Source organism: Strongylocentrotus purpuratus, unplaced genomic scaffold, assembly GCF_000002235.5.
Source record: "Strongylocentrotus purpuratus isolate Spur 01 unplaced genomic scaffold, Spur_5.0 spur5_scaffold_20, whole genome shotgun sequence".
Lineage (NCBI taxonomy): Eukaryota > Metazoa > Echinodermata > Echinoidea > Camarodonta > Strongylocentrotidae > Strongylocentrotus > Strongylocentrotus purpuratus.
The window spans coordinates 2,132,365-2,262,431 of NW_022145606.1; the positions used below are offsets into that span (position 1 = coordinate 2,132,365).

At 36.5% G+C, this 130,067-nt stretch overlaps 2 protein-coding genes and 1 long non-coding RNA gene across 3 annotated transcripts; 2 read left to right on the plus strand and 1 right to left on the minus strand.

Moving 5' to 3' along the window:
* Window positions 1-51,047: 51,047 nt before the first annotated feature.
* LOC100889065 (trichohyalin) lies at window positions 51,048-57,705 on the minus strand. Its single transcript, XM_003724465.3, has 4 exons — window positions 56,834-57,705; window positions 54,365-54,473; window positions 53,023-53,090; window positions 51,048-51,837 (listed from the first exon to the last, which is right to left on the minus strand). The coding sequence occupies exons 1-4, from the start codon at window positions 57,606-57,608 to the stop codon at window positions 51,560-51,562; spliced, it is 1,230 nt and encodes a 409-aa protein (XP_003724513.3). The 5' UTR covers window positions 57,609-57,705; the 3' UTR covers window positions 51,048-51,559.
* A 323-nt stretch (window positions 57,706-58,028) lies between these two features.
* Window positions 58,029-86,986, plus strand: LOC115927364. The gene is made up of 6 exons (XM_030993157.1): window positions 58,029-58,127; window positions 79,627-79,919; window positions 80,600-80,645; window positions 81,942-82,042; window positions 85,732-85,777; window positions 86,829-86,986. The coding sequence occupies exons 2-6, from the start codon at window positions 79,701-79,703 to the stop codon at window positions 86,984-86,986; spliced, it is 570 nt and encodes a 189-aa protein (XP_030849017.1). The 5' UTR covers window positions 58,029-58,127; window positions 79,627-79,700.
* Window positions 86,987-88,382: 1,396 nt separating this feature from the next.
* Window positions 88,383-107,491, plus strand: LOC115918855. The gene is made up of 4 exons (XR_004065458.1): window positions 88,383-88,429; window positions 89,718-89,818; window positions 106,593-106,638; window positions 107,373-107,491. It is a non-coding gene; the product is annotated as an uncharacterized LOC115918855 (long non-coding RNA).
* The last annotated feature ends 22,576 nt before the right edge of the window (window positions 107,492-130,067 follow it).

Here is a 130,067-nt window from a genome sequence, read left to right on the forward strand (position 1 = left end):
GGGAAAAGTTAATATGTTAATTTTATAGGATATTGGTGACTCTTTTCAAGGAGAAAAAAAATTAATTGAGTGCGGTCTTATTTTAAATTATAACGCTGGTTTCGGAGAATACTTTTTTTTGGACCCATTTTGCACCTCATTTTTGGTGCAAAGTCAAAATTTGTAGGTATGCCAAAATATCACACACCGATTTAGATTTTACATAGACCTGTTGGAAGATTTGATTCTGATAGTTGAAAATGTTTTTGGGTTACTTATGTCAGACATGCACATGTTCTAACTTTGCAAAAAATGAAATGAGACAGCAAAAATGTTAAATAATGGCATATAATTACATATTTTGAAAAGTAATTGCTTGTTTCAACGATTTCTTCGCTGTTGTAGGTTGATCTAACAATGCCATCAAAGTAAGTTTCTTCTATTGTGTACCCTGATTGTAAAACAACCTTTATGTTAAATTACAGTGTATTCATTGTGTATACATTTGCATAATTAATCCTCATTATCATGATTGTATTGCTAAGCAACGTTCTTATTTACATTCGGCACAAAGAATGCCTTTAGTAAACACATACAATTAATGCTTTATATTTTGGAGGAAAAAAAAATTCTCATAGATTTGCATAAATTCGCACGAATCAACCAAAGTATTAGCTTCTATTAAATTGTTTTTGTTTCAGTTATTTTTCACGTTGGCTGTTATCAAGTAATGGATATCACATGTTTTCAGTAAAAGATAATCTGGGAATTTATTTTATAACAAAAAAACATTTTTGCTACTGCTTTGTTTTGCTTAAGGGCCGTCAACATCTATGACATAATACATTAAAGTTGCTTTGTCGTAACCTGTATTCATTCCTCTAGCCAAGTAAGAAAATATGTGATGTATCTTTGTATTCAAAAGGTGGGAATCAACAAGATGAACGAACTCCATCGATGGACAATCTGAAGAAAGAAGAGAAAACTAAGGAGAAGGAACATGTAAATATGATAAAAGGACAGGAAATCATTGTCTTTAGATATGTATCTATGATAAATGGACATCAATATACGATAAGGGGACAGGTAGATACGATAAAGAGACACACGGATACGATAAAGGGACATGAAAATACGATAAAGGGACAGGAAGATACGATAACAGGACTGGAAGATACGATAAAGGGACTGGAAGATACAATAAAGAGCCGGAAAGATACGCTAAAGGGACAGGAATATACGATAAAGGGACTGGAAGATACGAAAAAAGGACTGGAAGATACGCTAAAGGGACAGGAAGATACGATAAAGGGACTGGAAGATACGAAAAAAGGACTGGAAGATACAATAAAGAGCCGGAAAGATACGCTAAAGGGACAGGAAGATACGATAAATGGACTGGAATATACAATAAAGGGACTGGAAGATACAATACAAAGCCGGATAGATACATTAAAGGGACAAAAAGATACGATAAAGGGACTGGAATATACGAAATGGGGACTGGAAGATACAATAAGGAGCCAGAAAGATACGCTAAAGGGACAGGAATATACGATAAAGAGACAGGAAGATACAATATTGAGCCAGGAGGATACGCTAAAAGGACAAGAACATAAAATAAAGGGACTGGAAGATACGATACTGAGACAGGAAGATACGATATTGAGCCGGGAGGATACGCTAAAGTGACAAGAAGATACAAAACAGGGACTGGCAGATACAAAAAAAGGACAGGAAGATACCATAAAGAGCCGACAAGATATGCTGAAGGGACAGGAAGATACGATAACGGGACTGGAATATACGAAAAGGGACTGGAAAATACAATAAAGAGTCGGAAAGATACGTGAAAGGGTCAGGAAGATAATGATTAAGAAACTTGAAGAAACCGGACTGGCAGACACAATAAAGAACCGGAAAGCGATAAAGAAACATGAATATACGATATTGAGCCGGGAGGATACGCTTAAGGGACAGGAAGATACAATAAAGGGACTGGAAGAAACGATATTGAGCCGGGAAGATACGATATAAAGGGACACAAAGGTACGATGAAGAGACGGAAAGATACGATAAAGAGACAGCAAGATACGATACAGATAAAAGAAGATACGTCAAAAGGACAGTAAGAGACGCTAAAGGGTCTTGGATATACGAAAATGGACTGGGAGATACAATAAAGAGCCAGAAAGATAAGCTAAAGGGACATGAAGATACAATAAACTGACTGGAAGATACGATACAGGGACAGGAAGATACGATATTGAGCCTGGAGGATACGATTAAGGGACAGGAAGATATGATTAAGGGAGTGGGAGATACAATAAAGAGGAGAAAAAAAGATAAACTAAAGGGACAGGAAGATACGGTGAAGGGACTGGAATATACGATAAAGGGACAGCAAGATACGCTAAAGGGACTGGAAAATACACCAAAGAGCCGGAATGATTACGTTAAAGGGTCAGGAAGATATGATTAAGGGTCTTTAAGATACGAAAAACGGACTGGAAAATACGATATTGAGCCGGGAGGATACGCTATTAAGGGACAGCAAGATACGCAAACGGGTCAGGAAGATGCGATAAAGGGACTGGAAGATACGATAAAGGGACAGTTAGATACGCTAAAGGGTTAGGAAGATACGATAAATGGACATGAAGATACGATAAAAAGACTGGAAGATACGATTAAGGCACATGAATGTTGGCGCTGAAGGGACAGGAAGATACGATTAAGGTACTGAAAGATAATTATGATAAAGGGACATGAATATACACTATTGAGACAAGAAGATACGATATTGAGCCGGGAGGATACGCTAAAGGGACATGAAGATACGATTAAGGGACAGACAGATAGGCGGAACGGCTTGTCGATTCCTTATTTTATCAGCCGTGAATAAACGATATTTCTTGAAATTTTACATTATCAATTTAATTTGAGATCTAGGAGAGAATTGTATAATATAATTTTTACCAATGTTCATCAGATAATATTATATTAAAAAAATATATATTGACCGAACATAGATAATTTCCCATTAAAGGTGGAAGATGAGCAGGATTATGAGCTCGTGTTTCACTTCTCCGTCGTAGTATACGAGGGACGTTGTAATTGGCGCCATGGCAACATACTTTTGTATCTTGCCGAAATTATTCAACAAGGCATCGCCTCTCTTAGCGACACTATTATGTACACAGACCTGAAAGTAGAGCGATGGACAAAAAACACAATTCCACTAGAGTGTACCCATACCAACCTCATCCCAGACATTTGTGTTTTTTTGAAGAACTTAAAGAAAATCCTCATACTTGAATTGTCAGTTCCTTTGAAAGGAATGTAGTTAAGGCACATGAATATAAATCGAACAAATATTCCCCGTTAGTTGCCGATATACAGGCTAATGGATATTACGTGGTGTGTCTTCCTTTGGAAATTGGCGAGACTAAAGCAGCTGTTGAAAGAAATTGGAAAACCTGTCAATTTGAAACAAGTTCGACAGACTCTATCCAAACTATCTATTGTTTCTTCGTTTGCCATCTTCTACTCAAAGAATGCCAATAAATGGGAAAACCAAATTCCCCTTCGCATTTCAAGTATGTAATTACTCACACACACACATTGGTTAATACACCTTATAACCAGTCTTTTATTTTCTTTCTATTGCTCGCCTCTTTTCATTGCATGGCACTAACAGAATCATCTTTGTATTAAACATTAACTCAAATCAAACTTGTATAATACTCATTATGTATGCTTCGTATTCATTAAGTTGATATATAAAATACAATTTCAATATTTAGCTCCTCTTATTTCATCTGTAGCTAAGAATATCCATAACTCCTCAGTTTTCACTATGTTGTAAAATTAGTTAATTTTTGTTGATGTTAAATAACATTATACACTGTATATCTACATGTATGTACTTTTAATGCCCTGCAATTTCCAGTAAAATTGAATTGTCCTGGGCTATTGTATCTTCTCCTTTGTTGTGCAAGTTTGAACAATAAAGTGATGTTTAAAAAAAAGCAATGATCATTAACACTTAAAGGTAATACAAAGTTTTGGTGTGGGGTCATGAATTTGGTTAAATGAACATATTGGACGCATATGCGGTCCTACAATATTCAGAGATCGTTGTCGCGGTTGAAATCGAGTCTAAAGTGGTAGAATTGTAAATATTAAATTCATTATGTTGTAAAGCTGGTATCAGTTACTCTTTGTTTCAATTGCTTCCATTATTTTAGTCATTGATTATCATTACAATCATTAGTATTAGTATTGTTGTTATTATAAATATTATTAATTTTGTTATTGTTAAAATCATTGTTATCATTATCACAATTACACTCATTATCGCCGATAGTAATATTTATGTTGATTAACATTAATTCGATTTAAATTGTATACTGTACAGTGTTAAATTGAAAAATTCAAACTGATTGTAAACTTCTTTAGTACCCCAATGTGGGTGACATGAGAATAAATTATCATTGTCAGTGTCATCATTGTCATTGTCATTGCCCTACTTTTAACCTCGCGCTGAGTAAAGAAATATACGAAGACAGTTTTGGAAACAAACAAGTTACTACAATTCCATATTTTTAAAATATGGCCAGTGGCATCTTGGGAGAGCCAGTCGGATCCTGACGTAAACAAAGCTTCCAACTAGTAACTGAATTCATTACTTTGATTAAGTAAGTACTTTACTAATCATTTTACCTGGCTAAGTAATATGTCCTAACTCGTATTCAGATGACATCTTCAGTAGCTACTTACTTCAGTAAGCCGACTTTTAAGTAAAATACCAGCTGATGATAATTGTGACGTCATATTGTCAATCCAAAATAACGTGCAATTAACGCGTCGTTAATTGCGTAGTCAAATCCTCTAAAAATCTGCCTAAGCCTGCTCGGCAGCTGTATTAAATGTTAGGGCAAAATGCTTCGCCAAAATATTGAACTAAATACCAAAGTTAGCCAAGTATGTTATTTAAGCCCACAACTAAGTAAAGTACGCATATTTCTGACATTATAGAATTCAATACCGGCCCGCGCTCAGCACACTCTTCCACATATATTATTTTAGTCCCTCCCGCTTCGAATAGAGATAACGCCTCATTATTCATTCTGTTATCATGTCAGTCTTTCATTTTAATCGGGAGAGAGTTTGAACAATAAAGGGAGGGGGAAAGGGAAAGAAAGAGAGGCAGAGACAGAGGGAGTAAAAGAGAGATCACAGAACGGTGAAGAGAAAGATCATATATGATAGAGAAAGAGGTGATGCAGAAAGAGAGGGAGAGAGAAGCAGGGGGAACGAGAAATAGAGTAAGAGAGCAATAAATGGGAACATGGGACTTCATTTGAGACAGTACACCTGTAAATAAGGAGACCAGTCGGAGAGACAATGGGTTCGATACTAGATTCGCTGAACACACATATAGGAGGTAAGGACACCCTGTTTTAACACCTTTGCTGATAAAATCTACAACTTGTAGTCAAGAAAAATCTGCACAACTTTGACAAAAGGGAGCAAACAGAAAAACAGACAATAAGCTTGCATAATAGCCTCAGTTAAAACAGAGAAATCTTTCCAACACTACGGCTTTTCTTCCATTATAAAACATGAAACGGTGCTCAATACTATCTAATTGTCCACAATTCCAAAGTTTTGGGACATTTTCCAATTATCTTTTGACAAATGTACATGTGTAAGCTGATTGCATCCTTTTCTCAACGTAGGGCAGAGATTATGTTATTTTTTATTGATATCAATAGTACACTGCTACTACAAGAAAGAGGGAGACACAGTGCCATGATTGTATATAAGGAGTATATGAAAACACACACTGTTAAAAGCATAAGCGATCCATATACAATGCCATCTTTAAGATCCACATTTCTGTCAAATTATATCATAAAAATGTGTCATGATCCTATACTTTGCGTAATGTTACATTCAGGTTTCAAGCGAGCAGAAATAAATTGTAAACTATTTCAGTTACCTATTGTATTAAAACCTTGTTTATATTTATTATCAACATGTTGATAACCAGAAATGTTGTCATTTACTTAGTGCAAGATCTCTAACTTTCTCTGACTTTTTTTTTTGCCTTTCTCTCTCTCTCTCTCTCTCTCTCTTCATCTCTCTTTCCCCATCTTTATCACACACACAATCACAAATATCTCTCTCCTTCTCTCTCTCACCCTCTCTTACACACAAACTACACACACAAACATATCCCCTCTTCCTCTTTCAGTTTCAAAGAGAGAGAGAGAGAGAGAGAGAAGAATAAAAAGTAGGAAATCAACATAAACTCCTAAAGGGAACATGTTGATACATGTACATAAATTGGAGACAATACATCTGTAATAAAGATACGAGCCGGAGAGACAGCAAACATTCGTAAAACACACTGGAAACTTTTATTGCAGTGTGAAAATACATTGTCAAACATTAGAAACCATAATGGTACTGGGCAAAACAGAATATATCAACAGCATTTTCCGGCTAAATAACCGACGAAAGAATAGGCGAAAAGAAAGATTCATGAAATAGATAGTTCTCAACCAACTATAGAACAAAAAGAGAATTATATTAAACGGTTTAAAAAAAATTCTGATCCAAAATTTACGATAAACTGTAAAAGCTATGATGAATATGCAAATCATCTTTATAATAACATTACTAATAATCAATCATTTCATTCAAAACCGACCAGGAGGATAACAAAACACATTTGGTTTCTAAAATATGCATGCTATTGAATTGTATATATAGCACGGCCATTTTACAAATCTATGCGATAATACTTTGTACGCTACGACAGAGTTTTGTTGCAAGGAATTGGTAGCAAATCTTTTCTCATCCTTTCAAGAGGCTCCCGCGGTTCATACAAGGTTTTCTACAGCGGAACAGAATTGTGTAATATTTAAGTAAATGGACGCAACCGTGAATCTTGATGAAAGGCTGAAGTAGTATAGGCAAATTTAAATAGTACACCATATACTCTTTAGTCAAGCCCGAGGCCCTATGCATGTCCATTTAAATATTAGATACCACACAAGCCACAGGATTTTACTCTTAAATTAAGAGATTTTAGATAAATATTGGTGGCACCACGAGACAGTTTGATAACTCCACAGGTTTTCTATAGGGACAGTTCTATGGATATAACTGTGGCATTGGCATTCTAATAGTTATACTATATAGCCTGAGAAGCAGTATACCAGGGGTGATAGTGAGCACTAAAAAAAAAGGACTTTTGTTTCCCCCTCAACCACGCCCCCCTTGAGTAAAAAAAAAGAAAAGAAAGACGATTCGCGGGGGAAAAATGGCATCTAACAACACCCCCCCCCCTTTCGAGTAAGAAAATTGAGACAAAATTGGGAAAATTTGGGGAAAAATAGGGAAGAATAGAGATAATAAGAGGAAAATCGGGAAAATCAGGATAAAATAGGGAAGGAAAAAAAATTAATAAAACAACAACAAAAAACGGGAAAAAAAATAATAATCGGGAAACCGATTTAAATCGGGTTTTTATCAGGCCTGGTATACGCAAATTAATCTAATGACTTCAAAGTGCTTCAATGTAATCAGTTTAAGCAGGTTTGAGCAGGTTTCTATAAATTCAATTCAGTATACACTGCACACGTTTCCAGTGCATTTTTCATTAAGTTCAATTGGATTATCATTTAATATGAGAAACCATGAGAGACACTTGCATATATTAGATTGGCAACATAAATTGGATATGATAAAAACACTTTATTTCAAACTACTTGTTTTTTTAAGTCGGTAACTTATCACATTTGATATATGATAGCAAATTGGTCTTCTTTATACACTATATAATATATACAAGGTAAAAACTCTATGAACAATCGATATAGACAACAGCATTAAAGAAAGGGAAGATAAAGAGGGGTTACAAAGCGAGAAAGAAATTAATCCAAGAAAGAAAATATAATGGGTTTGATACTAGATACACTGAACATACATATAGAAGGTAAGGACACCCTGTTTTAACATCTTTGCTGATAAAATCTACAACTTGTATCCAAGACAAATCTGCCCAACTTTGACAAAAGGAAGCAAACGGGGGAAGAAAAAGACATACTAGCTTTCATATTTCCCCCTTCAAAACATAGGAGTCTTTCCAACACTAGGGCTTTCTTCCGTTAAAAACATGAAATCATGTTAAATACACTCTGATTGTCCACAATTTCAAAGTTTTAGAGCATCTTCCCATTATCTTTTGACAAAAGTACATGTGTAAGATGATTGCATCCTTTTCTCAACGTTGGGCAGATATTATGTAATGTTAATAATATCAATAGTACACTGCTTCTACAAGAAAGAGACACAGTGCCATGATTGTATATAAGGAGTATATGAAAACACACACTGTTAAAAGCATAAGCGATCCATATACAATGCCATCCTGTCAAATTTCTGTCAAATTATATCACAAAAGAATCATGAAAATGTGTTAATATGATCCTACAGTTCCTGTAATGTTACATTCATTCAAATTGTATTTCAAATAAATCAAGCTCCATTCCATGAATACATCTGCATATGCCCGTTAACATCTATTGAATGATATTTTTAAAACGGTTGTACTCTTTAGCAAATTAAATGTTAAAGCATTGTTGTTTGCATGTACAATTGCATTATAATGAATTTTGTTACACCTTCAAACAGTTCCTATCAAAAAGACACATATCTACATTGATAACTATCAGTGTCCCACGTTGGGGGCAGGCAAGAAAATCTACATCTATGATATGCTCTGGGTAAAATATCTGACAGGAGAGGAGAAATAAACTCTCTATATACATCCAAAGTAGCAATACTGGATCCATAATTATGCAGAAGAAAATATAACAAAGAAATCAAATTTGAACATACAGAAAGAAAACATACTCTTATTGCTCGTATTAACATTTGAATAGAGAAAACAAGACTTTCACAAGAAGCAATTTCGGTTTTGAAATGTAGATTAAGGAAGATATAAGTATAGACATTTGCAGGCAGAAAGAATAAATTGATTTTCAAAACAAAATACTTGAGGGACATTCTTTATAATGCTCCCTCCGTGCACTTAAAGTCTTCTTTTAAATGATTAGATCACTTAGACTATTTTACAAAATGTACCTTTACTCTTTTTTCTCCTAATACATGTATATAATATTACTCTGTTATCTCTATTTCTAAAAGACTAATTACTTCAGAATTTCTTCTGAACGTTTACTTTGAAAATTATCCAATGGAAAACAGATTTTAACAACAACGTGAGCCGGGGTATCTCATAAACTCACAAACTAATGAGACATGAGGAACACTGGGTCAACTCTTTGTGTGTAGCCGTTATTATTTGCACTGTTTTTTATGTTTGCTGTGACATTCATTTGAAATTAATTCATTTGAATAAGGCTATCTATTGGCACATTGGGATGACGCACCATGTCAATGTGCAAAAGTCGCAGACTCTTTATTGGACAAAAAGAATATCTTATACATGGTGCAGCAAAACACATTTCTAATATCACATTCCTTCATAGCATAGCAGAACTTTACATGAAGATGACTGCACAGAATTTGATCCATAGAGACTCTAATAATTACATGTATGAGGTTCATTTAGGAAGAAATTAAACACGAAGAGCAATGGATGGAAATGTAGAGTAAAATATACTTTGTTGCATTGTGGGTTCCTCAGATATTTGGGTATTATCATATGCAGTTTCTATCGACCCAATCTCCCTCCTCCCATCTTCGACTCGGTTTTAAAAGAGATCTGAAGTAAATAGAATATAACGCTGGTATTAAGGATGTCCAGGAACAACATATCAAACATGTACAATTTTAACATGAAAGGAGTATGAACATAAGAGTGCAGTTTTGTGATTTAGTATGTCACACACAATCAGTCATTCAATGGCACTGCACGTTTGAATGGAAGAGCACCCTCTTTCGTTGAAAACGTTAAGAAGAGTTGGATTCATCCCCTGCGAAATTTTCGAATTGGCCTATCTAGGTCAAACAAATTAAAATGATGTATTGCAGGTCATTGCATCCTGTGTGGTATTGAGCGTATAAAACAAGAATGGTTATTTTGGAGGTGAATAAAATAAAAATCGCGCTTGGAATTACCAAAAAAATACTGACTTTGTAACCTCCACACCTGTACACACCCAAACCCATTTCCACCAATTCTCATCCATTCCCGACATATAGACACATACCCACACAAAACACACACCATGTCCCTACCCACCAACACAAACGCTCTCATCATGCATATCTAAATAAAAATTGTATTATAAAATGACAATTCCTAATCGATATGACCAGTATGCTAGAGTAATGGAATATATTTATGAGTTATCATAATTACTGAATGTGCAGTGCAACGATTTGAATCTATGAAGAAGGCACTGTTTTGGAAATGTGTTTGGCGCCATCTATTTTGATGAAATGATAACGTATATAAACACTATGGCCTACGTGTATGACCAGTATTTTTCGCAGCGACTTATGATAACGAATGTTTGTTCAATCGGTATGTTTAGGGTAATATCCGCTATAATGTCGTAAAGTAGAAATCTTATGATTGATTACCCGTGCGATATGTTTTTGATAACGAATACACATGCGGAGTCTGTTATGTAATTACACCTTCTATACGCCATCATATTTTATGCTCATAAATTATGCAAAATTGTGTTACCTGAGAATAGCCTTACAAAGTCTATTTGGAGAACTGGAAGGGGCAGGTGTCCAGTAGTAAAAGAACAAGAAAAATATCCATACATAAATGAATTAGTAATGATTGTAATAGAATATAACGTCGCTAATAACAGTGGTTAAAATAATAGTGTTAGATTATAATGATAACAATATTAATAATAATCAGTATGACAATTTAAAACTTCAAAGAAAGTTTAGAAAAGAAAAAATATTAATGTCTTCCTTATGGCTTCTTTTTAATCTCATTTTTGTTAAACATTAATGCATCTCATTCTGTTTCTCTACCTATTTTGCCTTTATAACAGACAACTGACTAGCAAGGTGGACATTCCCTTTGAAGGTGTATAACTTGATTTTCAGACATAATAATAATGAATTAATTTTGTTGCAAGTATGTACTCTAAAATCTAAACACATCATTAAAATCGTTCCTTCAATATCATGAAGAGAGTGCAAATAAAGAAAATTGGATCGATACAATGATGTTTATATGCAGGTAAGGCGAGTTGGCTAAGTCTGTAACGCGTAAATTTGCCTATCGAAACAAAGATCGTAGGTTCAAATCCAACAAAGGTTGCTGACTGCGGTGGGGGTTAGCATGTCCTTTGTACGTTTCTTAGTCGCATAATACGTTACATTGGAAAACACTCCGTCCATCGGATAGGAGGTAAACGGTAGCGCCCTTTATATGAGAGTGACCACCTATGCACTTAAACAAAAAATACACTATATACACCCACACCTATCGACACATACCCTAAAGGAACCCCACACCCATGCCCATACCCACCAACACAAACTCAATCATTATGAAAATCTAAATAGAAAGTGTAAATGAAATAACAATTCTTAATTGATATGACCATTATGCTAGAGTAATGGAATTTGATTAGGAATTAACATAAACATGCATTTACAGTGCACCAATATGGTTATGTGTGTGTTGCCAACAGCAATATATACAGATGGTACTGTTTGTACAATTTGTGTCACGCCATTTATTATATTAAAGTGATAACATCAATAATCACGATAGCCTGCGTGTAAGACCTGTAGTTTGCTGAAAGGCTTTTGAAAAGTAATCTTCGTTTAATCAGTCTGTATAGAGTAATGTAAACGATACAGTCGTTAAATATTATTAAAGATAATCCTGTGATATCTGTGGAGGTTCTGTGTAGAAGAGAGTGACCTATGCACTTTAACAATACTATTCGTATAATAGTAGGGGTATAGCCACTTGTTTAACCCATATCCGCCGATCTACGGGATTTCCCGTAGAAGCCGCGAACGCTGCAATCGCCGAAGTACGGAAAATTCCGTAGTCAAGCTTGCCGCGAGAATGACGTCATTTAAATGGCTTTTGTATAACACTGTGAACTCTGACCTGCTATCCCACAGTGCTGTACGAGTTTGTCGTTGTATACAAAGCTACAGTGTTATCTACCGAAGTCTAGAAAGCTATAAATTCATTCGATAAATGTGCAATTGTTTCACATATTTCGGCACCGATCCCTTCGTTACCAGGGCGACTATGAATGCACGCTAACATCGCCGCGTTGTATTTTGGATATCTTATCGTGTTTTATGAGTAATTCCTGGACCTGTTCTCGAATAAACTTTGAAAAATACAATCGTATGCGTAAGTTATTTCATTCTCCTCAGTCCCATCTGTTTACTCTGCTGTAAGAATAAAGAAAGATTATTCGATCAATTTATAGCCTGCCCGTGTGGTGCCGGAAAACTTGGACTTTATGAAGTCAATCAATGGCTTTATCATCAGAATACGATTCCTCTGATTCAGAAACTGACAATATACCTCTAAAACTAGTTCGCAAACTGATTGCAGAAAAACTGAATGCTGGAGGATACCTTGACTTTGATGAAATTGATGATGATTAATGATGATCCAGTAAATAAACACAAATGGAGGCGGGAACACAACTCTTTTTATTTCTCTGATGAAAATCATTTTCATTGATCAAGGTTCAGAATGCTGATTCATCATTTGTAATGTAAATACATGTATTCAATCTCACAAAGTACAAGAAAGTTTTCTTTCATTGTAATGTAGAAAAACATTCAAATAATAACAAAAACTATGTTTTTGAATAACTTTATTTTTGAAAATAAATAAAGGGTTACAAAGAAAATGTCTTATATTCGTAATTATGACGTTTGTTTATATAAGTATACATATTTATTTGTGATATGTTTGCAACAATGTCAGTTCATCCTAAAAGATATGCATTGATAAAATGATAGGGGTGGATGTGGTACCCCATTTCAAAGAATATTGTAAAGAACAATCTTCCCTCCTCAGTAGACAATATTTGTATGGAAAAGACACCATAGAAGCTAAAGTGCAATCATTGTAAAATGGTCATAACAGATTTATTATCATAACAATTATGATTATAAAATTAAAAATTAAACAAAATACTGTTAGTGGTTGTGAATAAATATAATAAAAAATACTCTAGATTCGGGAAAGCCCCACCACATTCCATTGAGTGAAAGACTAAATGATAACTGATAAACCACTATGAGTGGCTTTTTTTAAAGATTATTGTTATCATTTCCGTGACCATATTTTTTAAGCGATCAGTAATGATAACTTCAAAAAAGGAGGATTTTTAGGTCAGAGTTCCATTATTTCGGTAATATCAATGCATTCATTCTCCTATTAAACTTTCCTGCAATCCACACACACCAATTGTTTATCTGCCTTTTATGTTATTATTATTCATTTATTTATCTTTATGTGATGGAAGCCAAGGTTTCTTTTTATACGGGATATGTAGCGTTTCAAGCTTCTTATGCAGTTGTAATTGTTAATGTATCAGTTTATTGTAATGTAATATATATGTTTCCACTTAACATGCAGCTCAAGGGCTGACAACAAACATAACTACAAAGATATTATAAAAACAGTATCGTGGATATGTGGATATCCCTATTTTGAAATTAAATACTGCCACTTATGCGTTAAACAATTCAGGTAAAATTCAATTACATTAATTTTTGTTTATCCATTTTATTTTCACATTTGAATACAAAAGAACAATCACAATGACGATATCATTTACATTGAAAAAGAAAAAAACAAGTATTAAACGAATGTTTAGTCGCTTAGGAGGGATGCCTATTCAGACACGTTTCCAGTTTGGACGTGCAGTGATGATGTTTAAATCAATGCATGACGTGACACCAAAATACTTATAACAAGATTTACATCATGTTAGTTCACTACATGATCACAACACAAGACATGCTGTAAGGGATGCATTGTGTGTACCAGAATTTAGGACGGACACTTATAAAAATAGTCCTCTAATTTTTGGAATTAGAGTATGGAACCAACTTAAAAGACCTGTCAAAATGTCACCTACTACACGCTCTAAAAGCCCTGTTATCTCTAGATGATGTGTAAGTGAACTTTTTGTGGTTTCGTGCGAAGGTAACCATTTTTTTCCTATTCGCAAAATTATGAAATTTGGTTGACATGGTTATCGTTATATCAAGTATTCATACATGTAATTTATCCATTTTCAGCTATCTTGTAAACAACCTAAGTGTATTAGTTAAAGAGTAATTGAATGTAAATATGTATATAACAATTTTGGTATCCCGTGCGTTAAGCTATATCAGATTATTAAATGAACGTTTTTTTAAAAATGTATTTAATTTGATGCAATTAATTTGTATTTTACCTGTTTATATGCTTGTGTATTTATCTATTTTGTTTTTGATGCTGTTTATTTGTTTTTATTATTACCAAACAGGGCCTCATGGAAGACCACCAAATTTGTGATATGTGCCGCCCTGAATAGATATCAGAAATAAATAAATAAATAAATAAAAACAATTCAAATATGATGGGATTTGCCAAGGCCATAGGCCTATCAATATCAATATACACAATTATGATATATGTATATGTACATGAAAAAGAAAACGAAAACAAAACGGTTTTGGAAAATAATATTTGTAAGGCACATTAAATAGTTATCAAATGGGATTCAAAACGTAAATGGCATTATAAATCACTTGAAATTAGGTATTTTTGTATTTTATGTTAAGCTAATATTTTGTTGGAATATTCCGTTAATAATTCTCAAGATGCGTATGCAAGCAAGGGAAAGAAGGAGGGAGAGAGGGGGAGGAGTAGGAAGAGATAAAGATAGAAAGAGCAAGAAAGAGGTGAAATAAAGAGAAAGAAACTGAGCGAAGCGGGGGGGGGGGGGGAGGGGGGAGGGGGCAACATAAATAGAGACAAGGAGAGAGCTTGGGGTGAAAGTGCTAGAATATAAATGGTTAAGTGAAATCATGTAAATAAGCAGGCCAGGCGAGTTTGCTTAGTCTGTAAAGCGAAAATTTGCCCTTAATTGATTTATTGGTCATGATATTTTTAACAATAAATAGTTTCCGTTTTCATTCATGTATTTGGAATGTATACATATATAAATACGTAGTTTTGTAAATAAAGTAAAGATATCAATCCATAATTTTTCAACTGACAGTGTGTATAAGTACACACACTGTTTCTCTTAAAGGTACTATGTCCCATTTGCAGGCCCAAGAAATGAAAAAGTTAAATTCCAACTGCATTTGAAAGATAATACTAATTAGAACTTCCCTAAAAAAGGTGGGGCTTGAAAACGTCTTCAAGTGGGAAAATAACGACTATTAGTTGTCAAATCGACTTTAGGGCTATAGAGCCCAAAAGTAATAGTCTTGATTTTCAGACGATTGTACCGAATGGTTATACGTTTTATGCTGCGCAAAGATTCAATCAGTTTAATCTTGGCCATCACAAGAAGTGGGTTATTGATGTAGACAAATGCTCATGTACCCTTTACAACTCTTTTCATGTATGTTATTACCAAAGAAGAAAAAAGCCAGTCAGTCACTCAATAGTGTCTGACAGTGAAGTCTAGCAAGTAAACGGGTTTCCTTGCATAATTTGAATATGAGGACACTGCTAACGTTTAAATTTCACAGATACGACATACATGACATATTCATAATTCCTGCAAGTTCTACAGCATTTGAGGTTGGCTGCAAAAGGGACATAGTACATTTAAGGCTAAGTAATATATTGTGCATTAAAATCAGCATTTGCATACAAAAGAATCACATGTTATTCAACAATAAATAGGCAAAACAACTATAGAGACAAGACACTAACAAAACAAAATAGCCTGTAAAACGGAGTTAAGCTCCATTACAAACCACCACTTGGATACTTATTATGATAACTAGACATTTGAACTAATTAAGAAATATAAACTGTTTTAAAAAGACTTTCGAATACCACCTAAAGTTGATATGATATGCAGAGTCCAGACAGGGAGAAAGTGAAAGATAGAAAGAAAGAGAGAGAGAGAGAGAGAAAAAAAATATAGCCGAAGCAAAACTGCCTGTTTTTTAATCACAAAACAAATACAGAAAATGTTTTAATGGTAAGGAAAAAAGAGCAGCATCACCGTACACCATAGAGAATCCGTTTAATTCAATTCAAATGTCAATTTGAATATCATTTGTATTGCCTAATAGAAATTTTTCAAACACTGGTAGTTATTATAAAGGTAAATGTCCTAGTTTGAAATATTTGTAATGACAACATTTTGTTCAATATTTAGGGTAATATGAGCAGTTTTCTAATTTGTCTTTAATACAAGTATATCTTTCAGTTGGAATTGACATTAAAGTCATATCAAAATTATGCAAGATACAGATTATTTGCCTTCGAAGCTGTTTTGATTTTCATTACCAATTTGTATCATAAAAACAAAACAATTGAATCAGTTTCAGAGTATATTAGTCTATTTCTAACAGTTTAGGAATTGCCACGTCAATTTTATTAAGATATTTCCTTAAAAATACTAAGGTTTAAAGGAGAAAGAGACGATATTGCCCTAATACCCAAATTAAAGACCTCTGTGATATTGTTTGGACATATTTTTTATTTTCATTTTACTTAGAAAGTGAATTTCATGATTATTATGAAGGGGAAGGGGCACTTTTTAGGAAATAATTTGAACATGTTTCCTTCGTAAAATGTGCACTTTAGGGGTACTTGAAAAAAGCTAAGCTCTATTTTTAGTATTTACTTACATTTTCTCTCTTTCTTTTTTAATTCATATTCTTGCCTATTTTTGTTTCTTACTTTTTAATATGTAATTGACCCTATTTTTTTCGGGGGGGGGGCATTTCGAATTAATTAAAACGCCCAATAAAATCATATGTGGGATAGAGGGATTCAACTTATTTTGACCCAGACTTTCCGGTGAACTATCGTATTGTTTATTTTTAATTCCAAAAAGAAGAATCGTATAGCTTAAAATACAAATTAAACACAGCATTGGCACAGAACAGGTTTTGACCTCCTAGGTCATAACATAGGAAGAACACATGCGATATTCTGGTTCCGCAAACATACTGATGATTTTCTTTTAAAGCAACATGGAATCACTATTAAAACGAATTGTTACAGGGAACACGAAGGTACATTCTCTCGTGATATAGAAAGGGATTAAAATGTTCATATTCCCTAGTGAATATCATCTTACTAGCGACACGAGGAGGAGAAGGGTAGGCCCCTGTGTGAATGATTTGTTTGCTCGTGCATTAGGGGAGTTGAGTGTGTGAGGTATTGACCTGAGGAGCAAAACTGACGTCTGACAATTCCAGATCAAGCGAAAACAGAACAAACCAACAACAAAAATTAACCAAACAAAATGTGAAGACTAAAACAGAAAACAAACCAACAAACATTAACATATTGCACATCGATCTTGAAGGGGGGATGTGTAACACCTAGGACAAAGCCTTAGTTCGCGCAGGCCCACATGAAAAAGGATTATGCCAAATACGAGATTGGTGTTATTTCCTGTTATGTTGAACTCTCATGATCTTTTTTTCCTCATCCGGAACTAGAGTTTACCTCAGATTAATAAAAATAACGAATTGTTTAACGGAACAAGTACGTACATTCTCACATGAAATAGAAAGTTTTAAAATTATTGCCGCGTAGAATTGAACTTATCAGTGGAGGCAATGAGAAATATATTGTTTCGGGGATATGACGGGTGATACCAAAAACATTGTCATACCACGTTTGTTAATCATATTTATTTTAACATATTTATGAATGACATTTGGTTATATAAATACAGTAAACTTTGGGTTAGAAAAGTCCGCCAAAATGTTTACCCTTCACATTCTTCCGCACTGCCTTTCGTTAAAGTGGTAGAAATAAGAACCTTTTATAACACAAAGCTATATTTTTAGGAAGGTAAAGGGGCAATCATTGCGAGGGGGAAATACACTTACTACAAAGGAAAAGGAACACTTGTCAAAGTAAAAGGGGCATCTATCAGATTTAGATCGAGACACTTATAAGATTTGGATAGGGGCACTTATCATAGGTGAAAAGAGACACTTATGACAAAGGGGAAGGCGCACTTATTAGGAAGTAATTTGAACATGTTTCCTGCGTAAAATGACCTGAGGAGCAAAACTGACGTCCGACAATTCCAGATTAAGCGAAAACAGAACAAACCAACAACAAAAATTAACCAAACTAAATGTGAAGACTAAAACTAAAAAACAACTACAAACATTAACATATTGCACATCGATCTTGAAGAGGGGATGTGTAACACCTAGGAAAAAGCCCTGGTTCGCGCAGGCCCACATGAAAAAGGATTATGCCAAATACGAGATTGGTGTTATTTCCTGTTATGTTGAACTCTCATGATCTTTCTTTCCTCATCCGGAACAAGAGTATACCTCAGATTAATAAAAATAACGAATTGTTTAACGGAACAAGTACGTACATTCTCACATGAAATAGAAAGTTTTAAAATTGTTGCCGCGTAGAATTGATCTTATCAGTGGAGGCAATGAGAAATATATTGTTTTGGGGATATGACGGGTGATACCAAAAACATTGTCATACCACCTTTGTCAATCATATTTCTTTTAACATATTATGAATGACATTTGGTAATATAGATACAGTAAACTTTAGGTTAGAAAAGTCCGCAAATTTGTTTACCTTTCACATTCTTCCACACTGCATTTCGTTAAAGTGGTAGAAATAAGAACCTTTTATAACACAAAGCTGTATTTTTAGGAAGGTAAAGGGGCAATTATTACGAGGGGAAAATACACTTAATACAAATGAAAAGGGACACTTGTCAAATTAAAAGGGGCATCTATCAGATTTAGATAGATACACTTATCAGATTTGGATAGGGACACTTATGATAGGTGAAAAGAGACACGTATGACAAAGGGGAAGGGGCACTTATTAGGAAGTAATTTGAACATGTTTCCTTCGTAAAATGTGCACTTTTGGGGTACTTGAAAAAAAGCTGAGCTCTATTTTTATTTTTCTCTTTCTTTAGTATTTACTTAAATTTTCTCTTTTTGTTTTTTAATTCAAATTTTTTCCTATTTTTTTTTCTTTCTTACTTTTATGTAACTGACCCTTTTTTTTTTTGGGGGGGGGGGGCATTTCGAATTAATTCAAACGCCCAATAAAATCATATGTGGGATAGAGAGATTCAACTTATTTTGCACCAAGACTTTCCGGTGAACTATCGTATTGTTTATTTTTGATTCCAAAAAGAAGAATCGTATAGCTTTAAATACAAAATAAACACACCATTGGCAAAGAACAGGTTATGACCTCCTAGGTCATAGCATAAGAAGAACACATGCGATATTCTGCTTCCGCAAACCTACTGATGATTTTCTTTTAAAGCAACATGGAATCACTAAAACAAATGGTTACAGGGAACAAGAACGTACATTCTCTCGTGAAATCGAAAGGGTTTAAAATGTTCATATTCCCTAGTGAATATCATCTTACTAGCGACACAAGGAAGAGAAGGGCAGGGCCCTGTGTGAATGATTTGTTTGCTCGTGCATTAGGGGAGTTGAGTGTATGAGGTAATGACCTGAGGAGCAAAACTGACGTCCGAAAATTCCAGATCAAGCGAAAACAGAACAAACCAACAACAACAGTTAACCAAACAAAAAGTGAAGACTAAAACAGAAAACAAACCAACAAACATTAACATATTGCACATCGATCTTGGAGGGGAGGGGGGGGGGGGCTGTGTAACACATTGGAAAAAGCATTCACCTCCGGTTCGCGCAGGCCCACATGAAAAGGATTATGCCGAATACGAGATTGGTGTTATTTCCTGTTATGTTGATGAGCTCTCATGATCTTTCTTTCCCCACCCGGAATCAGAGTCTACCTCAGATTATTAAAAAAAACGAGATAATTTACTGTTAGAAGAGGTTGACCATTGACGGCTTCCAAAAAAAAACACATACAAATCTTTGTGGTTTGATAATTTTTTTCAGGATTGTTTGCATGTTAGACTTAGAAGGTTAGTACATAAGAAAGAATATAATAAGTAACATTTCATACAAAAATGCGCAGTTTTTTTATCGACCTTCAACAATGCTACCGGTTTACTTTAATTCCACGCTGCCTTCTAAATATTGCTTAATTTCTTTCAAATTAGATGCCCATATAATTGTTCCCCTTTAGTCTTAATGCTTCCAAGAGTTTGCTCAACTGACTCGATGTTTCAAAAATGCTAATGCATCAAGACTCCGTCATCGTGTTTTGCAATCTTTAAGTAAGCTTAGGCTTGGGGATCTTTGTCTCAGATTCTAAAAAAATCCTGGATTTAGCTCATAATGTAATGATAATTATAAACCTTTAGGTCAGTCATGAATCCCATGACGTTTACAAGCTGATCGCCCATCTGATTATCAAGATATTTATGATAGGAACTCGAAATGTGAAAAACCGTTTTCCTAAAGGTTTTTATAACACTACAGTCTATTGGGGAATATAAATATGGTGAAACCGGTCACCCAAAGTTTTTACTTTTTGGAGGCACTTCATGATCATTTTGAAACACATGTTTGTTAGGGCTTCAATACTACACCATATCACAACCATGCCATGATGGCCATGCATATCAGATTTAGCATTGTTAAACAATGCCTTTAAAGGGATCCGGTAACTTTTTTCAGATTCTGAAACCAAATCATGGATTTAGCTCATGCTGCAATGATAATTATAACATTAAGGTTAGTCAGGAGCCCCATGACTTTTACAAGCCGATCGCCTGTCTGATTATCAAGATAGTTATGATTTGAAATCGAAATCAAATGTTTGAGTTTTCCTAACGGTTTTCATAACACTACTGTCTATTGGGAAAAAACGAGTATGGTAAAACAGGTCACTCTAAGATTTTTTTACTTTTTTGAGGCACTTCTTGAACATTTTGAAGCGCGATTTTTTTTTTAGGGCTTCAGTACTATCCATATCACAGACGCTGATGACACGTGCATCTCAGAGTTAACATTGTTAAACGAAAACGGGAATCACCAATTGTAGGCTTAACATTGTAGACAGTATGAACATACATTAAAGCTTTTATTTCATTTGTTACAAGGAAGTAGGAAGTCAAAGCTCGTCCATTGTTATGGCTACGCAGAATCTGTTTCGTTACGTGTGTGTTTGCGGAGCAAGCAGTATATATATGTGTTTGTCCTAATGGCATCACATGATGGGATTTATTATGTTTGTAGATGATTTTTGCTCAAGATAAGATTCTGATTTCTATATGAAATTCAAGAAGAAATCTGGATTAATTATCATATCGTGTTTTGTTAAGGCCATTAAGGCCATACGAACGAATATATTGTTTGAAGGATACAGTGAACCCTTCCACAATCAACTCAATCGTTTATTAAATAGTTGTTTTCTCGTGTCAAACTTTAAATCAATGACATCGAATATTTGATGCTGATTATAATTGTTGCACATTTTAATGAAAATATTAAAATGTGTCTACATGAAGCATATAGTACTCACATTTTTGTTAACAAGACGTGCAATCACCGTAAAATGGTCATACTAGATGTTATTGTCCTACATGGCCTTTTACATGTTGATTTTTTATCATAGATATGCTGTTCACAATAATAATGTATAACAAATAATGTAAGAAGGTTGTGAACAAATATCATCAAACATACTCTAGGTTCGGGAAAGTTCCACTACATCCCATTGAGTGAAAGTTTTTCATTTTCATAATTTCATTCAAATTCATGGACTGATCATTGATGAACCATTACGAATACAATGGATTTATCTTAAGCCTATTGTTATCATTTCCATGTTCATACTTGTTGAATGATATTTAACAAAAATGAAGACGAGTTTTATGTCAGAGTGAAACCACATGTTTACCATCATGTGTAATAAAATACAAGAATATTCAAATACGGGGGATATGAAAAGACCACATGCTTATCAGTTCCAAACTTCGTTATTTGAAAAACAAACAAAGAACAACTAAACAAAAGCAATAACACAAAAAAGCAATGACAATATTATCTAAACGGAAGAATAAATAGTTATCGAATGGAATTCAATTCCGTAAGTGGCATCATAAATCAGTTGAAATTAGGAATTAATAAGAAAATGTTTATATTTTCTTGTAAGATAGTAAAAATAATTAACGATTATTCCGTTTAAGAACTCTCAAAACTTGTATGCAATTTAGGTGTAATCTTATATGAAAAGAAAATTAGAGAAAAAGGTAAAGAAGATAACATGACTGGGAGGAGAAGAAAAAGGAATGAGAAAAAAAGGAAATAACGGATAATATATCTAGAATAGAAGAGAGATAATGAAACAAGATATTGATGGAGAGAGGGGGAGTGAGGGGGAAGAAAGATAAAAAGATAGAAAGAGACAAAAAAAAAAAGGTAATAGAAGAAGAAAGAAAGTGAGTGGGTTGGGGGCATTATAAAGAAAGACAGGGAGAGAGGAAGGGGTGAAAGTGCTAGAATAGAAATGGATAAGTGAAATCATGTATATTTCCAGGCGAGGCGAGTTTGCTCAGTCTGTAAAGCGTTGAACTGCCTGCCGAACCAAAGATCGTAGGGTTTGGATCCAACTAAGGGTATGTTTATGTTAAACTCTTTCTGGCCAGAATCAGGCATCTGTTACGCGTTTAGTTCAAAACACGCTTGCGTCCTTTCTCACTTTTGTAGAATCACCGAAAAACGGCGATCACGATCGCCGATCGTAAACTCACAAAAAGGTGCGTTTACAATTTGTAAACGCGTTTAAATGGGGTCAACGCACTGACCTCTAGTGGGTCTACGTAGCATGCACAGTGCAGGTTTGCGAATCCAGCTGCAAGGCAATTAAGGCAACCCAGCGAGAATTGCCTGGAGGAGCCATATAAGTGAGGATAAACAGTACACCGTGGAACTGCGATTACGACGATTTTTTTTTACGATGTGCGTTTCAAATCGCTCATTCCGCCTTCAAAATTGAGCTGACTAAAGACTGCATTGTGTGTTAACATGCCACTCCCCTGTTTTAAAGACGTTGGCTATATTACAGTGAAAAACATTCGATTCATCGGAAAGAACGTACATACAGGTACTGTGTAGAGGCAAAAGGCCACATTTGCACATTAAGAAGAATAAGAGTTGGGGAAAAGCTAACTGTACATCTAAATCATTTTTCTTTCGAATGAGATGATAAGAGGTTAACACTGATTCAAAATGCTTTTCCCTCCAAGGCATTGCTGGGATCTTGATACAACAAAATAATATTAAATAAAAGAAAATTGATTAATAATGTTATCTTGAGATACGGATAATCATTAGTCCTTGACGAATAGACGAAAATTAATATTAATAATACTGACAATATAATAAGTATAATTATTTTGAAAATAACAATTAAATATTAAAAAAAGAAATATATAATTATATATACACTGTCGCTCATAAAGTTGGAATATTTTTGTTTTACCCCAATTCATGGAATTATTTTAAAAATAATTTAAAAATAATAGATCTAGATAATAATATACATTCTCAGATTTTATTGAATAGTAATTTGCCAATGTGTGTTTTGCGTGACTGCTAAAGCATGTGTATTCTACTATGCTTATCAACTAGGGGCCCTACGCCCTTAAGGCATAAATGACAGTTATGAGGATTAATGCCCCATAAAAGGGTACTAATACAGCACATCGACACGGTTTTGATCCTGTGCCACACAGTTAGGAGGCCATTGTTCTGTCACTGAACAATGACTGTACGCAGCGGGGGCTCGGGTAGGGAGCAGTTTCCATAAATTAAAAAAAAAGGAAAATACAATAAATTTGCAATAATTTATTGCATGTTACCCCGGTTCCAAACATTAAACAAATCCTCTGTGTGCCCATGCCTTAAGCCGTAATGCATGGCCGTCCATAAATAAATAAAATAAAGATAGAAAGAGCAAGAAAGAGGTAACATAAAGAAAAAGAAACTGAGTGAAGGGGAGGGGGGCAACATAAATAAAGACAGGGAGAGAGCTAGGAGCGAAAGTGTTAGAATATAAATGGTTAAGTGAAATCATGTTAATAAGCAGGCGAGGCGAGTTTGCTAAGTCTGTAAGGCCAAAATCTGCCCTTAATTGATTTATTGGTCGTGATATAGCATTTTTAACAATATATAGTTTCCGTTTTCATTAACGTATTTGAAATATATAAATATATAAATACGTACTTTTTGTGAATATAGTAAATATATCAATACATAATTTGTCAACTTACAGTTTGTATAAGTACACACACTGTTTCTCTTCTGTCAAAGTAATATATTGTTCATTAAAATCAGCATTTGCATACAAAAGAATCACATGTCATTCAACAATAAAAAGGCAAAACAACTATAGAGACAAGACACTAACGAAACAAACTAGCCTGTAAAACGAAGCTAAGCTCCATTACAAACCTCAACTTGGATACTTATTACGAGAACTAGACACTTGAACTCATTAATTAAGAAATATAAACTTTTTGAAAAGACTTTCGAATACCACCTAAAGTTGATATGATATGCAGAGACCACAGAGAGAGAGAGAGAGAGAAAGTAAAAGATAGAAAGAAAGAGATAGAGAGAGAGAGAGAAATACAATACAGCCGAAGAAAAACCGTCTGATTTTTATCACAAAACAAATACAGAAAATGTTTTAATTGTAAGGAAAAAAGAGCAACATCCCCGTACACCATAGGGAATCCGTTTAATTCAATTCAATTTTAATATCATTGTTATTGTCTAATAGAAAGTTTTAAAACACTGGTAGGTACTATAAAAGTAAATGCGCCATCTAATTTGATTTTTTTTTTTTTTTTGTGTTAGTTTGAAATATTTTTAATGACGACATGTTGTTCAATATTTAGGGCAATACGTGCTGTTTTTTAATTTGTCTTTAATATTAGTATATATTTTAGTTGAAAGTGACATTAAAGTCATATCAAAATTATGCAAGATACAGATTATTTGCCTTCGAAGCTGTTTTGATTTTCATTACCAATCTGTATCATAAAAACAAAACAATTGAATCAGTTTCAAAGTATATTAGTCTATTTATAAAAGTTTAGGAATTGCCACGTCAATTTCATTAAGATATTCCCTTAAATATACTGAGGTTTAAAGGAGAAAGAGAGAATATTGTCCTAATACCCCCCAAAAGAGACCTCTCTAATATTGTATGGACAGATTATTTAATTCAATGTTACTCAAAAAGTGAATTTCAGGATTATTATGGAGAATTGTACAGCCGGAATCATGATTTGTGATATACTGCGAAAAAATAATACCATACTTTGGTAATGAGGAATTAAAAAAAATCAAAAGAGGTAAATGTTACGATATATGACACTATAGGTAATTTATTGAAGTTTCAACGAATTGCTATGTACATTAAATCCTTTGACGCCATCTATTTTGAAGTATTTTTAATGACGACATGTTCTTCAACAGTGCGTGCATTACGTGCTGTATTTTCATTGCCTTGAAAATTAAAATATATTTTGTTGAAATTGACATGAATATAATATCTGCAAGATACGAAAGGTCGGCCTATGAAACCGTTTTAACCTTAATCACCAATCTCTTTTATGAAAAACCCCACTTGAATCAGGATTGAATTATATTAATCTAAATCGTGAAATGATTAAGAAATACCATCTCACTCTCATTATGATATTCAATGAATTATGCAGAGAGAGAGATATATATATATATATATATATATGACAGAGATAGGGTGGGGTGAGGGAGAAAGAGGGGGCATCGGTATTAAGATAAGAAGAAAACATGCGATATCCAGCACAACTGACGTCTTGAAATTCCAAGCAAAACGAGAACAGAACAGTACATACATTCTCACGTGAAATAGAAAGTGTTGAAATTGTTGCCGCGTAGAATTGATCTTATCAGTGGAGGCAATGAGAAATATATTGTTTCGGGGATATGACGAGTATAACCAAAAACATTGTCATACCACGTTTGTTAATCATATTTCTTTTAACATTATTATGAATGACATTTGGTAATATAAATGCAGTAAACTTTGGGTTAGAAAAGTCCGCCCATTTGTTTACCCTTCACATTTTTCAACACTGCCTTTCGTTAAAGTGGTAGAAATAAGAACCTTTTATAACACAAAGCTGTATTTTTAGAAAGGTGAAGGGGCAATTATTACGAGGGGAAATAACACTTACTACAAATAAAAAAAAGGACACTTGTCAAAGTAAAAGGGGCATCTATCAGATTTAGATAGAGACACTTATCAGATTTGGATAGGGACACTTATCATAGGTGAAAAGAGACACTTATGACAAAGGGGAAGGGGCACTTTTTAGGAAGTAATTTGAACCTGTTTCCTTCGTAAAATGTGCACTTTTGGGGTACTTGAAAAAAGCTAAGCTCTATTTGTATTTTTCTCTTTCTTTAGTATTTACTTACATTTTCTCTCTTTCTTTTTTAATTCAAATTCTTTCCTAATTTCTTTTCTTTCTTACTTTCATGTAACTGACCCTATTTTTTTTAAATTTTTGTTGAGAGGGGGGGGGCATATCGAATTAATTAAAACGCCCAATAAAATCATATGTGGGATAGAGAGATTCAACTTATTTTGCACCCAGACTTTCCGGTGAACTATCGTATTGTTTATTTTTTATTCCAAAAAGAAGAATCGTATAGCTTTAAATACAAAATAAACACACCATTGGCAAAGAACAGGTTATGACCTCCTAGGTCATAGCATAAGAAGAACACATGCGATATTCTGGTTTCGCAAACTTACTGATGATTTTCTTTTAAAGCAACATGGAATCACTAAAACGAATGGTTACAGGGAACAAGAACGTACATTCTCACGTGAAATCGAAAGGGTTTAAAATGTTCATATTCCCTAGTGAATATCATCTTACTAGCGACACAAGGAGGAGAAGGACAGGGCCCTGTGTGAATGATTTGCTTGCTCGTGTATTAGGGGAGTTGAGTGTATGAGGTAATGACCTGAGGAGCAAAACTGACGTCCGAAAATTCCAGATCAAGCGAAAACAGAACAAACCAACAACAAAAGTTAACCAAACAAAATGTGAAGACTAAAACAGAAAACAAACCAACACACATTAAAATATTGCACATCGATCTTGAAGGGGGGGGGATGTGTAACACCTTGGAAAAAGCCTTGGTTCGCGCAGGCCCACATGAAAAAGGATTACGCCGAATACGAGATTGGTGTTATTTCCTGTTATGTTGAACTCTCATGATCTTCTTTCTTCATCCGGAAGCAGAGTATACCTCAGATTGATAAAAAAAAAAAACGAATTGTTTCACGGAACAAGTACGTACATTCTCACGTGAATTAGAAAGGGTTTAAATGTTCATATTCCCTAGTGAGTATTATCTTACTAGCGACATGAGGTGGGGAAGGGTAGGGCCCGGTGGGAATGAATTTGTTTCGTGCACTTGGGGAGCTGAGGGTATAAGGTAATGGCCTGAGGAGCACAACTGCACGACGTTCGACAATTCCAGATAGAGCGAAAACAGAACAAACAAAAACAAAAATTAACAAAACTAAATGTGAAGATTAAAGCATTTGAGAACACAAAAATCAAACCGACAAACATTGAAATATCGCCTCAACCTTTGCGGGGGGGCTGTGCATATATAACACCTTTAAAACAAAAACCTTCACCTCCGGCTTGCATAGGCCCACGAAAAGAAGGGGGGTAGGACTCTGTGAGATCCCAGCTTTTATCGTGGTCGATACACGACTGTGAGCCACATTATTTTGGCAGAAGAAAAAAGAAGAGGGAAAAAGGGGTAAATTGCTTAAAAACATAAATCTATCGTTATTCCTAACGATATGGATATTTTAAAAAAACTTGAACCAGAGGGATTTTGACTAATATAGGCCTACTAAACGGGGTATCGAAGTCCTTTTTACTCTCGTCATGGTCTACGAATCAACTCAAGGAAACCAGTCTGCACGCACAGACTCCGATTCGACACTTTACCAAAAATCCTGAAGCATTGAGCAGAGTTAAGCCCTAATGGCATTATAAATCAGTTAAAATTAGGTATTAATAAGATTTGTTTATATATTTTCTTGCAATATAGTAAATGTAATTAACGAATATTCCGTTTAAGAAATATCAAAACTTGTATGCAATTCAGATTAATCTTATATGAAAAGAAAATTAGAGAAAATGGTAAAGAAGATAACATGGCTGGGAGGAGAAAAAAGGAATGAGAAAAAAAGAAATAACGGATAATATATCGAGAATAGAAGAGAGATAATGAAATAAGGGATAGATGGTGAAAGGGGGAGTGAGGGGGAAGAAAGATGAAAAGATAGAAAGAGCAAGAAAGAGGTAACAGAAAGAAAAGGAAAGTGAGTGGGTTGGGGGCATCATAAAGAAAGACAGGGAGAGAGAGGAAGGGATGAAAGTGCTAGAATAGAAATGGATAAGTGAAATTATGTATATTTCAAGGCGAGGCGAGTTTGCTCAGTCTGTAAAGCGTCGAACTGCCAGTCGAACCAAAGATCGTAGGGTTTGAATCCAACTAAGGCGGGTGAGTGAAGACTGCATTGTGTGTTAACATGCCACTCCCCCGTACGCGGGCTATATTACAATGAAAAACATTCGATTCATCAGATAGGACGTACATACAGGTACTGTGTAGAGGCGAATGGCCACATTTGCACATTAAGAAGAAAACACTGCTCTATTCGTATAAGAGTAGGGGAAAGCTAACTGTACATCTCAATAATTTTTCTTTCGCACGAGATGACAAGAGGTCAACACTGATTCAAAAGGCTTGTCCCTCCAAGGCATTGTTGAGACCTTGATACAAAAAATAATATTAAAGAAAACAAAATTGATTATTTATGTTATCTTGAGATACGGACAATCATTAGTCCTTGACGAATAGACGAACATTTATATTAATGATAATACTAACAATATGATAATGATGATAACGGCGATAATAATTACTATAAAGATGATAATAATATTAATAATGATAATAGTGATATAATTGATAAGTATAATTATTTTGAAAATAACAATTACAAATAAAAATAAAAACGATAATTATATATATATATATGTATATATATATATATATATATATATATATACAATAAGTGAGTCTTTGTGACGAGAATGATAACTCTTACGAAATTCAGGATTAACGCACAAATACAAATGCAACTTGGACAATTATAACCGAGTGACGATCATCTGCTCGATGGAAAAGTGCATGTTGATGTGTGAGTGCGTGTTTGTGTGTATTATATTAGTGATGGCAAGGCCGTGGTCCCTACAAGACTAATTATCATGAGATAGATACAGTTATTGAACTTTGTCAAGACAAAGGGAAAATCGAAAGAAGGAGAAAACGGGAATCATCAATTAAAAGCTTAATATTGTAGACAATATGTACATACATTGTAGCATTATTTGAGTTGTTACAAGGAAGTAGGAAGTCAAAGCTCGTTCGTTGTTATGGCCACGCAGAATCTGTTTCGTTACGTGTGTGCTTGCTTTTGAAATATCATGTTATTGAAAACCGAAGAGCAGTTAGTTTATATAATAGGTATCTTTGTTTGTCTTAATGGCATCACATGATGGGATTTATTATGTGTGTAGATGATGTTTGATATTAAAAGAAAAGGTTCAAATTTCTATATGGATTTTAAGAAGAAATCTGAATTAATTATCATCCATAAGCACATATATATATATTGTTTTTAATTATCATATCGTGTTTTGTTAAGGCCATTGGGGCCATAAGCACATATATATTGTTTGAAGGATAAAGTAAACCCTTCCACAATCAACTAAATCGTTTATTAAATATCGTTTTCTCTTGTCAAACTTTAAATCAGGGACATCGAATATTTGACTCTGATTTTATTGTTGGATATTTTTATAAAAATATTAAAATTTGTCTACATGAAGGAAATAGTACGCCATTTTTTTTTAGAAAGAAGCTTACTCGCAATCTTTGTAAAATGTTTTCAATAGATGTCCTTCAAGACCTTTTACATGTTGATTTTTTTATTACATTTTATTATAACAAATACTGTAAGAAGGTTATGACCAAATATAATCAAACATACTCCGGATTCAGAAAAGTTCCACTACATCTCATTGAGTGAAAGATTTTCATTTTTATAATTTCATTCAAATTCATAGAATTATCATTGATAAACCATTACGATTACAGTGGATTTATCTTAAGCCTATTGTTATCATTTACACGCCCATAATTGTTTAATGATATTAACAAAAAATGAAGACGAGTTTTATGTCAGAGTTCAAGCGTTTCGTTAATAACAATGCAGCCATTCTCCTAAGAAATCTCGCTTCACCGCTTGTTTATCTCCATTTTGTATTTTAAGCCCATGTTTCCCTTTACCCGAAGGGGGGGGGGGGGGGGGTAAGAGGACACTTTTTTTGTGGCTCACACAATTTTTACATTTGACATTTTTTCTCCGTTGGGGGGGGGGGGGGGTAACGTCCCCTTTTTATGTCAGCCATTGGCATTTTTTTTTATAAAATGTGCCCCTGTGCCCCCTCCCCTGGATCCGCCAATGATATGTATTCAAATTTATGAATAATAAAAACAATGTGTGTCCCTAATGTACAATGTAATGTATCCCCTCATTTTGTAATAGTTAATTTACCCATTCACATAATGGAACTACCTGCCCAGTGAAGCCAGTGGCCCGTGACCCCTGAGCACTCAACACTGTGTGGGAGTCAGTTTGTGGTTAACTTCTTTCATGAGACAAATCAAAGCAAACGTTCCCATATGGGGGGCATCCCAGACCTCTACCCCTTTACAGTAAGGGTTCAAGCCCCTCTAAAGTGTAGGGAGCCCCAAATTCGCCATAAATTTGAAGGCAAGATGTCACTTAAAATTGTATCATAATGTGAAAGAGGAAGTCATTTGAGACACAGTTCTGCAAAGATTTCTACCCAAAAATGTGATTGAAAACAACTATTGATGAAAGAATACATAATTTTGGTGTTCTGTTGTATGCAGAAAAACTTAATGTTTTATTCTTAGATCAATATTCGACTTCAAACACATTTGTTTTGAAAAGTCTTGAACAAGTGTGGCTTAAATGACATCCTCTTAAAAATTATTAAACAATTTACGTGAAATTTTGCCATCAAACTTTTTGGGCTCCCAACACTTCAGAGGGCTTTAATCATAAACACAAAATACTCGAATCAGGTTCAAAGTGTAAGCATTAACGACAACCAATTAAACCAATTTAACCTTGCTTAAAAGATGTAGATATGTAGAAGACAATTTTGCTTGTCTCGAATTAATTCACTAATTTTCTTAGTCCGCGATCATCAATCATGAAGCAACGCTACATTTACGTCTCATCAGAAATCGTTTTTGATAAACACGCGTTTAGAATTACAAGTCAGGTTGTTAATCTTGAAATATAACCTACTTGTGGGTTAAACATCCTGGTAAATGATACTCTCAGACATCTACATATTTTCTTGATCTTTGTTATAGAAGAACCCGACCTGGTAACGGATCGTCTTGGAAAAAAGATATCTACCTTGCAAGTTTTATGCTCATGTTCACCCCTAAGATTCAAAATACAAAGTACACAGTAAAATCAATTTTTTCCTGCTAGTCAATTAGATGCATCTACTCATCATCCATTGAAATTCTTCGTCAACTAGTGCCTTGCCATTTTGGTCGCGTAGCACGAGATAAAACGGGCTTCGTAAACAACGGGTTAATCATTCTATATATTCTAATTGTCTAACTTGCAAAAAGGGAAGAGAAACATTGTTTACTTTTAATATCTTGACATAATTTGTTTTAAAGATGTTTGAATTTACCATTAGAAATGTTGAATTGGGTCATCACCAACAACTAAAACAGAAGCGCTACCGGAGTTTTTGTTATTAGGGGGCACATGTCCTGTATAATTGTTTTCATTTTAAAAAATATTTCCCCCACCCCCTTTTTGTTTTTTGTTCACATTGGTTTACTTTTAATCACTGGGGAAACAATCACCCCTCCCCTGTTAACAATCAATACCACCATTATCTCCAGCAACAGTAATGACGTCACTAAATACGTTTTCACTTTCTCTCAATCCTGCTCTTATGAACGTATAATTATATTGTATACAATTTTGCATCCCATTACCTAGTTCATGTAGTAGCAGCACCAGGAAGAGGATAGCCCCCTCCCGCCCCCCCCCCCCTTCCTTAAGGTAGTATCGATACATGATTCTATTAAAAATAGCAGTTTGGATACGAAAGCAATGATGAAGTGATCAAAAGGCAGTCTTTCCATATCTGTCCATATTTAATGCATTTAATGGGTTCACTTTAGAACCTTCTTACATACAATATTTGAAGTGGCCATAATGTAACAATCCAAAAAATCCTCTAATACAGAAGTACATAGAGGTAAATGAATTTTAACATGTATAGCTGTCATTAAAATACCATCTATACCAACTAGTTTTCCTATAAGTAACTGACCACATCTGAGATTATTTGTGATGATCACATCAAGACGATATCCCTGCTGGAGCTTGGATCAGACAAGGTATGAAATAAGTGATACAATGTACTTTTAATGTAAACTTGTGCTAATATGTCAATAATCCTTTGTAAAGTATGGGACATAAAATGACCAAACACCTTTGACCAGAGAATGTATTGGAACATAATGCTACTGAAACATACGGAATGTAGACTTATTTATATTTCATTTTTAATCTAAATTACAATTGTGTATTCATTCAAGTATTCTTTTACAAGTCAACAAGGAATGCAAAATATCTGTGTCAGATATATGATGTTCTACATGACATGTGAACCATGACAGTTTATTGTGGGTACCTATATTAGCACACTTACTCATATGAAGTCTATTAATAGACTTTCATAGATCTTATTTCGCATTCTTCTCCATCTTCATTACTCAAGCAGTAAAAATAGCCCTTACCCCCAAGAAATAATGCAGGGTCCTGTTTATACCCTACAGGTAGTGCTTTGAATGTGCATTAGGTATGGCTCTGCTATACACAGGACCCCCCTTAAATAAGGACAAATTTCCTTTGTAAACAAAGAAAGGAAAATCATCAATATTTGTATGACGAGTGCAGAACTAGAATCAAATATACCCTCCACTACATACGCGTGCAACGTAAACTTAGTTCAGTACCTTTTTAGTGAATTAATAGATGGTTGTTTACTATTTGTGTGGTAAATATCCTGTAAATGTTACCTGCATGCGACTTTCTGCTCCATCTTGCACATATAAAAGATGTTGTGATGTCTACTCATCGGTTAACTCCTTCCAGCTCTTCAGTTGTTATCTGTTGGAACAAAAAAGAGAAAACAAATATGATAACAAGAGCAAGAAGTCACTTTCTCCTAGTAGTTGTACCTCTTATATAGATACATAATATAATAGATCTAGCAATGAATAGATCTAGCAATACATTTATTTTTAATGCCAAGATTGGCCTTATAAAAGTAAACAATTTTGTAGAAAGTGTTTGCCCTTTTAACCCTTGCTAGAAAGCGGTGTTTTTTTTTTTTTTGAGGGGATGAAATAATATGCTTTGGGCAATGAAAATTTGTTAAGAGTAGATTCAGGGCCTGATTACAAAATTAAAAGACAATTAAGTTTTTTAGGGGAGTGCACTCGTTGAAAAACTAATCTCTCTTTCTCTCTCTCTCTCTTTATATATCTCCCCCTCGATCCTCTCTCTCTCTATCTCTCTCTCTCTCTCTCTCCCTCTCTCTGTATTTTTCGCCCCTTCTCTTTTACTCCCAGTTTACCTTGTATGTAACCATGAAATGAAAACATTTAGTAAGCTATTGTTTGTTAATTACATAGAATATGAACTATATAAACATGTATGCTTAGATGAGATTCTAGTAATATGAAATCATAATTGTTTGTAAGTTTACTAGTGCTATATAATTATTGCAGACTAAGAATACTTGCTAGTTCTGTGAATATTGTAAGGGGTTCAAAATTTATTATAGGTTGTTAAAAATGTATCTTTTCGATCTCAGTAATCTCGCCGAAAAAAGAATTATAGGATCAAAGTGATGCAGATGACTATTGGGAAATACATAAAGAGTATAGATAGTGTTATGAGTTTATTCAGTATTAATGTGAATACTTGAGATAATAAATGACTTGTTAATTTATGGATTAGTGAAGGCTGATAATAAAATCATTATAAGGGTTTTTGTGCACAAATGATCCTAAGTCTCAGAGCGTAAAGTGTAGGAATAGGGGTGGTTATGCGTTCATGTTTGTATCAAGTCTATATGATTTCTTGATAGAAACGTTTAAGGTACTATGTCCCATTTGCAGGCCAAACAATGAAAAAGGTTAAATTCCAACAGCATTTGAAAGATAATACTAATTTAGAACTTCCCTAAAAAGGTAGGGCTTGTAAATGTCTTCAAGTGGGAAAATAACGACTATTAGTTGTTACTGTAGAGCGCTTAGATACTTCTGACAAAGTAAGTGTTAGGCGCTATATAAGCACTGTAATTATTTATTTATTATTAAATCGACTTAGAAGCTATAGAGCCAATAAGTAATAGTCTTGATTTTCAGACTATTGTACCGAATAGTCATACGTTTTATGCTGCGGAAAGATTCAATCAGTTTAATTTTGGCCATCACAAGAAGTGGGTTATTGATGTAGACAAATGCTCATTTTATGAATGTTATTACCAAAGAAGAAAAAAAGCTTATCAGTCACTCAATAGTGTCTGACAGTGAAGTCTAGCAAATAAACAGGTTTCCTTGCATAATTTGAACATTTGGACACTGGTAATGTTTAAATTTCACAGACAGGACATACATGATATATTCATAATTACTGCAAAGTTCTACAGAATTTGAGGTTGGCTGCAAAAGGGACATGTGATGGTATCTCAATGTTATAGACATTCGTTGGGTAAGTTATTAGTAGCCGAGTAATTATTATGAGATTCATGAAGAGTGATATTGCGCTTGTAAGGAAAATTTCCCCGATGATGTTCTTAGTGATATATTTCAGAAAAAGAACCCCCGGAGAGCTAAACCTTTGGCGTCAAAATAGTGCCAGGAATTTAAAAGATTTTTTAAATTGTATTCGATTAGGGAATCGTGTTCAAGATTCCATTTTAAAGTAAAGACTGCAAAACATGCCATTGAGTTGGTGTTATTATTCCGTCATGGAGAGCGATTTATAAATGATAGTTGATATGCATAACAGGGGCGGCGGAGCGTCTTTCAAAGTGAGGGGCACCAAAAAAGGGTACTTTCTGGAAAAATGGGGGCACCTACGAAGGGAAATTTCTAAGCGAAAATATACATTTTGTTCACATTCGTTTATACCCCTACATTGTGATTTATCAGGGATGATTTCGATTTTATGTTCTCTCTTTACATGGTGTTGAATCGATCAGAAAAGGTTGATCATTTAGTCTATAAGTATTGGTGTGTTCTGCAAGGTTCTGGAATCATCAGATTGATAAGAAAATTGACTCAGTCTTGGTAAAAGTAACAAGCACTGTACACAGGGAGATGCATATGGATCTACACAAACATATTGCATAATAATGTTGTCCTCATTGTTAACCTGTTACATGTCATATTTAAAATATGAAGACATTTGAAGAGCTATGCTTTTCAAGGAACATTTTTCCTCTGACGTTCTTCAACACTTGGATAATGACAATGAAAAAGCTCACAAATTATTGTTCACCTCTCACCAGAACTCAACCTTCTGTTTAAGTGTCATATTTAGCAGTTGGGTTTGATGGTCTGAATAGTTATTTGCGAGTGAGCGAAGCGATCGAGCAATATTTTAAGATTTGTGAGCTCTGAGTGCGAACAATTACATCTTATAAAGAGAAAAACTCAATTCTGAAGGGGTTTTACGCAAAATCTACTCATGATATACTAAACAGATCTTTAATAATAATAAAAAAAAACATAATTGTATCAATTTTAAATGAGCCCGAGCTTGGGGTGAAATTCAAGAAAATTTGCTCTTAGTGGCTTTAAATTATGAGCACATTTTATGGTGAAGAGGAAAAGGGGGCGCACATGCAAAGGGAAAGGACACTTAATAGCAAGGGAAAGAGCACATTTCCTATTAAAAACGGAGCATTATCAAAGGTGAAAACGGGGCACTTCACGCATCAGATAAGGGGCACACACCAGAGATGAAGAAATGTACTTATGAGAACGGAAAAGGGACAATTATCAGAAGGTAAATGGCACTAATTACAAAGGATAACGGGCACGTGTCAAAATGGTAGTTGTAGCACTACAGTATGCCGACTTTGGAACAAAGGCTTTATGAAAATGCATGAATCATAACACTTTGTGTCGCTCTAATCTTTTCAGTCACGCGCCCTATAAGATTTGCCAAGGCCAGTGAGAAAGTTTACAAGAACGCTGCGCTAGCTGCATCATAACAGTCCAACAAGAGTCCCGAAAGTTTATAGACCTCAGAAACACTAGTTTGGGAAATTAAGTAAACCCACTCGTACAGCTTTCGGCTTTCCGAATTTTGCTTACTTTCTTTCAAATTAGATGCAAATACAATTGTCCCCTTTTGTCTAAATGCTTTCATGAATTTGCTCGATTGACTCGATCTTCTAAAATTGCAAATACATCAAGACCTCGTCAACATGTTTTACAATCTTGAAGTAAATCATGAGACGATCAAGACATTCCAGTCATAAAACAAATATGAGATCAGCATTAAGATGTTGCATAGCAGTATAAAACGAATATTGGGACATCATTTTTGTATTATAGGCCTAATTAACGTTCAAAGATCACCAAATAATTGAGGGAAATAGTGACCCTTTTGCGATCTTGGGCTGCATAATCGGACTGCATCACGAGACTAACTATAAACACAGTTATATGCAAACCTCGCCTAGATGGAATTGACAGCTACATGATAATGCATGTACACGCGGTCTTTAATGTTATGTGTAGATTCACTACCGGGGGGAGGAAGTGACAAAAGCGTGGCTGCTCAAACAGCTGACTGCATTGTATGTTAATGGTGAGAAAATAAACACACGAACCAATGTAGCAGGAACAGGGGACCCCTGTTGCGACCTGCTCACACAATAAACTCAGTGGCCGTCGTAATCTTCTGGAGCTGGGATCGAGATGGACTGTAAGAATAGTTCGAATGAGAAAAGATTGTCATTAATTAAAGGGACTTGGTAACATTGTTAAGATGGAAGAAAATGTTGCTATGGTAGTGACTTCAATGCTAGATGTACAATTAAAGATAATCTAAAAATTTGAGTAAAAACGGACCATTATTCATGGTACAAATAGGGAAAAACTGATCTGATCGATTCCTGAATTCTCCCAAATATATTATTACAATTTAATTACATTTTAGGTGAATGGAAATCGTCACAAAGCAATAAAATGGCTTTACATTCCATTCCAGACATTTAAGTGTTGACAGATTTTATATAGCCTGTTTTATGTTTTTTTTTTATGGAAAAACGGTTGGGAGAATTCAAAAATAGTTGGGAGAATTTACTGTTAATCACTGTTAGAGGGTGTCATACATCGACCTTTTCAAAGAAAACCATAGATGTCTTCATGGTTCGAGAATTTTTTCGGGATTTTTGCCATGTAAGAGGGTTGGTACAGTAAAAGGAATATAATAAGTAACATTATAAACAAAAATTAAGGAATTTTGTTCATCAACCTTCAATAATGTTACCAAGTCACTTTAAAGATATTATGTCCCTTTTGCAGCCAACCTCAAATTCTGTAGAACTTCGCAGGAATTATGAATATGTCATGTATATCCTATCTGTGAATTTTAAACGTTAGCAGTGTCCTTATATTCAAATTATGCAAGGAAACCCGTTTACATGCTAGACTTCACTGTCAGACACTATTGTTAGTATTGAGTGACTGACTGGCTTTTTCTTCTTCTTTGGTAATAACATACATAAAATGAGCTGTAAAAGATTTGTTTACTACAATAACCAACTTCTTGTAATGGCCAAAATTAAACTGATTGAATCTTTGCGCAGCATAAAATGTACGAATGTGCGGTACAATGGTCTGAAAATCAAGACTATTACTTATTGGCTCTATAGCTCCTAAGTCGATTTGACAACTAATAATCGTTATTTTCCCACTTAAAGACATTTTCAAGCCCCATTCTTTTAAGGGGAATTCTAAATTAGTATTATCTTTTAAATGCCATTGGAATTTAACCTTTTTATTTGTTTGGCCTGCAAAAGGGACATAGTACCTTTAAGGGGTCTAGTTACGGTTCAGTGCACTTCAGTGTTGGGGAAGGAGACTTGCATTGGTCAGCTGTTATTATTATCCAGGCCTTTTCTCGGACTTATCTGAGTCATTATCTCAGAGAAAGGAAGGGTATTTACAACTCTTATTCTTGTTATGTTTCCTGACCAAAACCTGCTTTTACTCCTACCTTTTCTTTCTTATGGTGAATTTTGTTTACCCCTTCATAATAATTGGTACTACAGTTATCATCATCAATTACCTACAGTAGCTAAGCCAATTGGTTTGGGGATAAAGTCGGAATATAATTGACGATTGACTATTAACACCATATATCGGTAACCGTCCCCTCATCATAACTGTTAAAAATTAGAGCGACGACCACAGTCATTAATATGTTTCTTAAGGGCGGCTCCAATCGATGTCCATCAATTAAAACAAATATGACCTGCGTTTCATTAAAAAATAAAACACCCGATAACCCAATGGCTGGAATTGAGTTGCACACGCGTAGGTGCTGGGTGAAAAAGGGCCCCTATCCCAGTGATGGATTCAAGATTCTCTGACCGCAAAGGCAAGAGCCAGCATAAACCATACAGCTTCTCCCCCCCCCCCCCACAAGATAATAAATAAAATAAATTAATAAATGAGAAACAAACGAAAGATTATCATCTACATTTGTGTCATGACAAGCAAGAATATAGAAAGATTGTGTAAACAAGAAAGGGAAGAAGAGCTAAGGGGGTAATCAACATTCGGTGGTAGTGGTGCATTTGTGCTCCCTGAGCTCCTGTAATTCCCACCAGTTTCCAAAAGTAACTTATATTTTAAGGGGAAATATTTACAGATGTACATAGTGTTTTTGTCTGTCTCAAGTTAAAAGGGTCGTTATTTTGTTCTTCCTATTGTATCAATTCGTCTGAACAATACGTAGCGATCTGAACTTTTGACTCTTTCGTAGGAAAGTACTATTCAACATTGTAAATTGTTGTCTGATGCACAGATATCCGACTTGGATATCTTGGGAAGAACATAATGCCTGGGTTCCGGGAAAAGCAAATGTGGATTAAAAATTATATATGTATATCTCTCTTTCTTTCTTTTTTTCGTTTTCTCGTTACTTTCTTCTGGCCGCTAGGAACAACAGAGTCATTAAATTAATAACTCTGAATAGAGCGCTCCATCCGTTTTATTTTTTAGTAACTATCTTTATTTATTATGTTCATAACAAATTATGTATGTACACTGTGCATTCTTTACGGAAAATAAAACAAAACAAAACCGAAATATTATCAACCGATCTTTTATTTGCGACGTTACCCCCTCTCCCCTTCTTCTTATGTCAAGGTAGGAGTCATTCCCGCAACCACGTGCATGCGTGAATTACAATCGTTTGTCATACTAAATTTTGTTCATAGAATACCTCCGAAAAAAATCTCTCACAGTTATTGAGAAACGGTAAATGGGCATAACAAAAGGTCTGAAATGATCAATCCTACATTGATAGACTTTTTGTATTTTGAAATAAGCCATATATCTCTGACTATAAGCCAATTGTGGTTTTATGATATTTGTGCAAAACAGGAAAGTCCTTTTTGCTTTCTCCCAGGCTCATTTATTGTTCCAGCTCTGTAGATGCAGTGTGAAAATAGAGATGTTTGTTTAATCATAAATAATAATAATCACCAAATGATTATTAGATCTGATGGATGGTAGACGAAACGGGCAGTTAACAACCTGGGAATTAGACCGACTGGCAATAAGACAAAATGTGTGATAGATCAAATAAGTAGAAGACTTATTGGAGATTAGACTAAATGGATATTAGACCAAATGCCAAGTGCACAAAATGATTATTGGACCATATGGATAGTAGACCATATGGGAATAGACCAATTGGGTTATAGACGAACTAGTAGTAGACCAAACGACTATAATCCGATCTGTATTAGCTAATGGTCAAAGTGTTTTGAGGTATCATCAATTGTCATCGCATGGTATGAGCATATCTGTATTAAAAAAAAGGATGATATTCAAATCACTTGCTGCAAATGATGTTAATACTTCGGGTTGTTCAGGCTTATCACATTCTTGAGCCCATGTTTATTTATGTCACATGATATCCAAGTCTTCCCCGGAAGATCGGAATGATACTTTTAATCTCCATGTCTCGTGTATGACACATACATGGCATGACTTCCCCTTGGTTTTTCCCTCGCTCGAGCTCTGCCAAGAACGATAGGTCAACCAACTTTACGAATTCCTTGCTCAACAACATACTCGGCGGCGGGTGAACAATTCGTTTTTGTTGTCAGAATTAACTGCATCGCTGCTTCCAACCTACTCCTATTTATTCCCAAACCAACATTGTTTGGAAATATGGTGTGAATATGCGATGCTATGACTTTAATCAAGGTGTGTACATTGTAAACGAAATAAAACTTGATGGCCTTCAAGAACTTTGCGGGTCCTTTGTTCACCGAGGGTGATTACCTCATAAATCATAATTAATTGAAACCAGGGCCCCGTCTAATAAACAGTTGCGATCAATCGCAACTTACTTGCTACTGATATCAATTCAAACTATGTAAATAATAGATACAAAATTGCAAACTTGCGATTGATTGGAGGACTTACGATTGATTTAGGTCAATCGCAACTCTTCATAAGACGGGGCTGGGTCTGTTCGGCCGATTGTGTACAGTTACACTGTTGTCACCATCATCTGACGCATCCACAGCTCTGTCCACACTACACATGTGCTGCGTATGTTGTAATTTTTTCAAGTTCAAGTTTTATTAGTTCCACATTTTACCCAAAAATATAGACAGACATATGAAATTTAAATTATATTTATATATATATTTAGTATGAGCACGTCTCAGTCATACTCCATTCATATGCAGAATGTGAGGAAACTATTAAAAAGCAGTGCTTTTGTATAGGTTCCTGATCAAATAGACAATGTAGATGAAAAACCGTAGCAGTAGAGTTAGACGTAACTTAGAGGGGGAATTTAAAACACATTGGAATAAACAAATTTCTATCAAAATAATTAGCACTAATACCAAGAGTCGTCTAGTTAAAATGCGTAGTCACCCACGCTATATAGTTAGCAAAGCACCGTTGAACGAAACATCAAGTGTATCTATACAGTAATTAATTCAAGAATATAATTACCTAAAAGGTCAAGCTGTGTAAGATTACTTGGAAAAAACCACAAAGATATAAGTAACACAATTTTCCGAATGAAATGATAAATTGAAGAGTCAAGAATTGAACCATGTAAACCAGGCCGTCCATGAAAAGAAAACGCGAATTATATTAGACAGCACCCTGAGAAAAAATACATAGTAACATGCAATTCGTTTATACGAATTCAATAGGTTTAGAAACAAAGTAATTTGTTGTTATACATAACCGGAATAATACATCATTAATTAACAATTAAGATTAGCATTGGAGAAAAAAAATAGGCAAATACTGCACCTTATCTACTCATATTTCGGTAACGTTATGTAACATGAAGTTTTCAGTATACAGGTGTATGAATATTTACATGTTTTATTGATTTGCATGATTGACAAGCAAAGAAATCACACGAAATTTTATAAAAGAAAGAAGATTATTAGACAAAAAAACAGAAAATATGGTAAAACGTATAAGATAAAAGCATGTTATAATTTATATAAGTGAAACAGGTAAACAGCTAACAGTATTTGTATTCTAGCCGTCGGTTTAACCTTTCCCTGGCTACACGCTTGGATTTCACATATTGATTTTAAGGTTTATGTATTGGGTGCAGGTTACATGTATTCACATGATTCCTCAATTTCCAGCATAGATTCCAGCACTAGTTCTGTAAATTGGGTTGGATACTCAAATTTGTGTATTACAGTTATGATATTGGTGTGAATTCATGTACCGCCATAGTAAAATGATACATGTAGATATAACAGAAACCGATGTTATAAAAACAATGAAAATGCATAATTCGAACGGTTTATCGATTCCCCAGTTATCAGCCGTAAATATTAATAAATATATATATATAATAAGTAAGTAATTGTGACTGGAATTATAATTGCTACGAAATCCAGGGAATATCGCACAAATACTACCAATGCAACTTGGACAATTATAACCGAGTGACGATCATCTGCTCGATGGAAAAGTGCATGTTGATGTGTGAGTGCGTGTGTGTGTGTATACTATCAGTGATGGCAAGGCTATGGTCCCTACAGGACTTATTAAAATGAGATAGATACAGTAATTTAACTTTGTCAAGACAAAGGGAACATCGAAAGAAGGAGAAAACGTGAATCATCAATTATAAGCTTAACACTGTAGACAATAATGCACATACATTATAGGTTATATCTCAGTTGTTACAAGGAAGTAGGAAGTCAAAGCTCGTTCATTGTTATGGCTAGGCAGAATCACGTTATTGAAAACCGCAGAGCAAGCAGTTTATATAATAGGTATCTTTGTTTGTCTTAATGGCATCACATGATGGAATTTATTATGTTTGTAGATGATTTTTGCTCAAGATAACATTCTTATTTATATATAGATTTCAAGAAGAAATCTGAATTAATTATCATATCGTGTTTTGTTTAGGCCATTGAGGCCATAAGAATGAATATATTGTTTGAATGATACAGTGAACCCTTCCACAATCAACTCAATCGTGTATTAAATAGTTGTTTTCTCGTGTCAAACTTTAAATCAAAGATATCGAATATTTGATGCTGATTATGATTGTTGCATATTTTATTGGAAATATTAAAATGTGTCTACATAAAGCATATAGTACGCTCCTTTTTTTAAAGAAACTTACGTGCAATCACCGTAACATGTTCATAAAAGATGTTAATGTTCTACATGGCCTTTCAATATTAATTTTATTATCATAGATATGCTGTTCACAATAATAATTTATACAAAATAGTGTAAGAATATTGTGAACAAATATCATCAAACATACTCTTGATTCGGGAACGTTCCACTACATCCCATTGAGTGAAAGATTTTCATTTTCATAATTTCATTCAAATTCATAGACTGATCATAGATAAACCATTCCGAATACAGTGGATTTATCTTAAGCCTATTGTTATCATTTCCTTGCCCATACTTTTTGAATGATATTTGACAAAAATTAAGACGAGTTATAGATCAGAGTTCAAGCATTTCGTAAATAGCAATGCAGCCACTCTCCTAATAAATCTAGTTTCACCACTTGTTTATCTCCCTTTGTATTATCATTATTCATATATTTATCTTAATGTGATGAAAGCCCAGGTTTCTCTTTACCCGGAATTTTAGCCATTCAAACTTCGTATGCAATTGTAATTGTAAATGTTTCAGTCTATTGAAAGGCAATATATATATTTACACCAAACCTGCAGCTCAAGGGATGAAAATACATAATCGCCATGATAACAATCAAGAGTATCACTGAAATGTGCATGTCACTATATTGACATTTTGAATACTTTCACATATACATTAAACTATTGAAGTAAAGATCACTTCCATTAATTTCATTTTCAATTTATAATATTTTCAAATTCGAATGAAAAGACCAATCACAATGACAATAACATTTAAGTTGAAAGAGAAAATAGCAAGTAATAAAACACAAGAATATTCAAATACGGGGGGATTTGAAAAGACCACAGGCCTATCAATTCAAAACTCTGTTTTTTTAAACAAAGACAAAGAACAAACAAAAACAATAACACAAGAAAGCATTAACAATATTATCTAAACGGAAGATTAAATAGTTATCGAATGGAATTCAATCCGTAAATGGCATCATAAATCAGTTGAAATTAGGAATTGATAAGAACAATTTTATATTTTCTTGTAAGATAGTAAAAATAATTAACGAATGTTCCGTTTAAGAACTTTCAAAACTTGTATGCAATTTAGTTTAATCCTAAATGAAAAGAAAAGTGGAGAAAATGGAAGAGAAGATAACATGACTATGAGGAGAAAAAAGGAAACTTAAACAAAGGAAAAAGCGGATAATATATCGAGAATAGAAGAGAGATAATGAAACAAGGGATAGATGGAGAGAGAGGGTAGGGAGGGGGAAGAAAGATGAAAAGATAGAAAGAGCAAGAAAGAGGTAACATAAAGAAAAGGAAAGTGAGTGGGTTGGGTGCATCATAAAGAAAGACAGGGAGAGAGAGGAAGGGATAAAAGTGCTAAAATAGAAATGGATAAGTGAAATCATGTATATTTCCAGGCGAGGCGAGTTTGCTCAGTCTGTAAAGCGTCGAACTGCCCGTCGAACCAAAGATCGTAGGGTTTGCATCCAACTAAGGCGGGTGAGTGAAGACTGCATTGTGTGTTAACATGCCACTCCCCCGTACGCGGGCTATATTACAATGAAAAACTTTCGATTCATCAGATAGGACGTATATACAGGTACTGTGTAGAGGCGAATGGCCACATTTGCACATTAAGAAGAAAACACTGCTCTATTCGTATAATTGAATTGAATTTGATTTTATTTATTCACCACCATTGAAAACATTGAAACAAAAGATAAATGTAAAATAAGAGTAGGGGAAAGCTAACTGTACATCTAAATCATTTTTCTTTCGAACGAGATGATAAGAGGTTAACACTGATTCAAAAGGTTTTTCCCTCCAAGGCATTGTTGAGACCTTGATACAAACAATAATATTAAATAAAACAAAATTGATTATTTATGTTATCTTGAGATACGGACATTCGTTAGTCCTTGACGAATAGACGAAAATGTATATTAATGATAATACTGACAATATGAAAATGATAATAACGGCGATAATAATTACTATAAAGATGATAATAATATTAATACTGATAATAGTGATATAATTGAAAAGTATAATTATTTTGAAAATAACAATTAAATATAAAAATAAAAACGATAACTATATATATTTGTATATATATATATATATATACAATAAGTGAGTCTTTGTGACGAGAATGATAACTCTTACGAAATTCAGGATTAACGCACAAATACGAATGCAAGTTGGACAATTATAACCGAGTTGCGATCATCTGCTCGATGGAAAAGTGCATGTTGATGTGTGAGTGCGTGTTTGTGTGTATAATATCAGTGGTGGCAAGGCCATGGTCCCTACAGGACTAATTGAAATAAGATAGATACAGTAATTGAACTTTGTCAAGACAAAGGGAAAATCGAACGAAGGAGAAAACGTGTAGAAAACATTTTAGACAGTATGAACATACATTATAGATTATATCTCAGTTGTTACAAGGAAGTAGGAAGTCAAAGATCATTCGTAGTTGATAAGCATAGTAGCATACAGATGCTTAAGCAGTCAAGCAAAACAAACACTTGCAAATTATTATTCAATAAAATATGACAGTATGAACATACTTTATAGATTATATCTCAGTTGTTACAAGGAAGTAGGAAGTCAAAGATCATTCGTAGTTGATTAGCATAGTAGCAAACAGATGCTTAAGCAGTCAGGCAAAACAAACACTTGCAAATTATTATTCAATAAAATATGAGAATGTAAACTATTATCTAGATCTATTAGGAATAAATCATTGTCAACATCATTCCATAAATTGGAGTAAAACAAAATATTCCAACTTTATGAGCGACAGCGTATGTTGTTACTTTCTATTAAAGTAAAATGAGATATTGTGGAAAGCAATAGATTATCTTATATTATCTTTAATATCTAATAGATTATCTTATCAAATAGGAGGTTGAATATGGAGAAATGTTACATGTATATTGGAATCACTCGTATAAGACATTTGTTGAATGAGCATGGTAAATTTTATTTACATATGACATTTATTCAAAAATATAAAGTTCAATGTCATTTTCTTGACTACTACTCATTAATCCCTGCACTTCCAAGAGAATGAAGAAAAGGTTTCCAAAAGCACCAAGCTGAAAGCAGGACACCCCAAGAATAATTATTGCATAAGTTAAAGGACGTTTTGAAAGTATGCAAATATGTTCATCAAATATCTGTTGACAAATCCTTAAAGTTCAAGACTGGAGGAAGCTTTACACTATTCCTTAATAATTGCCTTTTTTTTTCTACTTCAGATGATAATTAGTTGAAACTGATTTCATGTTTTAAAAAGTGGTATTTTATTACTTAAAAATCATTTTTCAGATGGATTCATTTCAAACCAGTTTTCATTTCTATCCAACGAAAAAAACAGTTGCCATTTACATTTGGAAAAGAAGGCTTTATGGTAACAGCAGCAGGAATACAAATTGGAATTGTTCTAACTCATTTATTTAAACCAGCTGGTCAACTGAAAAATCTTATTATCTTAACATCTTATGCAAACGTTTGGTATGCCAATCTTTCGCAAAACCCAAAAACTAATTTGAAACACGATAAACAGATGTTATTGTTAACGAGAGTGGTAATCGAACTTTGCAGTACTTAGGGTCAAAAGAATGGAATCAATTTGAATGCTGGACAAAGTTCAGCCCCTTCACTCAATTGTTTACTACAATGTTTGTATAACTTTGTTGTGCTATCCGAACACATTACCGCGTAAGGATTATTAGAAATATTCATGAACAGATAAAGAACCTCTTTCTCCCTATTTCCATCCCTAGAACTACCTACATGAAAACTGCCAACTTAATACATGTTATAAACACCAGCCTTCAAAATTAAGATTGCGCACAATTGATTAATTTAAAAAGGCGCGCCGACTCAGTGGTAGAACAGTACACACGTAACTAGGAGGTCCCGGATACGACAACAAGTCCATGCGCTCGTGCCTTTTGGTAAGGCATCAATCCTCACTCGTAGAGGACTGAAAGCCGCTGGTCCACGTATTGTTTACTTACAAGCATTTAAATGCTTTCTTAGCAGTCAGACAAGAAAATAGCGAACCAATGTTGCGAATAGTTAACCAGGATTTTTTGTTTGAATGATTGAATTTATTCTCAATTGTTTCAGTTATTAACCATACACAGAAGGAAAGTAATAATAATAATAATAGCTCGTTCTTATATAGCGCTTTTCAGGACCGAAGACCCTCTCAAAGCGCTTTACAGATAAGTATATTATTACCCCGGTCATTTGATTCAGGCTTTCCTGCACACAATGTATGCACATTCTCCACTAAACATGATCGACTTTTACACAATGATTGATATTCCGAACATAAGTTTATGTTTTGCAGTTTGTATAAGTTACATTTAAAGCTTATCTGCCATAGTTTACAGGACGGATTAGACCGCCCTACAAGGTCACTGGACAGGTGGTTTTCTTATCAACTCAGCTCTCAGTTAACATAAGAAAAAGAGGATCATGGGGGAGCAATGGTCACCGATTAGGCATTGTTTGTTGTATAGAGGGCGCAAGTAGCTACAAGTAGTGCAGTGGGCCTTTAAGTTACATTTAACGACATTTATAATAGTATCATTTCCATAAAATGATACTACTTTGTGAATAAAGACATTATATATTTTATATTTAATTTCAAATATTATACATTTTATTTTAATTCCACATTCAAACAATCGAGAGATAATTCTCGCAGAAATAAAGCAGTTACTGGTGATAAACATTAAAACGAAGAGCCTGCCCCCTGCATTTATTTTATATATCGCATTACTTTAAAAAGGAGGGGGAGGTGAAGGATGAAAATGCTAACATAAAGTGCAGTCATCTTTGTTAGGTTGTTATGCTCTAATTAAAAGCGGAATTGGCTCATGAGGTGAAGAGTTAAGTAATTAGTCGCACATATTTACTATGAATAAATTGATTTAGTGGTCATTCAGTAAAAGTATTATGCAAATATTTATAATGGCCTTAAAAATACGCTCAGCTTATTATAGAAAAAGTTATTCCTTCATACAAAATTCTGTCACCTGTGTTAATGGAACATGTCGAACTGAAATTATATATAATTATGCATAAAGAACGTACATAGCATCTGTACTTAACATAACGCATTTATCACTCACTACTTATAACCTTTTTTGGTGTTACGTTTTCCTTCGCAAAAAGAGCATATTTTCTGTATATTACTATTGATTTAAAATAAAACAATTATTCAACTTCTCGTGCTTTGTTTGTGTGTTGATTTGTATATGTGATGATATATCGTTAGTATCCTTTGACTCTGACCTAAAGAAGGGTGACAGAGTCTACATTTAAATATAATCAATGCCAATTTTAAGAAACTATCAGAATGCAGAAATTAACCAGATTGCCCATTGTTTATTAAAGCGTATTAACTAATCAAGGCACAACCACAAGTTGACAAACTTTGTAAAACTAGTTCATATACCTTTTGGTTGCTCAATGTCACACTCACCTACCCCGTACAATTCCCATATAATATGGAGATAAAAACACACACCCTCAAATAAAATCAATATCATTGTGTAAATGAATCATTCATTTAAACTTCAAGACTGGATAAATTTTAGTCATATATACAGCATGCAAACCACGATATTTGGCGCTACTTAAATTACAATAGAACCAAACAAAATAGCTATAGAAAAACATTTCCATTTATAAATGATTGTAACAGCATAACGATGCAAACAATAAAAATCTACTACTTCAAATATGCACTTAACCTTTAAACAAATCCATTATTTCCCGTACAGAAAACTACTTCCTCTAGTTTATATAAACTGAACTATTATCCATTTTCCATACAAACAAGGTATCCTCTGATAGTAACTATTACTCAACTGATGAATTAACTTCTATTTTTCAAAAAAACAAAACATAAATTTAGTTTACTTCACGTAAATGCTAGAAGTTTAAGCAACACGTTTGATTCTCTGCAAACATTGTTGCATGCCCTACATAGTATTCCCTTTTCTACCAAAGGTGTCACTGAAACTTGGTTTAATAACACTTCGCCTAATTTTATCTTGCAAAATGATACAGTGATCAAACTAGATCGCGGAGAAATAAGAGGAGGGGGTGTCGCATTTCTCATGGATAACAAAACAATTCTACAATCGATACACACAAGAAATAAACTGTATAAGGATTATTAAACGAAATCTACTAATCACGACAAAATCAAATATAAAACATACCGATATATATTGACTAACATTACTCGAAATTCTCGAAAAAGTACTATTTCGACAAACTTGTATAGAGTGAAATCAAATATGAAATCTACCTGGGGGGGGGGGGGATTGAGGATTTTATTGCAAAGAAAATTAAAACAATGCCCAATTATACTTTAACAATATATGATACAGTTATAAATCTGAAGATGTAGCCGATACCTTTAATTCCTATTTTGTAAACATAGGACCAATTTAGCAAATAAACTTAATACACCGAACGAAAATTTTACTACATTTCTTTCTGAACCTTCAAATTCATCACTGCTTATCAATCCCGCTGATCCTAATGAAATAACCGAAATATCAAAAAGTATAACATGAAGTAACTAACATGTCACGATATATTTAGTGCTTTCCTTTTTAAATACACCATACACTTTATCGCTTATCACTTAACTCCCATTATTAATCTATCAGTTAATACCGGGAAATGTTCCGAGTCCTTAATAATTGCTAGAGTTACAGGGATGGATCCAGGGGGGGGGGGACACAGGGGACACGTGCCCCCCCCCCCCCCTCCCGGCCCCAAAAAGGGGTTAAAATCAACCCAAATTCGCCAAAAATGTACTTACAAACAGGGACGTGCCCCCCCCCCCCTCCCTGCGGTCAAAAAATAAAATAAAATAAAATTAGTGCGCACTGAGCAAATTTGCAGCCGGCGCAATTTCAAATATTCGGGTGCAAAAAGGAAAAAAAAAGTGCTCTTACCCCCCCCCCCCCCCCCCCCCCCCCCCCCCCCCCCGCTTATTCAGCGGCTAGCTGAGTCGTTACGATTTGTGGGGGACCAAAACAAATATATATATATAAGAAGAAAAGAAAGAAAATCAAATTAAATCAAACAATACAACATCATTTCTCAATTTGCAAATTTAGAAAAAGATAACTGTCTGCCGATACAAAATATCTTCAACTACCTGCCGAAAAATAATATCACGCTTCTTAAATATCTTTAGTACAGATATAATGTTCTTTGTTTTTCAATCCTGATTCAAAGAAAACAAACCAATCGCATTTTCTTCTTTTACTGGATGTTTGTAAAATTATGGTGTCTTATTCTACTGTCTTAACGATTAGCTACAAGTTCTTGATTCATCCATTAACAGTGTCAAATTATTTGAACAACCGTGCTCACGATGTAACAGCACTATGTTTATGATACATATGGGTACAAAGTATGGACGTTAGAAGGTCACTCGGTGGTGTAAAAATACTGTACATTTCATGTCCAACTATGGATAGAACCGAATAACAATGCAGTATCAATTTCAGTCCGTAGTAATGGCCTTTCATTGTAAACCAATAGTTAAACAATATTTAAAACTATCGGAAAATTGCGATGAAACGAGCTCTGATTGGCTATCTAAGGTAACGGTAAATTACTCATTTACTCTTTACTCATCTGCGCATGCTAGAAGCCACATACATACAGTTGACCGATCCTCTTCTATGCAGACAGAAAGAATTTGTTCGGACGCTCTTATTATTTTAGCGATTATCCCGTAATTACCGGCTGGCCAGAAGCATATTTTACCGTTACCTAAGACAGCAAATAAGAGCTCGTTATATTTTGCGCGTTGTAACTTTTAGTTTCCGTTTATATTGTTCGATTTCTGTTTTCTGTTTATTCTTGCATTTTACTCTGATGAGTGTAAGACGAAAAGTTTCAGTATGACTCCTTTTAACGCGATTTTCCGATGTTGTAATACCAATCATCTTTTCATTAAAACATGTATTGGTATGAAATATACATTTCTGAAATAAAGATATGTTAAGCTGTAATAAAAGACTTCATTATAAGATGTATTAAGCTGTAATAAAAGACTTAAAAAGTCAACAGTATATCTTACAATATTCAGTAATATTAAGCCAAATATGTGTTGTTATCACAGTGAATATATCTTAGCCTTTGCGGTTGTAGGCGTACGTGACATTTTTGTTTAGAAGTTGTGCCTAATTGGCTAACTTGTTCTTCCTCGTTACTCTTTTCTCTTCTTCTAATTCGATCTCATGGCGCAACTCAAATATGCGATCACCATCTTTGACGCATTTGTGCAACAGTTTGAGGAGATTCTCTTGGTACACAGGTTCCAAATCCTTCTTCTCGTTCGTGATATTGGCGACTTCATAGACATCAACTATCCCAGCCATCCTGAGCGCAAGGCGCATATTGTCGAGTTGTTCTGGAGTAGCATCATCCACGTGAGTGATTACGGCAAGCGGGAAACGTCCTATAAATTACAAATGAAGACGAAATCATGTTGATTGTTGATTTATGAACGTAAAACAACAAAAATGTTAATGGCGTAGTGGATAATGAAGTCGGAAAATTCCAAAAGGTTCAAAACGATCCATCGTCAATACAGTAAGGAAACACTGCTTAAAACTATTTTTCTGAGGTAATAGGAGCACAGAAAGTATTTTTTTTTATTAAAAAATAATGTTCCATCCATTAAAAAATATTTGTATCAGTATTTTCGTACTGCTAATGTTATATATGTCAGTAGACTATCACGTTATTAGGGATTATCTTCCCATTTGTCTTGTGCAAAGCATCTAATCTCATTTAGGCAAGACTAAAACATTATGTCCTGGATAACAAGTTATGTTAGGTCCTGTAAAATTAATTATAAAGAAACTCCTATGCCGCACGTTACAGTATCATTACTGATTCAGCCCATTCGAAATTCCCATTAGAAGAGTGATGACAACTATAAACCATTCAAAACCTTCGTATGTTTTATTCGATTTCATTCAAGCTCTATGCTTCTTTCATTTCTGCTTTATTTCATAATAATTAAGGGGGTTTAAATTTCATTAAAGTATGAACCTTATAGCCCACATAGTTTTAATGAAACAGAGAGTAAAAACAATATTTAGACTCATTGTTTATCTGACTGAATACTGGTTCGTGGGAAAGATTTAGTCCCAAAGCAGCTCCTTTATATATTTTGTATGTAAATGTTCAGAAGAGAATAAATGAAGTTTAAATATAGAAATTTCACTGTCAGAGTGTTTCGAAATATATTAGGGGCCAATATGAGTTTGGTTTTGACATGCATGTTGTATTTGCTATTTCACAACCCTTCCACTTTTGTCACTTTCAGGACTCCTTTAAAAATCCTTAAGAAATCCCAAACACAAGTTTGCTCCTAGTTACGTTGATAGAGATTCTACCAATCTTAACATTTGATTGACAATCTATTGTTCGGACATGGCTCAGTCATCAAGTTGTGAAAGTAACTTCCGTTAACTTTTATTTGGCATTCTACATGTTCCTTCGGGTTTCACTCTTACAAGGTTCGGGTAATTACAAGTGGTTTTCCTCTTGTTTCCAATGACCACTTTCCTTTGGTAGAATTAAACTTAAGAAAGTTCATGTAACAGTTTAAAACACAATTAATCAAATAAATTACCTTGCCACTTCAGAAGACGTTCCACGAATTTCCCGATAATTGTATGGACTGCTGTAACGCTCCTAGCACTGTGCAGAACAAATGTTTGAAAAAATGTCAAAAATTCAGCAGAATATTAAGCAGTTTCATAAATGTTTTTTTTCAAGCATAAAGGTTAACACCTTTTTTACTTTTTAAATTAACCAGTTTCGTAATGTAATCAAATTTAATGCAAGCATCTTTTTGTAATGGCTCGTTAGAAATGATTTCAATCACCTGTGACGAATTATTATATGTCAATGTTCAGAATGCAAATCGAATATATTCCGTGTTGTTAGGTAGGACAAGCTATGATGTTTGTCCTATCTAGTAAACATTAATATATGCGGTGTATGCTGACCCTAATCTCTCTTATAATTAATTTCATAATGTTTTTCTTACATCATGTAATAATTATTTACCTTTACAAATGGTAACTATTAAAAAGAAACGTGTTTTCAGGTAAGGAGATACTTTCACCGACATACATCGCAAAGCCTTGACTGGTATTGCAAGGGGTTTAGGCTGCGCATGTGCAAGCCGAGAAGTCTGTTCAATATACCGAACTGGCCTTGCAAGAAAATGCATAAACACCGCCAGTAGCGTACGCAGGATTTGTTCAAGGGGGGGGGGGGGGGGGGGGGGGGGGGTTAACATTTTTTAATCGGGCCGAAAATTTCGCAACGACTCAGCCAGCCGCTGAATTAACGGGGGGGGGGGGTAAGAGGACAATTTTTTTTTTTTTTTTTTGGTCTCGAAATTTCAAAATTTGACATTTGTTCCGTTTGGGGGAGGGGGTAAGGTCAACTTGTTTAGGTCAGTCATTAGCATAATTGTTTTTTTCACAAAGGGGGGAGGGGGGGGGGTCTCCAAAATACACACATAACAAAAACTGAAGGGGGGGTTCTTCAAAAACTATGCAAAATAGATTTTTGTTCTTCTTCTTTCTTTTCCTTCCTTTTATTGTTTGGTTAATATTCACACGTGAATGATACGCGGCGTTAACATCTGAAACAACAACAACGCAATAAGTCATGCAATACACTACAACACTTGTCGTTGTATCTATACATATATAAGCTGTCATCAAGTCAAATGAAATCAACCATATTTAAGAACTAGTTATTTTGACACCTTTTCCCCAATGCCCTTAAATGGCTGGTATTTGGCAATACTATAGGCCTGTTCAATTCACACCTCGAGATTCAACAACTTAGTTGTGTTGATAAAAACCTGATAGGAAGCAGCTAACAATAGTTGATTTCATTTTCTTAACAGGAAATAGATTTTCCCCAAAATCACAATCAAGATTCGGGATACTCACCTAAAAACAAGAACAGTGCAGTATATCTTCTTTGTTTCATCCACCTCCAAGTCATCTGGACGTGATGATTTACCCCACTCCACTTCACTAGCAAACGAGCGCTTTCCCTCTGTTTGAAGAAACCAGATAATCATGTAAATGTTTAACAATTTATATTTTATCCCCCACTTTTTTTAAGGGGAATTCCACCACGATATGATGTTGATTGTCATGGAAGCAGATTTATAAGAGAAACAGGTGAGTGACAGTTTAAGCAAAAACCGACTGAAAACAAAAATTGTGCATTTTCAAAGGTGCGATCGATCAGAAAACAATTGGCAAATCTTTGACGAATTTTGTGAGATTCTTTCCCATATGCCCTGTACTAAATCAAATCCACAAATATTTGTTCCCTTAAATAAAATGTTCAACCATACATGCATCCTAGATATAATTATTGCAACATGTTTTATACAACATCTGAATGAAGCAAATCTATTCCGTTATCATTAACTAAGAAAATGACATTTATACTAAAAACAATGTAGTATGAAGCTAATTGGAGAGGAACTCGAGGGAAACGTCACAGTGATGCCAATTTAAGTTTCACGGATGACAACTTTAACGATCCATAACTTTCTGTTTTTCAAACGGATATTGCTTAAATTTCCAATCATTTGTTTCTCTCATTGTTCTCCTTTAATGAAAACCGAGTTCATATCAGGGTGGACTTCCCCTTTAATTTATCACCAACACTCATGATGTGGAGACCGTAGACAGAATATGAAAAAGGTTCCGCGAGAATGAAGGTCCCCAAGACCGAATGTCCGCGAGATTGCACGTGTAAATAATATGGTGCAAGCTATCTATCTTGTGTCATAAACCGACCGGCATGCGCGCACACTTCATTCCTTAAGAATCAATAAATATGTTTTATGTTACTTTATTAAGTTAAATTTATTATTTGCATAGGTCACATTTGCTCTCCGGTTAGGATACGGCGGCCGTAGGCCCCCGAGATCAAGAGATACCTGTGGCGGCTGCAGAGAATTTGCGGTGGCCTCAGGGTCACCCTAGGGTATATCCCTAGCTTTACATGCCGTACGGGTCGCCATGGGACTATAACGCGGAGTTATAACTTTTTCATTGGTAAGTTCGCCATAGCAATTATACAATTAGACACACCGTAGCCATGCCATAGAGCGGTTCCGCGGCAACCATACGCCGGGCGTACGATAGCATTGCGGCTACCTCGCATCTGCCTTGGTATTTTTAAGGGACGCCCTAAGGCGACCGTGCGTCATCACTTCATGGGCTGTACGGCAACCGCTGATTTCTTGTCAGCACAAATTCAAAATACGCAGTGGGGCTACCCTAACTCAATATGTCTGCTACCGTATGTGACTGTAGGAATGCTGCGGCGGCCCTATACTTGCTATCGGCCTGAGATATTTTAGACCCCACGGCCGCCGCGTCAAATGTGACCTAGGCATAAGTCTACTCTATCAGAAATTCAGTTGCCGTGTTTTTCCCACCCACCAGAGGGGCAGAAGATAACCTACATTATGAGTAATTGGTATTAAATATATGCAATATACGACATGACTAGTCTAAAAACCAAGCAATTGTATTTATTCAAGTGGTAACATGTAGGGTAATAATAAGTTCGAAAAGAGACACGTCGCGTACTCGCAAAAGCATGAATATTCGTTATTTACCGGCATGTACACAAAATAAGTGTCAACCGTACACTTCGGAGATTAGATAACTAGTATCTACGAAAGTACTCAAAATGCGATAACGTGATTATGAGAAAATATACGAGAAAAATGTATAAACATACATATGTATCAATCTGTTTACGTGTGCATAATGCATATTGTAAAATGGTTTCAAGAATGTAGCCAATGAGAAGCGTCAACACGGATCACGTGATCGTGCATTATTGGTTACTATATGCACGGTACCATCTGCATGTAGTGCATTAGGGATTATAAATATGGATGAAGGTTGCTTAGAGACATTTTATGGCCTTGCTAAGTAAGATTGTCGACCCATTTTATAAAACAAAAAATACACAGGTTTTCGTTCGTGACGTTATGGCGATGCAGCGCTATTCGGGTATTCACAATGGCACAAAATACACTCGGCTACGCCTGGTGAATTTTATTGCACCATAGTGAATACCCTCGAACTCACACCTGATTATTATTTGTATACTGTCGTTTCAAAGCGTCACAGTGGAGAGGGAAAAAGGGGGACTGAGGAAGATAAATAAAGGTGGAGAGGATGAGTTAAATAGGATATTGATGTAGAGAGAGAGAGAGAGAGAGATATTGGAGGTTAGTAGTTCTGAAAAGAAAAGAAAAACCAATATTAAAAACTACTTGATTTTATATGAAAAATGGATGATAAGGAAAAAAGTAAGACAGGAAGTGGGACAAGAACATAGAGAGGCATTTATGCAACATTGTGATTGTATCCACTCACCTAATTGAATTATGAGTTCATCTGCAGCACCTTCCTTCACAATGTCTTCCGCCCCTATACCTCGATTGTCCACAAACGTCAGGTATCGTGTGACCCTCACTGCCATTCGTCGAGTAGTGTGACCACCCTCAAAATCGTCTGGCGCGGCTTGCTCTCGGTGAGTTTCTTTCAACTCACCTTTTACTGCGAATTTCAAAGAGTTCATCAAGGACGTTTTACCTATCCCAGTTGCCCCATACAGACCTATGTTAAGGCGTTTTGGAAATTTAATATCGTCATCAGGAAACTCAAATGATCCGCCAGGTTTAATTTTCTCGATTTCGGCGCGCAGTTCTGCGATATTTTGCATCCTTTTTTTTTCTATTTCAGCTCTTAATTTTTCTTGTCTTTCCTTTTCTTCTCTGATCCTTATTTTCTCTTCTTTTTCCTTTCTCATTCTTTCTTCTATTATTCTTATTTCTTCTTCCTTTTCCTTTCTTAGTTTTATTTCTTCTGCCCTAGCTTGTATGTCTTCCTTATTCTTTCGGTCGATATCCATCTGCTTTAATTGATTCGCAAGTTTTTCTAATTCTCTTTTGTGGCGATCATCTTTCAGCTGTTGTTCCATAGCTTCTCTTTCCCTTTCTTCGCTTGCTTTTCTCTCCCTCTCTTCCCTAGCTTCAGTTTGCTCTCGAGTCCATACTTCTAAAGCTTCTTCCCTCTCTCTTGCATCGCTCCTCATTTGTCTTGCATTGCTCTTCAAATCATTAATTTCAGATGACTGGTCATTCCCCATGTTTGAATTTCACTGCTAAATTCTAAAACTATGAAATTAGTGTGGATATTTCAGCAGGCAACTACTCGTCTGATTATGCTTGCGCTTTGCGGATATTTTTATAGCTTGATATCGTGTTTACTTTTCAATCTCGAATGCGATTGGACAGATTTGTAGCGGGGTGCAAAATAGCCGCCGCACGATTATTTTTTTCCTCGTTTTCGGAATCAAATTTCGACGGAGACATCAGTCTAGCAGGTTATACCCGAAGGCAACGGACATGGCTGACGAAGCACACATTGGAGTCCTCTCCCTTGGCTGGGAAGAATCGATTGAACGTCACTTGATGTCAACTATTAGGACGTGTAAAACAAAATTGGAATTTATTTCTCTTGCTCCAACTGATCTTAACGTGTATACGGCTCCTAAAAAGTTTGACGCGGTTCTTATTGCATTCAACTACAGAAGGGAGACTTTCTTTGACAGATGTACCGGATGCCAGATATAAAACATTGCTTCCAACTCTGTCGAAGCAATATGGTAAGAAACGTTTACCCTTTTCATTTCAAATGTCCACATAGTTTAATCGCCAACGTTCTTGACCGTTTCATTGACTGATTGATTGGTTTATTTTATTCATATTCCATGCACAATTATGAAAGCATAATATGTTTACAAACAAAATTATAATTTCTTGAAGTGATATGAAATTAAATTAACCTGAATAATAGTAATCATAAGGGCAATTCCACGGTAACGGAATTACATTTCAGAGAAATTTAGGCTCTATTTTGATATACTGTAGACATGTGGTTAGACCTGGTGATTATTTATCTTGTTATTCTTTCTGTATTATGCACCTGTTAGCAAATCAAATTTAAAAAAATTATTTGTCAACATTCGGAACACCCCAGGACCATATAGAGTAAGAGGTAACTTGTTTAGAATTGTAGGCATTGGTTCGAGGTGAAAAGGCGGACATCAATGAATTTACAAAGATAATCATTAATAGGAGATAACTATATATTAGTTCGATGTTCATACTGTTAGAGAAAAAACCTTAAAAGGTATTCCTTAAACCATATATGGTTGGTCTCTCTTGCAAATCATTAGAAAGGGAATTCCAAATTGTATAAGTAAGTACTGTTCTCATTTTTGAAGGTGATAGCAGCCCGCTAGCCTGGCGGGGTAACTGTGTAATTTTGCATTTTGTTAAAATAACTTCCGGTAACTTGTTAGTACTGGCCGAAAACACAACATATCCCCACCCATAAGAAAACACATCCCGTATCTTTAACATTTTGTTTGAGTAATAGAGTAATCGAAAGTCGGAATGACTCATAATATGAATGGCCTTTTTTTCTGAAGATGTAAGATTCTGTCCAATAACGAGCCTGCACAGTTCCCCACGGCTAGAATTCCATAACTCAAATACCAAGGAACAAGACAGAGTGTAAATTCCTTAACATTTGTGTTGAAAAAAGTATTTAACTTAGTGAAGTATACCAATATATATTTATGAAAAATATATTCCACATGTGGTTTTCATGATAACCCCTCATCCGATATTATTCTTAAGAATGTATTAGTAGAAACCCTTTCAATAACAGTGTTATCAAGAAGAAGAATTGCAGGTACATTATTAATAAAATTATTATACAACAAATATTCAGTTTTAAATTAAGTTATGACTTATGTAATTTATACCTGAATAAACACCATCAATAACAACATATTGTTTTCTATTTTGGAGGTAGTCGTAAACTACTCCAATGCCTTTCTTCTTTTTCCATATTCGGAGAATAGGAAATGACGGTTTATCGTATCGAAATTGTTGAAATTTGTATGTTACATCATAAGATTTTTTATTTTAAATAACTGGCTCGCTTGTTGTCTATAATATCCAAATCATATATTTGTGTTTATTTGTTTTATGCTCCTGAAAGAAACAAAATCAATGATATAAATCCTATTATATATCTTTAAGAATCTTTTCTAATACTGTCATCTGATTGGTTGAAAGGGAGGTCGTGTTTTTTAACTATGCCCGCAAAAATGTTATCAAGTCCGGGAAGATAATTATCTTCGTCAAGTCGAGGCGAGACAGATAATATTATATTATATTATATATGCTGCCGTCATGTTTTCAAGTTCTGATTCGTCATGTGGACGGCCATGCATTATGGCTCGAGGCATGGGCACACAGAAGATTTGTTTATGTTGGGAACCGGGGTAAAATGCAATAAAATATTGAAAAATGATTGCATTTTCTTTGTTTTTATTTATTTATGGAAACTGCCCCCTTACCCTAGCCCCCGCTGCGTACAGTCATGGTTCAGTGACAAAGCAATGGCCTCGTAACTGTGAGGCCCCAGGATCAAAACCGTGTCGATGTGCTATATTAGTGCCCTTTTGAGGGGCATTAATCCTCATCACTGTCATTTATGGCTGAAGGGCGTAGGTCCCCTAGTTGATAAGCATAGTAGCATACACATGCTTTGGCAATCACGCAAAACACACATTGTCAAATTATTATTCAATACAATCTGAGAATGTATACTATTATCTAGATCTATTATTTTTAAATTATTGTTTAAATAATTCCATAAATTGGGGTAAAACAAAAATATTCCAACTTTATGAGCGACAGTGTAGTTGTTTCGAGCCACTCCAGGGACTCACATACATATACATCCGGTTTATGGTGCATGCATATACTGTAGCGAGCGCGTTACAAGTATTATGCATTTGTAGTATACATATCCGAAAGCTATTTCTAGATTTCTCTCTTCTACCTGATACTGACTTCCTTAGGATTTCTTACAAGTCCATGGTTGTTCGAAATTGAATACGAAGGGAATCCCTGTGCATGTAATTGATCTTTGTCAAAATGCTGCATACAGAGTATCGATCGTGCAGTGATTTCACACTTGTTTGACCTCAGAGCAACTTTTTCCAGGTCGCAGGCTGTAAGGATTTTTACCCAAGTCAAATCTCTCATTCAGGGATATCTCCGAAGTTTATTTTCGTTTATGTTCACGCGACAGGCGCACAGCATAGAAAGTATCGCACCATATATGCCAACTGACAATTCAGTTAGTAAAAAATAAAAATAAATGCTTACGATATATTATCAAAACAGCCAAAGAGAAAATGAAAGATACCACCATCCAACTTTTGCAACGCGTACATAGACAGCTAGCTCGGTGACTACTGACAAGTCTGGCTGCCATGCCGTCTCGCGCCGGCAAATACCGCACAAAATAGACCGGAAGCGACGTAGTCACCAAATTTTCCCAGAAAGCATTTGAAATGGGGGCATGAAACAAAGATCCCAGCATTTGGAGGTACTAGCGATATGGCGATTGTTATAATCATCTTACTGTGAAAGTCATCAATCCGGGGGATGTCTGAGGACAATTATGCTAGGCATTAATCATCCTCAGTGTGTACCGGTAGTGTTTGGGTTATTATTAAGCCGATTTGCTGCAACGGAAATCCACATACATGTACGCACATCCGTCCAACTAAAGCAGGAATGTGGTATACTTTTACAATGGTTGGACTTTTAAATACAAGTCTCCACTGTAGGTGTGCGATTGGAGAGGCAGATTTATCGCAGTGTGCGCTGTGTGATCGATGGTGTATTGTTTTATTCATAACGATATCACAGGTAATTTCACGATTATTTCTAGTGGAACCGCTAGCGAAGAGTCTATCTAGACGTGTTAAATTGCTGAACGTGTACTGATGATGAGAATATACTGATGACTTGTTTTCGATAGTAAGTGGTCGTGTGAGTGTGTATGTTAACGATCATAAATTATATAAATATAAATTACTTCAAAATATTTATTGGGTGCCTGGGAGGTAGTATGAGGAACACTCATCGCCCGGAGTCACTGCAGTGCATGTGAGTTTCATCCAGACTGAGTCAGTTACTTCGCATAAGATTTCAAAACAGCTCAGTATACATATATTTTTTTTCTTCTTCTGGTAATACCCTTCCACATTGCTTCCACACAGTTTCTTTCACAATTTCATCGCATTACCATTGCTTAACTCTATCTTTAATCACAGCATCAACTAAGCGCCTGATTAATATAATTGCTTTAGATGATGAATACGTAATGCATGGAAATTCATCCGAATGATAAAATCTTAAGCAATCAAAATCGACAGGTCGACGGTATGTTATTAAATGGTTATTATTAAAAGTTAAATTACGGTAAGCGTGTCACTGTATTGCCTTAATTGCCCACGGGCTTCATATGGAAACATTGTAGCATCCGCTCAATTTATGGAAGGCCGTTGGTGACTTTATTCACATGCCCCAGACGTATGGAACGCGGCACACGTCTGCTAAATAACAGGCAGACGTCTGCTAATTGACCAATCACCGCCAATTATTTAGCAGACGTGTGCAAGGTGCGATAGCACACGTCTGCTAGTTTATTAGCACACGTGTGCCCTTTTCCATACGTATGCTGTTTACTGCGCATGCGTATGGAATTGATCGACCAATCAGATGCCTTGTATGTGTGTGTTTGGACAGTGGGTGCATGCAGCGCAGACGATCAAAAATGTGCCGGGCACGTGTTGATCGACGCACGTGGTACTCTTACCGTTCTTAAAAGTATTGACTTTGATTTCTATGTAAGAAAAGAAGTATACATTATAAAAGTACTTCCATTGAGGTTGGAACTTTCTGATGCAAAAAATAGTATGTCAAATTATAAACGAAGTACCGAACTGCTATATAAACGTTTATCCTCCACCTAGTATTGGAGTATGTAAATACTATAAAGCAGGCGCGGATCCAAGGGGGGGCGAGTGGGCCTTGCCCCCCCCCCCCCCCCGCAAAAAAAAAAAAAGGGAGAAGAAAGGAAAAGAAGGGAAAGGGAAAGAGGAGAGAAAGGGAAAGAAAGAAGAGGAAGAAGAAAAGAAACGGGGGAAGAAGGAGATCGGGGGGGGGCGAAAGGGCCTTGCCTCCAAAGCTGTTGACCCCCCCCCCCCCCCAATCAAAAAAATAAGAGAGAAGGAAGGAAAGGGAAAGAAAAAATGAAAAGATGATATACTGGCGTATAGGTAGGGGGGGGGGGGCACGGGGGAAATCAAATTCAAACGTGGTTTATTTCTAATTAAATAACGGTGGATTGCAAATAATGCTGAAATGACGTAATTCCCGAGATTTTTCCTCATTTTTTAGTAAATGATGCTTTTGTATGTGTTTGTTGGAAAATGACAAATTCCTGAATTTACAGCCAGGCAAGAAATATGATTCTTGAGATGCCTACATGTCAGGGCCCGAGGTACGGCGGGGATCGGGAACCTCGAGCTCCCCCCCCCCCCCCCCCAACTTTTTTGGAAAAAGTATATTAAAGAGAAATAAAAAAGAATGAGAGCAAGAAAGAAAGAATAAACTGCCAGTGTCAAAAAATAATGAGGCATCAAAATATGCTCATCTTAAATGCCTAAAACCCCTAAGCTGCCGGGGGGCTCTGCCCCTGGATTCCACCTAGGGCCCTAAGGCGGGCCCTTAGATACTCATCTGACGGTAATGTAATGCCTAAAACCCCTGAATTTTGTTGGGGCTCCGCCCCCGGACGCGAACTTTTTTTTCCTACGAACTTTTATACCTGGCGCATGCTCACATACTAACTTTTATACTTGACGCATGCAAGGAGGTCACAAACAACTAGACTTTGATTATTAATTGCTTTGCCTCACTATTTATAAAGGTAAAAAACTAAATAAACTGAGATTTGAACCCTCACGGCAACTCCAAGGTTCTATTAGTAACACGCTGTCCTTACCGATTGAGCTAACGATGAGTTGATGAAAGATTGCTTTGTATAATTACTATCACCCTATTGACCGCTCTATCGGATTCCACGTGCGCATGCGCTGGTTTCCTTCGCGAGTGCGCATGCGCAGGTTCCCCTCGCGAGCTCAAAGTTCGTAGGAAAATTTTTTTAGCCCCCCGGACCCCAAGCCTAATAGTGTCCTGCAAGTGTCACAAAATTATAAGGTATTAAAAAAAAAAAGCTCATCTGACGGTAATTTAATGCCTAAAACCGCTGATTTTGGGGTGCTCCGCCCCCGGGACCCCACGCCAAATGGTGTCCTGCCAGTGTCATAAAATAATAAGGTATAAAAAAGAAAATGCTCATCTGATCTTAATTACTAAACGCCTAAAACCCCTGAGCTTCCGGGGCCGGCTCCGCCGCCTCGACCCCACCAGGGGCCCTAAGGCGGGCCCCTGAATGCTTATCTGACCGTACTTAATTGCCTTAAACCCCTGAGCTTGCGGGGTCGGACAAGGCATCAAAATGTGTTTATCTGACCGCAGGCGCGTAACCAGGGGGGGGGGGCGGCCAAAACAAACAAACAAAAAACAAAGAGTGGAGAGAAAAGGAAAAGGACGTAGGAAGAAAAAGGAGCAGACAAAGAACATCTCTGAATTTCAGACAAGGATTAAGAGTATAGAGAACGGTACAACGCATCGTCTTCTTTCTCTAATAATTTAATGAAACGTCAAAGCTTCCGCGCTTCGCGCGAGAGGGGGGAACTTGAAATCAGACGAGGATTCAGAGTCGAGAACGGTAAAATGAATCGTTAATGATTTAATGAAACGTATAAGCTTCCGCGCATCGCGCGGGATAGAGGGGGAACTAAATTCCGACGAGGATTATTTTCGAGAACTGTACAGCCAATCGTCTTCTTTCTCTCATAATCTTATGAAACTTAAAAGCGGCAGGGGGAAAACTGAATTCAGACGAGGATAAGGAGTCGAGAACTGTACAACGAATCGTCTTGTTTCTCTAATGATTTAATGAAACGTAAAAGCTTCCGCGCTTCGCACGTGAGGGGGGGGACTGAATTCAGACAAGGATTAAGAGTCGAGAACGGTACAACGAATCGTCTTCTTTCTTTAATAGTTTAATGAAATGTCGAAGCTTCCGCGCTTCGCGCAGGAGGGGGGGGGGGACTGAATTTAGACAAGGATTAAGAGTCGAGAACGGTACAACGAATCGTCTTCTTTCTCTAATGATTTAATGAATCGTAAAAGCTTCCGCGCTTCGCGCAGGAGGGGGGTGGGGGACTGATTTTAGACAAGGATTAAGAGTCGAGAACGGTACAACGATTCGTCTTCTTTCTCTAATGATTTAATGAATCGTAAAAGCTTCCGCGCTTCGCGCGGGAGGGGGAGGGAGAAATTAAATTCAGACGAGGATTAAGAGTCGAGAACGGTACAACGAATCGTCTTCTTTCTCTAATTATTTAATGAATCGTAAAAGCTTCCACGCTTCGCGCGGAAGGGGGAAAACTGAATTCAGACGAGGATTTAGAGTCGAGAACTGTACAACGAATCGTCTCGTTTCTCTAATGATTTAATGAAACGTAAAAGCTTCCGCGCTTCGCGCGGGAGGGGGGGGGGGGAGAAACTAAATTCACACGATGATTATTTTCGAGAACGGTACAACGAATCGTCTTCTTTCTCTATAATTTTAATGAACCTTCAAAGCTTTCACGCTTCGCGCGGGAGGGGAAAAACTGAATTCAGACGAGAATTATTTTCGGGAACGGTACAACGGATCGTCTTCTTTCTCTAATAATTTAATGAAACGTCAAAGTCTCGCGTTTTGCGGAGGAGAGAGGGGGAAACTCGCCCCTCCCTGCGCCGACCCCCCCCCCCCGCATTACGTCACTGTTGGTCACCATTACGAACCAATATTTGGCTCGCATAATTTCATATTTGGGCCTCCCCCCTAAGAAGTCCTGGATCCACGCCTGCTATAAAGCTAGTCTAGGGTTGATAAAGAAAAGGTAAGTCTAATATCATGAATGGTAGTTTCCAGATTTACAATCTATCATTCAGAACCTATTCTAATTGCAAATTAGGTGATATCCTAGGTCAAAAATCCCATAGAGACCAATAGAGACCATTAGAAAAATTCTATTGGTCTCTAATGGTTTCTGTTGGAGTCTATTGGTTTCTGTTGGACCCATAGAATTGAATCCAATAGAGACCATTCAAACCATCAGAAACCAATAGAAACCAATAGCACCCACAGAAACCAATATAAATAGAAACCAATAGGACCAATAGAAACCAATAGGACCAATAGAAACCAAAAAGACCAATAGAAACCAATAGGACCAAGGACCAATAGAAACCAATAGGACCAATATAAACCAATAAGACCAATATAAACCAATCGAACCGATAGGACCAATAGGACCAATAGGACCGATAGGACCGATAGGACCAATAGAAAACCAATGAGACCAATAGAACCCAATGGGACCAATATTAACCAATAGGTCCAATAGAAACCAATAGAAACCAAAAGCTAAATCTATCTCATGCATATTCATGATTACTTTATACGTGTTCACAGAAAATTACATTCATCATAATTTGTTAAGTAACTTATGACAATGTACATCAATTTTTTTCTTTTTTTTCTTTCGGCAACTAATGACCAATAGATAATTAATCATGTTACAATTTCATTCACGTTTTAGCAATAGATATATTGATTATAATGATTACTAACCAAGAAACAACTCATGTATGTTTATTATATAGAATAGTACAAGCCTTCAGTTAAAATAAAGGATATTCTTAAACTCACTTCAAATGATCTATGCAATTGAGATTAGAATATACTTTTTTTGGTGGACAGTTGCTAAAGTCGATTTTGATTCATCATTATTGATTTACCAATAGAAGCCATTGGACTATTGGTTTCAATAGGGAATTCAGAATATGGGACCATTAGAAACCCATAGAAAGATCTCTAATGGACCAACAGGAACCCATAAAAAATATCTAATGGACCAACAGACCCCCATCATAGAAGAAAATATCTAATGTACCAACAGAAACCGGATGCTGGTCAATATAAGCTTTCTGTTGGTCCATCAGCATTTCTTTCTGTGGGTTTGTGTTGGTCCAATAGATATTTTCTAATGGTTTCTGTGGGTCCATCATTTCACTTTTCCTATTGAAACCATTAGACACCAATAGCTCTAATGGTTTCTGATGGTCCAATAGGATCGGATCCTAATGGAATTTCGACCTGGGATACTATGCGACAGTGCCATTGTGATAATGTGTATGATCCAGTGTAGATACATAGTGTTGGAACAACAGAGTAGATTTCTCCCCCTTCCGTCTCTCCCTTATCTCTCTTGGGTCACTCTGTACAGAGGTCAACCCTCATTCGTGGTAGGGAACACACACACACACACACCCTCTTTTTCTCTCCCTTTCTTCCTCAGTATTCTCGTTCATGTTGTGTTGTTGAGCAACACTCTCCATTGGGCTAGGACAGGGGATTAGTGATAGGAGGCATGTTTGCTTAAGAGCTGAGATTAGAAGTTGGAAACACTGTGAAGAGTTTGCATTTGCTTGGCACAAGGGATTGTCTGACCATTATTATTTGGTAGTTTTCAATCGAATAAACCTGCTCATAATTATCCCAATAGGCCAAATTGTATTTAAAGGTTGATGTTTGGATGTTGATTGGCTTATAATACAACATGTATTGCTGTATATTGCATAAGTGGAAGTTATCAAATTTCTTAGAGACAATCAATATTCTTTAGTCTATATTTCTTGTCTTGTATATAGTTTATGATTATTCCTTTATATTTCTATGTTATATGTCATATAGGTAGTCGAAGCATAATAATAATGCAATAATTATAGGTGAATCACATACAGATTGCAGTATATTGATTGATAAACTCGTTTTCCTAAAACAATATTTACACCTGAGATTATGTATGTGTTGTGTGCTGGAGGAATACAACAAACTTCTATGTTAGTATTATTATTTCTAAATCTGAGAGCCTGAGATAATAGATAAGCGCGTTTAGATGAGATTGTCTAGGTACAATGGAGGTCTAATTTAGAGTTGGATAACGAATCACCATATTAGGTACGAATATGATGTGTACTTATAAGAACAAAACATATATAACATTATCTGTATATAATTCTTTATTCGATTTGATAATGAAACTGTTCCTATAATAATGTAGACGTTGGATAAATAGGAACTCTGTAGGGCCATGTATTATATGGTTCAAGGCATGCCCACATAGAGGATTTTTGTTATGTTAGGGGTCGGGGCCAAATGCAAAGAATTGTTGATAATTGTTGATAATTTATTGCATTTTCTTTGTGTTTTTTTTAATTTGTTGGGGCGGCGACGTACCCTAGCCCCGCTGTTTACTCGTACCAAGCGAATACTGCGGGGAGGCTGGACCGAAAGGCGCAGCGTGGTCGTACTGATTTTTTTTTTTTTTTTTTGGGGGGGGGGTAGGGGCAGGAGGATGGGGCTCGCGTACATTATAGGGGCACGCCTTTTTTTTTTTTTATTTGTTCAGAAATGTACGTTTTCAATTAATGTTTTCTACAAATATTCGGGGCCATGTGGCGACCGTCCCCCCCCCCCCCCCTGCGCCTACGCAACAGCCGTGGGGTGTTCCCTATCCATTATTTCGCTTTCTTATTATCATTTTGTTTATTGCTAATTTAATTTTCATTTAATTGTTTATGAAAAAGCGACTCTCAACCCATGTTATGAATGGCGACCCTTAAACGCGAACCATCATCCAGGGCTCACCCCCCCCCCCCCCCCCCCCCCATCAGTCTGGCCACGCTGCGCCGTTCGGCTCACCCTCACCTTCCCTTAGTGCAAGTACATATTACCGACAATTTTCGTTCAAGTAGTTAATAGATGGCATAGCCTGTGTGTTTCACGGGGGGGGGGGGGGCGGGGCGGTGGGGTGTAACAGCGTTGCCATCTAGGGGCTGATGTATCATGTCCCTAACCCACAGCAAAGGAGAGAATCGACAGAGAGGGGGTTGTATGGATTTGAAGGGCAAGTCCACTTCAACAATTAATAATAAACCTATCAAACTAAAAGTTTGCAAAATCGGATAACTAATAAGAAAGTTTTGAATGTTTAATGACATGAAAAACTTTGAAAATCACAAGACATATTGGCAACTCACTCATGAGTCTGTGACGTCATTCAGGCGCGGATCGAGGATTTCTTAGGGGGGGGGGGAGGCCAAATTTGAAATTATGCGAGCCAAATATTGGTACGTAATAGTGACCAGCAGTGACGTAACAGGGGTGGGTACAGGGAGGAGCTTCTTCTTCCCTCCTCCACGAAGCGCGGAAGCTTTGACGTTTCATTAAATTATTAGAGAAAGAAGACGATTCGTTGTACCGTTCTCGTCTTTTAATCCTCGTCTAAATTCAGTCCTCCCCCCTCCTGCGCGAAGCGCGGCAGTTTTTACGTTTCATTAAATCATTAGAGAAAGAAGACGATTCGTTGTACCGTTCTCGACTTTTATTCTAACCCTTCAAAAAATTTCTTTGTCTGCTCCCTTTTCTTCCTACGTCCTCTCCCTTTTCTCTCCTCTCTTTTATGTTTTTGTTTTAATTTTTAGGCCCTGCGTTTTAAGGAGGACCGCCCCCACCGCCCCATCCCGGCCTCCGGAAGCTCAGGGGTTTAAGGCAATAAATTACCGTCAGATGAGCATCTAATGGCCCGCTCTAGGGCCCTAGGTGGAATCCAGGGGATGATACCTCATTATTTTGTGCCACTGGCAGTTAAGCATTCTTTTTTTTCTTGCTCTCTTTCTTTCTATTTCTCTTTAATATACTTTTTTTTTAAGTGTGAGGGAGGGGGGAGCTCGAGGCTCCCGATCCCCGCCTTTCCGCGGGCCGTGATATGTAGACATCACAAGAAGCATATTTCTTGCCTGGCTGTAAATTTAGGAATTTGTCATTTTCCAACAAACGCATACAAAAGTATAGGTAATTTACTAAAAAGTGAGGGCAAATCTCGGAAAAATTATGTCATTTAAGCATTATTTGTAAACCACCGTTATGTAATTAGAAATAAACCACTTTTGAATTGTATTTCCCCCAAGCCGCCCCCGCCCCACTATCAGTACACCAGTGCCTCCCCCCTCCATTACACCTTGTTGGCGGGAAAAAAATCGCAACTGATATCCCCTACCTTTCTTATTTCTCTTTTTTCTTCTTTTCCCTTTCTCTCCTCTTTATCTTTCCCTTCCCTTCCTTTTTTCTCTTTTAGGTTGTTCCGGGGGGGGGGTGGGGGAAAAGAACCTTTCGGCCCCCACCCCGCTCCGCACGTTGTTGGCGGGATTAACAGCAACTGATCTTCCCTTCTTTTCACCCTTTTCATTTCTTCTTCCTCTTGTTTTGTTCCCTTTTAGCTCTCCTCTTTCCCTTTTCCTTCCTTCTCTCACTCTTTTTTAGGGGGGGGGGAGAAACAGCCTGGGAGGCAAGACCCTTTCGTCCCCCCGATCTCTCCGCCCCTTCTTCTTTTTATTTCCCTTTCTATCCCCTTTCCCTTTTTTCCTTCTCTCTCTCTCTTTTTTTTTGCGGGGGGAGGGGGGGGGAGGCCCGCTCGGCCCCCCTGGATCCGCGCCTGACGTCATTGCCTCTAGTGATTTCCATTGTTCCATAGTGTTTCATATTTTTAAAAAAAAATCAAAAATTCCTATTTTTTGGCTCTGCTTCTCTCTTCTCTATACTATTTTAGCCAATAAAAATGTTCAAGATTTTCATTTGTCCATGACATTGGAATTCTCAAAACCTCAGAATACTAGTAATCATATTACTTAGCCAAATTTGATTTATCCACAGTCTTGATTTCATGAAACTTTCCTAACTCCCCAAACGGAGCTGACCAGACTACAAGCCTAGTTACTGCTCGGAGAGGGGGGGGGGGGGAGGGGGGCACTTTGAAATTGTGTCTTGTTGGGGGGGGGGGATAGGGGGCTTGAACACTCTCGGGCCTTGAAGGTTTTCGCGTCATGTAGCGTACAAAGGGGTAATGCAATCCCAATGTGATTTACTGTTTGAGTTCTATAATATTTGAAATAATTGATAGTGTTTATATATTACGTACGCTTAAATATATATTTACATAAATATACGTTTTTGTTTAACGTTTTTGTTTAACGCTGTTTGGAAATAATAATTGATTATGGTGGGGGGGGGGGTTGGATGGTAGTATCTTCATTCGTACATTTTGTATTATTTTTTTCTTTTCTATGTTTGTTTTTAATATTTGAATGTTTATATGTGCAATAATAATAATAATAATAATAATAATAATAATAATAATACTGTCTTGTTTACCCAGGGCAGCCTCATCAGTATTTATGCTGTTCTCCCTGAGGTCCCTGCAATCAAATTATAATAACACGATGTCGGTCATTAAGGTGGCCTAATTACCCCCAGTTTATGGAATGATTTTGACAATGATTTATTATTAACAGATCTAGATAATAGTATACATTCTCAGATTGAAAAAATAATAGTTTGCAAGTGTTTGTTTTACATGATTGCATGACTGCTAAAGTGTGTGCTACCAGGCGTAGGTATAATGCGACAAAAAAGAGTGAGATGAAGGAAAATAAGGGAAAGAGGAGAGAAAGGAAATAAAGAAGAAAAAGAAGATAAGAATAGGGGTAAAAGAAGGGGATCGGGGGAGGCGGAAAAGGCCTTGCCTCCCCCTCCAGCTCCCTTACGCCCCAAAAAAGAGAGGAGGAAGTGAAAGGAAAAGAGGAATGCTATAAGGGAGAGAAAAAAGAGGAAGAAGAAAAAGAAAAGGATGAAAAGGAGGGGAGATCACTTGCCAATGTCGTGTTGATCGAGGGGCCGAAAGGCCATTGCCTCCCCCTTCCCCCTCAGCAAAAAGAGAGAGAGAGAGAGAGAGAGAGAAGAGACGTCGGGAAAGGGAAAGAGGAGAGAAAGTGAAATAAAATAAGGAGGAAGAAGAAAAGAAAAGGGGTAAAAGATATGCTCTTTCGCTCCTCTCGCCCCTCCCCCCCCCCCCAAGCGAGACCAAGCGCCAGATACGCCAGTAAACACTACTGGCGTACTCCCCCAAACAAGAATAAAACGAGGTTTATTTCTCATTCGAGTTCAGTGATTTACAAATGTTGTGAAATGACATAATTTTTACTGTTTTATGAGTTTGCTGGAAAATGACGAATTCCCAAAGTTACAGGCAGGGGAGAAGTATGCTTATTTAGAGGTCTACATGTCAAGGCTCGCGGAACGGCGGGGCTCGGGGGCATGGGTCCCCCACTATTTTGAAAAAGTATATTCAAGAGAAGTAGGGAGAAAAAGAGAAAAATGAATTGTGACCTGCCAGTGTCACAAAATAATGAGGTCTCAAAACATGATCAACTGACCGTAATTAAATGCCTAAAACCCCTGACTTTCCGGAGGCTCCACCCCCTTGACCCCACCAAGGGCACTAAGGTGTGCCCCTGAATGCTTATCTGACCGTTATAAAATGCTTAAAAATCCCCGAGTTTCCGGGGTATCAAAATATACTCCTCTGAACGTAATGAATGCCTCGATAGCCCCTGAGTTTCTTGGGGCTCAGCTCCTGGACCCACGCCAATTAGTGACCTACCTGTGTCATTAATAAGGTATCAAAATATGCTCATCTGAACGTAATGAATGCCCATTGCCCCTGAGCCTCCGCGGGCTCCGCCCCTAGACTCCACGCCAATTTATGTTCCGCGAGCCTTGACGTGCAGACCTCTAACTAAGCATATTTCTCGCCTGACTGTAACTTTGGGAATTCGTCATTTTCCAACAAACTCATACAACAGTATAATTTACTAACAAATTATGTCATTTTACAATATTTGTAAATCACTGAAATCGAATTAGAAATGAACCACTTAAGGGGGAGGCTGCCCCCTTCCAATTAGTACGCCAATGGTGTCTATTGGCGTATCTGGCGCTTGGTCTCGTTTGGGGGAGGCGAGATGAGCGCAAAAGCATATCTTTTCCATCTTTCCCTTTTTTCTTCCTCTTTATTTGTTTCCCTTTCTTTCTTTCTTTCTATTTCTTTTTAATATACTTTTTTCAAAATAGTGGGGAGGGGGGAAAGCTCAGTCTCCCGAGCCCCGCCGTTCTGCGGGCCTGGACATGAAGGCCTCTAAATAAGCATACTTCTCGCCTGACTGTAACTTTGGGAATTCGTCATTTTCCAAAAAAAATCATAAAAAAGTATAATTTACAAAAGATTATGTAATTTCACAATATTTGTCAATCACTGAAATCGAATTAGAAATAAACCTCGTTTTAATATTTTTTTGGGGGTACACCAGTAGTGTCCAGTGGCGTATCTGGCGCTTGGTCCCGTTGGGGGGGGGGGGGGGGGGGGGCTATAGGAGCGCGAAAGCATATCTTTTCCCCCTTTTCTTTCTTCTTACTCTTTATTTTCTTTCCCTTTCTCTCTTCTTTCCCATTCCCTCCCTTCTTTCTCTTTGTATCTCTCTCTCTCTCTATCTCTCTATCTCTCTTTTGCTCAGGGGGGAGGGGAGGCAAGCGCCTTTCGCCCCCGATCCACACCTTGTTGGCGGGAAAAATCTCAATTGATCTCCCCTACCTTTCTTCTTCCTCTTTTTTCTCTTTCCCTTTCTCATCTCTTTCCCTTCCCCTTCCCTTCCTTCTCTCTTTTTAAAGTTTGCTGGGGGAGGCAAAGGCCTTTCATCCCCTACCCGAACCACATGTTGTTGGCTGGATTAAATGCATCTGACCCCCCTCCCTTTCTTTTCACCTGTTTCTTTTCTTCTTTCCCTCTTTTGTTCCCTTTTAGCTCTCCTCTTTCCTTTTCCCTTCCTACTCTCTTCTGTTGTCCCCTCCCCCCCCCCCCCGAGGATCAACAAATTGTTGGCGAGAAAATCGTAATTGATATCCCCCTTCATTACTTTTCTTCTTCCTTTACCCCCCTTCCCTTTGTCTCCTCTTCTCCTTTTTTTATTTCCCTTTCCTTCCTTCTCCTTTTTTTTTGGGGGGGGGAGGAGGGGGGGGGGGGCAACAGCCTCAGAGGCAACGCCCTCAATCTCCCCCCCCCCCGCCGATCTATTTTTTCCCTCTTTTCTTTTCTTCTTCCTCTTCTTTCTTTCCTTTCTCTCCTTTTTCCCCTTCCCTTCTGTCCCTTCTCTCTCTCTTTTGGCGGAGGAAGGGGAGACCCATCGGCCCTCCCCTGGATTCATGCTTGGCCATGGGTGTGTCCCCCATCCAAATGTACTGACCTGAGCAGTTTTGTAATAGCAAGCAGGCCCCGTACGTACTGAGCTGAGCAGCTTTGTAACATCGGACTTGATTGGTTGCCTTAAAAATCAATTTATGAGCGTACTGCGCATCCGAAGCTGCTAAAGTGTAACCTCACGCTATAATGTAACCTAACGCCTAAGAAACTGAAAAAAGGTTCACTTCAGCGGATACGCTATATACACACTGATACACAGTGGAACCGTTATTGAGGAGCACACGCTAACCGTAATTTGTTGGGAAACACAAGCGAACCATAATAGTGGCTCTGAAGGGACATCGCGAATCACAAACTTTGTAGTGAAATTCGTGATGAAAATATGCGACAAATCTCATATTTTGTCTCGATTTTTTAATTTATTTAGTTATATTCTATTTCTTTTATCTCTGCTTTCTTTCTCTTTCTCTCTCTTCCTCTCTTTCTTAATATATCTCACTTCTATAACCCCCCCCCCTCTCTCTCTCTCTCTCACTCTCTTTCTCATCTCATTCTCTCTCTCTCTCTCTCTCTCTCTCTCTTTCTCATCTCATTCTCTCTCTCTCTCTCTCGTTATCCTTCTCTCTCTTTCTCCATATCTTCCCCGCCCTTTCTGTTTTTCTCTCTGTCTTTCTCATCTTCTTCTTCCTTTTTCTTTCTATCTATCAATTGCTGTTTTGCTATAGCCGAGCTTTAGAGCCTTTCTACATTGTTGGAAGGCCCAACAATTTGATGGACACCAGGCTGATAGACACACTTAAGACACACTTCTGCATGGATTTTCAAAACATGTTTATGAAGACGAATATAGTGATGAAAGTACAACATTAGGGTTTTCTGCGTACAACACAAACCTAAATAAAATATTGGGAACTCCTTCGTCAAATTCGTCTTCAAACATATTTGTTTCATAAATCATTGCAGAAGTGTGTTAAATGACATCCTCTTTCACATCATTATATAATTTAACTGAAATTTTGCTATAAAATATTAAGACAATTTTGGGCTCCCAACACTTTAGAGGGGCTGTGTTTATAGTGCGTTCATTACATACATTCAGAAACATAAAGGGAAAGCTCAATTTGATACGCTGACCGTTTTAAACGTAGTATAAATTCAAACATCTTTGGTTCTAACCAACCACATGGCCACATGATTGTTTCACGGTGAAAGAATAATGTCTGTGAAAATGTCAGGTGTTTAAGGCCCCTCTAAAGTTTTGGGAGCCCCACAAATTTCATGGCAAAACATTGATCTACATTTGCCACTCTCCACCCAGGTGTTAATTAATGGGTACCCGGTAAGATGCGAAAGCTAATGTGCTTAGATTAGCAAGTGTGCGCTTGAAAAAAAATATGACGCCTGGCTGGAATGCTCCCAAGGGAGTGAAGAATGTGCATACATTGTGTGCGGGTAAGCCTGAATCCATTTACCCGGGTAATTATATGATTGCAGGGCCCTCAGGGAGAACAGAATAAATACTGATGAGGCCAGGCGCGGATCCAGGTTTTTTCGGGGAGGTGGGGGTGGGGGGCAAATTTGATATTATGCGAGCCAAATATTGGTACGTAATGGTGACACCGGCAATGGCAAAAACGTTTGGGGGAGGGGGGGTAGACGAAAAAAATCCCCATCATCCCACTCTTATATGCAGGTCCCGCTGAACATTTCTCGGCGGGGGTCAAGGGGTGGAGCCCTCAGAAGCTTAGGGGGTATAGGCATTGAATTACTGTCAGATGAGCATATTTTGATACCTTATTTGTGACTCTGGCAGGACACAAATTGACGTGGGGTCCAGGGTGCGAAGCCCCCGGAAGCTCAGGGGTTTTGGGCAATACATTACGGTCAGATGAGCAATTAAAACAAAAAAAATTGGCCCTGGAAATTATAAAATTACGTCGTCAGATATTTCGTTCAGTGGCTTAGCAGGGGGGAAGGAACATTTTTTGTTGCTGCTTTCTTCAGCACACACACACACACAAAAAAAAAATCTTTCCCCTTTTTTGTCCTTCTTTTTTATCTGCCAGGGGGGCTGGGCCCCGGCGGTCCGCCCCCCCCCCACCTGGATCCGCCACTTGATGAGGCTACCCTGGGTAAAGAAGACATATTATTATTATTATTATTTAATTTGTTCAAGTATGTGTTCAACAGAAACATTTAAACTTTGCTTTCTTTCATCAATGTTCCTCTTCAAACACATTTATTTTGAAAATCCTTGCAGAGGTGTGTACACCCCCTCCCCTTGCGTTCTTGTTCCTGTTAATTGAACTTACGACTGTTTTCTTTTTAATTTGGCAAAAATTATGCACCAAATCGAGCAATTTATGCATCAATTGAAAACAAAAACTTAAACTCTGAGGGGGCTACACCCTCTCAGACACCCCCTTCCTTCATTGCACGTCCATTCGCCCCCCCCCCCAACAAAATAACCTGGCGCTTAAGTGTAACCTGCTGCTAAAGGGTAACCTGCTGCTAAAATATAACATGCTGCTAAAGTGTAATCTGCTGCTAAAGTGTAACTTGCTGCTAAAGTGTAATCTGCTGCTAAAGTGTAACCTGCTGCTAAAGTGTAACCTGCTGCTAAAGTGTAACCTGCTGCTAAAGCGTAACCTGCTGCTAAAGTGTAACCTGCTGTTTAAGTGTAACCTGCTGCTATAAAGTGTAACCTGATGTTAAAGTGTAACCTGCTGCCATGGGCGGTGCCACAGGGGGGCGGGGGACAGGGGAGCACCTGTAAATTTTTTATTATTCATTTTCTCTAAAGCAGAAGTGTTTTAGGGGCAATTTGTTTGTTGCTTATAATACATCCACAGGGGTATCCAAGTTTAAGTGAAAACAGACCAATATTGATAATAACAATTGGGAAAAACTGATCTGATCGATTCCTTAATTCTCCCAACTATATTATTACAACTTAATTAAAATTAAGGTGATTGTTAATCATCAAAAAGCAATGAATTGGCTCTATATACCATTCAAGACATTTAATTGTTGAAAGATTTAAACAAATCCTGTCTTACAGTATGTCTTATTTTCATGGAAAAAAAACGGTTGGGAGAATTTAACCAGAACGTCAATGACGTAGCGCTCATCCGCATCTCGCAACAACAAATAACCAAAATAACAATATGTTAGATTTCATATTGAGAACGGTATTAATACTATTTCCATGAAATGTAGAAAGACTATTTAAACTGGATGAGCATATGAGTAACTGTGAGGTAGATGCTGGACATAGTGTGGTAACGCATGACGGTCAGTCTCTAGATCTCATCACGCGTGCGCCTGGCCTCAGCTCAGCTAGCTAGCTCCAGACGTACACGAACAACAAACGCGCGCCGGCATCACGACCGCTACGGCCGCGAGCCCGTTCGCTGAAGTGAACTTCTTTTTCAAAAACTTAGGCGGCAGGTTACACTTTAGCGGAGTTTTCACTTTAGCAGCTTAACATGCGCATCCGTCTGGAAAAGGGCACACGTGTGCTAATAAACTAGCAGGCGTTAATTGATTCCTTAATTCTCCCAACTATATTATTACAACTTAATTAAAATTAAGGTGATTGTTAATCATCAAAAAGCAATGAATTGGCTCTATATACCATTCAAGACATTTAATTGTTGAAAGATTTAAACAAATCCTGTCTTACAGTATGTCTTATTTTCATGGAAAAAAAAACGGTTGGGAGAATTTAACCAGAACGTCAATGACGTAGCGCTCATCCGCATCTCGCAACAACAAATAACCAAAATAACAATATGTTAGATTTCATATTGAGAACGGTATTAATACTATTTCCATGAAATGTAGAAAGACTATTTAAACTGGATGAGCATATGAGTAACTGTGAGGTAGATGCTGGACATAGTGTGGTAACGCATGACGGTCAGTCTCTAGATCTCATCACGCGTGCGCCTGGCCTCAGCTCAGCTAGCTAGCTCCAGACGTACACGAACAACAAACGCGCGCCGGCATCACGACCGCTACGGCCGCGAGCCCGTTCGCTGAAGTGAACTTCTTTTTCAAAAACTTAGGCGGCAGGTTACACTTTAGCGGAGTTTTCACTTTAGCAGCTTAACATGCGCATCCGTCTGGAAAAGGGCACACGTGTGCTAATAAACTAGCAGGCGTGTGCTATCGCACCTTGCACACGTCTGCTAAATAACAGGCGGTGGTGGTCATTTAGCAGACGTCTGCCTGTTATTTAGCAGACATGTGCCGCGTTCCATACGTCTGGAGCATGTGAATAAAGTCACCAACGGCCTTGCGTGCGTTTCATTCCAGCTTTGGAGTGCCCGGGAGTCACTTATGCCTAGGTCACATTTGCCGCGGCGGCTGTGGGGTCTAAAATGTTTACGGCCAATATCAATAATAAGGCTGCCTCAGCATTCCCACGGTCACATACGGTAGCGGTATTATGTTATGGTAGCCGCACGGCGTATTTTGAATTTGTGGAGACAGAAAATCTGCGGCTGCCGTATGGCCTTTGAAGTGATGACGCACGGCCGCCTTAGGGCGTCCCTGCGGCGACCGTACAGTTTCAGGGGCCTACGGCCGCCGTATCCAAGCCGTAGAGCAAATGTGATCTAGACGTTATGCCTGGATTACATTTACCCCGGGCGCCGTACGATAAATCAGTCTACGATTTTGTGTGCGATTTTTTTGGGCATCGTAGGAGGCTACGGGCTACGATGTTTGTGTTTACATTATCTATGAGCATCGTGCCATTTCTTGTATTGGCCTTTGCGGGCAGGCGGAGGCGAATCCCTTCAGAGGCTGCTTGGATATTGTACGGAAATCGTGCAATTTCAATGCAGTAGCTGTGCAGTCTCTGCAGCCTCCGCACGAAAATCGTACGGAGCCCGTGCAGCTTCCGTGTAAAGGTTGCGCGGAGAAGGCGCGGTGACCGTGCAGCCACCGTGCCGTTTTGAAGCGTTTTTTGGCCTCCATGTTCACCGAAAAATCGTGCGTTTGCTGCACGATAAGCGCGAGTCCTCAGCCCGAGGTCTGTGCGGGGATTGTGCAATGACACCTACGACATGTCTACGGACTACGGGCTTACGATTTTTCAAATTTGAATAACTTTCTGCGAAATAAAATCGTAGAGGCCGCCGAGCCCGTGAATCCGTACGAAAATCTCACAGCCACCTCCTGCCTCTGTACGGAAAAGGGAATACGGGCAGGATACGGGCTCCGTAGACTGATCGCAGGCCAAATGTAATCCAGGCATAACCTTTCAAAAAGTATAATAGAAAACAATAGCATGCTTTTTCTCTGTACTCTTGTCGAAAGAAAAAACATATTAATCCAGCACAATGTCGTATCTTTTTGCGTTGGAGAAGAGCAAAATAGCGAGTTGCGATTGCACTTCAGGAGATATCGCAAGTCCTCACTCATTCCGTTGTGGTCAGGCGGCTTTGGGGGGGGGGGGGCTAATGATGAAAGTAATCGTTAGTTTTCTTCTGTTATTAAACTTGTTTTGGTTGGTTGCATATTTTATCGGAATGAGGGTTAGGGTTCGACATACGTAGGAGGCTCATAGTGGTTCGAAAAATGTGGCCAGCGCTCGTACGTGATTACGTGATATCCGCCATCTTCGTTAGTTCTCTGTAGTGTTCGCAGCTTTATTTTCTCAACAATAGGCCAGGCTGGAATTCTTTAAATTTGTGAGCTGAAAAGATCGAGGACTATTAAACTTGGCGGCATGTGCACTCAAGCGTATCTCCCAGCACGTTCAACGACAGACAGATTTTAAAAAACTTGTGTTTCACTAAAAATAAGGTTGATAGGATTTTTCTCATACCATTGATTTCTATTGCAGACTGAATATTTACATACAAAAATTTCTTACGATTTTGTTTCTTCATCTATGTGTGGTATATTGTCCTGATATTTCGAATTTGTAAATTTCATGCAGGCCGTGATTCTATCTGCGTCATTGCATACCTTGTGAAGAATTTGAAGAAGCATACTTATCAAACCCGCCTTCAAATGATGAAAAACAACCAGCCAACGGTTTTCAAGATGTCAAGCTGTGTCATTTTCTGTGGAAAATTGGAGGATATCTTTCCTCATGACTTCGATCAACTCAAGAAATTCGTAACAAATCAGTGGGAAAGAATTACAAAACAGCAATGGCAAGATAGTTGGTTTCCACCATCAAAGGAGACTCAACCAAATGACACCACACGCGCTATCAAATACGATGCAGTAAGTATTTAGTTAAATTATGCAGAGGATTAAGTTGTGTGATTTAGAACAATAATTAATTATGCACATTTTTTATTTGTACTATTTAATGACCTCATGTTTGATAAAAATGAAAAGAATCGAATATAAAGAAGTAGATTTGTTTGATAAAGAAGAAAGAGTTTTGATTTCTCACCCTTGTCACAATATCCACATTAAAGAAAATACGTTTTTAGCGTTGTTCATGACAGTGCATGTAATAACAATGTTTGGTACGGCCCCAATGGAAAAGGGGAGCTACGGAAAGGGAAGAATGGCAAGGAAAATTGGAGAACATTACAAGACAAAACAAGTATCGCCTCGAGATTGGAGACACACGGATATTAGGCAAGACAAGACATGATTGACAACATAGCTGTAGGGGATCACCTACGGATGTTTCATTGGTAATTTGTAACACTGCTCGCGGGATATTGATGCAATAATGTATACATAGACCATTATTAAGTAATTATTAATGTGTACATCCGAAGATCAAATATCACAAGCCAATCTAATGCTTCAACACGTAACTGAGTTGTAGCTATTAGCCATGTATTATAATATGATTATGTGAGTGTGTGCGTGTGTGTGTGTGTGTGTGTGTGTTTGAATGTTTGTGTTTCTAATGGCAAGTTTCTCTTATTTTTTTAATATCTCAGGCAACAGACAACAGGAAGAAATCTAGAAGAGAACCTCGCGGTCAAGGTAATAATGGATTTTGTATGTTTACCTTGAGCGATGAATTTCAATGATCATACAACACTCAAGTAGTATATGAAAACAGAAACGGGTAGATTCAAATTAATTGAAATACTTGTTAATAAGGAATTATTTGTTCGTGCATATGATTTTGTGAAAGCAAAGCAGCAATACTCGAATAACTCATACCTACAGGTACGCTCTGCAGCATACACATTTAAATGATGTTCAGCTGTTAGCACTTATCAAAATGCAACGTAAACAAGTAAATGTATCGAGAGAAAAAAATTCTAAACGAGAATAACTAATGAGGTATAGGGGAAGGATTCCTTGTTAAGATGCCACAAACTATGTGATTTTTCAAAAGAAGTATTCAAGTAAAAACAACTAAGAATTCAGGAAATATACTGTAATCATAAACGAATTATTTGCAATCGTTATGTAAGTGATAACAATTGGCTATTGCCAGTCAAACTATGTGCTCGTCAGCCCCCATGAAAAATGTTATAGTGATGCTATAGAACATAGGATCAAAGCAGCAGGTGTGTTCACTTCTTATTCAGGAGCTAGCAGGTGACATCGAGTGGATTCACCAGTTCCCTTTGACAAAGAAATAATCATAAATGCATCGGAGAGGTCTCACAGACACATAACAAGCTTAATTGAGTCCCTGTATCTATACAAATAGCAAGCACAAGCGCGAAGTCCATTCATTTTGTTTGTAAGTGATCGTTATTTCCAAGCAAAGTCTGTGACAAAGGTTGGTTGGACCATCCATGGTTGGACATATGGTTTCGAGTTCGAGCATCGTTCCTCCTTTTTTCCCCTCCTGTCTCTGGCCTTATCTCTTTTTCGAAATCCCTCGTTATAGTTGGCACGAAGTAAAAGTAGCTCAGCCCGTATATATACAGTAACACCATTCGTTGTCAAAAGTAGGGCAGTGAGACAGGTTAGCAGTTGAACAAGTGGCAACAAAATGAAGATTTATGCAACCAGAGTGGATTTTAGAGTGTTGCTGAACATGGTTTTGAAGCAGAGAACAGAAGACCACTATCATAAAAACTACAATATAAAGATAAACCAATGTACAAAACGATGGGCATGCCACAGAGCAGCGCCTTGTAATTGCTGATGGTGACGATGACATTGTAATTCTTGTAATTTGATTCACCCCTCCTCTCTCTCTCTCTCTCTCTCTCTCTCCTGTTCTTCCGCACGCTAAACAATATTTCCCCTCAATTTTTAGCATGTTCTACAAAAGTTAATGACGTGTTTTATCTTTCCCTTTTTTAACTATTCAAGGTGATCAAGAGTCATCACTGAAAACAGGCCAAACAGGCAATGAGGACAGAAGCACCAATGGGCATGAGTCAGGGCAAGGCAATCCCCATCAAGTGGATTCGGTGAGTCAGGTCGCATTTGCATTTTATACGAGACAGCAGGCCATTTATGTTGTTAAGAAAAGGTGCATTGATTTGAAAAACTAACTTGATTGTCATTATTGCAAAGGTGAAACTTTGATTGGACAAGTTTATACAAATTTGATGCTTGGAAACATTAGCAGTAATGATTATTATGAATTCAAAACGCTTAAAAACAGCCCCGGCATAGCACCTGAAAAGCTCTCCGATCGCTGCTGAGATGTGTGATGTCTCATTTTGAACATGATTTGCACAAGCAGACGATGTCCCATGACATCTCACACATTTCCAGTGCCTTTTTTGTCGTCTTCTCTTCAGTTATTTATCCTCATTCACTACCCTCAGGCTAAATGTTTAATATATTGCCTCACTTTAAACCCGATGAAAAATCAAAGGAAAAAATAAAGGAATCCTTCGTTTGTAAACAAAATAAGACGCCATTATATTTTCAGCTGCATACACCGCAGTATGTTAAGGCGTTTCAATGGGGAACAAATGCCGTCCATGCTTTCATTCCGGGGCTTTTTTAATTTGAAAGGGTGGTTTCTTTGTTTGTTTATTAACCCCTATCCTGTGCATTTACAAAAAAAACTAGATTTGTAATACTTGTTTGGAACAAGTATAGGTGGGCTGGTCTAACTAAAATTTGCAACAAAATGAAGGGCACATTAGAAATAGCATATTGTTTCAGCTACAACATACTCGAAGTTCAGCGTGAGTGAAGCTAAAACGACGGAGATATTGCTCACGAAAGACGGAAAAGTAAAATCGAGTTTTGAGAAAAAATCATGTCCCTTAGAGAATACATGCAAAATGTGAAAAATTGACATTCCTGCTTTAATCGCAAAAATACACCATGATGCTTTTGTCAAAATGAATAATCGTAACAAAAGCATTCGTAGAAAATTGTCGCTGCTAGAACATATCCAAATTTGGAAGAAAATCGATAAATATTTACAGAGAAACAATCAATTTTCCAAAAATATGCTGACATCATAATATGCAAATTGAAATTATGAGTTCGGAGGCCATTACGATGACGTCATGAGAAAATTGAGGGTCAAATGAGACATGAAATCATATATCCAATTCATACTCTATTAAAATATGAAGAAAAAAAAATGGGGTCACCTTGTATCCTGAAGAGCTACAATGGATTTTGTATAGGCATGTTTTTGCCCATATATGCTATGTATTACAAGAGCTCGCGCGCACGGAAATTTATGTTAAACGGTCGATCATTCCGTTATTAATAGTCATAAAGAGATAAACATGGTATCAATTTGTTTGTAAAAATATGTGGCATATTATGAAAGAAAAAAAAATGGCGATTCTATGTTGAGTAATAGTTTTACGCGCGAAAACGAGCCAATGCACGTGTGAGCGATTTTTTATAAAACGCTTAAAATGGCCTAAAACGTATGCAAAATTATTTTGAGACGATTTTGAGCATTTTAAAATTTTGCGCGCGCATTGACGCGCAGAGGTACGTGCACGCGCGCTTTTTTGGACCTGAAATTGACCGGACGGATATTGACCTTGATCATGATAAATCTGAATGAGAAATAACATTTGGTTCAGAAAATATGATCATGAGTTGATTTTCCGAAAATGTTACAAAATGGCGCCTAGATTACGTCATCAGTGACGGTCAATGTTGAAAACGTTATTGTGCTTTGTACATATGCCTATACATATGTGTATCAAATTTCAAGGCTTTTGATTTAGCCATTTTCAAGTTATCTTGTCCACAAAAAAAGTGGTTAGAAATAAGAAAAATAAACTAGATTTGTAATACTTGTTTGGAACAAGTATAGGTTGGCTGATCCAACAAAAAATTGAGACAAAATAAAGGGTACAGTTGAGATAGCTCTTTGTCTCAGCTACAACACACTCGAAGTTCAGCGTAAATGAAGCTAAAACGACGTAGATATTGCTCGCGAAAGACGGGAATGTAGAATCGAGTTTTGAGAAAAAGTCATGTCCCTTAGAGAATACACGCAAAATGTGAAAAATTGACATGCCTCTTTTAATCGCAAAAATGCGCCATGATGTCTTTGTCAAATAAAAATAATAGTTACTGCATTTGTAGAAAATTGTCTCAGCCACAACATATCAAAATTTGGAAGAAAATCGATCAATATTTACAGAGATACAATCAATTTTCCATAAATATGCTGACGTCATAATATGCAAATTGGAATTTTGAGTTCGGAGGCCATTATGATGACGTCATGAGTTAATCGAGGGTCAAATGAGACATGAAACAATATCTCCGAATCATACTCTAATAAAATTTGAAAAAAAATTGAGGTCACCTTACATCCTAAAGAGTTACAATTGATTTTCTATAGCCATGTTTTTGCCCATATATGCTATGTTTTACAAGAGCTCGCGCGCACGGAAATTTATGTTAAACGGTCGATCATTCCGTTATTAATAGTCATAAAGAGACAAACATGGTATCAATTTGTTTTTAAAAATATGTGAAATATTATGAAAGAAAAAAAATTGCGATTCTATGTTGTGTAATAGTTTTACGCGCGAAAACGCGCTTGCGCGTGTGCGCGATTTTTTATAAAATGCTTAGAAGGACCTAAAACATATGCAAAATGATTTTGAGACGATTTTGAGCATTTTGAAATTTTGCGCGCGCATTGACGCGCGGACGTACGCGCACGTGCGCGTTCTTTGACCTGAAATTGACCTGACGAATATTGACCTTGATCATGATAAATATGAATGAGAAATAGTTTTTGGTTATGAAGATATGATCATGAGTTGATTTTCGTAAAGTTTTACAAAATGGCGCCTAGATGACGTCATCACTAAAGGTCAATGTTGAAAACGTTATTGTGCTTTGTACATATGCCTTGACATATGTGTGCCAAATTTCAAGGATTTTGATTGAGCCATTTTTGTGTTATCTTGTTCACGAAAAAGTGGTTAGAAATAAGAAAAATATTTAATAAATAAATAAAGGCAATTCTAACGAAATTATAAGGTGGTCTGTACGATATACAGCCCACCTGATAAATAAATAAATAATAAAGGTAATTCTAACGAAATTATAAGGTGGTCTGTACGATATACAGCCCACCTGATAATTCAAAACTCAGAATCGGTGTCATATCCCTTTTTGGATGGTGTAAAATTCCATCACATATATATACACTAAACCCATTATAATTTGAGAAATAATAGCAATTATGTTCATTCTTTATGGGATATCGTCAGTTTGGGCAGGATTGGTTCATACTCTGACGGCATTAAAACATCGTTTTTTTTTCTGGCGAATCTCTCGCATATTCCAGATGCTATGGAGGCGGTTGTATTTGTATTTTTATAAATTTCCCGATATGTAGTTGACCTAAAACTTGTACGATGACGATCTGTTAGCTTACCAGTTTTTATTGATACATTATTTGCCATACTTGTGATTTTCTTTGAACAAGCACTTTAGGAAAACCATTGTAGTTTATTTATCTATTCGCACCCTTCTTCTCCTCCTCGTTGATTCCAAATTAACCCTTAACACACCAATGATTATGAACAATGCTATATTCTACTTGATATAACTCACTCCTACAGTGTGTGTTTGCGTTATTGCGTGTGCGTGTGTATGAGTATTTTTCTAATGGCAAGTTTCTCTTATTTTTTAAATATCTCAGGCAACAGACAACAAGGCAGAATCTAGAAGAGAACCTCGCGGTCAAGGTAATAATGGATTTTATTTATTTACCTTCATCAATGTATTTCAATGATCGTACAACACTCAAGTAGTATATGAAAAGAGAAACGGGTAGATTCAAAATAATTGAAATACTTTTTAATAAGGAAAGAAATGTTTGTGCGTATGATTTTGTGAAAGCAAAGCAACAATACTCGAATAACCCATACCTACATGTACGCTCTGCAGCATACACATTTAAATGATGTTCAGCTGTTAGCACTTATCAAAATTCAACGTAAAAGAGTAAATGTATCGAAAAAATAAATTTCTAAACGAGAATAACTAATGAGGTATAGGGGAAGGATTCCTTGTTAAGATGCCACAAACTATATGATTTTTCAAAAGAAGTATTCAAGTAAAAACAACTAAGAATTCAGGAAATATACTGTAATTATATACGAATTATTTGCAATCGTTATGTAAGTGATAACAATTGGCTATTGCCAGTCAAACTATGTGCTCGTCAGCCCCCATGAAAAATGTTATAGTGATGCTATAGAACATAGGATCAAAGCAGCAGGTGTGTTCACTTCTTATTCAGGAGCTAGCAGGTAACACCGAGTGGATTCACCAGTGCCCTTTAAAAAAAATCTAAATTCATCGGAGAGGTCTCACAGACACATAACAAGCTTAATTGAGTCCCTGTATCTATACAAATAGCAAGCACAAGCGTGAAGTTCCGTTCATTTTGTTTGTAAGTGATCGTACATTTCCAAGCAAAGTTTTTGACAAAGGTGGGTTGGAGATATGGTTTCGGGTTCGAGTCATCGTGCCTCCTTGTTCCCCTTCTGTCCCTGGCCTTATCTCTCTTTCGAAATCCCTCATTATCTATTATAGGCTTTGGGCATGGAGAGATGGCACAGTGATGACGTTGTAATTATTATATTTGTTTCAGCCCTCCCCCCCCCCCCCCCTCTTTCTCTCTCTCTCTCTCTCTCTCTCACCCGCAAGCTAAACAATATTTCCCCTCAATTTTTAGCAAGTTCTACAAAAGTTAATGACGTGTTTTATCTTTCATTTTTTTAACTATTCAAGGTGATCAAGAGTCATCACTGAAAACAGGCCAAACAGGCAATGCGGACAGAAGCACCAATGTGCATGAGTCATGGCAAGGCAATCCCCACCAAGTGGATTCGGTGAGCCAGATCGCATTTGCATTTTATACGAGACAGCAGGCCATTTATGTTGTTTAAGAGAAGGTGCATTGATTTGAAAAACTAACTTTATTGTCATTATTGCAAAGGTGAAACTTTGATTGGACAAGTTTATACAAATTTGATGCTTGGAAACATTCGAAGTAATGATTATTATGATTTCAAAACGCTTAAAAACAGCCCCGGCATAGCACCGGCATAACGCCTGAAAAGCTCTCCGATCGCTGCTGAGATGTGTGACGTCACATGTTGAACATGATTTGCACAAGCAGACGGTGTCCCATGACATCTCACACATTTTCAGTGCCTGTTTTGTCGTCTTCTCTTCAGTTATTTATCTTACTTCACTACCCTCAGTCTAAATGTTTAATATATTGCCTCACTCTAAACCCCGATGAAAAATGCAAGGAAAAAATAAAGGAATCCTTCGTTTGTAAACAAAATAAGACGCCATTGTATTTTCAGCTGCATACACCGCAGTATGTTTAGGCGTTTCAATGGGGAACAAATGCCGTCCATGCTTTCATTCCGGGGCTTTTTTAATTTTAAAGTGTGGTTTCTTTGATTGTTCATTAACCCCTATCCTGTGCATTTACAAACAAAATAATTTAGGACTCAAATCGGGGTCATATCCCTTTTTGAATGGTGTAAAATTCCATCACATATATATACACTAAACTCATTATAATTTTAGAAATAATAGCAATTATATTCATTCTGTATTGGATATCGTCAGCTTGGGCAGGATTTATTCATATTGTGACGGCATTAAAACATCGTTATTTTTCTGCCGAATCTCTCGCATATTCCAGATGCTATGGAGGGGGTTGTATTTAAATTTTTATAAATCACCCGATATGTAGTTGACCTAAAACTTGTACGATGACGATTTGTTAGCATACCAGTTTTTATTGATACATTATTTGCCATATTTGTGATTTTCTTTGAACAAGCACTTCAGGAAAACCATTGTAGTTTATTTATCTATTCGCACTCTCCTTCTTCTCCTCGTTGATTCCAAATTAACCCTGTTTCACACCAATGATTATGAACAATGCTATATTCCACTTGATATAACTCACTCCTACAGCAGGCGCGGATCCAGGATTTCTTAGGGGAGGGGGGGGGGGGGGAGGGGGGTAGGGGGGGGTAGGGAGCACTTTTTTTTTTGTCCCTCCAAGAATTTAAAATTTGCACCCCCCCCCCCCCCTTGAGCGGCAGGGGGGGTGGGGGATCGCCCAAAAAAGGTAAAAATCACGTGTTTTTAAACGTTTTTTTTTCCTGGGGGGGGGGGGGGGGAGGGCGGGCAACCCGGCCCTCCCCCCCCCCCCCTGGATCCGCCACTGTCCTACAGTGTGTGTTTGCGTTATTGTGTGTGCGTGTGTATGAGTATTTTTCTAATGGCAAGTTTCTCTTATTTTTTTTTAATATCTCAGGCAACAAACAACAAGACAGAATCTAGAAGAGAACCTCGCGGTCAAGGTAATATTGGCTTTTATCTATTCACCTTCAGCAATGTATTTCAATGATCATACAACACTCAAGTAGTATAGGAAAAAAGAAACGGGTAGATAGAAATTAATTAAAATACTTTTTAATAAGGAATGCATTGTTTGTGCGTATGATTTGGTGAAAGCAAAGCAGCAATACTCTAATAACCCTACATACGCTCTGCAGCATACACATTTAAATGATGTTCAGCTGTTAGCACTTATCAAAATGCAACGTAAACTAGTAAATGTATCGATAAAACAAATTCTAAACGAGAATAACTAATGAGGTATAGGGGAAGGATTCCTTGTTAAGATGCAACAAACCATGTGATTTTTCAAAAGAAGTATTCAAGTAATAACAACTAAGAATTCAGGAAATATACTGTAATTATATACGAATTATTTGCAATCGTTATGTATGTGATAACAATTGGCTATTGCCAGTCTAACTATGTGCTCGTCAGCCCCATTGACAAATATTATAGTGATGCTATAGAACATAGTATCAAAGCAGCAGGTGTGTTCACTTCTTATTCAGGAGGTAGCAGGTGACACCGAGTGGATTCACCAGTTCCCTTAAAAAAATCTAAATTCATAGGAGAGGTCACACAGACACAAAGCTATCTTGATTCCATAAATTTATACAAAAAGCGAGCACAAGCGTGAAGTTCCGTTCAGTTTGTTTGTAAGTCATCGTACATTTCCAAGCAAAGTTTTTGGCAAAGGTGGGTTGGACATATGGTTTCGGGTTCGAGTCATCATGCCTCCTTGTTTCCCTTCTGTCACTGGCCTTATCTCTCTTTCGAAATCCCTCGTTATCCATTAGGCTTTGGGCATGGAGAGTTGGCACGTAATAAAAGTAGCTCAGCCCGTATATATACATTATTCAAATTCGTTGTCAAAAGTAGGGCAGTGAGACAGGTTAGCAGTTGAACAAGTGGCAACACAATGAAGAGTTATGCAACCAGAGTGGATTTTAGAGTGTTGCTGAACATGATTTTGAAGCAGAGAACAGAAGACCACTATAAAAAAAACTACAATCTAAAGATAAACCAATGTACAAAACGATGGGCATGCCACAGAGCAGCGCCTTGTAATTGCTGATGGTGACGATGGCATTTTAATTTTTGTAATTTGTTTCACCCCTCCTCTCTCTCTCTCTCTCTCTCTCTCTCTCCTTTTCTCTCCGCACGCTAAACAATATTTTCCCTCAAATTTTAGCATTTTCTACAAAAGTTAATGACGTGTTTTATCTTTCCTTTTTTTAACTATTCAAGGTGATCAAGAGTTATCATTGAAAACAGGCCAAACAGGCAATGCGGACAGAAGCACCAATGTGCATGAGTCAGGGCAAGGCAATCCCCATCAAGTGGATTCGGTGAGTCAGGTCGCATTTGCATTTTATACGAGACAGCAGGCCATTTATGTTGTCAAGAAAAGAATTATACTATATATCTATCCGCCCTTTCCTTCTCCCCCTCGTCTCTTACATAATTTTTCGCCTCCTTCCCTCCTTTTCCAAATTAACCCTTTTCACACCAATGATCATGCACAATGCTATATTCCACTTTATACCAGCCCTCATTACCAAAAGATGACTTTGTGGTCTAACAACTTTCAGACCACTCCACATTTATACATTCTCCCTCAGCCCGAAGGAATCCCTCGCAACCGGCTCCAGTGAGACTTGGCCTAAAATTTTCCCAGTTTGCCTTCCTCAGGTTGAAACGACGTCGGAAGGTTACTGCAAGTGGAGTAATGCCTGCATTAACCTTAAATGCAATACAAAGTTTTGGAAAATTTCGAAAATTGGGTGGATAGTGATTCTTTTACAAATTTGATATATTTGGATGCCCCTGTGGATGTATTATAAGCACTAGAAAATTTAGCCCCTAAAACGCTTCTGGTTTCGAGATAAATTGAATATACAAATTTACAGGTGCTCCCGGTAAATTTAAAAGAAAATCAAAAAGCGGATGTACAATGGTAGCTGCATCCATGAAATCTCAGAATATGTAGTTGTGATATATAGTTTCAAAACGGGAATAGCTAATCGGTTGATTTTAGTCATAAAACATTGTTTTATAGCTTAATTAATATCTTGACCTTAAAAGGTAGCCATACAACATAAAGAGTTTATTATTAACGATTTCATAACTTTAGACTCGATTTCAACCGCGACAACGATCACTGAATATTGTTGGATCGCATATGCTTCCAATATGTTAATTTCAACCAAATTCATGACCCCATACCAAAACTTTGTATTACCTATCGGCCTTTAATGAGCTAGGTCAAAATCAGTTGTATATTTCAGGATATTCACTGGTATACTTTGAATTCATCATAAAGGGTTAGAGTAGCCCTAAACCTACAAATATACAGAAGATAGCCGTCATGTTGTAATCCAACATAGCGTCCGGAAACTAAAATGAACAATAAATGGTAATATATCTTTCTTGGAGATGTATTTTTGTGCATAAAACTAGATTTCGGGGGTCGACAAAGCCAGTTAAACTGTTTACAATATGATATGTCAACCAATGTCGAGTATGGCCTCACCTGACACGGATCAGTGAGTTCAGACGTCTTGGCATACTATCCACAAACTTGTTGATGGTGTTGGTGTCCCACTCGTTTGTCAGATCCTGGGCTTATTCCTGTAGGGTTTGAGGAATATTGTCCCTCTTATCCATGGCCTGCCTAATGCATCACAGACATGCTCAAATGGGTTCATATCAGGGGAGCAAGCAGACCATGGCATCTGCTGCACCCCCTCCACATCAAGGATTTTTCTACCAGCATCTGCTTTATGTGGCTAAGTTTTGTCTTGCAGTTGAAAGATGTTTCTTTAGACCTTTCTTGCGCGTCGAAGGCAATGGTTCCTCCATATGTCTCAAAACACGACAGCGGTGACGTGTCCATAAGGTATCACCGATGGCGTTGTTCCTTCGTAATTAGTACTGGCCCATACCATCACTGGGCCGCCACCAGCTTGATTGGTTTGATGGACGCAATCATTTTGGAGGTTCCGTCAATTAATAAATGATGGAGAAAAGAAATAAATAAAAGGTTCGTCAACGTAATTACCGAGCCATTTGTCTTCCATTCGTTTAGTCCAGGATATGGCGGCGCTCATCCGTAAAGAATAGGGACTTTTAGATTTGCGTGGACTGATACGTGGTACTTCCATTCACGGCAGTGCTTTAAAAGGACGTCGATCGTAGCATAGACCTATTGTCTTCGTGCGAATCTAAAAGTCCCTATTATATTTCGCCAGTGTCCAAGCTGAGGTCTTCTATGCTACCTAGCCTAGCGAAGTCGGGTTACTATGTGCATACAATTTAGGCAGAGACACTTGGCGATTCGTGTTGCTTTATAACCATGCTGAAGCTAACATTTTGGCAGAAACGTTAATGTAATGTATGGTGTCTTCTCCACAAATTACGAAGGCGGCTCTCTGGGAACTTCTGGTTTTTACGGCACATATTAAGCAGTTACCGATTATCTTGACAAGTAGTCAGTTTTGGTCTTCCTGGAGATTATGTTTGCCTCAACTTACCCTCCGTTCGACTATTTTAAGGATTTTACAGACCGCACTTTGTGATATTCCAAGGAAATCAGCAATATCGGCTTCTTGGCGTCCATCATGTTGGAGTGCAATCACTCTTTGGCGTATTCACAATGACCTCGGACGAGGCATAGCCAAGTGAAATTCTGTGTCAAATCTGGCTAAGAATCATACAGCCATTTCTTAAAATGTGGACCTCCTTTGCATACAGACTACACGCAGGAAAAAGACAATACATAACATTCGTTGGCTTTTATTTTTGTTTGTAATAATAATAATAATAATCCGTTTTTGTATATAGCGCTCAATACACCGATCCAACGATGTGCCTAAGCACTTTACAGATATATTATTACCCCGGTCATCGGATTCAGGCTTACCCGCACACAATGTGTGCACATTTTCCACTCCCTGGGGAGCATTCCAGCCAGTCGCCATTTTACAGGCGCACACTTGCTCGTCCAACCACATGAACAAGAGGCTATTTCATGAATTGGAATGTTATGCTTGATTTCACCTCGGCAATTTGGACTCTTTATACAATCAATACACTTGGTCAAAAGTCATGACTAATGCGTTTCAATAAAAAAAAAAAAAAAATATCTGTCTGAAGAAAAAATTATTCCAACTTTATGGGCAACAGTGTAGCTTAAAGGGAGTGTAGCTTGGCAAATACTGGTGAACGCAAGCTACGACTTCTTTTGGACAACTGCGCGTAAACCGAATTTCGACTCATGGTTTCCACAGAACGTCGGGGACGAGGTGAAGAATTTGTAACAAAAATCCTGTCCCGTTACCGGAAACAGTTTATTCAAAGACCCTACTACAGATGGACTAATAATGAGAGTCTTTCTTTGATCACATCAAGACCACCACCACTTGATAATTTGTATGTTGATGAGGACATCTATTTGATGCGACAATGTTGATTATGTAACCACGCATCATCGCAGACAAACAATTTGTTTTACATTTCTTCAGATTCTTTTCGCTGGGCCAGGGCCAAGAGTGTAGTTTCAGGACAAGTATCGCGAATTAAGACCAGATAGAGGAGCAGTGAAACCCAAGTTATGACAATTTGTTGTGATATGAGATCATTGTTTTAAAGCCAAATTTACAGGTTTCTCTAGTAAACTACTTCTAATTTCATATTGAAAACTTCATATACGTCAATATTCATATGTACGCCACAACTGCACATGCATTTCCATGAAATTTGAGCGGTTCAGTTTCTTTCGCGCATGCATTTTGTAGATTATTCAAGGCACATCCATGGTTATTTTATGGCTGACTGGCGGCGGGCGTGATGAGATCAAAGCTTGGAAGCATGTTTGGAATGTCATTATGATACTTTTGACAGAGTCAGGTGCATGAATGTATTATGGTACCGATCAGTGTCCATTTGTAGTAGGTCCATGGTTTAATGAAGAAAAAAAATACAAGACAGTTTTGTGACACTTTTGTGTTCATGGAAAGTGCATAATAAAATTAGTTCAATATTATCTTTATCTTGCTAGCCAAGAGATACCAGAAAAACAGGGTACATAACAAACATTGGTTTGACCTCATCTTGTTTTAATATTTCATTAAATATTATTTAATAAATTATCTCATTGTGGGATGCGTGGTTTTCTTAGGGGGGCCCAAAACTGAAATTACGCGAGCCAACTATTTGTACGTAATGGTGACCAGCTGCATGGGCAGCAGTGGGGTGATGAGCAAAAACTTTAGCCTTAGGGCCCTAGGTGGGGTCGAGGCGGCAGTTCCCCCGGAAGCTCAGGGGTTAAAGTCATATGCATTTAATAGTTGTCAGATAAGCATATTTTGATACCTTATTTGTGACACTGGCAGGTCTCTACTGCCTTTCTTCTTTCCGTTTTTTTCTTTCCCTTCCCTTCCTTCTCTCTCTTTTAGATTTGCTGTGGGAGGCAAGCGCCCCGCCCCCCCCCCCCGATTCACACGTTGTTGGCGGAATTAATCGCAACTGATGTCGGTCCCCTTCTATTCACCCTTTTTCTGTTCTTCTTCCTCTTTCTCTTTCCCTTTTAGCTCTCCTTTTCCTTTTTCCCTTTCCCTTCCTCCTCTCTCTTTTTTGGCGCGGGGGGCAAGGCAAGGGTCATATGCCCCCCCCCCCGATCTACAGCTTGTTAGTGGGAAGTGTGCAACTGATATCCCCCTTCCTTTCTTTTCTTCTTCCCTTTATCTCTTCTTTTCTTTTTTCCTTCCTTCTCCTTATTTTGTTGATTGGGGGGGGAACAGCCTCCTTCTCTCTCTCCCTCTCTCTCTCTCTTTTGCCCCCCCCCCCCCCCCCCGCCCCCGCCACTGGATCCGCGCCTGGTACGATGGGCCTTGGCCCAGCCCACGCTAGCACAGCCCCAGACACGTGAGCGAGGTAAGCGCTAACTGCCTGCTGTTGCTGCATCTAGCTTGGGACGGTAGGTCTAATTCATGTACATTACGGACGTTAAATCCGGCATTTTACTTGAAACAAGCGTAAAGAAAGACAAACTATACCCACAGAAAATCGTATTAATCCTCACACTGCTACATGAAACAGTCATGAATGATTTGTTTCTGTCTTATGCGAAATTTTACTTAGTTTTATTCTAATGTTAGAACGAGATCAACATAAAAATGACATTGACAAATTAAGCGGCTTATTATGTTGGCCGATTGAAGACGTAATAATGCCCAGTGACCTAAATTTGAGTCTGTAGATTGTTTGGATTGATCGCATACATTAATATTCATAGGCGCGCATGATTATTCACGCTGGGATTGATCCCAGCCTAAAAGCGATTTGTGTGAATGTGTGAATCAGTCAGGTAGAATCGATTTTAAGCTGGGATTGAAATCGATCACAAAAATTGATTTTAGGAGCGATATCGTTCCCAGTTAGTAAATCACCCCCCTGGATTCTAACAACATGACTGCCACGCCCAATCACCGAGGACCTGGAAAGTTTTGGGGCCAATGATCTCAGAAAAAGGAATGTTATGATTCTATTAGTTCATTTTCATATGATAAGTCACCAGGAAGTGACGGATTGACAATTTAATTTGACAAGACCTTTTGGAATGAAATCAAATTATTATTATGCTCAGTTTTTAGTGAATGCTTTGAAAGAAATGTATTACCTCACTCAATGAGAAGAAGTATCATGACGTTGATACCAAAGCAAGAAAAGAACCTGTTATTTTTGACAAATTGGCGACCAATCTCTTTATTAAACAATGATTATAAGATTCTCGCAAATATTATTTATCTTCGTATGAAAAAAGTTATATCACCTCTCATAAGTCATGATCAATAAGGTGTTCTCAAAGGATGGTTTATTTGCGAAAATATTATACTTTTTGTTGATATTCAAAATTACTGTAAAATGCATTACATTGGTGGCTTTGCACTCTGTATTGTTTTTGAAAAGGCATTCGACACGGTCTAGTGGTCATTTACATACAATACTGTACAAAGAACAGTTTGTTACCTGGGCTCAGCTTCTTTATGTCGATATTGAGGGCTGTGTAATAAATAATGGATATTCATCAAATTCTGTTAAAATGCATCAAGGAGTAAGACAAGGATGCCCTTTCTCACCGTACCTCTTCATTTTATTTGTTGAAAGTTGGGGTTGTTTAGTTCGTCAAAATAAATCAATATGCAGATGATACAACTATTTTTGTTGAACCCAGCGAATGTATTTCTGTATTAAATACCTTTAAAGAAATGTCCGAGTTAAAAGATAATGTAAAAAAGTGTAATGTTATTAGACTTGGAAATTGTACAATGCCTATCCGCCAAAGCAATCATTTTAAATGGCCCACAGATTACGTGGTATACTTAGGCATAAAGATTCCATTGAATAATAATCATAACCTCTACAACCTAAATTTTGTCCCAAAACTGGATGAAATAAAGTCTCTGTTGAGTATTTGGAATGGCAGATCCCTTATACTATATGGACAGATTGTAGTAATCAAAACATTAAAGGGATAGTTGAGTTCTGTTGCAGAGGGCGCTACACTAAATAATTTTGTTGTGAGATAATGAAAAACTGAGTGTCAAATTTGAAAGAACATACAATTCAAATCACAAAATAATCTTTGGTTGATCAAAATCAGTTCAGAGACGGCTGACATATCCATAAATATAATATTTTTGTTGGGACACAAATATTCGATAATTTGAACAGGCTGTTAAAAAAACGAAATAGCGCCTTATCGTTTTATTCCAGCCAATGCCGATGTTGGCTTTTTCGTGTTGGTTATAATACGTACAACCAGCCAACCCGTGTATTGTTATTATTAATTAATTAATTAATTAACGGTCACCGTATTTTGGGGAAAGTGGAGCTGAATGGGTATGATCATATTGGCTAAATTTCACACATTTTGGGGTCTAAAATTACCTTTATAGCAATTTTAGGTCCTAAAAAAGCACTAGAAATGTCTTAAATGAGAATAAGAGCAATAACCATGCACTTTGAAGGCATTTGCGGTCTTAACGAAGAATTCAACTATCCCTTTAATCATTCCTAAACTGAACTACCTGTTATGTATTGTCTCATACCCACTAGTTACATTTTTAAAAGAAATTCAACAGTTGTTTAAATTCTTATGGAGTAAAACAGTTGATAAAATTAAACGTTCTAAATGGCGTAATCGGCAGGATTGTCTGACTTGGTTTACTGGAATTGGAACTGGGAGTGAATGGAGTTACTTTGACCGACCGAGGAGACGTAATGTCCGCATGGGTTCGTACCCCATCTGTACTACCATATTGGAGCTGCATGTGGCGATCAAACTGCTGGTGTTTTTAGATGTGAGACCAATTTCGGAGCTGTTTTATTTGTGCATCAACCAATTGAGTTTCTTCACATGGAATCTGATCTGCAGTGTTACTGCCCAGCTGTTGATACTTAGCTGGCGGATTGGTTTTAGTCTTCTCCCCTGCTATATATAAGCTGGAGCCGGAGTGGAACATTTTGGAAAACTTGTTTTATTGCGCATTATTTGGGTCTTCTTGGGAGAACAGATTACGGCAAGCGATTGATGATTTTATAAAAGTTCATTTTACCATCCATTCCTTAGTCAAGAATCTGGTAAGGATTTCTCTTCATTGATTTTGGCAGTCAAATTGTGACTTGTGAGTGATCAATTTCTTTATCGGATAACGATGTAAATGGGTACCTGGCAGGAATTTATTCCTTGGAATGCTAGAGCGCTATAATGGCAGCACAGCTAAAGCCGGGGTAATAATATCCAAGTTTGGAAGCGCTTAGAGACTTAATTGTGATTCGCGCTATATAAAAGCTGAATATTAATATTATTTATTATAGTTTTGAAAGCTACAATGTGACAACATTTTGAAGTCTGGAACGCGTCAGAACGATGTCAATAACTGAACGAATGATGAGCTTGTGACTGGGCGACAGCATAACATTTTGAGATATATTCCAGAACTATATTGTGTTGATACTTTCAGTCAGAATATATTTGCAATGGTATGATGAGTAATGTTACAGTAACTATATTGATATTTTTACTACTAGTATTTTCTATACCGTGTACAAAATGGCTGAAGAAGTGAAGTCTGATGATTTTAGTTGATAAATATCAGGTCTTACTAATGTGTTGAATGCTCAAGGAGGTAGAGTGACACACTTGCATGCGCCCAAGTTACCTAGATTTTCTGGTAAATCCTCTCCTGGAGAATTTACGTTATCCCAATGGTTACAAGAGGTAGACATTTATTTTGATCATTGTGACATTTCCTCAAGGCGAAATGCACAAGTTATTTTGAACCATTTAGATGGGGCGGCACGCCAAGAAATAAGATGTCACTTCATCTCTGCAGATGACTTAGATTCATTGATTACTTTGTTGAAAGGTATATGTATGATCCTATCATAGATGTTGCCAGTGGCGGATCCAGGGGAATGGGGGGATGGGGGGAGGGCCCCTGGGGAAAAAAACGTATAAAAACACGTGATTTTTACCTTTTTGGGGCGATGATCCCCCCCCCCCCCCCTGGCGCTCAAGGGGGGGGGGGTCCAAATTTTTAAATTTTGGAGGGACAAAAAAAAAATGTGCTCACTACCCCCCCCCCCCCCCCCCCCTGGATCCGCCACTGTGAACATGTACATTGTTGCCCCTGTTTATGGAGGTATCATTACTGGGTACCCTGGGTTGGTGAATACACTGACAAGAAGGGGGATGCTACAGTGTATATAGTTATTGTATGAATACCGTTTTATTAGTTTGGATCTTTGTAATATTATGAGTGATTAGAATGATGGATATTACCAGAAGGGATAATAATATTTCTTAAAAGGCAGAGTATTATACAGTGTAATTACTCTCATATTTAATTGTATTATACAGTGTAATTACTCTCATATTTAATTGTATTATACATTGTAATAATATAATTTGGAAATCATTTATTTATTCATATTGTTGTGTAAAGTTGTGAACCCCTCATACAAGTAACACGCATTATACAGGGTTTGTATTGACTCTAATAAAGAGCTACTTGTTTTAAGTTATATTTTATGTTTAATATATCTTTTCTTTCTTTTCTTTGATATATAAGTGATTTAATTGATTGATATCCCAGAAGTAATGAGCTTTTAATTTGTCCTAAGAGAATTACTGTATTCTTCACCAGCTGGCCAACTGAATTGTCCCTGCATAGCCAGTCTGCAAATGTTAACAGGATATTGGAAGGTTAATAAGTTAGATAAATATATACATATGCTTGCTAATAGCTCAACAGTATTATCAAGTTCACCTGTATATGTAGACACAAATTTTTTCTCAATGCCAACCTGCTGTTAAGCGCGCCATTAAGCTTGCAGCCATTTTTTCCACGAGATTGTCGAAGAGCTTGTAGAAAAGCGTGCCGACGAACTCGCCAACGAGCTTGCCGACGAACTCGCCAACGAGCTTTTCGACGAACTCGCCAACGAGCTTATCAGCCAGTGACGAGCTTGCCAAAAAAGCTAGCCTCAAGCTCGTTTTTTTCCAAATTGGCGAACTCGCGGGCATGCTCGCAGCTAATTTGCATATTTGGAACGAACTAGCTCGTCGGCGAGTCCGTCTGCCTGCTCGTCGACAAACTCGTAGGCGAGCAAGCTGACGAGCTCGCATGTAAGTGTAGTGAAATATGGGGAGACTTGTGTAATTTATGATTCTTGTGAAGCTAGTAATGGAAAGTCAGTCACCATTCTTGTCACAAATATTGGGTCTCAACCTTTAATAATACCCCCATATACTAAATTGGTAGATGTAACTGAAGTGTCAAGTTCAAATGAAATAGTTGTTGAACCTCAAGATCAACACATTCGTGTTTCTATGTTTCCTGATCGAGGGCTAAAGATACTTGACAGTCAAAATCAAGGTAATCCTTCAAAGGAAGTGTTTACATTCAGTGATGGAAGTCAGTACTCTTTACCATCCGTTTTGGATTTGGAATCTCGTAGGTTATCTGAACCTGAAAAAGAAAGAGTGGTACGCCTTATTCAGAAACATGATGCTGTTTTCTCTAAAGGTGATTTTGATGTTGGTTTGTGTACTGAAGTGCCCCATGAGATAAAGAAAATTGATGATCAACCGGTTAATCAGCCTTAGGCCAAAAAAAAAATTGTTTGGTTGTCCTCGATTGCTTTTCTGGAGTAGGGGCGGGCGGGCGGATTTTTTTCTTTTTTTATTTTTTCTTTTTTATTTTTTAATCCAGTTTTTGTGTGTCTTTTTTTTTTTTCCCCATTTTTTTTTTTTTTTTTTAAATATTTTTTTTCTCCATAAAAACAAAATTCATTGGTATTGTCAAGCATTTAAACAAACAAAGTCTATAAAACACTTTGATATGGTAAAAGACTAGTTGAATGTCGATGAATATCAAAACCAACCCAGAAAGTATTTTGGGCTTTGAAATACAGCACCTTTTAAATCTCCATTGTACTACTTAAAGCTACTTGAATTGCGCCCTTTATGTAGCAAACAATGCCTAATCGGTAACCATTGGTCCCCCATGATCCTCTTTATCTTATATTAACTGAGAGCTGATTTAATCTGTCCAGTGACCTTGCAGGGTGGTCTAATCCCTCCTGTAAACTAGTACAGATGGGCTTTAAAATGAGTTTAAGAATGCTCAGAACCTGACTTCAATGAACGGCATTTTGACATAGAAAAATAAAAATGGCAAGTTTAATAAATACCTAATTGCGTACTGAAAAGACCAAACCGGAAACGGGACGCAATTTGATTCTTGCAAATGCATAAAATGGTATGTTTGGCATTAAAGATTGCTCCCCCCCCCCCAAAAAAAAAAAAAATAAATAAATAAATAAATAAATAAAAAATGGATTAAAAAAAAATATATATATCGAGCGGCCCGAAAAAGACGTGCGGGCGGTCGAGGACAACCAAATGATTTTTTTTTGTTTTGGCCTTATCGTAGAAATTCCTCCCCATTATGTGAAAGAAGTGAATGACACTATTGAGCAATTGTTAGATCAAGGGATAATAGAACATAGTAGTAGTTCTTATGCCAGCCCAGTGGTGATTGTCAAGAAAAAAAAATGGAAGTTTGCACATATGTGTATATTATCGTCAGTCGAATAAGAAGACATTGAAAGGTCCTTTTCCATTGCCACGAATCGACGAGTCAATTGAGGCACTCAATGGTGCAGTTTATTTTTCATCTCTTGATTTAGTCGATGGATATTATCAGGTTGTAATGGATGTTGACTCTAGAAAGAAGTCTGCTTTTCGAGTTCCATTTCAATACAATCCTATGCCTTTTAGTTTGGTTAAATGCTCCCAGTACTTTTCAGAGAGTCATGGAATACTGCAACTTGACAGAGTTGTTGATTTACTTTAATAGATGACATTCTTTTATTTTCTCCTTCATTTGATGTCCACTTAGAAACCCTAGATAAAGTTCTTATCAGACTAGGAGAGTTTGAAGAAAGGTAGTTTACTTCAAACAGAAGTTACATATTTAGGTCATGTAGTGAATGCTGAAGGTATTTCTGTAGACAAAGGCAAAATCCCAAAGGTGTTGGATTGGCCAGTTGGAAACTGATGCTTCTTTGAAGGGCCTAGGTGCATGTTTGATGCAATAGGATATCCCACATTCCATAGCATATTCTCCTTCATTTGATGTCCACTAAGAAACCCTAGATAAAGTTCTTATCAGACTAGGAGAGTTTGAAGAAAGGTAGTTTACTTCAAACAGAAGTTACATATTTAGGTCATGTAGTGAATGCTGAAGGTATTTCTGTAGACAAAGGCAAAATCCCAAAGGTGTTGGATTGGCCAGTTGGAAACTGATGCTTCTTTGAAGGGCCTAGGTGCATGTTTGATGCAATAGGATATCCCACATTCCATAGCATATGCTAGTGGAGGATTAAGAGGTGCAGAAAAGAATTGTCCTGATTACAGTTCATTATACCTAGAACTCCTTGTATTGAAGTGGGCGGTTGTGGATAAGTTTCGAGATTATTTGATGTTCTTTTACTGTCCTGACATACAATAATCCTCACACAGCTAAGTTAGAAGCTTGTGCAATGACATGGGTTGCTCAGTTAGCTGCTTTTAATTTTGACAACAAATGTGCAGATGCCTTAAGTCGGTATCCTAAACATTTCCCTGCAGCAGAAGTGGAACATGTAATGTATGCAACACTCCACACTACAAGTTTCAACAAAGCTGTTCCTTACCAAGCGGAGGTGAATCGAGGAACTTGTAACATTCCTTCAAACATGGCTCCTCCTGGAATGTTCCCGTCTTTGTCTCCAAGTCAAATGACAGCTTTGTAGAGGTCAAACCCTGTCCCTAAATATGTGTGGAAACGTTGGGATCAAGGTTTGAACCTTAAAGATGTAGTTGGAAGTTCCAATTCCACCAGAAGTTAGACGTTGGTTGTGGCAGTGGTCTAAGATTGTTAAGAAGGATGGTGCACTCTGTAGGCATGTACATGACCCTATACATGGTGAAATCGTTCAATATTTGTTACCAGAATGTCTCCGATTACAATTTTTAGAAGGAGCCCATGGCGGGTCGGGCCATCAAGGGGTCCCTAGGACCTTTTCCATTCTTAGAAGGCGTGTTTATTGGCCGAGAATGGCAACGTCAGTGCACAGACATGTTAGTCGTTTTACACCGTGTATAATGGCAAAGGCTTCCCAACCACGCATTACAACACCCATGAGGCATATGATAGCTTTTCGGCCATTAGAGGTAGTAGCAATAGACTTTGTCAAGATTGATAGAGGAAGTGGTGGTGTAGAAGATGTGTTTGGTCATTACTGACGTGTACACTAAATTCACTCAAGCAGTGGCATGTAGAGACCAACATGCTGTGACTGGAGCCAAGGTACTTACAGACCTTTGGTTTACAAGTCCTACTAGAATACATAGCGATCAAGGCCGAACTTTTGAGGGAGAAGTGATCAAGGAGCTTTGCAAGTTGTGGAATCAAGAAAACTCACACTTCTCCATATCATCCTGAAGGAAACGCTCAAGCTGAGCGATTTAATCGTACTCTATTTGGCTTGATCCACAGGTGAGACATAAATGGCCATACTTGTTATCTCATTTGGTGTTCATGTACAACACAACACCTCACTGCACGACTGGAATAGCTCCATATACTTTAAAGAGAAGGTTGAGTTCTGGGAAGAGGTGAAAAGTAATTTGTGAGCGTTATCATTCTTATTATGCAAGTGTGGAAGAACATTAGATAAGACATGTTCCCTGAAAAGCATGGCTCTTAAAATGCCTTCATATTCTAAATATGTCATGTAACATCGTAAAAATCCGGGTAGGATTTGTACCCCATGTGTTCGTGTAGTCCCATATACATCTTTCTGTGTACAGTGTTTGTAACTTTACTAAGACTTGGCCAAATTTCTTATCATTTTGATGATTCCAGAACCTTGCAATACACACACATTCTTATATGCTAGATGATCAACCTTTTCTGGTCGATTCCACACTGTTTCTTCCACAATGCAATCGCATGACCAGAACTCAACTTCATCTTTAATGTTTGGTCGAGAACCACTCATCCCTCTTGACCGAATTTGGGGTCGTACATATTGTAATTGGAATCAGGAATTTGTAAAGCAACAATCTGAGCTCCTAGAGCGAACTTATCAGCTAGACCAAGACAGAGTCAAGCAGTTCGCTCAACGTAATAAAGTGCTGTACGATGATAAGGTTCCATCTTTTGCTATTAAAGGCCATTCCTATGGGTACCCAAGTACTTTTGAAAAGATGTGCATTTCCAGGCAGGCATAAGATTAAAGATGTCTATGAGAGAGACGAGTATGTTGTTGTATAACATAATGAAGAATATGATGTTTATACTACTAGGCCTGTGAGAGGCGGTTAGGAAAGGGTGGTTCACCGTGGATTGTTACGAATTTCCCCAGTATTGCAAAACAATGACAGAGGCATAGGAGGTAATGATCTTAAGAACAAATGATCCAAATTCTCCAGCCTATGTTGGTAAAAAAAAAAAAAGTAGGGGAGATGGATGATTCAAACTCAGATGAGGTGTTGATTAGGGGGTACAGGCAAGAAATTGAAGGGCCAAGTGTTGGTAATGAACAAGTAGGGGAGATTCCTCATATTTCACCCATGCCTGTAATTCATTCGCCTCCTACCCCCGTGCCTCGGCTGAGTGCGCGTAGAACACGGTTTAAGCATCGGAATCCACTTTGACTTCCACAGTCTAGCATTTGATGTTATTAATTGACAAACTACATGTACATGCACTCCAAACAATAAGTTTAGATGATGTTTTACTCTGTGCTTGAGATGTAAACTTTTGCTATGATACATGTTATATCATAGTTTGTAAGAAAATAGATATGTGTATGCAATATTTTGTGTGTATCTGGAGAAATGACATTACATAAAAGTTTAAAAATTCCACACTGTTTGTGTTTTAATCGAGCATTAAAAATGTCATGGGTCAAACGATTCTTATCACGAAAATAACGGGAAATGGAAGTGTTTTTTTCAAACAGTCCCGTCGTTACATTGGCGAGAACCTTTTTTTTATATTAAGGAACGTGTGCCAGAATCATCTATCCGCCTTTTTGTAATGATGTTTTAATTTCGTGGTCATCTTACAGATACTACAACCTGTTAAGTTTAAGGAAATATTGTCTCAACCTCTGTGGTTCAACTCTCACATTTTAGTTGATGGAAAACCATTATGTCAAAAAATTGTTTAATTCATCCTTGATTAACATAGCTGATGTCCTTACACGAGACGCACATTTTAAAACTTTTGAAGGTATTGTTCAGAAATATGGTTATGTACCTATAATACGCTTATACCTGCTATCCCAAATGAATGTAAAAGCAAAATAAGGAGCCAATCTATAGAATAAAAAAAATTACTTAAGTGAACCACATGATGATCGATTAGATAATTCCTAAAACACAAACAAGTTTATAAATTATGTTACTCTACTTTTATACGTAGTTATACTATGGTTTCGTCAGAAACGGATCAACAACTCAAATGGGAAAATGATCAGTCACTACAATTATCAGATGATGAAATATGAAGGTCTTGTTTTAATTTGATATACAGGGTGAGTCAGAAAGAATGTCCCACTTTTTAAAAGTTGTATTGTTTGAAGTATGAACATTTAATTAGGGGTTTAATGATATGTCTTGATAGAGTTATCCTCCCAGTACATTTAGGTACCATTTTCATTTGAATCCTTTCACGCATGACTGAACATCAGACAATCTTTACAAGACTGCCAGATTTCACTTGCGCCAACTTACTGGGTGATGAATAAAACAGTGCATTGAACAAAGACAGGCAGACAAACACACCACACACTCACGCACACACACACATACACGCACACACGCACACACACACGCATGCGCACAAACACACACACACGCACACATACACAAACACACGCACTTGCACACATACGCACACGCACACGCACATATGCACACACTCACCCACAAATACCGCAAACGTCGGTTAATAAAAAAAACACAAACAATTTTGGTATTTTTTGAGGTATTTTATTATGGTACAACAATGGCTGTTAAAGTACCTACGTATTGAGATAGCACATTGGATTCATGTGCACTTCATGATGACGATGATGATGAAGATGATGATGATTATGATTAAGATTAAGATGATGACAATGATGATGATATGGTGGTAGTGAATGTGTACTAAAGGGAAAGATTGTCAGGGAAATGCCACTTAAATATTCAGGGATCTTGATAAAAATCAATGCTTAATCAGAAAAGAAAAAAAGATAACAAATTCTGAGACATTTGTAACCTTGTGTGTTGTTTGTGTATGTGTGTGTGTGTGAGTGTGTGTTTGTGTGTCTGTCTGCCTGTCTTTGTTCAATGCACTGTTTTATTCATCACCCAGTAAGTTGGCGCAAGTGAAATCTGGCAGTCTTGTAAAGATTGTCTAATGTTCAGTCATGCGTGAACGGATTTAAATGAAAATGGTACCTAAATGTACTGGGAGGATAACTCTATCAAGACATATCATTAAATTCCTAATTAAATATTCATACTTTAAACAATACAACTTTTAAAAAGTGGGACATTCTTTCTGACTCACCCTGTATACATCATCAATAGAGAAAAAATTAAGACATTTTCAATTCAAATTTCTTGTTGTATAAAATTGGAATTTTTAATCACAATATATGTAAATTTTGTAACGAACAAGAACAAACAACAATTCATTTATTTTTTATATGCCTTTTTGTTTCAAGATTCTGAAAAAATCTGTATAGTTGGCAAATTTCTAAGAAGATGCTACTCATTAGATTATCACGTATTAAAATTTTGCTTTAGAACATTAGTAAAATAATACTTTTATCTGGTGAACACTACGATATTACATGTATATGGCAAATATTTAATCTGTTCATGAAAATGTCGACACATCGTTCCTTTATTTAAAGCCTTTCTATTTTCTTTAATACAATTACAAAAAAACAGAACGCATGATATCCTTTAAACTCAGCCGTTTTGAGTTTCATGAGAACAAATGGAATGGTATCTGTTCAGTATAATGAACTCTTACTGAATGTTTTATTATGAGATGTTCTATTTCACTCAATCATGTCTCTGTACTATTGAAGAGAAATATGTATTTATTTTGAGATTATCTTTTGTTAGAATGTGAATTGCAAATGAAATTTATTTAAAAGAAAGAAGATTTGTTTTGGGGGAACACACAGATACTAGAGAAGACAATAAATGATTGACAACATAGCTCAAGGGGATATTCGACGGATATTTCAATGCTAATTTTTCACACTACTCGCAGGATAGTGATGCAGTAATGTATGAATAGACCAATAAGTAATTATGAGTGTTTACATGATTGTGAAGAACTGATATCACAAGCCAGTTTAATGCGTGATCATAACATAAGTTGTACCTATCAGCCGTGTATTATATTTTGTATTGGGTATGTGTGTGTGCGTGTTGCATGCACATTTGAATGTTTGTGTTTCTAATGGCAAGTTTCTCTTATTTTTCAAATATCTCAGGTCAAAGAAAAATGCATGGACTCTGGAAGAGAACCTGACGGTCAAGGTATTATTGACTTTTGCATATATAACTTCAGCCATCTTTTTCGATGATCGTACGAAACTCAAGTAGTATATAATACGAGAAAAGGGTAGATTTATATTTAATTGTGATATTTGATATCGTTAAATGTTGAATTTATTGTTCGTGCGCATGAGTAATCAAATAACCCATACCTAAGCCCTACAGGATGCACACTTAAATGATGTTAAGCTGTTGACACTAATCAAAATGCAACGTAATGAAGTAAATGAATGGATAAAATAGATTAATAAACCAGAATAACACATAATAAAAACTAAGAATTCATGAAATATTCTGTAATTATCTACGATATTTGTAATCGCTTTGTAATGTGTAGAAGTGGGCTTTTGTCAGTTATGATTTATACAATTTTATTGCCTACGCTTTTCAAAAATTCCTCTAACACACTGCCTTCGGAAAAATGACATTTTTGGGCGAAATAGTAATCAAATTCACATTTGTAGAATAAAGAATGAAGAATTCATGGAATAATCTGTAATTATCTGCGATATTTGTTATCGCTATGTAATGTGTAGAAGTGGGCTTTTGTCAGTTATGATTTATAAAATCTTATTGCCTACGCTTTTCAAAAATTCCTCGAACACACTGCCTTCGGAAAGATGACATTTGTTGGCCAAATAGTAATTAAATTTACATTTGTGAGCGTGTGTTTTTCGTTCCCCCCCCCCCCCCCCCCCCCCACACGCACAACGCAGCTGAGAGTGCTCAACATTCCGAACCTTCTGAGCCCAGAACCTTCGAGGAAGTCCTCGCATCCATCGCAAAGAAAAATAAAGGTAAAACTAGACTTTAATTCGTCACTTTGACGAATTAGGTGATACGTATGCTCATGTGTAACATAATAAAGAACGTATTTTCACGATTTCATATTTCGTTTACTACTCCCATTATGGTCTATCCATGAGTCAAGTTTCAACTGTAGAGCAGAGGGAGACAGACCAAGAGAATAAGAGGGACGCAAGGCAAGAGAGAGAGAGAGAGAGAGAGAGGGAGAGGGTGAAAGAGAAGAGAGATAGATAGATGCAGAGACAGACCAAAAAAGGAGAGGGGCAGAACATGAGAGGAGAAGTAAAAGAGCAAGAGAGAGGAGAGAGATGCAATTGAGAACAATGCCTTCCAGATGACCATGATTGAAAGTGGTATAGCGCCCCCTTTAGGTATCCGATTGAGGATTGTTATATATGATAATTGACATGTCACCTATGATTGAATTTTTTTACTATGATAACGTCAATATAATGTTAGATAGTCTACATAAATCTCGTGGGAACTTGTCTCAGCTACAACATACTCAAAAATCAACAAAATCCAAGCAGAAATATTGGCGATATTGCTCAAAACACAGAAATGTAGAATCCAGATTTGAGAAAAAGTAATCTCCCATAGGGATTAAACGCAAAAAGTAATGGATTAAGTGAAAATAGGGTAATAATAAAGAAAATAGGGTTGTTTATTACATTATTTGCGATTCTACGTGTTTTAATACTCAAAGGAGATGGTACAGTGAAAGGTCAAAAAATAAAGTGAAGACAAATATTGTTGGAGACACCCGGACTCGAACCATGGATCTCGAGGATGGAAGTCAAGTGGGTTACCGTTATACAAAAACATTTCCCATAGCGATTACACGTAAACGGGAAATGGAATTCTGAAATCCTACTTTGCAAGTGAAATATGAGCATAATCCCGGCATCTGATCGAAAAATGAAATGCACACGTGTGATAGATTATTGTCTCAGCTACAACATATTCGAAGTTCAGCACAAACTAAGCTATGACAACGGAGATTTTGCTCGTGAAAGACAGGAGTGTAGAATCCAGTTTTGAGAAAAAGTCATGTCCCATAGAGAATACACGCAAAATGTGAAAAATTGACATGCCTCCTTAAATCGCAAAAATACGCCATGATGCCTTTGTCAAAATGAAAAATTGTGGTCACTATATTTGTAGAGAATTGTTTCAGCTAGAACATATCGAAATTTGAAAGAAAATCAATCAATATTTACAGAGATACAATCAATTTTCAAAAAATATGCTGACGTCATAACATGCAAATTAAATTTTTGAGTTTGGAGGACATTATGGTGACGTCATGAGTTAATTGAAGGTCAAATGAGACATGAAATCATATTTACGACTCATAATCTATCTAAATATGAAAAAATATTGGGAGTTGCTATCTATTCTGAAGGGTTACAAAGAATTTTGTATAGGCATGTTTTTGCTCATGTATTGTGGATAAAGATAACTCAGGTCCGCGCGCACTGTCAACTTTGACGGACGCTCATTGCGTTATTAAAAGATGAACAAGTTATCAAAATGCTTGGAAAAATGTGCCTAATAAGATGATAGAGAAAATTCGGCGATTCTATGTAGCAAAAGGCTAGTACGCGCAAAAAACGCGCGCGCATGCGCGTCAGCTCGATTTTTTGTCAAATGCTCCATATGGCCTGAAACGTATGCAAAAAAAATTTGGGATGATTTAGAGCATTTTAAATTTTTGCGCGCGCGTAAACGCGCGGACGAACGCGCACGCGCGCATTTGCGCACGTTTATTGGCCTGAAATTGACCGGACGGATATTGATCTTAATCGTGATAATTATGAATGAGAAATACTTTTCCGTTATGAAGATATGATCATTAGTTGATTTTCACAAAATGGCGCCTGGATGACGTCACGATGACTTTGAGTCTTTGAAAAGTCACGCAGTTCTAAGTTAGACTAAGATCTATCATCATTGAAAGATTCATAACAATGGCTTCATTCAGTCTTGAGATATCCTGCGAACAAATTCGAGGAAGAATAATAATAAACTAGATTTGTAATACTTGTTTGGAACAAGTATAGGTGGGCTGATCCAACAAAAAATTGAGACAAAATAAAGGGTACATTTGAGATAGCTTTTTGTCTCATCTACAACATACTCGAAGTTCAGCGTAAACGAAGCTAAAACGACGTAGATATTGCTCGCGAAAGACGGGAATGTAGAATAGAGTTTTGAGAAAAAGTCATATCCCATAGAGAATACACGCAAAATGTAAAAAATTTACATGCCTCCTTTAATCGCAAAAATACGCCATGCCTTTGTCAAAATGAAAAATAATAGCAATTACCTTTGTAGAGAATTGTCTCAGCTAGAACATATCAAAATTTGGAAGAAAATCGATAAATATTTACAGAGATTTTACAATCAATTTTCCATAAATATGCTGACGTCATAATATGCAAATTGGAATTTTGAGTTCGGAGGCCATTGTGATGACGTCATGAGTTAATTGAGGGTCGAATGAGACATGAAACAATATCTCCGAATCATACTCTATTAAAATATGAAAACAAATTGGGGTCACCTTGCATCCTAAAGAGCTACAATGGATTTTGTATAGGCATGTTTTTGCCCATATTTGCTATGTATTACAAGAGCTCGCGCGCACGGAAATTTTTGTTAAACGGTCGATCAATCCGTTATTAATAGTCATAAAGAGACAAACGTGGTATCAATTTGCTTGTAAATATATGTGGTATATTATGAAAGAAAAAAAAAAGCAATTCAATGTTGTGCAAAAGTTTTACGCGCGAAAACGCGCGCGCATGCTCGTACGCTCGATTTTTTATAAAATGCTTAGAATGGCCTAAAACGTATGCAAAATGATTTTCAGACGATTTTGAGCATTTCAAAATTTTGCGCGCGCATTGACGCGCGGACGTACGCGCAGGTGCGCGTTATTTGACCTTTTATTGACCGGACGGATATTGACCTTGATCATGATAAATATGAACGAGAAATACCTTTTGGTTATGAAGATATGATCATGAGTTGATTTTCGTAAAATTTTACAAAATGGCGCCTAGATGACGTCATCAGTGAAGGTCAATGTTGAAAACGTTATTGTGCTTTGTACATATGTCTATACATATGTGTGCCAAATTTCTAGGCATTTGATTGAGCCATTTCCAAGTAATTTTGTTCACAAAAAAGTGGTTAGAAATAAGAACTAGATTTGTAATACTTGTTTGGAACAAGTATAGGTGGGCTGATCCAACAAAAAATTGAGACAAAATAAAGGGTACATTTGAGATAGCTTTTTGTCTCATCTACAACATACTCGAAGTTCAGCGTAAACGAAGCTAAAACGACGTAGATATTGCTCGCGAAAGACGGGAATGTAGAATAGAGTTTTGAGAAAAAGTCATATACCATAGAGAATACACGCAAAATGTAAAAAATTTACATGCCTCCTTTAATCGCAAAAATACGCCATGCCTTTGTCAAAATGAAAAATAATAGCAATTGCCTTTGTAGAGAATTGTCTCAGCTAGAACATATCAAAATTTGGAAGAAAATCAATCAATATTTACAGAGATACAATCAATTTTCCATAAATATGCTGACGTCATAATATGCAAATTGGAATTTTGAGTTCGGAGGCCATTGTGATGACGTCATGAGTTAATTGAGGGTCGAATGAGACATGAAACAATATCTCCGAATCATACTCTATTAAAATATGAAAACAAATTGGGGTCACCTTGCATCCTAAAGAGCTACAATGGATTTTGTATAGGCATGTTTTTGCCCATATTTGCTATGTATTACAAGAGCTCGCGCGCACGGAAATTTTTGTTAAACGGTCGATCAATCCGTTATTAATAGTCATAAAGAGACAAACGTGGTATCAATTTGTTTGTAAATATATGTGGTATATTATGAAAGAAAAAAAAAAGCAATTCAATGTTGTGCAAAAGTTTTACGCGCGAAAACGCGCGCGCATGCTCGTACGCGCGATTTTTTATAAAATGCTTAGAATGGCCTAAAACGTATGCAAAATGATTTTCAGACGATTTTGAGCATTTCAAAATTTTGCGCGCGCATTGACGCGCGGACGTACGCGCAGGCGCGCGTTATTTGACCTTTTATTGACCGGACGGATATTGACCTTGATCATGATAAATATGAACGAGAAATACCTTTTGGTTATGAAGATATGATCATGAGTTGATTTTCGTAAAATTTTACAAAATGGCGCCTAGATGACGTCATCAGTGAAGGTCAATGTTGAAAACGTTATTGTGCTTTGTACATATGTCTATACATATGTGTGCCAAATTTCTAGGCATTTGATTGAGCCATTTCCAAGTTATCTTGTTCACAAAAAAGTGGTTAGAAATAAGAAAAATATATAATAAAGGCAATTCTAACGAAATTATAAGGTGGTCTGTACGTTATACAGCCCACCTGAAAATATATAATAAACTAGATTTGTAATACTTGTTTGGTACAAGTATAGGTGGGCTGGTCCAGCTAACATTTTAGACAAAATGAAGGGCACATTTGAGAAAGCTTTTTGTCTCAGCTACATCATACTCGAAGTTCAGCGTAAATGAAGCTAAAATGACGTAGATGTTGCCCGCGAAAGACGGGAATGTAGAATCGAGTTTTGAGAAAAAGTCATGTCCCATAGAGAATACACGCAAAATGTGAAAAATTGACATGCCTCCTTTAATCGCAAAAATACGCCATGATACCTTTGTCAAAATGAAGAATAGTACTGACTGCATTTGTAGAAATTTGTCTCAGCTAGAACATATTAAAATTTGGAAGAAAATTGATCAATATTTACAGAGATACAATCAATTTTCCATAAATATGCTGACGTCATAATATGCAAATTGGAATTTTGAGTTCGGAGGCCATTATGATGACGTCATGAGTTAATTGAGGGTCAAATGAGACATGAAACAATATTTCCGAATCATACTCTTTTAAAATATGAAAACAAATTGGGGTCACCTTGCATCCTAAAGAGCTACAATGGATTTTGTATAGGCGTGTTTTTGCCCATATATGCTATGTATTACAAGAGCTCGCGCGCATGGAGATTTATGTTAAACGGTCGATCATTCCGTTATTAATAGTCATAAAGAGACAAACATGGTATCAATATGTTTGTAAATATATGTGGTATATTATGAAAGAGAAAAAAAAGGCAATTCAATGTTGTGCAAAAGTTTTACGCGCGAAAACGCGCGCGCATGCTCGTACGCGCGATTTTTTATAAAATGCTTAGAATGGGCTAAAACGTATGCAAAATGATTTTCAGACGATTTTGAGCATTTCAAAATTTTGCGCGCGCATTGACGCGCGGACGTACGCGCACGCGCGCGTTATTTGACCTTTTATTGACCGGACGGATATTGACCTTGATCATGATAAATATGAACGAGAAATACCTTTTGGTTATGAAGATATGATCATGAGTTGATTTTCGTAAAATTTTACAAAATGGCGCCTAGATGACGTCATCAGTGAAGGTCAATGTTGAAAACGTTATTGTGCTTTGTACATATGTCTATACATATGTGTGCCAAATTTCGAGGCATTTGATTGAGCCATTTCCAAGTTATCTTGTTCACAAAAAAGTGGTTAGAAATAAGAAAAATATATAATAAAGGCAATTCTAACGAAATTATAAGGTGGTCTGTACGTTATACAGCCCACCTGATAAATAAAGGCAATTCTAACGAAATTATAAGGTGGTCTGTACGTTATACAGCCCACCTGACTAGATTTGTAATACTTGTTTGGAACAAGTATAGGTGGGCTGATCCAACAAAAAATTGAGACAAAATAAAGGGTACATTTGAAATAGCTTTTTGTCTCAGCTACAACATATTCGGAGTTCAGCGTAAATGAAGCTAAAACGACGTAGATATTGCTCGCGAAAGACGGGAATGTAGAATCAAGTTTTGAGAAAAAGTCATGTCCCATAGAGAATACACGCAAAATGTGAAAAAATTAGCTTGCCTCCTTTAATCGCAAAAATATGCCATGATGCCCTTGTCAAAATGAAAAATTGTGACAACTGGATTTGTAGAGAATTGTCTCAGCTAGAACATATCAAAATTTTAAAGAAAATTAATCAATTTTTAGAAAGATACAATCAATTTTCCAAAAAAATGCTGACGTCATAATAGGCAAATTGAAATTTTGAGTTCGGAGGCCATTATGATGACGTCATGAGTTAATTGAGGGTCAAATGAGACATGAAATCATATCTCTGATTCATACTCGCTCAAAATATGAAAAAAAAATTGGGGTCACCTTGCATCCTAAAGAGCTATAATGGATTTTGCATAGGCATGTTTTTGCCCATATATGCTATGTATTACAAGAGCTTGCGCGCATTGAAATTTATGTTAAACGGTCGATTATTCAATTATTTATAGTCATAAAGAGACAAACATGGTATCAATTTGTTTGTAAGAATATGTGGAATATTATGAAAGAAAAAAAATGGCGATTCTATGGTGTCTAATAGTTTTACGCGCGAAAACGCGCGCGCATGCGCGTGTGCGCGATTTTTTAAAAAATGCTTAGAATGGCCTAAAACGTATGCAAAATGATTTTGAGACGATTTTGAGCATTTCAAAATTTTGCGCGCGCATTGACGCGCGGACGTACGCGCACGCGCGCGTTATTTGACCTGAAATTGACCGGACGGATATTGACCCTGATCATGATAAATATGAATCAGAAATACCTCTTGGTTATGAAGATATGATCAGGAGTTGATTTTCGTTAAATTTTACAAAATGGCGCCTAGATGACGTCATCAGTGAAGGTCAATGTTGAAAACGTTATTGTGCTTTGTACATATGCCTATACATATGTGTGCCAAATTTCAAATTATTTGATTGAGCCATTTCCAAGTTATCTTGCCAACAAAAAAGTGGTTAGAAATAAGAAAAATATATAAATAATAAATAATAAATAATAAATAAATAAAGGCAATTCTAACGAAATTATAAGGTGGTCTGTACGTTATACAGCCCACCTGATAAACTAGACTTTAATTCGTCACTTTGACGAATTAGGTGATACGTGCTATTTTGTTATCATGAAAGTGTGCCGATGATGATCTCATGATAATGATCATAAATACGATAAAGACCATGATTAAGAGTGGTATAGCGCCCCCTTCAGGTATTCGATAGAGATTTGTAGAATCAGGATTTCAGAAAAAGTCGCCTAACACGCAACCTAAGAAAATTCCGACATGCCACCTTTAATTGAAATTTTTACTATGATGATGTCATCGAAATGATAAATGATGTACGACAATATTGTAGATAATTTATTAGCTACACCGTATTAAAATTTGGGAGAACATAGAATACAAATAAGCTAGATAGTGCTCAAAGATCAATGTCATGAAGAGTCATGATGTGAACGAAATTCACCTTCCTTAGGCATAACACTCAAATTAAGACAATTCTGAAATGTGGCCTTTAATTGAATTTTGTACTATGATGACGTCAATAAAATAAAAAGTAGTGTGTATTTATCTTGAAGGCAATTGCCTCAACTACAAGATACCGACATTTGGAAGAAAATCAGTCAATATTAGGAGAAATACACTAAATTTTCCATAAATATAATGACGTCATAATATGCAATTTTGTATTTTGACTTCCAAGGCCATTATGATGACGTCAAGATGTATTGAATGGCCAAATGAGATATGAAATCATATCTCTGACTCATACTCTATCTAAATATGAAAAAAAAATGGCAGTCCTTATTCACCCCGATGCACTTTTTATAGGCATGTTTTTGCCCATATATGCTATGTAATACATGAGCTCGCGCGCACGGATATTTTTCTTGAACGGACGCTCATTCCTTTATTAATAGTGATATAGAGATGAACATGGTATCAAATTGTTCAGAAAAATATGAGAAATATCCTGTCAAAACAAATATACAGGGAATTATTTTTCGTTCGGCCGTGACAAACGAAAACAAGCAAAAATGCGTGTTTTGCGCGATTTTTTATGAAATGCTTATAATGGCCTGAAACGTATGCAAAAAAAATTTTAAACGATTTTGAGCAATTTAAAATTTTACGCGCGCGTTAACGCGCGCACGTACGCGTACGCGCAGTTTTGAGCGCATTTATTGACCTGAAATTGACCGGACAAATATTGATCTTAATCCTGATAATTATAAATGAGAAATTCCTTTCCGTTATGAAGATATGATCATAAGTTGATTTTCACAAAATGGCGCCTGGATGACGTCACGATAACTTTGACTCTCTAAAAAGTCACGCAGTTCTAAGTTAGACTAAGATCTATCATCATGGCAAGTTTCATGATAATGGCTTTATTCAGTCTTGAGATATCCTGCGAACAAATTCGAGGAAGAATAATAATAAATAACTAGACTTTAATTCGTCACTTAGACGAATTAGGTGATACGTATGATAGTGGTTTACATAGCGAATAATGCATTACACGATATATTATTTTGTAAAATGCTTCTCCCATTTATATGCTCCTCCCATTATGATCTATTCATATGTCAAGATTAAATTGTGTCTCCTTGATCATCATGGATCTAGGGAAGATAGATTGAAACAATATATGACCTTTGACCCTGTGCAGTAACCAGTTACACATTTGACTCTAATTTACATCATGAAGAACACCTTTTGACGATTTTTTATCTTATTCAAAGAAATGAAAATGTAATTGATAAATGATTATCATCATTATGATAATGATGATCATGATGATCATGATCATGATCATAAGCGCGATCATGACATCTTATTGAAAAAAAAGAGGGTTGATTTAGATAGCATATAGTCTCAGCTACAACATACTCAAAAATCAACAAAATCCAAGCCGAAATAACGGCGATATTGCTCGCAAAAGACAGGAATGTAGAATCCAGATTTGAAAAAAAAAGTCATCTCCCATAGGGATTACACGCAAAAAGTAATGGATTAAGTGAAAATAGGGTAATAATAAAGTAAAAAGGGTTATTTATGACATTATTTGCGAATCTACGTGTTTAAATAATCAAAGGAGATGGTACAGTGAAGGTCAAAAGGAAAAAAAAAGTGAAAAAAAAAGTGTTGGAGACACCCGGAATCGAACCAGGGATCTCGAGGTTGGAAGTCAAGTGCGTTACCGATATACCAAAACATCTCCCATAGCGATTAATTACACGTAAACGGGAAATGGAATTCAGAAATCCTACTTTGCAAGTGAAATATGAGCATAATCCCGGCATCTGATCGAAATATAAAAGGCACACGTGTGATAGCTTATTGTCTCAGCTACAACATATTCGAAGCTCAGCGAAAACAAAGCTAAAATATGGGAGATTTCGCTCGCAAAAGACAGGAGTGTAGAATCCAGTTTTGAGAAAAAGTCATGTCCCATAGAGAATACACGCAAAATGTGAAAAATTGACATGCCTCCTTTAATCGCAAAAGTACGCCTTGATGCCTTAGTCAAAATGAAAAATTGAGGCAACTATACTTGTAGCAAATTGTCTCAGCTAGAACATATCAAAATTTAAAAGAAAATTGATCAATATTTACAGAGATACAATTAATTTTCCAAAAATATGCTGACGTCATAATATGCAAATTGAAATTTTGAGTTTGGAGGCCATTATGATGACATCATGAGTTAATTGAGGGTCAAATGAGACATGAAATCATATCTCCAACTCATAATCTATCTAAATATGAAAACATATTGGGAGTTCCCATCCATTCTGAACAGTTACAATGAATTTTGTATAGGCATGTTTTTGCCAATGTATGGTGGATAAAGATAACGCAGATCTGCGCGTGCTGTCAACTTTGACGGACGCTCATTGCGTTATTAAAAGGTGAACAAGTTATCAAAATGCTTGGAAAAATGTATCAAATATAATGACAGAAAAAATTCGGCGATTCTATATTGCAAAATGCCAGTACGCGCGAAAATGCGCGCGCATGCGCGTGTGCGTAATTTTTTTATCAAATGCTCCATATGGCCTGAAACGGATGTAAAAAAAATTGGGATGATTTGGAGCATTTTAATTTTTTTCGCGCGCGTAAACGCGCGGACATAAGCGTACGCGCATTTTTGCGCGCATTTATTGACTTGAAATTGACCGGACGGATATTGAGTTTAATCATGATAAATATGAATGAAAAATGGCTTTCCTTTATGAAGATATGATCATAAGTTGATTTTCACAAAATGGCGCCTGGATGACGTCACGATGACCTTGACTGTCTGAAAAGTCACACAGTTCTAAGTTAGACTAAGATCTATCATCATTGTAAGTTTCATGATAATGGCTTTATTCAGTCTTGAGATATCCTGCGAACAAATTCGAGGAAGAATAATAAAAATAAACTAGATTTGTAATACTTGTTTGGAACAAGTATAGGTGGGCTGATCCAACAAAAAATTGAGACAAAATAAAGGGTACATTTGAGATATCTTATTGTCTCAGCTACAACATACTCGAAGTTCAGCGTAAATGAAGCAAAAACAACGTAGATATTGCTCGCGAAAGACGGGAATGTAGAATCGAGTTTTGAGAAAAAATCATGTCCCATAGAGAATACACGCAAAATGTGAAAATTGACATACCTCCTTTAATCACAAAAATACGCCATGATGCTTTTGTCAAAATTAACAATTGTGATGATTTCATTTGTAGAAAATTGTCTCAGCTAGAACATTTCAAAATTTGGAAGAAAATGAATTACTATTTACAGAGATACAATCAATTTTCCATAAATATGCTGACGTCATAATATGCAAATTGGAATTTTGAGTTCGGAGGCCATTATGATGAAGTCATGAGTTAATTGAAGGTCAAATGTGACATGAAACAATATCTCCGAATCATACTCTATCAAAATATGAAAACAAATTGGGTTCACCTTGCATCCTAAAGAGCTACAATGGATTTTGTATAGGTATGTTTTTGCCCATATATGCTATGTATTACAAGAGCTCGCGCGCACGGAGATTTATGTTAAACGGTCGATCATTCCGTTATTAATAGTCATAAAGAGACAAACATGGTATCAATTTGTTTGTAAAAATATGTGAAATATTATGAAAGAAAAAAAAATGGCGATTCTATATTGTGTAATAGTTTTACGCGCGAAAACGCGCGCGCATGCACTTGTGCGCGATTTTTTATAAAATGCTTAGAATGGCCTTAAACGTATGCAAAATGATTTTGAGACGATTTTAAGCATTTTTAAATTTTGCGCGCGCATTGACGCGCGGACGTACGCGCACGCGCGCGTTATTTGACCTGAAATTGACCAAACGGATATTGACCTTGATCATGATAAATATGAATGAGAAATAGCTTTTGGTTATGAAGATATGATCATGAGTTGATTTTCGTAAAATTTTACAAAATGGCGCCTAGATGACGTCATCAGTGAAGGTCAATGTTGAAAACGTTTTTGTGCTTCGTACATATGCCTATACATATGTGTGCCAAATTTCAAGGCATTTGATTGAGCCATGTTCGTGTTATTTTGTTCACAAAAAAGTGGTTAGAAATAAGAAAAATATTTAATAATAAATAAATAAAGGCAATTCTAACGAAATTATAAGGTGGTCTGTACTATATACAGCCCACCTGATAATAATAATAATAATAATAATAAAGAAAAATCTTGACGAAATCAAAAGGTGATACGTTGACTTCGTTACGTATCACCTAATAACAATCTTGACGAAATCAATAGGTGATACGTAGACTTCGTTACTTCGTTATTGTAGAAAATTGTCTCAGCTACAACATATTAAAATTAAAAAGAAAATTGATCCATATTTACAGAGATACAATCAATTTTCCAAAGATATGCTGACGTCATAACATGGAAATTAAATTTTTGAGTTCGGAGGCCATTATGATGACGTCATGAGTTAATTGAAGGTCAAATGAGACATGAAATCATATCTCCGACTCATAATCTATCAAAATATGAAAAAATTCTAGGAGTTTCTATCTATTCTAAAGAGTTACAATGAATTTTATATAGGCATGTTTTTGCCCATGTATTGTGGATAAAGATAACGCAAATCCGCGCGTGCTGTGAACTTTGACGGACGCTCATTGCGTTAATAAAAGGTGAACAAATTATCAAAATGCTTGGAAAAATGTGCCAAATAAGATGGTAGAGAAAATTCGGCGATTCTATGTTGCAAAATGCTTGTACGCGCAAAAAACGCGCGCGCATGCGCGTGAGCATGATTTTTTGTCAAATGCTCCATATGGCCTGAAACGTATGCAAAAAAAATTTAGGATGATTTAGAGCATTTTTAATTTTTGCGCGCGCGTAAACGCGCGGACAAACGCGTACGCGCGCATCTTTGCATGTATTTTGACCTTAAATTGACCGGACGGATATTGATCCTATTCATGATAAATATGAATGAAAAATTACTTTTCGTTATAAAGATATGATCATAAGTTGATTTTCACAAAATGGCGCCTGGATGACGTCACGATGCCGTTGAGTCTATGAAAAGTCACGCAGTTCTAAGTTAGACTAAGATCTATCATCATGGCAAGTTTTATGATAATGGCTTAAGCCATTCTCGAGATATCCTGCGAACAAAATTGAGGAAGAATAATAATAATTTCTTCTATACAGACACAAAATAAATACTAGACTTTAATTCGTCACTTAGACGAATTAGGTGATACGTATGATAATGGTTTACATAACGAATAATGCATTACACGATATATTATTTTGTAAAATGCTTCTCCCATTTATATGCTTCTCCCGTTATGATCTATTCATATGTCAAGATTAAATTGTGTCTCCTTGGTCATCATGGATCTAGGGAAGATAGATTGAAACAATATATGACCTTTGACCCTGTGCAGTAACCAGTTACACCTTTGATTCTAATTTATATCATGAAGAACACCTTTTGACGATTTTATCTTATTCAAAGAAATGAAAATGTAATTGATAAATGATTATCATCATTATGATAATGATGATCATGATGATAATGATCATGATCATGAGCGCGATCATGACATCTTATTGAAAAAATGAGGGGTGATGTAGATAGCATATAGTCTCAGCTACAACATACTCAAAAATCAACAAAATCCAAACAGAAATAACGGCGATATTGCTCGCAAAAGACAGGAATGTAGAATCCAGATTTGAAAAAAAAAGTCATCTCCCATAGGGATTACACGCAAAAAGTAATGGATTAAGTGAAAATAGGGTAATAATAAAGTAAAAAGGGTTATTTATGACATTATTTGCGAATCTACGTGTTTAAATAATCAAAGGAGATGGTACAGTGAAGGTCAAAAGGAAAAAAAAAGTGGAAAAAAAAGTGTTGGAGACACCCGGAATCGAACCAGGGATCTCGAGGTTGGAAGTCAAGTGCGTTACCGATATAACAAAACATCTCCCATAGCGATTAATTACACGTAAACGGGAAATGGAATTCAGAAATCCTACTTTGCAAGTGAAATATGAGCATAATCCCGGCATCTGATCGAAATATAAAAGGCACACGTGTGATAGCTTATTGTCTCAGCTACAACATATTCGAAGCTCAGCGAAAACAAAGCTAAAATATGGGAGATTTCGCTCGCAAAAGACAGGAGTGTAGAATCCAGTTTTGAGAAAAAGTCATGTCCCATAGAGAATACACGCAAAATGTGAAAAATTGACATGCCTCCTTTAATCACAAAAGTACGCCTTGATGCCTTAGTCAAAATGAAAAATTGTGGCAACTATACTTGTAGCAAATTGTCTCAGCTAGAACATATCAAAATTTAAAAGAAAATTGATCCATATTTACAGAGATACAATTAATTTTCCAAAAATATGCTGACGTCATAATATGCAAATTGAAATTTTGAGTTTGGAGGCCATTATGATGACATCATGAGTTAATTGAGGGTCAAATGAGACATGAAATCATATCTCCAACTCATAATCTATCTAAATATGAAAACATATTGGGAGTTCCCATCCATTCTGAACAGTTACAATGAATTTTGTATAGGCATGTTTTTGCCAATGTATGGTGGATAAAGATAACGCAGATCTGCGCGTGCTGTCAACTTTGACGGACGCTCATTGCGTTATTAAAAGGTGAACAAGTTATCAAAATGCTTGGAAAAATGTATCAAATATAATGACAGAAAAAATTCGGCGATTCTATATTGCAAAATGCCAGTACGCGCGAAAATGCGCGCGCATGCGCGTGTGCGTAATTTTTTTATCAAATGCTCCATATGGCCTAAAACGGATGTAAAAAAAAATTGGGATGATTTGGAGCATTTTAATTTTTTTCGCGCGCGTAAACGCGCGGACATAAGCGTACGCGCATTTTTGCGCGCATTTATTGACTTGAAATTGACCGGACGGATATTGAGTTTAATCATGATAAATATGAATGAAAAATGGCTTTCCTTTATGAAGATATGATCATAAGTTGATTTTCACAAAATGGCGCCTGGATGACGTCACGATGACCTTGACTGTCTGAAAAGTCACACAGTTCTAAGTTAGACTAAGATCTATCATCATTGAAAGTTTCATGATAATGGCTTTATTCAGTCTTGAGATATCCTGCGAACAAATTCGAGGAAGAATAATAAAAATAAATAATAATAATAATAATAATAATAAAGAAAAATCTTGACGAAATCAAAAGGTGATACGTTGACTTCGTTACGTATCACCTAACTAGACTTTAATTCGTCACTTAGACGAATTAGGTGATACGTATGATAATGGTTTACATAACGAATAATGCATTACCAGATATATTATTTTATAAAATGCTTCTCCCATTATGATATATCCATATGTCAAGATTAAATTGTGTCTCCTTGATCATCATGGATCTAGGGAAGATAGATTGAGACGATATATGACCATTGATCCTGTGCAGTAACCAATTACACCTTTGACTCTAATTTAAATCGTGAAGAACGCATTTTGAAAAAAATGAAAATGTTATTGATAAATAAGAGCTTATGCCTGAATAATACAAAGTGAATAGTGTATGACGTCACTATGTCCCGTCGTAAATGAAAAGTCAAAATAAATGTGGAAATACATTAGCGATCATTTTTAGTTTTCGACGTGAGATTCGCTAGTTGCTTGATAATAAAATCTTTAAATATCGGATGGATCTATGCTGTCACTGTATAAGGAATGTGGATTAGACCAGAGTTGAAATAACAGGAAATAATGTAGGAAAGAGAAAGAATGAGAGGCAGGGAGTGTTGATTTTTTTTCTTCAAGTAATGCATAGGAAATGTAGATAGCTGAAGATATTATTCGGAGGGAAAGGAGCTTAGCAATCATTGAGGCCAGGATGGTAAAAAAAAAAGGAAAAAAAAGGGAAGTTTGATTTTGACCTATTGTCTTTGACTACAAATTTCTTCATGATTCCGTCATCAAGAAAGAAAGTAAGTTGTATTTGGAACTTAGATCATGAACTCAGCTACTACATATTCGAATTTGGGAGAGATTCGAATAAATATAAACGATATATGGTTGAAAGTGCATTGTCATTGATTACGAAATCAATAAAAATCGATTGAAATTAAATATATTAATTTTAACGGGCAATATGATGATGTCGGGAAAGCCGATCAGCCAAATAGATGTAGGACATAATATCTACAACTCATACTCTATCCTAATATCATTAAACGGTTGGGGTATCCGATCATTTAAAGAAGGTATGGTCAATTAAACATAGTCATGTTTTTTTAATTTCTAGGAAATGTGTGCATGCGCGTGATGTTATCTTTGACGCGCGCATATGACATCAATTTGAGTAAAAAATGACTGAAATTTACAGGGATTGTTAATGAGAGTATATTTATTTCAAGACGAGCAAAAAAAGAAAAAATTTGATCCGCTTGCGTTACAAACGATATGAAGGTTTTTATATATTGTATTTTACATTTGTAAAACATTGCCCATTTCGGCCGTTTAGGCCGCAATGCATTGTTGTTCTTATATTTTTATTCTCAATAAAACCATTATCAATTCAATTCAATTCAATATAGGACACTGCAAAGGTTAACATTTTACAAATAGGACATACGTGACATTTTCATAATTACTGCAAAGTTCTGAAGAATTTGCAATTCCAACTTTCAACTGAAAATTTCGAAAGGATATCGACATCTGATCGAAAAACTAAAAGCACCGTTTTGATAGCCCATGGTCTCAGCTATAACATACCCCAATTTGGGAGAAAACAGAGCACACATAAGATAGATAGTGCTCATAGATGAATGCCATGTAGATTCATGATGTGAACGAAATTCACCTTCCATAGACAATTTTGAGCAATTTAAAATTTTACGCGCGCATTAACGCGCGCGCGCCTACGCCTACGCGCATTTTTGCGCGCATTTATTGACCTCAAATTGACCCGACGGATATTGATCTTAATCTTGATAAATATGAATGTAAAATTACTTTCCGTTATGAAGATATGATCATAAGTTGATTTTTACAAAATGGCGCCTGGATGACGTCACGATGACTTTGAGTCTTTAAAAAGTCACGCAGTTCTAAGTTAGACTAAGATCTATCATCATTGAAAGTTTCATGACAATGGCTTTATTCAGTCTTGAGATATCCTGCGAACAAAATCGAGGAAGAATAATAGGAAGAAGAAGAAGAATAATAAATAAAAATCTTGACGAAATCAATAGGTGATACGTAGACTTCGTTACGTATCACCTAACTAGACTTTAATTCGTCACTTAGACGAATTAGGTGATACGTATGATAATGGTCTACATAACGAATAATGCATTACACGATATATTATTTTGTAAAATGCTTCTTCCATTCGTATGCTTCTCCCATTATGATCTATTCATATGTCAAGATTAAATTGTGTCTCCTTGATCATCATGGATCTAGGGAAGATAGATTGAAACAATATATGACCTTTGACCCTGTGCAGTAACCAGTTACACATTTGACTCTAATTTACATCATGAAGAACACCTTTTGACGATTTTTATCTTATTCAAAGAAATGAAAATGTAATTGATAAATGATTATCATCATTATGATTATGATGATCATGATGATCATGATCATGATCATGAGCGTGATCATGACATCTTATTGAAAAAATGAGGGTTGATTTAGATAGCATATAGTCTCAGCTACAACATACTCAAAAATCAACAAAATCTAAGCCGAAATAACGGCGATATTGCTCGCAAAAGACAGGAATGTAGAATCCAGATTTGAAAAAAAAAGTCATCTCCCATAGGGATTACACGCAAAAAGTAATGGATTAAGTGAAAATAGGGTAATAATAAAGTAAAAAGGGTTATTTATGACATTATTTGCGAATCTACGTGTTTAAATAATCAAAGGAGATGGTATAGTGAAGGTCAAAAGGAAAAAAAAAGTGAAAAAAAAAGTGTTGGAGACACCCGGAATCGAACCAGGGATCTCGAGGTTGGAAGTCAAGTGCGTTACCGATATACCAAAACATCTCCCATAGCGATTAATTACACGTAAACGGGAAATGGAATTCAGAAATCCTACTTTGCAAGTGAAATATGAGCATAATCCCGGCATCTGATCGAAATATAAAAGGCACACGTGTGATAGCTTATTGTCTCAGCTACAACATATTCGAAGCTCAGCGAAAACAAAGCTAAAATATGGGAGATTTCGCTCGCAAAAGACAGGAGTGTAGAATCCAGTTTTGAGAAAAAGTCATGTCCCATAGAGAATACACGCAAAATGTGAAAAATTGACATGCCTCCTTTAATCGCAAAAGTACGCCTTGATGCCTTAGTCAAAATGAAAAATTGTGGCAACTATACTTGTAGCAAATTGTCTCAGCTAGAACATATCAAAATTTAAAAGAAAATTGATCAATATTTACAGAGATACAATTAATTTTCCAAAAATATGCTGACGTCATAATATGCAAATTGAAATTTTGAGTTTGGAGGCCATTATGATGACATCATGAGTTAATTGAGGGTCAAATGAGACATGAAATCATATCTCCAACTCATAATCTATCTAAATATGAAAACATATTGGGAGTTCCCATCCATTCTGAACAGTTACAATGAATTTTGTATAGGCATGTTTTTGCCAATGTATGGTGGATAAAGATAACGCAGATCTGCGCGTGCTGTCAACTTTGACGGACGCTCATTGCGTTATTAAAAGGTGAACAAGTTATCAAAATGCTTGGAAAAATGTATCAAATATAATGACAGAAAAAATTCGGCGATTCTATATTGCAAAATGCTAGTACGCGCGAAAATGCGCGCGCATGCGCGTGTGCGTAATTTTTTTATCAAATGCTCCATATGGCCTGAAACGGATGTAAAAAAAAATTGGGATGATTTGGAGCATTTTAATTTTTTTCGCGCGCGTAAACGCGCGGACATAAGCGTACGCGCATTTTTGCGCGCATTTATTGTCTTGAAATTGACCGGACGGATATTGAGTTTAATCATGATAAATATGAATGAAAAATGGTTTTCCTTTATGAAGATATGATCATAAGTTGATTTTCACAAAATGGCGCCTGGATGACGTCACGATGACCTTGACTGTCTGAAAAGTCACACAGTTCTAAGTTAGACTAAGATCTATCATCATTGAAAGTTTCATGATAATGGCTTTATTCAGTCTTGAGATATCCTGCGAACAAATTCGAGGAAGAATAATAAAAATAAACTAGACTAAAATGGAGTAAAAAAAAAATACTTTAAAAATCATGAAACAAATACAATACTTAATTGGTAAGAGTGTAAACACAGGCAGAGGCAAGGCAATCAAATCAAAAAAATGAATGAAGAAGAAGAAGGAGAAGGGAAAGAAGAAAGAAATAAAAAAGGAAAAGAAGAAAATAAGTCTAGAAATAAAGAAAAGAAGAAATAAAAGGAGAAAAAAGTGGGAAAAAGAAGAGGAAAAAGAGGCGTGTCAAAGAACAACAAAGCAAAACAAAACAAAAGGGTGATGAAATTGCTGAGCCTGAAGGGTACAAGAAAAGGAGAAAAGTTCATCGTTTACTTTGGTTAAGTGCACGGATGAGGTACGGAATTGGACTATTTTGCATTCGTTTAGTTTTACATCTAAGTTCAGGAATTTGGGGTTTACGTCTCAGTGTTCTAGTATTATTTTCCGGAGGGAAATACTGTTTGAATTGATCAGTGTAGAGTAGGGTCGTTTTGAAGAACGACAAGCACAAACTCTTTCTTCTATCAGAGAGAGATTCGATTTTCAATTCATCTAGGACAGTGTCATAAGTTGAGTAACGGGCACCGATAATGACTCTCAAAACTCTCTTTTGGACTCTTTCTAACCTGGTGATTTGGTTTTTGGTGAGGCCTCCATTCCATACAGGGGCTGCATATTCAATGACAGGTCTTATGTAGCACATGTATATGGTCAACAAGTCATCATAGGGTAGACCATGACGTTTCAATAGTCTAAGCATATGAATGTTACTGTTTGCTCTCTTTATGATGACGTCAAGATGTATTTAATGGCCAAATAAGCTATGAAATCATATCTCCGACTCATACTCTATCAAAATATGAAAAAAACTTGGCATTCCTTATTCATCCCAATGGACTTTTTATAGGCATGTTTTTGCCCATATATACTATGTAATACATGAGCTTGCGCACAAGGAAATTTATCTTGAACGGACGCTCATTCCGTTATTAATAGTGATAAAGGGATGAACATGGTATCAAAATGCTTGGAAAAATGTGCCAAACATGATGACAGAGAAAATTTGGCGATTATATGTTGCAAAATGCCAGAACGCGCAAAGCACGCGCGCGCATGCGCGTTTGAGGGATTTTTTGTCAAATGCTCCATATGGCTTGAAACGTATGCAAAAAAAAATTGGGATGATTTGGAGCATTTTAAATTTTTGCGCACACGTAAACGCGCGCAAAAACGCGTACGCGCGGATTTGCGCACGTTTTTTAATCTGAAATTGACCGGACGGATATTGATCTTATTCATGATAAATATGAATGAAAAATTAGTTTCCGTTTTGAAGATATGATCATAAGTTGATTTTCACAAAATGGCGCCTGGATGACGTCACGATAATTTATTGTCTTTGGAAAGTCATGCAGTTCTAAGTTAGACTAAGATCTATCATCATTGAAAGTTTCATGACAATGGCTTTTGCCATTCTTGAGATATCCTGCGAACAAAATTTAGGAAGAATAATAATAATTTCTTCTATACAGACACAAAATAAATACTAGACTTTAATTCGTCACTTAGACGAATTAGGTGATACGTATGATAATGGTTTACATAACGAATAATGCATTACACGATATATTATTTTGCTTCTCCCATTCATATGCTTCTCCCATTATGATCTATTCATATGTCAAGATTAAATTGTGTCTCCTTGATCATCATGGATCTAGGGAAAATAGATTGAAACAATATATGACCTTTGACCCTGTGCAGTAACCAGTTACACATTTGACTCTAATTTACATTATGAAGAACACCTTTTGACGATTTTATCTTATTCAAAGAAATGAAAATGTAATTGATAAATGATTAGCATCATTATGATAATGATGATCGTGATGATCATGATCATGATCATGAGCGCGATCATGACATCTTATTGAAAAAATGAGGGTTGATTTAGATAGCATATAATCTCAGCTACAACATACTCAAAAATCAACAAAATCCAAGCCGAAATAACGGCGATATTGCTCGCAAAAGACAGGAATGTAGACTCCAGATTTGAGAAAAAGTCATTTCCCATAGGGATTACACGCAAAAAGTAATGGATTAAGTGAAAATAGGGTAATAATAAAGTAAAAAGGGTTATTTATGACATTATTTGCGAATCTACGTGTTTAAATAATCAAAGGAGATGGTACAGTAAAGGTCAAAAGGAAAAAAAAGTGGAAAAAAAGTGTTGGAGACACCCGGACTCGAACCAGGGATCTCGAGGTTGGAAGTCAAGTGCGTTACCGATATACCAAAACATCTCCCATAGCGATTACACGTAAACAGGAAATGGAATTCAGAAATCCTACTTTGCAAGTGAAATATGAGCATGATCCCGGCATCTGATCGAGAAATAAAGGGCACACTTGTGATAGCTCATTGTCTCAGCTACAACATATCCGAAGCTCAGCGAAAACGGAGCTAAAACAACGGAGATTTTGCTCGCGAAAGACAGGAGTGTAGAATCCAGTTTTGAGAAAAAGTCATGTCCCATAGAGAATACACGCAAAATGCGAAAAATTGACATGCCTCCTTTAATCGCAAAAATACACCATGATACTTTTGTCAAAAATAAAAATTGTGAACATTACATTTGTAAAAAATTGTCTCAGCTAGAACATATCAAAATTAAAAAGAAAATTGATCCATATTTACAGAGATACAATCAATTTTCCAAAAATATGCTGACGTCATAATATGCAAATTAAAATTTTGAGTTTGGAGGCCATTATGATGACGTCATGAGTTAATTGAGGATCAAATGAGACATGAAATCATATCTCCGACTCATAATCTATCCAAATATGACAAAATATTAGGAGTTTCTATCTATTCTAAAGAGTTACAATGAATTTTATATAGGCATGTTTTTGCCCATGTATTGTGGATAAAGATAACGCAAATCCGCGCGTGCTGTCAACTTTGACGGACGCTCATTGCGTTAAAAAAAGGTGAACAAATTATCAAAATGCTTGGAAAAATGTACCGAATATGATGACAGAAAAAAATCGGCGATTCTATGTTGCAAAATGCCAGTACGCGCGAAAACGCGCGCGCATGCGCGTGTGCGTAATTTTTTTATCAAATGCTCCATATGGCCTGAAACGTATGCAAAAAAAATTTGGGATGATTTAGAGCATTTTTAATTTTTGCGCGCGCGTAAACGCGCGGACGAGCGCGCACGCGCGTATTTACGCACGTTTATTGACCTCAACTTGACCGGACGGATATTGATCTTAATCATGATAAATATGAATGAAAAATTATTATTCGTTATAAAGATATGATCATTAGTTGATATTCACAAAATGGCGCCTGGATGACGTCACGATGACTTTGAGTCTTTGAAAAGTCACGCAGTTCTAAGTTAGACTAAGATCTATCATCATTGAAAGATTCATAACAATGGCTTCGTTCAGTCTTGAGATATCCTGCGAACAAATTCGAGGAAGAATAATAATAAATAAATAAATAATAATAAAAATCTTGACGAAATCAAAAGGTGATACGTCTACGTACGTATCACCTAACTAGACTTTAATTCGTCACTTAGACGAATTAGGTGATACGTATGATAATGGTTTACATAACGAATAATGCATTACACGATATATTATTTTGCTTCTCCCATTCATATGCTTCTCCCATTATGATCTATTCATATGTCAAGATTAAATTGTGTCTCCTTGATCATCATGGATCTAGGGAAGATAGATTGTAACAATATATGACCTTTGACCCTGTGCAGTAACCAGTTACACATTTGACTCTA

What these genes read in the sequence shown, in the direction of transcription:
- LOC100889065 (XM_003724465.3), bottom strand. Translation starts at nt 57,608, where the DNA reads ATGGGGAATGACCAGTCATCTGAAATTAATGATTTGAAGAGCAATGCA. An exon ending in TGAACTCATAATTCAATTAG is followed by an intron (nt 54,474 to 56,833) that starts GTGAGTGGATAC and finishes TTCTTCAAACAG; the next exon opens with AGGGAAAGCGCTCGTTTGCT. An exon ending in TGCACTGTTCTTGTTTTTAG is followed by an intron (nt 53,091 to 54,364) that starts GTGAGTATCCCG and finishes TGTTCTGCACAG; the next exon opens with TGCTAGGAGCGTTACAGCAG.
- LOC115927364 (XM_030993157.1), top strand. Translation starts at nt 79,701, where the DNA reads ATGATGAAAAACAACCAGCCAACGGTTTTCAAGATGTCAAGCTGTGTC. An exon ending in ATCCCCATCAAGTGGATTCG is followed by an intron (nt 82,043 to 85,731) that starts GTGAGTCAGGTC and finishes TAAATATCTCAG; the next exon opens with GCAACAGACAACAAGGCAGA. An exon ending in AAGAGAACCTCGCGGTCAAG is followed by an intron (nt 85,778 to 86,828) that starts GTAATAATGGAT and finishes TAACTATTCAAG; the next exon opens with GTGATCAAGAGTCATCACTG.